Source organism: Taurulus bubalis (assembly GCF_910589615.1).
Source record: "Taurulus bubalis genome assembly, chromosome: 8".
NCBI lineage: Eukaryota > Metazoa > Chordata > Actinopteri > Perciformes > Cottidae > Taurulus > Taurulus bubalis.
Genome location: NC_136596.1, coordinates 6,708,836 through 6,853,014, shown reverse-complemented (window position 1 = coordinate 6,853,014; position 144,179 = coordinate 6,708,836). Strand labels below are relative to the sequence as shown.

Here is a 144,179-nt window from a genome sequence, read left to right as displayed (position 1 = left end):
CTATTAATCCCAGCAGCAAAAATGACAGAAATGAGACATGGGAAAAGATTAAGTGAGAGAAAACTATCAGGACGGATGATAAGGAAGAACAACGGTGTACTGAAGTGTCAAATTGGAGGTGAGGGAGATGAATCAATTAGTTTCAAAGAGCCCACATTCCCCTCCTTTCTCAAGTAGCCTGAGGCGGGAAAAGATACGTCTGTCACGGAGAAGACTTGAGGTCTTCCTCGACTTCAGGCATGGCTCTGTGAAGCACTGGTCGGCGCACAGCAAAATAAAATGAAATTCACACTTGATAGGCGGCTGATAGCGCTGGAGTTACTGAACTTACCACACATTTTCGGTAAATTCTCATCTGTGCAAAGGGGCAGGGTCACTGTGAAACAAAGACATGAAGTGCAGCCGACTCAGAGCCGAGATAAAGCGTTCGTGTCTGAATTGTTCTGTAATGGTGAGACAGAAAGATAGCACGCGTGTCGTGTCGTCCATCAATTGGGAAACGGTGACACGACAACGACGGCAGGTTTGTCACTCCACGGATCCTGCATGTGGACCTTCCCCGAGTTAACGCACCGCTCTTTATGCGTCAGCGCCGAGCGCGCCGTCAAACACCTTATGCAAGATTGATCGCACTCTAAACGCAGCCAACAGGCTGTGAAATGAGAAACGCTGAGCGGGTGGTAATGTTTCTGTGCACAAGCTGTAGCGCTATAGATAAATATTGGGCCTGTCTACCTCCCTTCCTGTGTGCTTGGATGATGCCTTTACGGTGAGTGTTGGTGCCCCACAAACAAATAGGACAGGAGGACAGACCCTGACAAGCCCGCATGGACCAGATAAATAAACCAAATTGGCCCCATCGAGTTTCGGCAGGCTCAGGGGCAAAAACACGTATCATTTCCCAGAGTGCCCGAGTGTGTGCTCATTGTATGTAGCTGCCTGCTAATCTAATTACATGTTTCAAATATGCCATAGACTGCTCCGCTCTCTCATGGATAAATATGCCGGCAGATAAGCAGTGGCTCAAAAACAATTAACAATGTTTGCACTGGCCCCATCACATCAGTGATAAGAAGACGGCTATTACCAGGTGTATTGTAACAATGCACACTGCGGTGTATGATGCAGTAAAAACTTAATTTGGGTGAAAAATGAGTACAGGGTAGAATAAGAGGAGTGATAAAAAAAAAAGCCCTTACAACAAGAACAACAACTTGGCTTCATTGTTTTAGATATGTGGTACCTGTCTTTAATGGTGCCTTAAAATCCTGAAGGGGATGCAAACTAGTGTTAAAAGCCCATCTTTTGGGGAATTGAATTGAGTGTTTTTTAATTTTAAATATGTCTGTGTGAGGAAATATAAGTATGACTCATTACTCATTGTCCAAGCCCTTTATTCCATTATCCCTCGTCCATTTTCCTTATTTGATCTCCTGCAGCTGGTTCTTGTCCCGCTCATCCTTCAGTTACTTTTCCGCTTCTCTGATAATGTTCCCCTCCTCTGATCCTGTTCAATCTAATTTCCCAGCTCTTTTTCATTTAATATCTTGTCATCCACTTCCTCTCTCCTCATCCCGTCAGCCCACACCTGTATGTGCTGAGTGTCAACTGGCTTTACTGCTGATTAATGTGATTTTGAGTCATTAAATAACTCAAGCTGAATCCTCCTGCTCCTCCATATTTGTACTCTTCCCGTGCATTAAATGCCCAACCATCGTCTTCCCTGTACCCACTCGGTCCCTTCACCTCACTCACAAACCTGTTCCCCTCATCCTCAAGGCCCAAACACACACGACCTGATGCTCCCCTGCTGGGATCTAATTGGCGATCAAGATGTGCACGGGAAGTAGACAGAGCGGCGCTTTGCCCATTTCTATTCGCTCATCGCATTCACAGGGCCACAGTCACATCTGCGTAACCATGGTGATGCTGATAAGGTGACTCATGACTATTCATCAATGGCGCTGCCTTATTGGACAGCCCTCGAGAGCCTTGCAGAACGTATTCATCAGTGCAGCCTGTGTCCCTGCTCTACCTCAATATGCCCCTCAGGATGATGAGGGAGCATCTCCACAGCTCTCAGTTTGTTTTTCACATTCACTTCTTGTCTTAACCTCTCCCCCTCTCTCTTCTCTCTAATTACCTGTCCTCTCTTGATGTCCCACCCATTCCTCTCGCAACACTTGTCGCTCCTCTCTGCCCCCTTGCCCTGCTCTCTTCACTCCGTCTTAACTGGCGAAGGCATTGATCACAGGCACATCTTAGATGAATTATAGCTCAACTCGCCAAATCTCTTACTGCAGCTCACTACCGCTTCCCACTAACTACGAAGGTACAATCAATAACAGTAAAAATAAAAAAATGTTCCTCACCACGACATTTATTTTTTTAGTAACGTGCAGTTGTGTTATTAAAAAATGCATTGCCTTTTAAATGACACAAAATGTGAATCATCAATCAGTTTTTGTTCCATTAGTAGGGATTTTATTCAATTTTAAAAGGTCATTTGTAACCGTCAATGTTGTTTTTTATTTTTTTCCTATAACCATTTACATTTATGCAGCTCTTTTTAATAATATGCCAGTGGGACTACATGCTTTTTGTTTTAATGTAATGTGTTGTGCATCAGTTTGAGCAGTCTATCTTGTAGGCAATCAGTCTTTTGTTTTTGTTTTTTGACCTCTGGCTTCAGTGTTTCCCCCACAGGAGAGACAAAGAGTTCATCGGCATCAATTTAGATTTTCTGAAAGCAGCACTGTTTAACACAACAACGATTAGTATCATAAATATCCGAGTAGTACATTAATATCCCACGGCGCTACAGCAAAATGCATCTGAAAGAGCTGATAATAATACAGTTTCTATACCGACAAAGAGCAGATGGACCATGTGGCAAACTTGCAGCAGTCTTTCAAGGGGAAATACTCCATCTGCATGTTTAATGTATTTCCTCTCTGATGTCAGCCAATTTGAAAGACTCGCACACCGGCCCTACATTTGGAGGTCGACTCAAGGTCAACAACCAAGGAGTGTGATTAGATATCTTATTCATGCACGGTGCTGCTGCTCTATCCGAGCTCCATCTCTCGTAGGAACACAGCAGCTCTGACCTCTCTAGTTGTTTGAGAGGATTTACAGGAACCCGCCTATTAAATCCAGATGGATAGTGGTGAGTGACGGACAGCTTGCACACAACTCCGACGACATCATGCAAGAGCCAAGATTCAGTCGGTAAGATGTTGCTGGTGGCTGTTGTGGGGGATGGGGGATAATGGAGATATGCAATGAGAGGAAAATAACAGTTTTTACCTTGTGTGGCAATTGTATAACATGGTGCTGTAAATACTACAGTTACAGTGTTAGATGCTAACATAAAAGAGAAAAGCATTCAAATTATTGGTTGTCATGTATGCTCGCCAAGGACGTGTGTGCATTTCTTGCTAAAAGACAAATTGATCTCACCTGAATCACTCAACGGACGGCGCCTTTTTCTTTTACTCTTTTCTCCAGCTAATGGGAACGTTTGCTACATTTAAATTCTGCTTCACAGAGGCCTCTTCGCTGAGACATGTTTATATTCTAGGTATGTACCAAACATCCTTCCTTGTACATAAAAAAGGAATTTACACTGCACATCATGAACACCACACTGTCATCACACAAGTCTTTTCACAATTTAAATTATCTCACCTTTCTGAAATCCCATTTGGGGTTTTCATCCCACATTGCCACTAATGGTCAAAACTGGTGTGTAATTTCCCAGACATTTATGAGTAGCTCTAAAACTATTACTACTTGCTACTCAAATTTAAGTATTCATGGGATCTGAATCAGGACCAGACGTATACCAAGTCCTGACATAATTAGATATAATGGAGTATGATAGAAGACGTGACTATCTTGACTGTCCCGTTGCAGAGTTATGTGAAGATGAAAGATGAAAGGATGTAAAGGGGAAAATAAAAAGACAAAGCTGGTGTTCACTTACACTGTCCCGCTGGCTGTCGTCCCCGGACCGCTCATTCTCTTGCATGGTGGGTGCCACCTCTGAAAACAGGCAGGCTTCCGTCGCACAGAGATAATCGGAGAGGGGAATCAGCAAAAGAATACAAAAGAAAAGAAAAACATTTTGTGAGGAGGCAGCCCATCTAATTTCAAGAATTGGCATGTCAACTTTAAAATAAAGTAAATCAAACATTCTGTTGGATTTGGAGAACATTTGATGTAAGTCACTTCATCTAAGTAAAGTTTTTACGAAATGATGATGAAAAAAATCTGTGAAGAATTGATATGCAGTGAATGGGTTATTTTGAAATGGTGTTGTTTATTGTTTACAAGCAAGACAGCCCTCTCTTGACAGGCTGAGGTAAGTTTATGCCACCTCCCAGGGGTTTTGTGGTTTGAGAATATGAAAGCTTTGATATCCTAGACAACCAGGCACTACAGTAGTGCGTATGTGTGTGCGTGGTGAGAAAGGAGTCATGCTGGGACTCACCGGCCTACTGTATGCATTAGGGTGTAAAAGGTAAAGGTCAGTGAGTTACACAACCCTGCTCTGTTTACATAGCCTAATAATCCTGAGCCTACACCTGCCTCTTTCTCGCTCTCTCTCTTTCTCTCTCTCTCTCTCTCTCTCTCTCTCTCTCTCTCACACACACACACGCACAAAAACAGAAAGATAATTCGTGCTGAACTGGATGTCCACAACAGTTCATAGAGTGTAAAGTATTGAGACACATGCAAAAAATCCCTTTAGAACTTCAAAGACGTAAATAATCCGATCCCGGTGTGGTTTGATTGGAGCGTTCACAGACAGTCTAGTGTTTTGTCATTCATCTCACGTCATGGTGTGTCTTTTTGTTATCAACCAGTGAAAGGTATCAAGAAAGTAAGAAGGCAATTAAGCACTCTTTTCTATCGAGTTTTGTTTGAATGCACATTTGCAAACCGTGAATAATACATCGGGACTACCTGCCTTTTACTACATACGCCTTCATTTGTGTGGTTCATGAGCTCAGAACAACACCATCCACGCGTTATCCCTGTCTCCCAGGACTCATCAGCAACACTGGATGCACTCTAAATGAGAGAAACAGCTAAACGGGTAACACATTATCCTCCACCCCGGTCTGTTAGCTTGGGCCCACCGCAACTAAATAGATACGGAGTCACAGCATGACCAGGTAATAACCCCCTATAGAAAAAACAGACAGAGCTAGACTGTGAGGAAAGGAGAGAAGAGGAGAGGAGAGGAGTTGGTCCTGACATGGTGCATGCTGTTTGTCAAAGTGGCATCCAACAGTCAAACCGTATCATGTTTACTTTGCAAGTATTACACATTTAGGTTTATTATTTTTGGGCTGGTGAGAACAGCTCCACTGAAAATGTACTTGGAGTGAAATTGAGCAACTTATTACGGCAAGACGATGTGAAAATGTAGATTTGGTCCTCTTCTACTGTGAGAGTCCTGCAGTTGGGTTTGGTCCAGTGGGAGTGTAATCTGCCCAGGGGGCTGTAATCATCAGCATGGAGCACAGACTAACCTCAGGGCAAACCGCAGCCTGGAATCATATTCAGCTATCTCTGCGAGCGTTAACTGCTATGAGCCATCATGCTGAACCACACTTACAGGCTCTGGAACCATAAACGATTTGTAGCCACCTCAACGTAGCCACCGCCATCCCTTAACATAGAGCAACAGCGATATGGACATTTTCCGTGAAACATTTCTCGGCATCTCACACTTCTTTCCATCCCTCTGCAGCCATTAAGTGTGATAATGATGTAAGCCTTTATGATTAAGCTGTCTGCAAAGCCTTGCTGGCGGTGTTGTACTTGACACATTCTACACAGCTGCACCTCCATTGTACAGTGCCTGTTAGGAAGACCCAGTCAATTATTTTGAATTTGTCGAGACTGCAGTTTTGAAATTGTAAACAGCTATTTCAGTCAATCCTGCTCTTCTCTGGTTTTGTGCTACACTCGTACAGTGAGAAAACTCTAATTAGCAGACGGAGTGATACAAACTTTCCTGAACGTGGCGGTGCAGTTGACATTTTGCAATTGGCGAGAACTCTGTGTCTGAGTGCAAACTATTGTGTCATTATCCGCCACATAAAAATTACTCCTGCTTGCTCTAATTCAACTAAAGGTCTAGCATGGCTTGAAGGAGCTGTTAAAATAACTGAAATAAACGCTCCCTCTTTCCATCTCCTACTGTCTCTGCAGGGTGAGCATATAACTGAAATATGAGGATTCTCCAAAACATTGCAACCTTTAGAGTTCAAAGCAAATATAGCAAAAACTGAATCAGCAGGAGACTTGGTGCAGATACAAAATACACAGAGGGAGAAGAAGAGGGATAAACAGCATCAGGCTCTTGATCTCGCCCCGCCATTATTATTCACCTTGTTATGCTGGATGCTCCCGAAAGCTGCACTGGAGGGGGGATGAAGTATTTTGACATGCACATTTTCAATTAAAACGGCAGCAGATGACCACCACAGCAATGTGAACTGGGCTGCAAAGATTATTAATACGTATTTTCACTCACTGTGACGCAAACATATATTTGTATGCTGAATAGCCAGTCCCATGAGACTCTTCTCTCTCAGACACGCCAACACTTCAATAGGATAATTCATTCTCTGTCAATGGAATGGGAGAGTGATTCAATCATATATCGATATACCGTGATACACAATTGTGTCGTTTTAATTGATGTTAAAAAGCATCTGAATTGATAAGAGTACCCCATTATTATGTGGTTATATCAAACTACTGTCTTAATCTTGTGTGCATGCATGTAAACAAAGTCGGTATATAGCTGGAAATATTTATAAATGTTCTTCTCTATAATTTCAATTAAAACTGTAATGTTCATTTTGCACTAAAGTTCTTAATTAAACAAGAAACTACTTTCGATTTGTCAACTGCTTGATTCACACAATAGTAAACAAACATCGGCTCTACCATGTTGTTATTTCATATATAGAATCTTCATTTATTGAACCACCAGAAAACATTACATATTGTGATATACATCATTATCGAGATATGCAATGACCTCTAACATGATAATAAAGGATTATCTTATCTTATAACGCCCAGACAGTTTAAAAGGTCTCACCTGCGCTTGCGAGACCTGCCAGTCAGCAACACCGCTGTTTCTGCACTGAAACAAACAGATCTTGTCTTTTTTCTGCATCGCGGGTAGAAAGCCCGCGATGTTTTGTGTTTTGTGTTTTGTGTTTGTGTGTTTCTAATGTACGTGTGTGTGACGAATCAGTGTGGCACGGCGTGTGCCCACAGCGCACACCACAGGGAGTTGATTTCTATCTGGGCTTAGTTACGTGAGGTGCAACTAGACCTACAGATCCCCCACCTGAGCGATATGTAAAACTGCCCTCTGCAGGTGCCATGTCTTTCCTCTGTCCTTTTGATACATTCTCTGTTGGCTTTTTCAATTAACTTCCTGCCATCTTTAGGAGAGCGATGGGAGTTTATTCTGTGTGATCACATTAGGCGAGTGAGCAAAAATTTAGCTGAGCTATGGTTTCTCCTCACCCGGCAGTGGAAGGTCACGGCTATCCAACGTGCTCTAAATTTCCGCCACTGTGTGAAATGTCTCCTTTTTCTTGTTGTGCTCCCACAGCTGCTTATTGAATAATCACTCAAAAGTATCTCAGCCTTTTATTGTAGCCATTCAATCAGCTGGGGTGTGCAGGCGCTGTGGCTTTGTTGAAATGGCCAGTCACTTTTATTCTCCATTTACCATATTAATCAAGAGCGATTTTTGGCTAATATTGTGGAGAAAAGCCACTGAAAGATTCAGTGGCTGAAAGGAAATTCTAGATGGCAAATACTAACATGAAGCAATCATTAAACAAATCAGGCAAAGCTCCATCTTAGCTTCTTCTAATTAAAATAAATTACAATCCATTATACGACACATCACAGTGTTTTCATAGTAAACATGCAGTGGCACTTGTTTGATGCTCACTAAAAGCTGCCTGCTCTCTCCATCCAATCATTTTAATTTCACAGCCATCGACTGAAGTGGATTTTTCCACCTAGCAGAGTTCCTTCACTTATCTAAAGATGGCAGCTCAAATTATTATCCTATTGATTTGGTAATTGTATTTTGGTCACTGCTTGCGGCTTTAAGATCACTGCTGAACCACTTTTGAAGTATGGCCTCTCATAGGGGGGAATAAATGAATAGGAAATAAGCCTCGGTCCTCAGTGTTGAGCGGCAGCAGGCTTCCAGCCCACACTGGCTGAGCAGTGGCTCCTCCAAGTGGTGCTGCACTCGCAAGACACAATAGTACAAATAGCAAAGACGAGCCTCAACTTTCAATAAAATTGTCTTCTATGTGGAGACAGTTACTGTCACTAACAGTCTCTGTCTTTCTTTGGCTGACCTTGTCCTGTCCTTTTCCACATAGGACTACTAATAACTGCCACCGCAATCCATCAATCCATACATCACATAAATCAGCTACAATCAAACCGCCGGAAGGCTGTCACCTCCTGTCAACACAATCGCACACAGGCACTGAAACTCAAAGGCATGCAACATACGCGCACAAACCACCTGAAACACAACCTGCAGACGATAGATGTGCGCTGTCACTTGGTGCAGGCTTTCTATTTTAGGAGGGATTACATCCTTACTCTACACTTCAAAACCATATACATTTGATCATATGCAGTGCATGTCGGGAGCTCCAATTCACTCTTAAGTGTGGATAAATCAAACGTAACTGTTGCTAAGCCATATCTGGCGAAACAGCTCAATTTCCTTTCCATTCACTCCCACAGCTCTCTGTTGACAATGACGAGCCATTTCACAGCAAGTGGACCGGGGCTGGGAATACAATAACATTAACTTAAAATGTAAATTAGCTCTCACACCTCTGGCTCCTTATATTCCACCAATTGTCTGGCAGACCCATCGTATGAGTCACATATTTTATTGTTGGCTTTTTGTGTGCTGTGAAATTGTGTTCATCAGTTGTGGGATGCAGTTTGATATTCAACTGTGCAGCGGCAATGGAATTATATTTGATTGAAATCATTTCTATTCCCAGGTTCTTCAGACAATTCATTGGATCACTCACCACCTAACAAATATACATTTGCAGTTCTTGGAGCTTCTGAGCCTCAGTTTTAGAACAACTCACATATTTTTTTTTGGGTACCAAAAATCAAAAATGATTGTTTTGATAAGGGAAGCTCGACTGCATGTGGGCTTATAGCACATTCGGTTTGGCTGAAAGCCCCTGCTGAGCACTACAGGAGATGTTGTAGAGCTGCACCTGGCAGGGTTTTATATAGAAACCCTCCTCTGGAAAGTCCCTCAACTTAATAGTTGTACAATGCAAAATTACTGGAGTATCCCTTTAAAGTAGAATATTCATGACTTCATCTTCATCTTTAACGTCAATGAATGCCACTATAAACGGCGCTGGTCTTTCAGCCCACTGCTTTACAGTCTGCAGCTTTACTGTTTGGTTAACTTTCATGACGCTCATTAACCATGCTTCCAGTCGCAAAAATAAGTCTATGAGAAAATGACCCTACTCCTCACTTGATTAACTACCTCGATAAACATTGTAAACATGAGTTCAGGGTCTCAAACGTTAGTTTCAAGTCTTCTTCGATACAGCATGATGTTTATTTGATCAATTATGGGTCCCATTAAGAGTAAAATAGACAATAAAGCAGGGGATGCTTTGGCTACCTTGCGACTGAGAGGTCACAACCACGGCGTTGTCCGATTTGGGAGTCATCCGTGTTTTTGTCTTACCACTTTAACCCTTTCACAGTGTGTTTTCAGTTCATGAAAGTTAATTGTAACCATTTTGGTTGCCTAAAAATGTCTTATCCATTGTTTGGTCGTACTTAGCTCCACCCTCTTGTATCACTTCTGGTGACTACATCTAATTATTATATACAGTCAATGTTCCAGCCACAGCAGGTTGCTGTTTTGCCTTTTAATAAGTCTTGGCCATACACTGTGGTCTATAAAGAAAGAATAAACATCTTATTTTATTGTGATGTGTTTTAAGAGCCAATATAGTGCCTATAACTGGAGGAAAGAGACTGTTGTCTGTGGCCTTTAAAACTGTATTACTTCTTTCCTCTTACTACTGGCTCATATTTAGGGAATCCTTTGTGTCAGCACCAGTTTATAGCTCACTGTGGACCAGTTAAACAAAGAAAGAGCTGTGGAAAGTCTCTAGTGAATTACGACACAGTGTTACAGTCAGCAGCAGCAACGACAATTCACACTGGTGTGTTATTAACAGCAGAATGACAAATTCATGAATAACCACATTAGAAAAAAGGAATTCATACAATATTTCAGTTAAATTCAAGTAGTTCTTCATGAAAACAGTGCGCTGCTCTGCTCTGACGTGCCAGCAGAGGTCTCCAGAGAGCTGCAGTGGCCGGTCCTTTGTCTCACACCAAGTTTTCACTCCTGATACCTTTTCTGTCCTCTAATATGTGTAATAAAAACATGCAACACAATATATATGTTGTCGTTTTTGCTTTTTAATTTATCCACAGTACCTATCTTAATGTACACTATACATTGTGTTCATAGGAGCTGCCACTATACTGTACACCCACCAGTTATAGTTCTTCTGATATAAAACATTGCAAATTTTTAAGCATTTCAGATGTGGTTCTCTATTTTTCCTGAACCAGGAGCCTCCTTTTCTATCCCTCTTAAACACACACGGCATTGTCTACGATCCCGTTTCTCTCATGCACATGGCGCACTACGGCCAAATGACATCACTGACCGAAGGCAGGAGTAGGCCCTGCAGAGCTGGGGATGACACACTCCTATCTGTACAGGCCAGCAGAAAACAGCAGGCACGCGAGTGGTGAGGCCAATCTCAGCCCGCATCTCTCTCATCAGATGCGATTCAATATGGGACACTGATGACTGACTGAGCACAGCCATGGCGCTTCATGCCAAGGTCGCCAACCCAGTCCTAGTGGGTTTCTGCCCCTCTAATGACCCGGCTAGTTAGAGAATGACTGGCAGCGCCACTAATACTGGGTGCCTCGCCAGTTATGGTCCATATGTTAACATAGACTTGGGGAAATGTACCAAACGAAAACACAGATGCAAAGACATACGCATTCATGTTGATGGCTGACATCATTAGAAACAGGGTTGACCGCCTTACATATTTCATATGCTGTGGGTCAAACTGGAAAATGTAATTGTTATACAATGGCAACAATCCAGACCAAAAGTCTGATTTACTTTTCCATGTATTGTTGCTCATCGTGAAGCTCACAGTACGCAGTCCTACTGTCAGAGGTTTGCCTCACTAACACACACGCACACACACACACACACACACACACACACACACACACACACACACACACACACACACACACAGAGCGAAAACCTGACGCTGCGTTCAAGCACATTAAAAAAATTTCACCCAAGGACAGGACACGCACACACAGTATCACAGAGCACCTAAACTAGCTCTGACCGTTAATCTGACCGTTACTAGTTAGCTCTAAACTAGCTAGCCGCCACACTATGCTAGCAGCAGTCTAAACGTGTCAATAAAGTTAAACGTTTACTGTTGTGTATTTTACCCTCTTACTTTTAGGCGTGTCATGTGCAGTGTGTAACGTTAGTCAAGCGACCTTTTTCATAACAAGTAACAGTTAGTGTAAACATATTTTCATATTCAGTGACGTTAAATACGCAACGTTGAGCGTTAATTTAGCGACTAACCCGGTAACTCCGACACTTCGTTTGTTGGGCTTGCTAGCAGACTCACCTGGAGTTTGACGAAGGATTCATACAAGTTTCCTCATCTGAGGGGAAGGGTTGGGTAGCTCGTCGTCGTGCACTGACACCTGTAGTGAGGGCAGAGGAGTATCTTACTGTATTGTAGGTGTGTTGGCAGTTTTTTTTTTCTCAGTTCGTAAGAGACACTCAAGTGATAGCGTTCTAAATTTGAGCTCCGCAAACTTCACTCCATAGACCTGTATTGTAGCGCAGGTGCACATGTGGCCGTCCTGTACGTGAGGCGCCACGATGATGGTGAATGTGTTTGCCATTGGAGGTCAGGTTGTGTGACTATTAAAGTGGGTTAATGTAAGCAAAGCAGATAAACCAATGAGCTATGGAAAGAATGGCCAAAACCTCAGCTGCTCAAAGGTGAAATGTTGTTCCTGATTTCTCGTCATGTTATGTAAAAAAGGCCCAACCTCTGAAGCTTAGTTTTGCCTCGGATTAAACGGGCAGAGCCAGAAAGCTGATTACATATCTGTAATCTTGTTTTTATAAAACATTTCCAGTGGCAGAAGCACAAGGAGGGCCGGGCTGATTTATGCAGCCCTGTGATGATCAGATGTGCCAGCTGGAAGCGGCATCAAAAACACAGAAATGCTGGCATCTTGTCTACGTAATAACAGACAATTATAAAACTAAACATTTCTCGACAGAGACGCTCAACTCGTTTGTCCAGCGAAAAACGCTTCTCGTTAATTAGGGCTAGATAGTCAGCGACCTCTTGCTGATTCAGAGTCCAAAGGGAAATGGCAACGCAGATTTATCACAAACTGTTGATTCCCCTCAGCGATATTTAAACTATAGAATGTGTGCATGTAATGTAAAGACGACCTTTACATCGCCCTAACAAGCCAATGCTGCCAGTGCATGAAACTTCACAAAAGCTCATTTCAGTAGAAACTTCACTCACCACATGACAGATGACCTTAGTATGCAGTAAAGCATGCAGGTCATACTGTATGCATTCAGTAAAAAATACTTCTACTGTATCCATCAAATTATATTCGGTACATTGTTTAAAGCCCTGCTTCCATATAACTTGATCATTTGTTTGACTGATTTATGAGACAGAGCCTAGTGTGAACACATCTCCATGCTACAGATCCATGTTATGATATTAATTTAGGTCTGCCCAAGGCTTGTGAGCCAACATCCTTAGATGGTCACATTAAATTAGACCCTGAGACTCCACCGAATACTCTTCCGCCCACTGTTGTGAGAGAAACAGTGAGTAGGAGTGAGAAAGCAAAATAGAGAGTGACGTTTTCCAACAGAATTCTTTTATCTAGTGAAACCAGGACGAGGGCAAACTCATTTCGAGGGACCATTTCATGGGCCTATGTGCAGCGGAGCCCCATCTCACATCCGTTTACAGATAAACAACAGATAAATGGGATTATCGGCGGATAAGAAAATGATGGGACATTCAGATATCTGTATGTGATGGTGAGCTATTATTGGGACTGTGTGTAACAACAAGATTATGTGCTTCCCAGTGTAAATTATAAGCCTTTTGATGGAGAGTGAAATATGCCTAATTTACACGGTACTATTTCAGTCGCATTTGTGCAATTGGTTTATTTGGTGTGTATAGACACACACACACACACACACACACACACACACACACACACACACACACACACACACACCACAGGCTGTGACCAATGTAAAAAACAAATTAGATGCAAAACCGCATACGTGTGGAGTTGGGCATCAACCACCAAGTAGACATTCCCCATTAAAGAACATCCAAACATTGCAACTGATATACTATCAGAGGAAATAAGTGAGCTTGATCTAAATCCAGAAATCCACCTCATATGCAACCTCTCGTGAAATATTATAGTATAAGATGACTATTAGTAATGACTATAAGTGTAATATAAAGCTTACATTTTGAAGAGTAGAGTGCAGCGGTAGCAGCACAAACCAAAAAGCTCGGCCAGTTCGCTGTTATGACCGTGGATAAAGCAAGCTGTCACACTACCTATCTTAGGGTACAACATTTGTCTGATGATTAGAGGAAGATGAGGCGTGTGAGGACATTGTGTGAAACAGCCATGTTTCCCCACGACACCGATATAATGGGAAATTATTATGTAAATGGTCTGGAGCCAATTTACAATATTACCTTCATTGCCGACCCCAGTTAAAATGAGTAAACAGGAAACAATATAACAGCCATGGGGGGAATATGCTCCAAACCCAAAATAATAATTCTAAGACAGCATTTATGTTTTTTTCATGTTTTTGTTCTCACTCACAAGTTATGTCAAAGACAAAGGTCTATTTTTCAACAAGGTACATGGAAACATGAGGTTGATGCCAAATTGCCACAAAGAGCCTCCTGGTGATGCGGTCAGCTGTGTGTAGCTCTGTAAACTGTTAGCCGTTAGCCAAACACACCGTCTCAAAACAATAGAAGTCAGCGGGCAGTCAATGGTAGTATGAAACAGACAATAAAAGGTGCGAGAGGTCCATGAGCATGCAGCCAAAACGTGACAATCAACATATTATGCAGTTTGCTGCAGCAGAAATGCGAGGTTAGCGGTGGACAGACACAGGGGGGCACGCTCACTCACGGATGCACGCACACACGCGAGCGATTGCATGATTCTCCTTGGCGGAGATATTAATGACATTCCATAAGTCGACACACAGTGTGAACGTGCTGTGCACCCATATTTAAACAATCTTGTCTCATTTGACGACAACAGGCTTTGCACGCCGCCTCCAAGTGCAGCAGTTTGTAACAGCTCAACTGATGTGAGCGTACACATGTTGTACAAGTTGTACGAGCCAGTTCTTTTGGAGCATACCCGACCTGAGGTCAGGAGAACCATAATTCAATACAGAAACAATGGCAAGCCCAGTGAATACACAACGTTTGCTTTATAATGTTAGCGAGCTGGCTTCACTCCATCAGTGTCCTACACAAGGTGGGGGCTCTTATCAGGACCATGACCTGATAAGTATGACCAAATGCCCTTATTTTAATATAACTCTTGCCAACTGGCAAGCCGGCTCTCTGCTGGCTGAAAAGCATGCACCTATATTGAATATCATTCTCAGGTAGCTGGAGGCTCAATGCAAAAACCAGGAGTAAGCTCAAGTGAGTCCTTTTTTGGCCCTGTTGCAAAGGGGGGAAAACATCAAATAATCCATGTGCCACCCCTTATGTTTATTCTCCCATTCCTTGCACAAACACTAGCTGTCAAAGGCACTTAACTCCGATTACTCTGCGGTGTGTGCTTACTACATGGCACTGCAATCACTTCTCGGTGGGAGACAAGTTGATACGTTACAGGCAGTGCAACACTATCCAGTTGCTTCACTCTATTGGAGACAGGTGGTGGGGCACGGACACTTGTCAGTCGTGCTGAATGCGCTCGTTTCTCGGCGCTGCTCAACTTTCAAGCACGTGAAAGTGGTGCTTGTTGTTTTTTTTCCACTATTGCATGTGATACTGTCCTGTTTCGATGGACGAACCCTCCCTGTGGGTTTAGTGTGATGGCTCTCTCTGCCCCCCCCTCCCCCCTGGTTGTCTGTCTGCATCTTGTGTTTTTAGGAGCAACATTGCTGTGACCCATTCCAAACATAGAAAATGTCAACAGTTGTTTACGGAAACTTTTACTGCAGTCCAGGAAAACAAAGCATTCTGTGTTTGGTAAACAAAGCACCAGGATGTGCCGAGTGAGAGATGACCAGAAGATGACCAGCGCATACCACCCCTCTCTCATTATCAATTACAATGCAGACGAGGGCAGATCCCAGATCATCGCTATGCGTCTGTTAAAGTACTGTTGCTCTTTAACAGACGCAATGACAGGACTTCCAGTATTACAAAGGGAACGGGAAGTACAAGGCCCTAGCTGTTTCTGTTTCTGTTTCTTCTTCTTCTTCTTCTTCTTCTTCTTCTTCTTCTTCTTCTTCTTCTTCTTCTTCTTCTTCTTCTCCTCCTCCTTCTCCTTCTCCTTCTCCTCCTCCTCCTCCTTCTTCTTCTTCTTCTCCTCGTCCTTCTTCTTCTTCTTCTTCTTCTTCTTCTTCTCCTCCTCCTCCTCCTCCTTCTTCTTCTTCTCCTCGTCCTTCTTCTTCTTCTTCTTCTTCTTCTTCTCCTCCTCCTCCTCCTTCTCCTTCTCCTTCTCCTCCTCCTCCTCCTCCTCCTCCTTCTTCTTCTTCTTCTTCTCCTCGTCCTTCTTCTTCTTCTTCTCCTTCTCCTCCTCCTCCTCCTCCTCCTCCTTCTTCTTCTTCTCCTCGTCCTTCTTCTTCTTCTTCTTCTTCTTCTTCTTCTTCTTCTTCTTCTTCTTCTTCTCCTCCTCCTCCTCCTCCTCCTTCTCCTTCTCCTTCTCCTCCTCCTCTTCCTCCTCCTCCTTCTCCTCATCCTCCAAAGTCATCACACACAGATGCTGTTGCAGAGGCAGATACCCCCGACATCTGTTTCTTCAGTCCCTGCTTATGTCAGTGTACATGACATCTATTAAAGGCTATCTGCCTCACCGCTGGCCATGACACTGTGACTTCATAGTAAGACATTGTGCTGTGGTTCCCCTGATACCATCCAGCTGTGCTGAAGGTTGTTGTTTACTGGGCCCTACTATATATAGGGAGAGGAAGACAGAGCGTAGGGAGGGTAGATCTTTTCCTCTCTGCATGTTTTGGACATGTCTCGTAAGTTGCTAAGTGTCATGGGACGGTCTCAAGGCATGCCTGTGATGCTGCCTTTTAAGGGCGCTCAGTTGGAACAGACTCCATTTAAGGTTCAAAGGTCAAACACCTTGGATTTAATATCAAATGGCACATTCGTCACGACAATATTGGCCAAACATCTGGAGGCTGGGCGAGCAACAACCCATTCTTGATTCCAAAAACCTGTTTCCTGTCACAAGTTAAAAGCAAATGTAAATGTAATTGATGAAAATGCCTTTCAAGCATCTCTTTAAAAAGGATTAGACTTTTCAGTCAACCTGCCCAGTAACTGGAGCTCGGTAGAGCAGTGAAGTCCCAGAATGGCCTCTAAAAGCCCAAAGTACACATAGACGTTCCTGCTCATTGTTATGGGAACGGAGTTTCCAATAAAAAAAGATGCTTAAATGCTTTTGGCTTTGCTCACTCATATGAGTTTGTGTGTGTATGTCTGTGTGTATGCATGCATATTGCAGTGCCTCTGCACAAGAGCTTTAGAGGACTTTTGCATACTATTCCTTGCCAGAAAAGCGGAGGAAAACAAACACTGACTTTATTACAGTATTGAATGTGGAAACAAGTGGTATAATTTTCCATTAACTCCTACTGATGAAATGCCAAGAATGGCTCAGGGAAACGTGTGACATTTGACTTTGTTGGCGCCAAACACTGCGTTCCTCCACTGCTGCCTGACCCCTCACCTCTGGAAACTCATAAAAACTACAGCGCTCACTGTATCACTCAAAGCTGCAGAGATCCTCTTTCGGAGGACTGATACTGAGGCATCGGGTCTCCTGAGCAGCGCAGGTGCTTTCTGTCCAGCCAGGCTCATTGTGTTCCCATTCACTCCCACTGGTAAGCAGCAACCTTCATTCAGAAATGAGACCTGGGGCAACATAACAACGGGGATACAAACAGAGGTTTGTAGGAATACAAATGTAATTTGGGCTCCATAATCATTTTCTCCGACGCTGTGCGACTTTGAAAGTAATTTTCGAGTGAGTGCAGCCATCCATTATTCTGCCTAGTCTGACTTGCACACAACGGGACTAGAGGTGAGGAGGAGAGTGCTGTCGCACAGCGGAGTCTCAGCGTGTGTGACGACAGCGTCTATCTCAGGTGATGCACAGGTGAAACAATGGGTTTAGTGTTGTGCTCTCATCTCGCGGACTCCAGCGCTGGCTGGCAGTCTGACAGTATATATTTGCATAGCAGAGGTTAGGTAGAACACAAGGCTCTCTGTGTTCTACACTGCAATAAAGGAGTTTGGAGAAAGGCAGGCTGACGGACAGGTAGTTATTAGAAACAGCAAGCCGAATCGCCTGCTTTGAAGCAACAAAGGGCAGGAGACAGCGGCTTGTCTTTTTAGTTTTCTATGCAAAACGTATGATCTTTAGATGTCTTCAAAGTCAAGCAAAATGAAAGAGTGAATCAAAGATATCTCACAGCAAGCTGCTTTTTTTTCTGAAACAAACTTCATGACAATGTATTTCCGTCCCCTTCTTATGAGGGGGTTGGGAGATGAAACATAAACAGGTCCCTATGTTGGTCAGCTGGGCACCTGGCTCTACATTAAACCCTCCTGGGTCTGATTTATGTGTTAGTCTGATTAATGATGCTGTATGATACAACGTGCTAAGCTCCCTCACCCCGTGTTCAGCGGGGGTACACATCACAACAAGACAAAGCTTTGCTCCTTGTATGGTCCACAACATTCGCAATGTCGTCCACCTCTTGCTATAGTAAGCCACTTGGATTAGTCATTGATAAGCGTAGCTATAGAAAAATCAAGGGAGTTGTTCTTGGGCTAAGTGGCAGAGGTGATAACCTCCTTTAAGGGAACTATGGGGAGTTGCTGAGTATTGCTCTGACACATGTGGCAGTTTAACAAGGAAAACTCTGACACATGCCAACACTTTTCACCCAAACACACACACACACACACACACACACACACACACACACACACACACACATACACACACACCGTGATGCTATCATCCTCTGTCTCCTTCTACTGTCCACTTCTGTTGAATTCAGTTTGCCTTTCTCTCACTGAGTCTATTAGGTTTTACTCTGCGTTTACGTTGGACTCAAACCTTTTTTTTTGCAGCTCCCGAAGAGGATCAAAGTGGTCTTGACTCGAATACAAACAATGAATGTGTCATTTCCTGTTTCCTCAGAATTTATATGTGACTGCAGCACAATTTGGAGCAGGCCTATTTATAGCCGACTACCGCCACCACCACCGTGCAGCCTGAAAGTCACACCGGGAGATTTGGGGAGGGGAGTCCTTGAGCTCCTCTGTCAATGCGAAGCATTGCGGTGACAACTTTGCAGACGAGGCTGATCACCGTCCCTTGCTCTAAAGCACGAGGCTACAACCCTGAGACCTAGAATGCAAGCATACACACTCTCAGTAATCCAATGCATGTACACAACATCATGCATGTGCATGCATGTCATGTTTTGTTATTTGTGATTTGTCACTTTTTCTCAAATAGTAAGCCAGTAGCAAGAAGAGCATTCGGCTTACTGTAGAGGAATGACAAGGAGGAAAATAGGGTAATATAATAACTTACTTTATATCTTTTTTGAGAAAGTTCCAGAGAGAGGTTATTTACGCACTCCTGGCTGTCGTGCGGTGTCTTCCGTTTGCTCTCCCAGAGTCCCAATCAGAGAATGCAAAACAAACAAAAGTATCCGGTGTGCATCTCTAACACAGCAAGTCCCACTCCGCTGCTCACTGATGCTCTCTGGAATAAGGAGGGAACTCTGTGCACAGCTCCCAGGCTCACAGCCAATCATGTCAGAGTGGTTCCTGCCTCTTGGCCAATCTTGTGCCCCTCGTGCTCCAGCCTCCTACCCCCCTCCTCCTCCTGAAAGTTCCCATGGTTTGGACAAACTCTAGAGGAGAAGAGAGGAGTAAGACAAGAGTGGGAAGAACTGATCTAGTATTTACAGAATGGGGGAATTATAATTGAACAGTTGTTGATGTGTGTATAAGAAACTCGGAAAATTGTTGTGCAGTTTAATCTGCCAATGGTTGCCAAGGATTTACTCAGTATGTATTCTGTTCTGAGTTTTTCTTTGCAATTATTTTTGTTTTCTTTTTGTGTGATGGGTTAAAATTGCAAAATTTTGCTTATGCACCTTTACATGAGTTGTCAGTGGTGCTGCAATGTCCAGGTTGACCATGCTTCACTACTGCCTACATCAGTAATCTTAAAGGAATAGCTCAACATGTTTTAAATGTTTATTGCCTTTCTTGCCAAAAGGGGTCAGACGATAAGACGTTTGCTAAATATGAAGCTACACCCAGGTTAGCTTAGCTTCGCATGAAGAGAGGTAATGTCTACCTTGCCTCTGTTCTTAAGGTAGAAGCTCACTAATTAATGCATTCTTGTTTGATTAAGCGATGCAAAAATATGTTTGAAAAAAAAAGTTTGAAAACAACAAATTATGGTTTTTACTTGCTCTTGGTCTTGACTGTGCTGGTAGGTAGATTTTGTTACATTTGGACGGGGCCAGGCTCGCCGTGTCCTCCTGATTCCACTCATTATGCTAAGCTAAGCAAACGATCTATTGGCTCCAATTCATACTGAGCGGTCAGACAAGAGCGTGGTATCGATCTTCTCAACTTACTCTTGCCAAGAAAGCAAAGAAGCGTACAAACTATTCCACTAACGTGGGCTCACATTACATGACAAAAGCTGGTTCCTTTTAGAGATGCCCAAAAACCAGAGATAAATGAAATGAAATCCATGTAGGACTTTTTAGGATCTTTTTCCTGAGAAAGTAATGCAGGAATAAAGACTGTGACATATTGAAAAATAAAGACTGAATATGTTTTGACATATTAAAGTAAGCACACTCACATATGCACTTGAAATTAGTCCCAGAGGTGATGTGACTCTCTTGCTTCAGCGACCACAGGGAATACAGCGTTCCCTGAGAGAGACATGAATTGCAAATGTTCTTTGTAACAACACAAGACAGATATGGCTCGTGCTTCGGAGCCAATGAGCGTCTGCCTTGTCGTGTTTATTTTGGCTCCAAAGCTATCAGTGACACACACTGACGCACACATTCACACACCTTTCTTTTTGCCCTGCAGAGATTCTCACCTCAGTCAAGAGGCAAATTTAGTCAGACAGGACTTTGAGCAGCAGCCTGGTTATCTAGAGACTATTTGGATAAGGATCTGAGATAAAAAGTGCATGTTTTGTTTGGACAGTAATGGCGATGCCATGATGATGTGTATGAGTGCAGTGTGTGCTCTCTCAAGAGAGGAGTAGCCAGAGCTCACAGATACAAAGTAACTGTGTTATATTAGTGAGCCATAGGGGTCCATGTAGGAAGATTTTATTACCGTTTGACAGAGACAGTCTAGCCGGTTCCAGTCTTTGTGTTAAAGGGACAGTTCACCCGAAAATCAAAAATACACATTGTCCCTCTTACCTGTAGTGCTATTTATCAATCTGGATTGTGTTGGTGTGAGTTGCCTAGATGTGTTGATATCGATGGTAGAGATGCCTGCCTTCTCTCTAAAAAATTTGGACAATTTTTTTAAACCATACTTCCAATATGAAAATGTTTATTTTCTTGTCACTTTGAGTACCACAATACATACTCCCATTATATTGGAGAGAATGCAGACAACTTTATGGCCAATATCTCCAAAACAAGGCAAGATTGAAAGACGTGTAGACTTTAAACAGTCACGGAGGGGCTAATGAAAAGTGCAACCATGCATTATGGGAAATGTATGATCCCGCAGTTTTGCAGCTTGACCCATGCAAGAGCTTAAAATTGGTATATAACGGCATCTGTTGCTTTCCTTTTTGATGTTTTTTTGGAGGGGGTGGAGTTAAAATGTCCCTTGCAAGTCTCTCTTTAAATTGTATAGAACTACAGGTCAAAGTCAGTTCAATTCAGTCAGGCCACATGTGGATCTACGAAGGTAATAAGGCCTTGAAGATTATTGAAGCCCTGGCCAACGAACAGCTTGAAGAGTAAGCAGCACCTATGTAGCATTATGTATGACAAACATCAGGAATAATCCCATCAAATCAAATTAAAGTGTGCACTTTACGAGAGGCCCCTCTGGACAACTGTTGCCAAATCTGCCTCCCCTCCGTTCTTACATATCTGGAACACGTTCAGCTTACGGCTCTCATCCAGACAAACACACACAGTATTTGTATCGCTGATTCATGTGGCTGCGCGTTCTCCAAAACTCTGTCCCGGGTTTAGGCTGTAACACTAAAAAATAATGGCAAACAGCAACTGCAATAACCAGGAGGAACTAAGCTCAGAGAGTCCATGAAGCCTAACAAACACACGCAGAGAGATGAGATAATTGGAAATAGCATCCAGCAAATGTGACTGTGCAGTTGTTGCTTTTGAGAATTTCTGAGAACACATTTTGAAGTAATGTTCCCTAATGCTCCCTGAGTACCTCTAGTACTGCTCCCTCTAGTCTCGCTCTTATAAATACACACTGAAGGTAATGTGCCTCTTCCCTCATCAAAATATTGACTGGGAGCAGCTGCAACGGCCAGCCATTTTTCACACAGTGGATAATGCCGATGATTATTGAATCAGACTACCTCATCCATCAAGACAGAAGAGAATTTTTTTTTTAAACATCTCACAGAAATCTTCATCTCGAAGTTGTCACAGCTTTTAATCCGTCACTCAAGGTCGAAACTAAAACAGAAACAGATCTCGATTAGAAGAGTGATGTCCCTCTCAAATTTGCCCTTTGTATATGAAACTGGAGCCAAGAAACAATGAGCGTGGCTTGGCATAAAAACTAGAGACCGGTTCAACCAGCGAGCCTGCCTCTGTTCTACTCTTTCCCGTTTTTATGCTCAGCAAATCGTCTTCAAGCTCCAGCTTCACGTTCAACAGACAGATATGGATCTCCTCATCTAACTTGATGCTAGAAAGTAAATAAGCATAGGTATAGCTCTGCCAGGAATATCTAAATTCAGTTTCATGACGGGAAGACAAACGAGCAAGAAGCAAGACGGGCAGACAGAGATACAGGCAGCAGTGTAGGCAGGCCCTCAGGGGACCGGCACGCAGCCTGGATTCACTAAAGCAAGCAAGCAGAGTGCTACAGAACGAAGCTGTGTGGCCCCCAAGCTCATCGTACTCACAGGAGTGGAAGGGTTATGCTAATGCCAAAGGGTGTACGCGTTTGTTCCTCTTTCATACTGTTGCATCAAAACATCATACACTGGCTAAGCAGCGGGAAAATGAATACACATTTACATATGTGATTTGTCAGAGCAAAGGGGAATAGTTTAATCTGTAAACCCTGAAGGATGCGAGGCTGAAAACTCCTTGGACACACGGAAAAAATCCGATCGCAGGCCCACGTGAATCGTCTTTCTTGGCCACGCGTGCCTAAACAGATATGACAGCTCGCAGCCGCAGAGGCAGCAGCTGACACACACTGCAGCCCAGACTCTGAGAACCTATCGGAAGACAAGACGCTGATCAATAAGTCGACTTGGGGACAAATGCTATACTGCAGCGCGGTAGATAAGTACCTGGAAAACATCCCACCGTCCAAACGCAGCGTATTTGTTCCACGGTGTATTTGTTCCACTGCTGTGCACCGAGAGTTACTGCAAAAGCTGTTGACAGTCACCACCACAGGCGGGGGAGGCGACTCAGTGCTCTGCACAAAGGCCCAAAGGGACAAACACAGAGTTGAAAACATGCTGTAGACGTGCAAATGTGCAGGTGCACAGGGAAGCCTGCAGAGCTGAATCAACCGTTCGTCTAGAAATGTGTTCAAGTTTGCAGAAAAATCAAAAATGAGCCTATTTAATTATTCTTTGTTGTTATCAAACAAATAATTGATGTTCACTGTCACGTTGTCCTGCCACTGAAATCTAGATCTGTTCTGCCTCGAGACCAGTCTGACATCAAAACTCCCAGATTATGCAGCACTACTACTTAAGAGAGACAACGCAACATGACAGGTGTTCCGTTTGGGCCGCATAAAAAAACTAAATAGGATTAGGTTATTATTAGGACAACCAAATACACAATTATCTATATTACCAATAATTATTCTCAGAGAGACATGTGCTCTCTGCTGACACACACACACACACACACACACACACACACACACACACACACACACACACACACACACACACACACACACACACACACACACAGTGCCCTGCTCTGCTTTGCTCTTGTTAATATGAAGGCCTCAATACATCACCTCAACGTTTCTCATATCCAGAGGTTGAGAACATTTCATCTTTTGTTCACCCTTTTCTATTTATTTATGTTCTATTCTCTCCCACATGGATGTGCTTTTCTCAAACTCATGTCATGTTAAGAAAACAAACATGCTCGAGCGATTGTGCTACCAGAATCGTCGTGATCTGGCAAATTACAGTGTCCACAAAGAAAAGCAATTGTTTTCTTCCTTACTCTCATCTGCAATCAGCTCCTCCTGTCTGCTGTGAATCTTCCATCTCTAACAGCGTCACACCTCCTCCTGACAGTCACCACGGAGGAAGACAGCACCACGTTTCATCACATGTTGACGTCACCTTTCGATTGTGGCAAAGCGTGACAACTGTGGCATCATTAAAGCACCTCTCGACATAGAGAGTCACCATTGAAGCACCTCTCGACATCATTAAAGCAGACACAATCAATTGTTTCCTATTTACAATTGACCACGTGACAACTTGTGTGAATGCTGCAAAGCTATAAAACCACAGATGATTAGAGCTTCCTCTCAGCGCTGACCGAGAGAGAGTGAATATTGGACTTTCGTATGACAGGAGGCAGGAAGTATACGTCTCCATGTGAACGATGACGTGCTCCACATCTGCTGGATGCCCCTTCAGACCAGTGGGAAAAAACTAAAACTAAAACATGACCACAGTTCCATGTTCACGTATAGCCAGAAACTGAGGCCTTTGATAACATTCAAAAATATCCTTATTTAACCAACTTCATTTTTATTGCATACTTTTGCAAATGGGTGCCCGACATGGATGAGATGCTGTAAATCAAATTAAATTTTACACCAGGGTCAATGGTCCATTTAAGTTTCAAACAGATCAGAATGCAGAAAAAAAGGTCACTGCATAGATGACATTGTTCCTCTGTCAGAACAAATTGAGACTGAAGCAGCAACATATCTATGTCATTAAGGACGCTTCGAGGTAAGGAAACTAGCCCGCAGATGGAGATGATACTGGACATGTCGGAGGTCATCTTTCTTCCAGTACTAGTCTCTAAATCATGATAAAAGGATGGCAGATGTTGCCAATTACTATGATTACCATTGCGCCACTTCTGCTGTTCTTCAGTGAGCAAATTGGAGGAAAACGTTTGGTTTTTGCAAAGCACATATGAGACGACTAATTGTGACATAAATGTTTCTAACATCAAACCCTTTTTAAATCTATAAGTCATTGCGTTTCTCGCCAGGAACAAAACCCTGCTCACTGACTCACCTCATTCGTGTTACACCTATTTGCAGTGATGAGACGTCTCACACATTCAGCCTGATAATGACCTAGTTATCCCAGCCTCTCCCACAGTAAAACACAGGGAATGACCTGCGAGGGTGGCTCGGAGACACCCGGGTTGTTGGAACTCATCATGATGAAGAGCGATCATCCAATGCCCCCCAAGGGTTGGGCCGTCCTGCTGCCTGCTCTCATCTCTCCTTTCAACCGGTTAGTTGAGTTTCAGCACTCATATACCGCTGTGTATTTTTTATGGAAAAGCACAACAGACTTTAAATGACTGTAATTTGAAGCTTTATCTGTATCTAAAGCTCTCTTATTTTCCATACTGCAGCCGAGTGTCATTCAATAAAATGCTGCGTGGCTGTTGTTTGGTGGCGGTGTCATTATGTACCACTTAAGTGCAGATGGACGTACAAATAGACATGTCAGTGTGCTCTCCTGTTTCCTGCATGAGATGTGATGGAGAGGAGGGAGTTAGACAGGAAAAGAGCTGCATGTTCTAAATAAAATAAAATGTAAATATCTGAATACACAGACATATCATTTAAAAACTGTATAGAGGATTTGCATTGACTAACATTTATTCAAACCACTTGGATATTTTCATGTTCATCTGAAAACATTAACTCAAAGTAGATTTAATGTGATTTTATTTCTTTATGAACAGAAAGTGTCAAAGTGAAAGCAGATGCAAAATGATCTAAATTAGTTTCAAGGTTTGAATTAAAAATACTTGTTTGCATAAGTATTGACCCTGTATAAAGCCAGTATTTAGTGGATGCGCCTTTGGCAGCAGTTGAGTCTGTGTGGAAAGGGCTCTAAAAGGTTTTCATATTTCATTTCTGTAACAACGGCTCAAGCTTCGTCTTGTTGCAGGGACATCGTGAGTGAATCGCCTTTTTCAAGTCACAAATCATCAATTGGACTGAGACCTGGACCCTCTGGGACATCTCCATTTGGTTCTTAAGGCATCCTTAAAGCTTTGGCTTTATGCTCGGGCTCATTATCTTGCAGGATTTTCATTCAATTAGTTTGCATGGTTTAACTTGGGATAAAAATGTAATTTACGTATATACTTGTCTCCTGGGTGAGAAAATACATTTGATGTGATGAAAGTCCGCTCAAAATTGAATATCCTACGTTTAGTAGGATGAAAATCAATTCCTCTGTTCAGAAAACACAAACGAAAAACAATTAATTATTCTGTAGATACAGTAATCCACAGATCATTTTCATGAATGCGAAATAAATTGTATCTATAGTTATGTGTGTGGTGAGCCATCTGATTAATGCACTGAAAAGGGAGCACACCAGCATAGTCTCAGTTTAACAGCAGCTCCTACTGGTGAAAATAGCTCATTACAGTCAGGCCAAAGCATCACTTCAATTAAAATATGAATTTCATAAAGCCAGTATTGACTCTAGAGTTGCACAAGTTTGAACATATTCGATGTGTAAACTTTCTGTTGGAAGTTACGAATCGGGAAAGTACTGTGGAAATGTTGACAATGTGGATTGTGTTTAAACTCCTTTAAAAGTCAAACTCCTCAATAAGCATGGCCTATCAAGCTAAATCCCACATAAGAGCTATATGACTAAAGGGGTTAAGTATTAAACCCTATGCTTTGCTTAAGGTATCTGATGTATACATCCCTTAGGGTCAGACACCGCTAGTGTCATGTTGGATGCACATGTGATGTAGAATCCACCGACTGTGCATGCAGAGGATTGTAACTGTACAACCCTAATTGATAGCACCTGAAATCTCTTAAACTGCAATATCAGCTTGTTTCACTTGTGAAATACATCAAATCGCGCAAGCTTGGCCACACGGTTCCATTTAAAATCTCGTTTCTACAATATTTTGCCGGCTAATCTTAAATTTGCAATTACTTTGCCCAAGTGAGTTGCACCAACTTTCCAAATTAAAAACACTCCCACAAGAAAAATATACATTACAAGTACATGGTCATTTATTTTCATATAAATACATATAAAATACAATATAAACATCTCACTTCACATCATTTCTTATAGTCGCCTAACAACTATTGGTATAACAAGGGATCTGACAAAAAAAAAAAATAATTCACCTCCTTGTATGCAATGCATAACTTTAAATCTTTAGTGTCAACTTGGATTTGCACCTGAATAATAAAAAACAGGTGGAACTATTTCCACATCAAGCTCAATCCTGTGCACTAGAGCCACCAAAAATAAAAAGAGCAGAGTGTTACATTCAATCAGTTGAAGGCCATCATAACTGATATAAAACTAATCCACAGACCTTAGTCCAAAGGCACTACTCGACTCCGGCCACCTGAAGACCTTGTTAGCCACAGAAGTTCAACACATTAAGCAAAATACTTTTTTTTTTTTTAAATAAAAAAAGCAGGCAAGAAAGGCTGCTCATGTTTTGTCTGGGTGGCTTAATAGTGAATCCATGCAATTGTGCATATTGCATTCCTATAATACAGTGTTATTTTGCAATAAGGACGTAGTAAAAACTAGCTCAAGCGCTGGGTCTGTCAGCCTTCCTCTGGCATCTCTGTCACATCATAGCTTCATAGGAGAATAAGTTGATTCTGCCGTTTTAAAAAGAGCCCTTTTCACCGCGTCCGTACCATCAGCAGCAGTTGTGACTCAACCATAGAGAAGTGGGCGTGCATATGTCATAGAAACTAATAAGAAATAACCACCATAAATAACTATCATGTTCTGCATGCACGTAACCGTTTGACGACGACAACCTGAACGGGAGATGTGTAGCCTGAACACCATTCACAAAAGAAAAGAAAAAAGAATCGACTGAACTGTCAATGTCATTTTTTTTTTGGCCAGGTGAAATAAACGCTTCAGTGCACAACTTTTAAAACCCTTAACTGGCTTTCCTAAAAAAGTTCATAGAAGTAAGATCAAGTCACAGAAGTTATAATGATCTCAGGATTAGAACCTTTCTTCAAGGAAGTCCAGTTTGACTGTATAGCCGCGGGTCCCACAGTCTTACCATAGGTGAAGCCCTATAGTCAGTGTGAATAGTGGAGTTGAATTTTTTGAAATATTTTAAAACCATACTGTAGTAGAAAGGAGGGATATTTGGGTACTTCCATAGCAGAACTTTGAATTCACCTTCATTGTAAACAAAATAAACAAGATAAAACCCTTCAGCTTGAGTCGATAAACCTCTTAAATATAGCTTTGGTCAAAATGCAAAGATTGTCTTTTGCAGTTGCAAGTAGAAAACCAGTCAGAAAATACAGTCCAAACTAATTGGAGTTGAATCTCAGATGCATTTTGCATGCATGAATGAATGAGGTCAACCCCTCCCGACGAGCAGAGACCTGCGTCACTCTTCTTTGTCGTGACTGGCATTTCCATTCATAAGCCCGTTGCTGTGGTGTTCCCATTTCTGATTCTGCAGTACTTTAGGCAGCCTCTTTCCCTTGGTGTAGGCGTGGTACCAGAAGTTGAGGAAGAGGAACAAGAAAATCAGGCCGTATGCTGCGATGATGTAGACAAAGATGGGAAACTGGTAGGTGCAGTCATTCAGGAAGAAATACTGGGAGATGTGGCTGGTCACAACAATGAACTGGATCTGGGGATCCACAGAGAAAGAGAGTTTGTTCTGCCATCAAGGTTCCACACATGAACACTTTGAGATCACAAAGGCATAAAAAAGTCATTCAATCAAATTTAAAAATAACATACCAGCTGAATGGTAGTCAGGTGCTTCTTCCACCAAAGGTACTTCTGATATTTGGGGCCCAAAGCAGTAAGGCCGTAGTACGTGTACATGATGACATGGACGATGCAGTTGAGCAGGGCGTGAAATGTCCCCATGCCGCCTGAAAATAGGGAGGGAATCAGGGAGAATGTCACAAAATGTCAAACGAAGTGAATGCAATTTCATAACCTATATTTTGAACATAGTTTAAAAAAAAAAAAAAAGATTCCTACCTGCAGAAAAGCGAACGCCAAACCACCAGGTGAAGGGCATGATTGAGTGATGGTAGACATGAAGAAATGTCACCTGGCTATTCCTTTTCCTCAGCACAAAGAAGATCTGAAAAGAAAAACAATTTTTTTTTACAGAACTACACACAGAGTCTTGTGAAACACAATACATGAAAAAGGAAACATATTCCATAGACTGTGCCAAATGCCAAACAGTGATTTTGTCACTTACCGTATCCAACATCTCAATGAACTTTGAGAAGTAGTAAAGCCAGCATGTTGCTGCCATCTAAAGGAGAAGATAAAGAATGTTTCAGCGCAAAACAAAAAACACCAGATCTGTTACTACATGTTCTGTGCCAAATTCTGAATCAGATGTTATATCCCAATCTGTAAAAAGGAGTGGCTTACCCTCACACCCTGTTGTGATTCATAGTCGACCGGGTCACAGCGGAAAGAGTATCCGGTTCCCCACCCTGACATCACAAACTGAAGCAAACAACAGTGTGGTTACTCACAAGTAACTGGCTATGAAAAATAAATCCCAATAACTTTACCTTAAAAACTTAGATTTTTAACTAAGTCTCAAAATCGTATAATCGCTCAAGTTACCGAGTTGATAGTATTTCACAAGAGAAAATTAATCATTCTAAAAAAAAATGAAAACAGTTTTGATACTGGAAATTCAGTACATTGATTCAAGTAGGTCTTGATAAAAGTCAAGTTGAAATTCTGCAACATGAAAACAAAATACACCTGCCGAATCTGGTTTGACCTCAAAAGTCAAGATAGAAAAATGTCCACAAACAAGAGTGTTGCACAAGACTGCTGGCATGAGACTGCTGACAGACAGACTCACGGCATGTCACATTTCTTTTCTAAACATTGAGCCCAACAACACAGGAAGTACCGACTGACTCCACTATGAGGACGTGAACCAACTGACGCTAAAGACAACGGCACTCACCTCATAGCACATGTAGAGCGAGAGAGCCACCACGCTGAAGTTGTAGACGATGAGGACTCCCTTGAGGTCGAAGGCCTTGCGGTTCTCCATGACCCGAGGCCCCAGCGATTGGACAAAGTAAATGTACGCTATGATGACGGCGGCTTGGGGGAGGGGCGACGACATCAGGAACCAGCTCGCCGTCCGTCTGTCTGCAACACAAGATCGACGACGGGTTTCGAGAGGTCAACAACGTTCAGGTGCAGAGGATTTTTAAGCTACAAAAAAAAAAAAAAAAAAAAGTACCATGAAGGCACCTTGAACGCTGAAAGGATTTACCTGCATTTAGCATGAACTCATCATAAATGAGTGCGGCTGAGGACTTTATATTATCGAATTCCATTTTCAGGCAAGACGTTTGCAATTTACCTAAAAAATGAAATAGAAAAAAAAGGAAGAAGAGCAAAGACAAATGTTAGAAAGTCAGTTTGGACCAGACTCAAGGTCACACAAATCAGGAGTCTTGTGTTCAAGATCTGCAAAAGAAGTTGTATGCGTAAATGTTTGGACACAGTCAAAAGCTGCTAAACACACAGAATGGAGAACACACTACATTCAAGTGTTTGTTTTATTTGAAAAAAGACAAAAACACTAATATTTACACTGAGGGACCATGAATGTTCACTTTCATTATTAGAACTATGAACCCAAGCAACGGTTTACAAAAGTAAAGTGGCACCGACAGCCCACAGTTTCCGCCACGCTCAACCGGTTTTTCCATTTCACAATGGAATTCTCCCATCTGAACAGTGTTCAACAACTGGCAGAAGAAAACCACCATTTGTAGTGCCGGCTGTACTCGGCCATTCTTTGCTGCCCCACTCGAGCATCTGAGGCAGACAAAGCCAAGAGTGTACGGGGAGTACAATGAGTAGCAGTCAGTGACAGTTTTCAGAGAATGAACAACAGTGTGACGAGCATTAATTCCAGAAACATGTATGCATGGATAATGTATATAGAATAGGCAGTTTAGTCCGTATAAGGACCCCTGTGTTGTCACAGAACTATGCTGCCTCGACTCCCTTCATGACGAGGACATTGTGCTTTTTCTATGGAGTGTAATTAGGCAGACATTTTGTAACTATATAATGTGACAAGAAAATGGTAAAGTTAACAAATTCAAAACTGAAGGTAAATGGGATGAAATTATCTGGGTGGTCCTGCAATCAGCGCTGAAGCCTTTACTCTGAACCCAATAGTAAGGGCTTCACGAGTTTGAGAGAGTGTGTAGATGTAAATGAAGAAACACACAGCACCCCTATGTCTGCCAACCAGTGCATAGGCCACAGCCCTACTTTACTGGTTTTCAAGGTGTGTCTACCTGAATACAACGGGAACTTGAATAGGAGTTTAAGTCAATAGATGAACGTAAAAAAAAGAAAAAAGGACACATTAATAATGCATGGCAAGCATTGACATGCCAATTAAGGTTATAGACAGAGCTGCTGACGTAAAGGCTGATACTCCCATAGCACACCCTCGTTTTGTGTATCTTCAATGTCTGTAATGTCAACTCCCATTACACAAGATAACGATCCCATTCAATAACTAAAGCAGACGCTGACGCATTCATGTAATAAAGATAGAGGATAAAAAATAAAATCATTTTCCAGCCATACCTTCAAAAAAGCAAAAACACAGACACACATTCAAGTTAATTATATTGTGAGTAGCAGCTATTAAAGTTAAGGCTCGTGCCTAAAAACCAATGTTCAGTTTGTGCCCAATTAAAGCAAACATGATTTTATATATATATTCATTCTTAGCCAGTCAGTATCGCTTTAAGTCTCAAGTGGCTTAGTTGATGAGGACCAGGTGACGTGATTATTGAAAAACGGGTCCAACAGCTTCCATGCAACCCACCATGAAAGGAAACGTTTCCGTCATCAGGGGCACGCTGTTGAATCGACGCACCTGCGTTGTCAGATTTTAATCAGGTGATTTCCAGTGGGGTCGTTTTTATCACTTCACTCGGATTCAGTTAAGAAAAATAAAGCACCAACCACAAACCTTTTAGCTGCAGCTGCCAGCTGATGGAAAAATCCTCGTCTCGTGCCAAATTGTCTCTATCCAAACTCCCGGCTTACCTGCCGCTTCCCTACAGGTGTGCCTCCTGCTCTGTTCACGCGCTGCCACCGCGCGCTCTCCTCGCTTCTTATGGGAGACAACGGAGGGCGTGGTCTGTCCTCCAGACACGGCTCCGCGTTCGCTGATTGGGCAAATTCGTGGTTCAACATTTCTAGTTCATTCTTGAGCGATGCCTCATCTACGTCTGGATTGTGCAATAGTACAGGATATTCACCTTGTACGTAATTAAGTGGTTTCAGTATACACACACACACACCCTAAGAAAAAGGAGGCTCATAGACAGAAGGTGGCATTCCCAGTGGCTTTATTACGAGACATACACACTTCAACAATACAATCAAGACACTTCAGGTAATTCGGGGGAAAAGAGAGCCTACTGGCACATTATGTGTCGACAGACAGAAACAGTATTTTTGATAGTTGTGTTTTCATATAAAAATCACAAAATCAACAACAACAAAAAAAATAAAAAAAATAAAAAAAATCACTGGACTAAGATGCAAGGAATAATGGTATATCATAAAGAGTAACAACCGATTCCTCCCACAACAAAACACAGACGTGTTTTGTTGTGGGAGGAATCGGTATTAAACCTTATTTGGGTTTAAGGTGTCCTCGTGGTTATCAAGGCATTATGTAAAACTATGAGAAGGGTGAGTCAGAGAGTACAGTATCATTATCACTTGCAGCTAGTTTCAGCAAGGAACGACAGCAGAACTTATAAACAAATGCAAATGTGGCAGGAATGACAAAAGGACAATGGTTACTCCCACATGAGGATTATTGACAGTCTCTTCTCATCAAGGACCATGTTGGCTTTCCATACAAATACATTTTATTTTTTATTAAACAATGCAATAGAAAATGTGCAAAATGCAAACATGATTCAAAGCATTGTCAATATATAAAGTCATACAATTATTTACACAATTAATTTTCATTTGAAGGCCTTCGTCTTTGTCTGCAATGATTAAACAGGAGACGTGTCCATAAACCCATAGATATCTTCACAGGGGACCGAGGACCATCATTAACTTGTCATTTCTTTTTCACAAGCTAATCGTAAAAGGAGGTGTGCTCATTTGCACGGTCAGACCACATGTCCACATATTCAAAACGCCAGCATTAATCTTCATCGCTGCTCCATGCGTCCTGAAAGGCAGGGTTCACTGAGGACTGGCCTGCAGCAGTGGCCTGGAAGGAACCAAGACATTCATCTCAATACCACGTCTGAATTAAGATACTTATCCTAAAAAAACTAAAAATATTACATATGCACAAAGATCTCATGGGTATAACACCTACTGTTTATCTGATAAGTGTACAAACTAGTAAGAACTGCTGGAAGGTGGAAGCAGCATGACAGAGCTGCGTAGTGGGGACTGGTGTCCTCAGCATGTGCAGGGAGAGCTTATCAATGATCTCATTTATGCCATGAAGACGAAACAACACTCAGATTGAGATCGTCATAAACAATACAAGGACATAAAATAGCTTCCTGTTATTGGGGCTTGTACCTGAGTTGTGCTTTTTGACTCTTCCTCCACGTCTGAGGCACGCAGGACAGGAATCCACGCCAGGATATTACAGTCTTTACCTCCAGTATACAGCTCCTACATACAGCAGAAAAAAAGGATACCTCAGGGTTTACACACTGTCACAGGAAAACAAAAGAGGAGCTGCAGGTGCAGCATAACTTCACCTTAAAAGCACTTCCAAACATTGACATCAGCCCCAGAGGACCACCAGGGTGTTGACAAGCGTGATGGGGACCAAGAGTAAAAATAATTAACAAGCTCAAAACTGTGTCCATGCGACGGAAGTGAAAACATGGGACAGCACTCTGTGAAACTCGACTGATCAGTGTTGTCATCAGACAGGACTGCTTCAATAGAAGTAAGACCTATTTTCAGGACTGGATCTCCTCTCCGGGAACTCTCCAGAGTGACAAGCTGCCGAACAGCATTCCCGTGTTACACATCGGTGGTTTAACTGAATGTTCCTAATACTTAAAATCATTACTCCCGACACTAGAGTAGAACTAGAAACTTGAAGTATTGCCATATTTGGTGAATATTTTAGGACATTGAACAAGCATGTTGATAAACTTGTAGGACAATCGTGAGTAAGAAGTATGATGACGACATCAGGGATTTACAGATGTATCGGCAGACTCCTGACTTGAGCCATCAGCTTGAATAAAAACAAATATTAGTTTTCGACGGATATTAGTGTCAATATGTGGCTGACATTGTGAAATCAGCAACGTAATAAAAAATAGTGATGTCTTTGCTAAATGTCCAAATATTGCGGTCACTGTTTTCATTGCCAACCGAGAAATTAAACCTCACAATGCCTAACCTCTTGTTGCCTGTGTGAATGTAAACGGTACATTACATTCCATACATTTATGAAATTAACTTATCACATCCCTATTCCACTGACAATCCCATCCTTCATTCCTCAAAACAACAACAGGCACAAACCGAGCTTTGTATGCACAGATGAGGGTGAAACTAAACAAACACCTGCCAGAGGAGACAGACATTCTGTCTGTGCAGTGAAACCATCACCACTTGTCTTATGAACACAACCGGGTCGACATTCAGGCTGAAAGCACGGACTGGGATCACACAAAAGGGATGGTATTTGCATTTATGGTAGCCCAGTATAGCTGAGGGAACGTTGACTTAACCATGTTATCCGTCTGGGGTAAGAGGCTCATTTGAGACTGCCATGGTGATTACACATTTCAAATTGCCCTTACTGCAGTGACAACACCGCACCAGTTGACGAGATAACATTTAAAAAAGGACGGAGGCTATAAATTATCTGTGAAGCAGACCTGCAGAACAAACAGAAACAGATACATGGAAATACAAACAAAGGCCATACGGAGGATAAAGATGGCCGCACTGGCCAGATGCAGGGGACTGTTAATGCGCCTCACCTGGTAGTCTGGGTGGAACTCGCAGCAGTCGACGTTGTTGTAGTGACCCCTGAGCATAGTGACCAGCTCTCCCGTGTGCACGGCATACACGTTTACCGAGCTCTGGCATGGCACGAACACCAACTCTGGGCTGCAGCCCCGTGACACAGTGAACTGGAGCCTTTTACGACTCCCGTTAGAGACCTTCCCGTAATTTACCTGAAGGACAAACAGTGAAGGCACACAAGGTTCAGATGTGTGTTAAATATATACTGCTTCTTACACTAAACAACGCAAGATGATTCTCTGTATGGATATTAAGCTTTTCCATTCTGAAACAGACATACTGACTCTCTATATTTAGTGCACAACACCAAAACAACTGCTTACCTCCAAATGTGTCACTGAAAAATCCAGGGTGCCTACAAATTTCCTCTTTTTAGATTTTCTTTGTGTCAACTTTTTATTGAGTTTGTCAAATAAACATTGCTGTACACAAGCTACCACAGACAGGGATTAATGCATTAAAACAATTTCCTTGCAAAGAAAAAGGGAAAGAAATATGAATAGATAATTAAATTGACAAGCAAACAAACAAAAAGATAAGGTGTAGGTTGTATTCTGTCAAAGTGCTTTTTTTTTTATGAGATAGATATGTTCACCCTAATATTGTTCCAACTGAACTGTCCCTCAAGGTCACACCAAGTTGTCGATGGTTTTATCTGAAATGACCAGGAACATAGTTTAAAATCACGTAACGGCGGACCACTACAGTGCTTTGAGCGTCTATACTGCCATCTGTAGTGGAGACACTGCAGTGGCAGAGAGAGAAACCATTGGCAGTTGTAACAAGTTCACACTTTCATGTGATAAACTAAACCGGGCCTCACTCAGAGAAACAAAAACAGCTCCGTAGCATTACTAGAGGTCAAAAACTCTGCAGGATACCTTTAATTTCCGACCAGAGGAACAGCACGGCAAGACCCCATCATTTAAGGCTCCTGAAACTGAAACCGTTCAGGGCTTTCAAAACCATTTAAGCCCCTCTATTCAGATGATAATTTAAAAGACTTCTCCAGGACTTGCAGAGCCCCTGAAATCCAGACGAAAAGGAACTAAATACTTCATCCTGATGGCGCACAATCACTTTGCTTCATTCATGCCCGTGAAACAGGTTTGAGTCGCATTCCTTTTACGCCCCATAACGTGCCACACACATGCCTCATCTGTAATCTTTGATCTTTGCTCGAAGGTCATACTCTTTAAGTTACTATAAGTCTAGTGAAACAGGCTGAATATATAAATATCTACCATGGCAATGGAAACAGCAATGGGAAGCGGCAGAGAAGAAAAGTCAAACAGGAGACTGTGAGAGGACAGACAGTAGATACATGGCTTCCTTAGCGTTAGGATGAGGTCACGTTTCTGTGGTTTGGGGTTAAATAACAACTTCTCCATTAGTTGATGTATATCCAAGACTATAAAGCAAGGTTTCTTAAACACCGGCCTCCTGTTGGCTCAGTCTGACCAAAAACCACCCATTAATGCCATGTATCCACCTCTCTCTGCTCTAGTTTCCCTGTCACCTTTTTTCTATCATCATGACCAACACCTCTGTCCTGAAGAGCCTGAAGTGCTGCGGCGCAAACAAAGCTGTCAGGTTTGGTCAACAGTGGAGGATTGTTGGTTAGCGGTTGATAACTAAACAGGAATTTCTGTTTCCCTTGTTTACATGGCAATACCACCAGAGAATATCAAAAAGTATTGCGAGTAATAATAATGTCCTGTTGCCCTTGAAAAGTGGAAAAAGGTTTCCCTCACAATTTAAAACCAAATTCAAGAATTTTTGGGGTAAAAAAAAATAATTAGCAGCTTGTTTTGCAAGAAGAAACCGTGTAATTCATGTCCATCAATCACTGGAGAGATGTGCATTAGTTTTAAAGGAGGTGGTTTCTTGTCCTGGGAAGAACTTGCGCTGCAGCATTCTGTGCATACAGACACGGCAGGCTCATCTTACATAAATCTAATGAGACAAAAAAAATAAACTGCACATATTGTGTTTGGAAGGAGCGAACGAGTGAGTCATCTGGCTTCCTTCTCATCTCTGTTGAGAGTTGCACATGCACATTGGAAAATCAAGTTTTAAAACCGGACGGGACATTTGGGGTATTTATTAAAGTCATTATTTACACTTCTTTGGAGGATCTAGATTGGCAAAGGCAAATTAAATGGGTCTGTAACTGCTGCAACTAGATAATCCAAAAGGTTAATCCAAGTAGATTGAAAGGACAAAGCACGTAATCTCTCACACAGACTTTACCAGTGTGTTTTCCCCAGTAGCACTATTCCACAGTCGCATCCGGTCATCGGTTCCCGTGGTGAGGAGGTAGAGGCCATCCGCAGTGAAGCACAGGCCATTCACTCTGCCATTATGAGCCGTGTTCACTGGTGGGACACAGGACATGCATTTGTCATCTCTTTCCTCCTCCACCGGCATCAAGACCCAGCATTTACATATTTATACCACATAATCGTCCATATTTTAATGTCATTCTTTGAGTGTAATTGTTGTTCAAATCCCTTGCCTTCCTTTACAACACAGATGAATTTAGATAACCTGAGTTCATTGCAAACTGGTTTTCTCTCAACAGTGACCTTTTGTCCTCGAACAGGGCCTCAGGCAGGGAAACAGATTCTGTAAGAATGTTGACCTCTCGGCCAGAGGGACACACTCCGTTGTGTTAAAACTGGAATAACATGAAGTTATTAGAAATCCAAGCTATAAGGGACTCAATTTTCTCCTACCACCAGCTTTTAAATGCATCATTAGAAGCATCAGTCACCAGGAAGATGCATTCTGGGACACTAGATCAATGTGTGCACCCACAGTTCTTCAGTTTGTACTTCAAGACATGTTGGGCTAGTATGCACCTCAGCTCCTATTCTATGGGCACAGTAAATCTCTGCAGCACCACGAAGAGGTATATGCCATATCTTGGGTTTGCTAAAAGGACATCTTGGACAGTGATGGTTGAGAAATGTATGGAAAAAGAGACGGGGAGAGGCAACAGTACCTGCCTCAGAGGCGGCTTTGGATTTGTCTCCGTTGTGCTGATCCAGAGTGAAGAGACACCCAGAGGCCCGGCGCACATCCCAAACTTTCACTTTGCTGTCTGCACTTAGGAGGAAAATGAGGGAATTATTTTTGTTTCACAGTCTCCTGGTTAATTAACGAAATCCAATAAACAATTCAAAAATAAGGAGAAATGTGATCATCCCACTAAATACAACACAGGGATGTAGAGGTACAATACATGCTCAAACATATGTGTCACACTAGTGTTTGTTTTTAAAAGATCGGTTTCCTGTTGGGTACATGCTGCTCCATAATAGAACATCATACACTTCTCTGTGTCGCTCGGTGGCAGTTGTTTTCAAAATCACTTACAGTCCGCGGGGAGAGCGGCACACTGATCCCAATAGGTTAATTAGCAGGTCTAATGTAGCATAAAGCAGATGGGGACTGTATCTACCATATGCTATACTGACAGGGCTACTCAAGTTCCACTGCTGCTCGCTATCTGCTAGCGATGTGGCGGCATTATACTTGACTCAGGGCTGCAATGTGGCCAGATGCGCACGCACTGAGGTGACAAGAACTGCTGGGACACAGCATGGTGGGGATTGCTCCACACCAGACAGTACTTGTTGTGCTGGCTTATGGAGGGCAAACGAGGTGAGGCTTAACCTCCGCAGAAAGACTGTCAGTCAACTGAGCTTACCTGGCAGTTGCTAAGATGTGCTCGTATCTGGGCGACCACCGCACAGACAGGACTTCGGCTCTGTGACCTGAAGGGGGAAAGTTATTGTTTATCTGTGCGAGTTCCAACAAAAAAAAAAAACTGCAGGAAAAGTAAGTGCGTGTATTTGTGGTCTGGTTCACTAACCATGAAGAACCTGAATCCGTGACCCAGACTTCAGGTCGCACAGCTGGATTTTAGGGTCTTTGGTCCCAACTGACAACACAGAGACAGTTTATGGAAGAGATTCAAATGATTTATTATGTTTTTGATTTAAACACTGAAAAAAGACATTTAAGAGGCAACCTTTAAAGTGGAAAATTCCATAAAATCCTAGTTTTAATAATCCTACTCATCAATATTGTCAAAGTGCACAGATCATGATAAATGTGTGCGTATAATCTTTTACGTGTGTGTGTATAAGGCAGAACGGTGCTTTACAAGGGTAAAACTGGGAGTTGCAGATTAACACAGACAAGGTATGGTTAAAATAAGAACCAACTGATATGAACTTCTGATAAGCTTGAGCTACCACACCCATCTACACGTGGGAAGAGGGCAAGCTAGTAGGTCAAATGTACCAGAACAAAGAAGAAGAATGGGATGTCATTCAAAACTAAATAGCCAAAACAGATACTGGTGCTTTTTTTTTTTTTTAACGAATTCCCTTTCAAATGTCTCTTAGATGAAATAGAAAAGTTCAGAGATGCCTGCAACTAGTTTAACAAGCATGTGCAACATCCCTGAGAGTGAAGGACACATTCAGCAGAAAAAAAAAAAAAAAAAATACCGTCACTGTGATTGTCTCCGGTTTCAAAACAGGTGTGTCAAAGAAACTCTGTATGTGTGCTCATTAATGAGCACATACACAGCAGGCACAAGAAACCCGCTGGTCCTGTTTGGCGACGTGGTGAGTTGGCAACTAGATTCTTAAAAATGTTCACCCCACAAATCGTTCCATAGTCAGGCAGCTCCTGACACACTTCTGTCCCCTCCGGGTACACCACACTAAATAACCTGGGGGCAAAAACTGGGATACGCTGTCGGGGCGGTGTGTGTGTGTGGTGGGGCAGCGTGCAGCACTTTGCATGGAGAGACAAACTGATGACTAGTGAGGCTGTTGGCTTGAGTACAAACAAAACCGGTACCCCATGAATTCCACGAGTTCTTTTGCTTTGAGATCAGTAAATACTGTGGCGGCTTTTGTCACACACCTGCGATGAGACTGTGCTTCCTGGCGATGGGGGACAGGTGGTGGCTGTAGACATTGCCCTCAAACTCAAAAACCTCAGCAGGCTGAAGAATGACAAAGTGAGAGAAAGAGAAGGTCAGCTTTCTGTGTGTTTAATGCTCTGTATACTGAAATAGAATCTCAATTTCATGGTAACATATACAGCCATGACCTTAAATGAAGCCCCGGTCTCAAAGTTTAACTGTAGTATAAATGCACCACGGATGGATTAGGTAAAGATAAAAGAGAGGGAGGGGCTCAGAAGGCAGCTCATCCGAGCAGCAGCGGCAGTTACAATGCAAATTCTTCTGCAAATATAAAAAGCCTCTCTGTGCCCCATTTGTCAGTGTGTGCCAGCACTGGCCAAGGAGTCACACACACACACACACACACACACACACACACACACACACACACACACACACACACACACACACACACACACACACACAGAGGAGGCACTGTTTGCATAGAAATACCATACAAACACATTGACTATGTGCACACCATTGATACGCATACACTAATGTGCAAGTACAAAACCACAATAAATAATTGAATAGGCGCATGTGTGCGTGTGTGTGTTTGTTTGTGTGGGACACAGAAATACACAGTAACACGAATGAAAGGTTGTGGTTCTTTTCTGTCCCTTCCCTGACCTTTTGAGGTAACCGTGGTGCCAGTGTAACTCTAGCACAGCTCAGGGCCTGCCATATGGGACTACGTGGCACAGAAAGGCAGAAAGCATGAAGCAGAAAATAAGAAAAGTGCAGGGTAGAGATCGTGAAAGGATAACAAACAAAAAAAGAAAGAGCAAGGTTGGTGGAGATGGAAGAAAACAAACGTCAGCTAGTTAATAAACTAATCTCAAATATGCACTAAGTTACGAGTTCATTGGGGACATCCATATACGTGTATATGTTGATTCAGCTCCATAATCAGTTTATGCAGAGAGAGTGCTTCTAATTAATGCCTTTCAAGTTTGCACACGGGGAAAGTAATTGTACAGGTGCTCCTAATTAACTGGTAACTCAGTGGATATAAACAAGTACTTAGACAGTGTTGGACATTCCTTACCTTCAGTGTCTCAGTGTCCCAGACTTTCATGGTCTTGTCAAAGGAACTGGACACAAACATGCCCGTGTCATACGGATACCACTGGACCGTCTCTACGCTGAACTTGTGGACATACCGATTCGACCTAAAAATAAAAATCATAAAATGTTACAGGATTATTACAAAACGTCACAGTGCCCGCCCCCCGCTCCTGTTGCCTTGCACAGCCATGCTTTCACGACAGATGTTTCATGGAGCAAAATAAAGAAACATTTAGATTAACACCACTTCACTTATAAGCGTGTTGATTTAAGGACGTGGCTGTGAACAAGCTCAAACAACATGGTACTGTGAGAACTCAATGCAGTGCTACCCTCCAGTGGACAGAATCAGTAATCGGCGTCACGCTCACCTGCCTACTGTGCAAACTGCCTTGCAGGTGTACTGTGGTTTCCCACTGTAGTTCTCCAGGTCGTAGACGACGATCACTCCATCTGCTCCACCAGACAACATGCTGGACAACGAGAAGGATGACTTCACAGTTGGCATTGCTTCCTCTAACTGCCACATTCCTTTCTACCAAAGTATGAGTGCCAGTAGTTCTTATGAAAACTTTCAGTATGGGGATTACCCTCTTACATCTTTCTATTCCAACTTCCCCATACTTTGTGTCGACTAAATGTCACTCACCCCCATTGCACTAGCCTCTTATCACAAACGTTCGCCCGAAGATAAACCTACAACTAGGGTTTCAAAAATGTTTCTGTTCAAAGTTCAGTTACAGTTACCCTTAAAAGATTGAGAAAGTAATTATAATATTAAACAGAATTATAAATCGGATTTAAAAAAATAGCTCGCAAGTGTAATTAATATGTTATATATAGCATGTTAGTTTACATGGAAGCAGCACTGATGTTTGTTAAATGAACTACTAAATGAAAAATAACTTCAGATGTGAGCTTTTGAAATAATGTCTTGTGAATTAACGTTATTAATTCACAAGCAGCCAGCCCACACCTGTGTGTGCCTTCAACTCTTACACACACACAGTTTATTAAATTCAGTAGATAAGTATATTGACGCTGTATGATAACCGTCAATACCGACATCGCAGTGTACCTTGATACCGGTTAACTGTTACAAACCTAATTAGGACATACTAATTAAGTGGACTTACTATCTGCCTTCTATAACTTCAATGTCTATGGTGTTGATGCCATTTCCATGGATTCTGTCCACCTCTCTGTCAGGATTCAGCGTGAGACTCAGGACCCTTTGAAGATAAAGAAAGAAGAGCTGAGCAATACTGGACAATCCATTCATTCACATCAGACATTAAAGCTAGAGTGCATTATTGATAATAATAATAGCAGAAAAAAGACAGCAAAAAGACAACACATGCTTTTCTAATAAGACAAAAATAATGAAACCATATTAGTCTAATCGTTAAGGCAAAATATAGAAAATACACTATTGATAAATTCTTCTATTAATCACAAGGGTCATTTATTGAGTGACCTTTATAAACATGAGCACGTAAAACATTCTCAAATATTGATACTTCTTTGTCTTTTGGCGGTGCAACACCTTCATATAGCCTCAAATTCAAGAGCTCCGCGAGAAGTTATGTGCATGTTATGTATGACTATGAACCCCAGACAGCAGTCTTTATTCATTGTTCTTTTTTGGCTGAGATATTGCCTTCTCTCTCTCACCTTCTCGTCGACTCTGCACGTCTCAGTCGCAGAGGGTCATCCAGACCGGCCCGCCTCGCTGTCAGAAACCCCAGCATGGCTTCACCCTAAAGGGAAGCCGATGTTGACGTCAAAGCAAGACCAGTACTCAAGCTTTGCCACCGTTCGCTAACGTTAACCCAGCTCAGAGGCGAGCATGTTAACGACTCCGAAGGAGGTTTTTAGGCCACACTAAAATATTGCGCGCCCAATAAGTCATGTTTGTACCCGAAGCTCCGTATATTAGTTACAATACGCCATTTCAATCAAATTAGGGTGCTCTGCGTTGAAAATGTACCGCTTATTTCACGTTTATTCAACTAGCTTCGCAGCAGCTCAACGCAAGGGGCCGCCATGTTGTGACGTCACAGCTGGTCTATGACGACTGCGGTGATTGGCTGCTCACGTACAGCCGTCCAATCACAACACGCGTTGTTCCTCCTCCTCCCTCCCCCGACCCCACGAAACCTCGCGTAAACAACCCGGCGAGAGGGCAGACGGCTAACAGGGGACACGAAATACACCCCGAATAACCTCTCGGGTTATCAAGTGAAGATGAGTAGGATTGCGGGAGTTCTGCGGCGCACGTTTGGAATAGTGCGCGAGCACGTCGGGACAGATACGTCGGGGAATAAATATTACAAAATCCCAGAACAGAAGACATGGACAGGTAAATTAAGCCCATTTGAGCTAACATTAGCTCAGCCGTGGATTCTTTGAGAGTTACAACATTGACCCCTGCAGAAAAATGAAGATAGCAGCGATACAACTTCATTCAGTTTTTGTCTGTCCAAGACAATGGTTGTTTTCACCATAACACACTTAGCCTATTTAACCAGTGGGTTGTATATGTTGCTACGGATACTGTTCTCTGATTATAAAATATACATTTGACAGTAATGTGTTTTGTAATTTGTATGTGCCGCCGCTCCCTTCCTAAAATGTGTTGCCGTAGGTTTGACTTTACCTTTTTGCCCTTTCACCTTTGTTGTACAACCAGCTCGCCACTAGGTGGAGCCACCGCCTCAATGAGAACGTTTCCTTTTAAAGTGTTTTAATGAGATGTTGTTAGAAGTCTCACTGCAGTTACGGTTTCACTCATGTTAGGGAGGGGTACAATGCTGGCAGCTGATGTTGTCACTGGTCCTTCAAAGAGGAAAAGAGTCCTTCCGCTGTTGCAGGGGAAATGATTACTTTGACTGTGATGAGGATTTAGAAGGAGGTCATATATCCCCAGTGAGACATGGCAGCGCTACAGAACATCGTGCTCAAGCCAAGCACTAGAACTGTGTCATCGGGCTAATCCGTGGTGGTGGTGGCATCCTTCACGCCTTCTCTGACTGAGAGAAGGCCAATGGCTCACATTTCACAGATCAAGGTGTTTACAAGAAGAAGCGATGCACTACAACGTGATGCACTAAATGCAGTTCTTCCACGTTTAACTCCTTAGCAGAATCCAGGCCAATCCCATTTCCCCCTCTGTTTACCACCATAGATTATCAGCAGGGGTCCTACCTAGACAATAGGGATCATGTCAGGGGTCATAAGAGCGCAACCTTTTTCTCGCACCAGACAAGACACTCAGTGGACCGGCCATGGTTACTCTTTGGCTGCCTAGTAACTAAGGGTTATGCTTCATGATAGTTACCACAATCGTTATGTCTGTGCAGAGCTCACTATGCCACAGTAATCTGGGAATAATTGTATCCCGCCTCCACATGCCTGTGTTTGTCTCCCTCTCTTGGTGCCACGTTATACAACTTCGATAAAGCTTTGAGGGATCGACCTCTGGCAGGTTGCAAGCCCGGTTTTTATAGAAGTTGACTTTGCGCTTTACCTTTTCTCAGCAGTTTGGCGAGGGAAACTTGCGCCCACCTCGTATTTATAATTCATTACAAGGCTGCTCCTCCACCCCTGGCTGTCAGACTATTCAAATGAGACATCACAGAAGCCCATTTTCTAGCACGCTACAGGCTACCGTATTCACCGCCCAATCACGATGACTGACACTGTGGAGAGGCTAGTTGGCCTGTAGGAGAAGAAAAAAAACCTGTTTCCAAACAAGCACACTCTTAAACGCCAGACAGGCACCAACGCATGGACACTCGCATATACATTCATAATAAACAAATAGAAATATATGGCACACACACATTGTCTTTTCTTTTTTCCCTCCTTTCCTGCCACTCACCCCGTCCAGCCTTGTGGAAATAAAGCAGATGCATTATTCAGTCCATATGTCTTGCTAAAGCGGGCTCTTTTTGATCTTAAACTGATAGGCCATGCGTGGGCTCAGGGCCTTAAGGCATGGACCGCAGGGCTTTCCACTGCAGCACATGAGTAGTGGTTGAAGTAGGTGAGGAGTCTCTCTCTCCCTCTCAGCTCTGCCTACTTCTTCCACTCATTTGTCCATCCCTAGTGTTCAGTCAATCCCTCTCCACCTTTATCCATGCCTTGCTGCTCCCATTTTCTACCTCTCTCACAGTCTGTTTACTTTAGAAAACTGGGGCGTAAGCAATTCCGTGTGTGGTGGGCTATGTATAAGAGGACATTAAGAAAAAGAAAAGCCAGCCGCAACTCGTTGCTTTCTGCGACTCCGTCCCATCTGATCTGATCTGCCCAGATTTCTCCCGAGGTTGACCTCTTTGTTTTCCCCCCAGTTAGTCCTTCCTTCCCTTGCCCCTCCCCGTCACTGCTGCCTCTTGGTTCTCTCTCTTTTTCTTTTCCTCCTTTGAAGCCAGTCCAGTGAAGATTTCTATTCACAACATTAGAATAGTTCAGCAGTGTGGAGGGCTGGGCCCAGCAGAGTGCTTTCTATCCCCCCTCGCCTCAGATGCTGCTGCACATCAAAATGAAAAGGCCCGAGTCTGAAGTACACGCCTAGAGAGGCAGAATGTCTGTCTCTGTCTTTAAGAAAAGGTCCAGCTAAAGAGGCCCACTGTGCGCTTCTGCCCCACAGAGAGAACCATGCTGTAGGCTGTGGAGCTCCAGCGATTGTTGTCTATGGCAGGGCAACAAGAGAAAGCCACTGGCAATCTGGCCACTGGTCTTTAGAAGGTCTTTTGCCTTGGTGTGTTGGCTCCATAGAGCTGAATAGAGAATCTATATTCTTCTCTCTATCTGTGCGCGTCTGTCCCCCAGGCCCGGCTCTGCCTCACGCTGCATGGGGCGCCATGTCATGCTGCCCAGATGAAAGCGGAGCATTCTGCGGATGGGCTCATTCGTCTTCAGCAGTGGGCCCGCAGCTTTGACGCCTGCCTTCCCTTCCTTTATTTAGGAAGAGAGGCGCACTGACATTATCGGCCGCTGCAGGCACATTTGAAAATAATTGCCTGTATGATTGCTATTTTTCTTACCTCTTTGAGGAGGTGAAGCCTTTGTCTTGGAATCAATGGCTGCTCAATACTGGACAGGGGAAAGGCAGTTTCCTTTCATGTGCCGGTGAAAAGGATGTATTTTTAGTGCTATTCATTTTAGCGGTGTGTGCCATGCAGTTTTAATCTATTGGTCCTCTCCTCTGTGTGGAGAATGGAAGGGATTCAGAGGTTCTTCAGAGGTGCGCCACACTGTTGCAGAGAAAAGATGCATTGACTTGTCGTCCTATCGCTATGCCTCTCTCTTTGTCTATTATTTATTTGATTCCCCAGCTCTGTTCTATGAAGTGAAAAACTGAAAAGGCCTCAGTTCTGCTATTTCAGGATGGGTGACTCTGGGGATTGAGGAAGGAGGGATGTGTGTGTGTGTTGTTGTATTAGTGTGTGCATCTGAGGTTGTGTGCATGTGCTTGTGTAACAACTACTTGGTGTGTATGTGTATCTGCTTTGTATTTTAGTTTTTTTTTAAAGGAGGGTGAAGAAAAAAATCAGCGATTGTGTGTTTCCTCTCCACTTCATGCCCAAACACACTTAACACAACAACAGATGGCTGTGTGTCATCAGAGCGTTGATTCAAGCCGCATATTTCCATGGAAAGAGTCACAGCGGAGAGAGGCGAGGGTCCAAATGGCTGTTCATCCTGCCACAAGTCATCCCCAGGGTGTGATGAAGGAAGGTCTATCCTACCGGAGGACACCCAGTCAGTGTTCGCGATGGTACGGCGATGTCCAGAGCCGCCACAGTAAATCACGTTAATTGATCAGCAGCTTTGCAATGCATGGGGTTTAAATGAAGGTTGTTTAATCATTATAAGGAAACCAAGTGGGTTTAGCTCCTCTGGCTTTATAGTGTTTGCCAAGTGTGTGTTTGTATGTGTATGTGGTGGAGCATTATGGAGTGGCTTAACTACTTCATTAAAAAGGCATTTGAAAAGATTGATGCTGAAAATGAGAAACAGGCACATTTATGTCTTATGGTAGAGGATCACAAATGGGCCCAGCTCCAATATCAGTAGTTCAAGCGTCTTGCGGGTCTATTGAAACGCTGCATATCTACAGTAGACCTCCATCTATTTGTCATCTGTCTCACTTTTATTTGAATGCGATCAATCCGATGCGGTTGATGACGCCAACAAATCAATCAGTCTCTCTCTCTCTCTCTCTCTCTCTCTCTCTCTCTCTCTCTCTCTCTCTCTCTCTCTCTCTCTCTCTCTCTCTCTCTCTCTTTCTCTCTCGTCAGATGGCCGGCGAGATGCTTTGACACCTTCGGGCTCCTTGTCCGTCAGAAACTCAGCAAGAAAGACTGACGGACAGACCGACCCAAAGCAGACATCTCCTGGAGCCTGCTGCTGCTTATTCAATTCAGAATATTTTAATAAAGCAGACAGGCAGAGAGAAATAAGTCTAGGAGTAAGGGAGGAGAGATAAGGCCGAGGGAGATTCACGGAGGGTGGGGTATAGAAATTGAGTGACAAAGAACAAGGGGGATACTGACATACGGGGTGAAATTATAGAGCGGGGGAAGAATGGAGAGAGTGAAAGTGAAAGGCGGGTTTCTGGCAGAAAGAGGGTGAAATGAGTGGGTGGTACAGGCAGACAGATAGAGGGGGAGAGAGGGAAGGTGGAGGTAGGTTAATGGAGGAAGAGTGTGGGGGGACTGAAGGTGCAATGGAAGGAAAAGCAAGGGGGTTGGATGAGAGTGATGGAGGTGAATAGAAAGGGGTGGACAGCTTGGTGTATGGACATCACACGTATGGGCCTCAGAGGAGCCAGAGATGAAGGGACACACACACACACACACAACGCTCCACAGCTTCTCAAAGGATGCTGACTTCCTGGCTCGCCATGGTCCTTTTCTATAACCCGCCGGGTTAGGGATGAGACTTCAAGAGGATGGGTGGTCTTAAGTGGAAGTGTCCCTTCCACCCTCAAGTACGCCCGCGTTTAGTTAAAAGTGACACACGGGGGAAATCAAGAGTATTCTTTTCAGCGTGTTATTGCTTTTTATATGAATTATTCTCCTCTGTTTTGCCGTGAGTCGCTCAAACCTCAGCGGGATCGACGGCAACAGGGACAAACAGAATGAGGGCTGAATAAAAAGCCGAACTGCAGCAGCAGCAGCAGCAGCAGCAGCAGCAGGCCTACTTTACGCCTTTAAGCTCCTCCTTTCACCAGAATCGATGCAAAACAACGGCGTGCCTTTTCCCTCTAAACCTCATCCCGCGTCACTAGGTTCAGGGCTAATAGGTAACCATGGTTACAGGCCTCACACATACCCTCCATTTTTTTGAGAGAGAGAATTGGTACCTGGTTGCCCTTGTATCACTGATGCTTATCGGATCACTCCATCTTCATAAAGCTGTCCATTACCATGCAGGTATTGGTCCCCCATCCCTCTCTAGCAGATCGCTCAGCTGGAGAGGAATAAACGAGGCTCCAAGCAGGCTGTCGGGCCTAAAACTCGCTGCTCGTCCACCGCACAGTCCTGAAGACTAAAGCTGCTCTATTCTCTATTGAGAGGGCGAGTCGGAGCAGCAGGAGCTTTCGTCTGCCTTGCAATCTGTTCAGAGACGAGCAAACGGGCCGTTTTTTGTTGTTGTTGCAGGATAGATGTTGGCGTTGATGGCGAGGAGCATGAGTCCAGCAGTTGGATTCGGACGCACAGCGCTCATTCGGTTTTGTTCTTGTTGATGAGTTTTTAGGGCTCTCCATACCCGGATGTTGCCAGTCGAAAGCGTGCTCCCCTGACATCTGCTTTCGTAATCAAAGGCAGGAGTGCGAGAGAGAGAGAGAGAGAGAGAGAGAGAGAGAGAGAGAGAGAGAGAGAGAGAGAGAGAGAGAGAGAGAGAGAGAGAGAGAGAGAGAGAGAGAGAGAGAGAGAGAGAGAGAGAGAGAGAGAGAGAGAGAGAGAGAGAGAGAGAGAGAGAGAAAACAAGGCGCTCCAGAATGACATTGTGGAGGTGAAAAACCTCTCAGGTCGCCCCCAGCAGCACTCACCTGGGAGCCGATGTGTGAAGTCGGGGTTTTTTGTGTGTGTGTGTGTGTTGAAGCAGGTGATGGAGTTTAGCGGGGTGTGTTCAGGGTTCAAAGAGCAACCCTCGGCGCGCATCACGTCTTATTGTAACGAACAGGAAGGATAGGTGTACCGGCTGTCTGATTGGCTCCCGACCCGGCTGCCAAGGCAACCCCTCAGCCATCCCACCTCCTCCCGTTCCCGTTCCCTCGCTCCTCCTCCCCCTGGTTCCGCAGCCGGGCTCACAGATGAGTCGCGCTCAGACAGGTGAGATGGCTCATGAATATTTATGCGGTGGGATTTTATTCCTCCTGCCGCTGGCCCCTCCCCCTCTCCAACGCAGTGCTGCGTTTGTCCTTCACGGTAAGAGGCAGCGTCCTCGCTCCCGTCCCTCAGGTTAATCTGCCTGTGTGTGTGTGTGTGTGTGTGTGTTGTGTGTTGTGTGTTGTGTGTGTGTGTGTGTGTGTGTAAGTAGGTTTCCCCTAGTGAGTGATGAGAAGGCAGACCTGTCACAAGGGGGCCCGCTGAGATCGAGAGCTCCTAACACCTTTCACATCTCTCTCTCTCTCTCTCTCTCTCTCTCTCTCTCTCTCTCTCTCTCTCTGACTCTCTCTCTCTCTCTGAGGCCTGAACTGTGAAGCAGAAAGATATCTTACACCCAATTTGCTGACTGTCTGACGGATCTGAAAGTACAGACAATATGAAGCTAACGCTAAGGATGATATAATTCAGTTACTCATACTTACTGGTTAAATATTGTTAATTATGATTTTTTGGCATTTCTAAAATGTTAGATGGACGGAAGCAAATGTTCAGGGATATAGACTTTTAAATTTAAGAAAACAAACTGATAACTTTGACATTTTGGATATTTTAATTGTAAAAATAAGGATTTTTGTGTTTTTTCCCACCATTTCCCATATATATATATATATATATATATATATATATATATATATATATATATATATATATATATATATATATTGTTGTTGATCAGACTAATTAAGTAATTTTAGAGCATACCTTTGGGCCAAGTAAAAAAGAAAGTTTAATTTGTAATGACAGTAATTGTCGCTGTTGCAGGCAGCGCCCCTGAGCTCAGAACTCACTATGCAAACAGCGTGCCAGGCCAATTCTGTTCTGCTACGTTACTTGAGGAGTAGGCTTATTCGCAGTAAGTGCATTCTCCTATAACCCCAATGTCCACAAGTGAGGTTGTTGCTTCTTATATCTTCCATCTTTCCCATTTGTTTACTAATTATTCCATCCAGCTCATGTGAGACAATGCAATTGGGAAGAAGTGGTTTGTTCCTTTTGAACTTCTGTAGTGTGTTTTGGAGAACGGTACAGTTCATAGCCTTGGCCTGTGTGTGTGTGTGTGTGAGTGTGTGTGTGTGTGTGTGTGTGTGTGTCGTCGTCACCCCCCCTCCCAATCAGACCGACAAGCCTCCTCCCAATGTGTACGTGGTGGGAGGATCAGCCGTGTTTCATGAATATATGTACATACTGTATTTGTTATTTAAATCCGAGCATAAAAGCCGTGGTGGAAGGGGTTTAGTCATGCTGCAAAAGCAACAAGACGAGAGGAGAGCCATGTTGGAGTGTGGCAGCGGTGTGGGGGGGGGTGGAGATGGAGACGGAGGAAAAAGTGTGTGCCTCTCTTTATGCTTATTAGTTAAGCATTAGCTGTAGTTAAGCACATTGCTTGTGGGGACTGTATCATAATTGTACCATTTCCGTCTGTTGCCACCCACGCCAATGCAAATACGGATAGGATTGTTTTTTTTTGTAATTAGCATACCTGTTAAATGTATTTGTGAGTATTGCCTGGAGAACGCCGCCTTTTGTTTGCTGGCAGTTATTTTTGTCCTGCTATCATGGGGTGTTTTTTCGAGGAAAACCGTTTCTCAGAAGAGCTTTTAAGGCATACATGTAAACAAATGTGTGGATCATAGGATGTGTTTTTACATGTCGCTGGGCCAGCTTTGCGAATGAGGTGAGAGGATGCAGTGTTGTTGTTTTTTTTTGACAGACCTGGATATCAGAAAAACGATAAAGCTGCAGAGCTTTGAGCCTGTGAAGCCCTATAGTGACAATCTAGTGGGAGCCAACGCAGAAACCAAAGCAATAGCCTAATTAGCTGACCTGATTACTATATAGGCTGGATAAAGTATGGAAAGGAATCGTGCTCATGCGGCGTAATTACAGCGCAGCACATGCAGGAAAAAGACTCTTTTTTTTTTGTCTTCACTGGGGAAGAAAACAGACCAACTTTTGCAAGCAAGCGCGGCCTCCCACACCCACACTTAGCCATTTGAGTGCCATCATTCATGCATCCCTGTGCCGTAGCGATCCGTTATGGCTGAAGTAAACATTAAGGCCATCAGTCTGCCGTGTGCATGGAGGTGGTTGCCTCCATTTGTCCGTGTCCAGTCAGCTGCGGAGAAACGGTGATGGAATCCTGACAGATTGTCTGTGTTTTGGAGCGTGTTGTTTTCCTTGCCCATCCATTTCTCTTCTCCCAGCCATGTTTGCCATGCATCATCACTCTCTCGCTCTCCCTCCATCCCTCCCTCTCTCCCTCCTTCTACCTCCTCCTTCCTTGCCTCATCATTTCTTAGAGGTATGGGAGCGATACACGGACATCCGGCTACCTGCAAGGAGAAACTATGGAAACACTTTTTTATAAGAGAACACTGTCTAAAGCGCCGCACAAAGACACAGCGCAACTCTTTTTAATTCTCTCGCTCCCCCCTTGTTCCGTCTTTATCTCTCTCCATTGTCCCCCCAGCTCCGTCCCATCTACCTCCGTCTCCATGTCATTGTGCGCCAGCCAAACTTGTCTAATCAGCAGATTCGACCAAAAATAATTGGCGGTGGCCTTGCTGCTAGCGAGCGTCGTGCTGTATACAGATAGGGAGAGGAGCACTTAATATTCCATGCGGCTCGTGCCTCTCCTGTTCCCTGTGATATCTGACCTCTTTTGTCTCCGGCTCGGCTTGATGTTGATTTTGGAGGGCATTGTTAGCCGGAGCGCCGCGATTGGAAGAGCCCGTGAGTGAGGGGGGCTGTGGTTGGTTGGGTTAAAGGGAGGCTGATTTGCATAAAGGCTTAGCCCAGATTTGGAGCCACTCAGCGAGATCTGAGGAGAAGGGCCCGAGGGCCGCGAGGTAATCATCCATGGCCTGTCACAGTGCTGTCATCCCTCTGTGTATTTGCGTGTCTGTGCGTCTGTCTGCATCTCGCGTGTCTGTGCGAGCAGGAGACCGAGAGCATTGTGCCCGCGCCTCTTTGTGTTTGTTTGTATCCCCTTTTGCGTTTCGTATGCATCGCTGTTGAGCATCTCTTGCTCGCTCTCGCTGTCTTTTTCTCTACTTTTTTTCAGTTTTTGTGTGCGTGTGTGTGTGTGTGGTTTTCCAGGCAGGCACGTCCGTGCCAAGCGGATGATCGAGGCAGCCAATCCTAACGAATATGAGTATATAGAGGGCAGCATACCGATGGAGTGGGACGGTAAGTCTGGACCACAGCGTCACTGTCACGTGTTTACCCATTACTAACACGGATGCATGTTAACAAGAGAGCGGCCCGGCACAAATACATGGAATAACTAATTCATGGCTGCATCTTTTGGGGCCTAGGCTAATCCATTGATTTTTTTTTTTTTTTTTTTTTTGGAGCGTTTCTTACTGCGAGATGGGGGTGGGGAAAAGCGTATTCATGAGTTTATCAAAGACGCCTTCTGCTGCTGTTATACAACCGTATCATAAAAAATAGTGTTTCAAATTTCTTACAACTGGATACAAACTGTTCCCTCTGTCTCAGACGGGCTTTATCCACCTTAAACCCCTCATCCTGCTTCGCCCCATCCCTCATGCATTTTCATCAGGATGCAAATAAGAAAGGGATAAAAGAGGGCCCAGAATCCCTGCGCTAGCTGGAGGAAGAGTTAGAAAATCTCTCTCTCTCGCTCCCTTTAACCTGCTCTGCTGTGTAGCCAGCTCAGCCAAAATAGAGCTCCTTAAAAAGGATAAAAAAAAAGAAGACAGACAGACAGACACAGTTTTACTCAGGAGGAGAAAGAAGGACAGAGCTACTGATGGAGAATGACAGAGTGTGTACTTTCAAATCCAAAGATCAGAGTCGATTCACACTGTCTCTTCTGAGACGCGGCGCTCAGTGGCCTCGCTCTGCCTCTACTAAAGCAGCACCGGCGTGTTGAGTTTACCGTGTGTATAACTGTTACCATTCTGCATGTTTCCCTGTGGTTCACTAAGTGAAATGAAACAAAAACAAAGTGAAAACCCTGGATGCATCCCCCCCAACTAGCTTGGTTTGGCACCGCGCTACTGTAGTAGTGCCCTGAAACTCCAGTGATGCTGGAGCTGCAGCCTTCAAATATGACTGCAGGTTTTGTTTGTGCAGCGTATGTTTGTGTGGGTGTTCTCACTCTTCTTTTCCTCCTCCTCCTCCTCTCCAGCTTGGATCCGAGGCAGACGGAAGGAGCCCCCCTCCGATAAGGTACGTCTCCCCTCAGCCGCCCCGCTGTGCTGATGGTTGGACTCTGGGGGGCTGGTTCCAAGGGAAGGGAAAGAAGCAAGAGAAGGCTTTGATTTGTTTTATCTTACCGTTTCGAACTGAATCCGGGAACTTTAGGGGACAGGTGTTAAAATAAACAGCAGCTGAAGTGCATTGATGGCGAGGCGGAGAGCAAAGACAGCCTCTGAACAAGGAGCTCGCTGACACCATGTCCTAGTTTACTTTCTTTTTTTGCAGCAGCAAAAAGCCTGCATCTCGGCTTTTTTTGTGTTTTATTTCTGGCAGTCTCCAAGATGGGAATGGTGAAGGAGTGCAGTTTTTTTCTCCTTCTTCTTCTCCTTGTGTACCTCTCACTGGGTTTATTGCTCTTTAAATGCGAGAATGCTGGAAATTATTTGGCCGGCGAAATGTGGGTCTATAGGAAATCCCTTGGAAGGCCAATACCCAGGCACTCCTTCTATCTGTCTGTCCTCTCTCCCTGCCAGTGGCCAATGCCATCCCCTGCCTCTATTGCCAGAACATTCTCTTCCAATTTTCTGCCTTGCGTCTGCCCAATAGCTGCCACCGACAGCTGGACAGTGTTGATGTGGCCAAGGCTTCACTCCCAGCACATTACCCTACCCCTTGTCACGCTCCCTCTCTTCCCGGTCCAAGCCGACATAAATTGATTGGATTAAATCCTGTCATTAACAGGCTGGAAAAGCAGCTCAGTATGTTTGTCTCCCTCCCCAAAGCGGGGCTTTTTGGCCACGGCTCTCCCCTCTCTTTTCCAGTCCTTCAGTTCTGCCAGAACACAACAGCATTATGCCCAGTCCTCCCTTCCTTTTTGGCTTTTCATGCTAGGGAGAGGCTCACATCACTGGACACTAGCTGTGGCTCAAGTGGGTAACTATTCCGCCGATGAACTACAGCATGTTCGGCTTCTAAATGTTTCCATGAGCTGGAATTTCTGTTTTTATTGCGAAGGCCTCCTGGCGCGTTGGTTTACCGATCCGATCCAAGCACTACATTTTCAACCAGTGTAGTTTAACCGAACACGCTGGGGCCTTTTCTGAGTAAATACCTCTTACTTGACGGACACGCATTTGTCCCTGGAAGCTGTCTCGGTGCAACTTCGTGACTCTTAGGTAGTTGATTAAGGAGGGAAAAGACAGTTTGGAGGTTCCAATAAGTGATCATGTAGTCACACTCCGGTCTCTCAAATCACAGACTACAACATGTCATATCTGACTATCTGCAAGAATTCAGATCCCTCAAAAAAAAACAAGGCTTTAGAAAGCCTTGAATTTGTTTACAGAGGTCTTGAATATCTTTTCTTGCCTGTTGTTGACAGTAACAATAGTTTAAAATGTTTTAGCATATGGTTGCGGGCTGTTGGGAGGCTGTATATGTGTATGAACTACAGGTGGGTTAGTTGTGACAGTGGATCGCATGAGCAGGGAGAGGAGTTTCAGTCACTGGCATCAAATCTGGAGCAAACACAGCAGTGGGTGGAACGCTCATCGATTTTCATAATGCACAAGTGTTGATTTCAGCAAAAACTTAAATCAATGCATTTTAATCGGTTAATCAATCCTCTGCCGCTTATCTGGGTCCAGGTCATGTAAACTGATTCTATCACGAGGAATTATTGTTAAATAACTGGGAAGTGCCGACAGAAAATATGCCATGAATGTCAATAACTTCACATACTTAATAAATAATTCTAGGCCACACCATCCCTACTGGTTTTCCATCATTCTTTGACAGGTGTGGCCATGAAAAGAATTATTAAATGGCATTCTGTGATAGATTAAATTTAATTTGTTTACCGCTGCAGAAGCCTTGAATATGCATGTACAGTATGTCCACCTGTGTGTTTTTTTTTTTATAGGAGCTGCTGAACAACGAGTCTTACAGGCAGAACATCAAACTGAAGGTCAAGGAGGTGGAGGAGAAGGATCTGGCCCTACAAGCTAAGGAGTATGAGGACGGTCTGGTGGCGACTCTTCCAAATACCGCGGCAAAGGGCCACGCATCCACCGCCAGCTTCGGCAAGCAGGAGATCAGCGAAGACCCCACCAGCACTGCAAACACGTTCCAGCCCGGCTCCTGGATACCCAAGAAATAGACTGAGACCTCCACGTACACCGCTGTGATATTTTATACAATTCAATAGAAAAACCCTGCAATAAATACTTCCCATGTGAAACTGAAATTCACTTTTGGTTGAGAAACTATAACTTCTGAAATGACCAGTTTTATCAACTCCTCTTTGTTTCACAAGGGAGGAAGTATTTATTTCAAGGCTGTTTTATTGGCCTGTACTACATAAAACGCGTTTCCATTTTTCTAGTCCCGCTTTGTATATTGTATATACACAAGACATGAAGCATCGCTCATCTTGAAGCTGACTGCAAGTGACCACAACTGAAATGGTCGTACTTCCCTTAGTCATGGAGTTCACCAACTGCTGTATCATGTTTAAGGGATATCGTCAATTTTCCAATAAATTGTGACTATTCTAATTCAATGGCTATTTACTCCTTACCAGTAAACTTAAAGTGGAAGAGATCCCACATATTCAGCTATGACCAGACAAATTGTGCAGTTGCCTTAAATATCCCTGTGAGCAACATTTGACATTATAGGGATGAAAAGCATTACTTGTTGAGGGAGCACGTGGAAAAGCACATGTTTAATCCTGTGGGAACAACATTGATAAGATCACTGTTAACTCTAAAATCAGCTGAGGCCATGAAACCGTGCTTGCATTAAATACTGTGTTAATGTTTCCGTTTGTCATGGAGGTGGCGGCGTTGCAGCATATTGATCCCCGGTAAGAAGTCCTTTCACTTGCGATCAGAGCGCATGTTTGCCAGAGTTGCTGAAGAAAGTTCAGCAGGGCTAAAGAAAATAAATAAAAGCAGCATAAACTAGGATCCTGGAGATGAAAACAATGGTCTCCCAACTCAATATGATTGTTTAAATCCTCTGACTGAACCCAGGGAGAAATATGAAGAAATGTGTGCAGGTCCATCTGTCTGCGTAACACTGCTTCTTCGCAATCACAGTACCTATAAAAGCATCCATCTCACTGGACTTCTTCATGTTTTAATTTAAATTGAGTCACAGTGAATGTGATTTGTTTTTAATAAAACAATAATAAATATCACCAAATTGAACACATATTTGGAAATACATCTAAAATTGACAGTATATAAAAATAATATACAAACTAATTGTCTGAATTACAAAATACAATCCTAGTTCTCTCCTTTCAAGTCTATATTTACTAAAAGGCCCATTTGGAAGCAAGTTGGGTCTTTTACAGCTGTTACATAAATGAATAACCAGAAGTGAGTATTTAACCTAAATTCACTTCTCACTGGAAAGTTCTTGTAACTTATGCTGCTTCTAAAGACAACTGGCTCTAAATTGATAATTTGATAGCCGTCTTTTCTGACCACCAGTCGATAAAAGGCCATTTAAATGCACTCTGTTCAATATAAATAAACATGGGGGGGGTGAATACTTTTAATTCCACGGAGTTCAAAGCACTTGAGATATATTTTTTCTCCCCTAGTCCAATATTAAATCCACAAAGAGGAAATTCGATTTTCTTATCAACCATGAAAACTTTATTGATTAAAAAGTTGTATTTGGGATATTTTTGGGAAAGATTCCAGTATGCTCTTAATATCGTTAATTCAACAGAACATGGACGCTAAAAATGGAATGCAAGGTGTTGCAACAGCTACACAATATCAGTGGATTTCTGTACAACAACATCATACAGATGACCACTGTGCTCTTGCTGACCAAAGTCCCAATGAAACGAGCCTCCTTCGGGCAGTACTGTCCGTCTCAGCACTGTTAGGCCTGCGGGGCCAGACTCCTACCCTGGATATGAGGCGTAGTGGCCCAGTGCTGACAGCAGTGCTGGGACAACGAAGGGCACTGTGTCATTATTGGAATAAGGAGGACTGTGAGCGTGGTGGTTGCTCCTCCTTTTTTTGTATGCCCTCATTCTACCCACAGGCTTAGTCTTTCTTGGTCCTCTTGGCCTTGGCTATGTTTTCTTGACGTTTCTGCTTTTTCTTCTGCTCCTTGTCACGTGCCTCAATCATCTTGGCCAGTTTCCAGGACAGCAGTGCACTGGCAATGAAGAGAGGCGTGAGAGCCAGTATGACAGTGGTGAGGAAACCGTAGGGGTCTTTGGCAGCCCATTCCACCACATACTCCGCCCATGCCCGAACGTCAATCATCCTGGTCAGCAACAACGAGGCTTAACCAAACCTGAGAAAGGGCACCAGTGGAGAAAGCGGTGAATAATCACAGCAGAATGATAAAACAACATATTTATAACAATAACAAAAAGGTTATTGGTTTTTGATTGTTGGTTGCACACAAAAAGAAAAAGCTCCACTGGGTTCTCTACAACTGTGGTAAGTCCTAGCCTTAAACTAAATATACAACCTGCCTGGTTAATCAGCAAATTAAATACTTCTCAAATTGATGCAAGAAGGGAAAAAAAAGTGGCTAATAGTTCAGGCACATACCACATGACCACAATATTTCATAGCCCTCTCACCACATATTTCTTGTCCAACTCTTTATTGTCTTTTAAAATACACCCAGAGATAGTAATGAAATATCACCAATACCTATTGGTTCAATAATCATGTATGGTATTCTACTACATTTCCTGTTTTGAGTCAAACTATTTGGTAAAACAACTTAGGTGATGCTCATCAAAGTGGGCTGCATGGCCATTGGGAGTTTAACATAAGTATTAAAATAGTGTATATTTACTAGTAATTCAGGTCATAAAATATCCAGTACTGGCAATTGGACTCAACGTAATCACAGAGTATTTTTAAAATGTTTTTCGTTCATGAAACATAATGGAAATTTAAAACGTAAAAAAAAAGCATGTTCACGGTACATGTTGGTAACGTTCAGGTTACTGCATACGAAACTGACAAACACACACCTGACTTAGTCACTTTACAATACTGACCACATTGAAATTATGGATATTGAATAAATGTCCAGCGCTGTATAGTCACAAAGAAATAGCAGCTGGCCCTAAGTGGTAAACAACGTTAGCTAGCTAGCTAGCTAGCTAGCTATACCGTTAGCTAATTCCCAATTAACTCACTGAGCTCAACACAGGAAGCTCACGTTACATTTAGCGACATGTTTTCTCGCCATGGGACACCTTCACCACAATCTTACCGACTGGCATCCCTGTTGTGACGAGTCAAATCCTCGCGATGGTCGTGTAAAGCGATGTATCGTGGGTCATTGCTACTTGTTGAGCGCTCCGACTTAACGCTAACAGTCCCTCGTAAATCGATAATGACCGACCGGCTAACGAGCGTCAGCCCGAGTTTAAGCTAGCGTCAGTTAGCTTCGTTCTGATAACCGTAACTAACTATTTACTTATACAAACAGGATGATATGACAAATCCACAACGTTCTACCACTAGGGAACATATACATATATGAGCTGAAGATGATATAACGGTAGTTGCATGTGTACTAACGTTAGCCCAGCTAGCTAACCCCCACCAATCCCTAACGGCCTAACTTTAGGGGCGAGAGCACTGACGTCCGGCTAAAGGCGGAACAAAAACGACGAGACAAGGACTCTATACATTTCACATTCAAGTGATGATGAAAACGAACAAAAAATGTTTTTTTTATACTTACCAATGTGCAGAGATGCTGTTTATATCCACGATAATAAGTACCAGCCTCCTCCCTGTTCCGGGAAGCGTAACGTTGGCTGACGTAGTACCGCGTGTGATTGGATATGACGTATTTCTGGGGGATGATGGGACTTGGAGTCCTTTAGGCTTAGAAAATGGATTTATTGATTATCAAAATTATATACAAATGTATACAATACATACAAATTAAGCAGTAGTTATTGTGCTATTACTGACGCACACCTATTCCATACAAAGTAGGTCCCTGTACAGTGTTATAGAAGAATGAATGGAAGCAGCAGGATGGTCATAACACATTTATATTGTTGTGGTTGTTCTTTCATTCTTAAACCATTTTAGGATCATGAATAGGTGGCACGATGTGAATAACTGTAAATAACTTTGCAAGGTTGAGCCTTACTCTGAATTACTGTGAAATCAAAGCATGTGCGATTGTTTTATTTATCTAAGGTGCAGAATGTAATATGTGAACGTGAAAAGAAGTAAAATGTTGTGTTTTTGTGAGGAATGAACATGTTGGATATTTGAAAGTTTTGAAAGCAGACTTCAGAGGGTTGCTGATTCTCTGTAAAAGTGTGGATCGCTCTCTTGTCTGCCAGTGTTCCCTACAGAAAGAATGTGAATGTGTGTGTGTGTGTGTGTGTGTGTGTGTGTATGTGTGTGTGTGTGTGTGTGTGTGTGTGTGTGTGTGTGTTTCCCATCATGAACATCCTGCCAAACAACGTCTGCTGGACAGGGATTATTGTAAAATATTGGATATAGATTAACAATACAAAACAAAATGTGGTTGACTCTGATACTAGACATAGAATCAGATCAACTAGCTGTTGAAACTTTTGGTAATGTGTGGAACTGCTCTGTCTGAAGAATAAAGCAAATGAAAAAGCAATAGATGTGTCAACAAAAAAAATGAAAGGCAAAAGGCTCCATTGGCCCTCTGGGAAAGATGGCTAACATAACAAAAACGGACCTGCTGGCTTTGTGAACTTCCTGTGGGGAAGTATTGAAACCAAATCAGGTTAGGCCACATCTGCTCTGTCCATACAGCATGGATCACTTTCAGAACAGTTCAAAGGCCAGCCTTTTAGACCTACTCACAGTGGAAGGAGAGGGGCAGCTGCGAACACATGCAGAGGACAAACACATTGCGAACACACTTTCTGGTTTGCCAGCATAGTTTTGGTCACGTTTTTATAGACAATCTAAAAACACATCTCCGATCTGGTGGTTTTCTGTTATATGCTTATAATCATTAGCTTCTGTTACATGTCTCACGAGGCAGGGAGAGCCCAGGGGGTGGGCAATGCAGCCGCACCCTAAACCCAATGACTATTTTTCTCCGCAGAAGTGGGCCCCCTTTTCATGACGCAGCTATTCAACTAGCATTAACAACAGACAGGAAGTAGGACCATAAAATGACTGCACCACAATAGTAAACCAGCTCCTAGTGGTGTGTGTCATAATGATTACAAGAAAATCCACAAGTCTGGCCAGACATTGTGGAATTTCCAACATCCTTTGAATCTTTTTTTCTTCTTTTTTTCTACTGATAGACTCAACTACTGGAGTAAGTGTAGAGCAGAAGGCATGCCTTTTCAGTTTAAAATGATATTGTGCTGATCCCAAGATAATCCATGACGACATCACCAGGATTCTTTGCATTTATATAAATCTCCATGTGTACAGATCAGTGGAGTGCTCCTTTAAAGTTAGGATGATCAGTATGTGTGTGTGTGTGTGTGTGTGTGTGTGTGTGTGTGTGTGTGTGAGAGAGAGTGTGTGTTTGTAAAAGAGAGAGAGAGAGAGCTTGTTTTTCAGATGGTGCTAGTGAGTGATTGTCCACAGGCTGCAGCATATAGTAAACTGACCAAAATGACTGATTAGTGGCTCCAGAGGACAAGCATGTCCAGCTCCATATCTGTATGTTCCTCCTCCCACGCCCTCTCTGTCTCTGACAGCTGAGAGTCCTTTGGACTTAAGCCTTAAAAACAACCATCACGTTGTTTTTGAAGAAGCTAGAGCCCGGGGTGGTAGCACAGGCTCCAAAGGAAAAAAAAGTCAGTTTTCTTGCCCCCTTTTACCCCTGTGGGAAACTGCTAGACCGCCCCTGGATTAAGTCCCCGCCTTTAAACTCAAATAAGAAGGAAACTTCAAACGCCGTCGGCCGCCGGGGCTCCGCCCTCGCGCTCCCGAACGGCTTCACAAAGGATTTGCCGACGTTCGGGAATTCCGCCTCCAGTTCCTTTTATAGCGCCACTCGTGCGCTGGCAGCGCTCCAGGATCCCGCCCATCCCGGTTACTTTGACAACACAAAGGACTTCACGGAACTCGCAAGCACCGCCCCCCTTTCCAAATAAGGGCAGCCTCTCCATGTACGGCAAACAATCGGTGCGAGATTGCCCTTTTCTCTTCCTTATCCCGTTTATATGATCGGAGAGGAACTGCGCTTCAGGTTGGAAGCGGTGCGATCATGGCCGAGCGAGTCCAGCAGCCCCCAGCCAAGCGGCTCTGCTGCAGGCCCGGCTACAACCCGGCGTGCAGGCAGGGGCAGCGGGCTGGAGGAGTCCTGTGTGGCGGCGCAGGGTCCGCTCCGGGAGGGTCGGGGAACGGAAAAACGCACAACCCAGAGTCGTTGCTCGACATCGCGGCGCGCAGAGTCGCGGAGAAGTGGCCGTTCCAGAGGGTGGAGGAGCGGTTCGAGAGGATCCCGGAACCCGTCCAGCGGAGGATCGTATACTGGTCATTCCCGAGAAGCGAAAAGGAGATCTGTATGTACTCTTCTTTCAACGCCGGAGGAGAAGAAAGTGGAACTAGCGGGGACAATAATGACGAGACCCAGCTGCCTTTCCTACGGGGTGTCACTCTGCTGGAGGGTGGCTGGGTGGACAACGTATTGCAAGTCGGTGAGTGGACATTACCGTTACAGAAATGCAGGAAAACAGCCGACAATAAACAAAACATCTAACTCGCGCTGTTTGCCCTTTTTCCACGGAGCCATGCCATACTTTTAAAGGGCTTGTGGTGGCCTCATAGCCCGGTGTATTATAAACAATGCAGGGTATTTCCACGCCAGTCTATGGCTGTGTGAGAATAGCCTATTTTCAGATAAGCCCGTAATAGTAGCCCACTTCTCCCTGTTTTCGCCTACTGAGCTGCGCGCATTGAATTGCCCAGAGCCATCCCAATTGGAAGCTTAGCACTTTGTTCCTATTTTTATGTCTTTCCAGCTCTCCATGCCCCCACCAATGGGTACGCAGACAAAAGCCCCCTATATCTTTTCACCGCTGGCTAAATAGACGATATTTAGAAAGGGTGGGAGGGGACGGTGATTTAAAGCCACAGTGCTTCTATTTTGTTTGCCAAACACCTTTTGTGAGACCGACTGGAGCTTCTCTTGTTTTCCTCCAAATATTCAGTCCAAGCCCAGGCTACATGCAGCTGGTAAAGGCGAAGATACATTTTTCTTCTTCTTCTTCTTTCTGTCTGCTGCATTATTTCTTTGGTAAAGCTCGGAGTAAACAGAGAGTGCTGGAGGCTCAGCAACCCCCCTGCCTCCCTGCCTGCCTGCCTGCCTGCCTTCCTCCCTGCCTGGCTGGCTGCCTTTGCCAGAGCCACAATATTCCACTGCAATCGTCAGTGCAATAGACTCAGCTGTCAATCCGTCTCCCCACCCTTGGAAACGGTTCAGGATTCTAATCCCATTACCCTCCCCAGTTCATCTGAATCTTAATGCATTCTGCAAACAAGATTTTATGCATGATCTTCTTCCTCCCTCCCTCCCTTCCCCTATCTATCTCTCCCTTGCTCCCTCTCGCTCTCTTTCTCTCTCCCTCTCTCTCACTTCTTGGCTTACTATCCCTCCAAAGAATCCGTGTGGAGATGGCTTCAGCTCTTGTGGGCTCAGAGAATGTGCAGTGCACAATAGTAGCCATGGAGCAGGCAGACAGGCAGGCAGCTCTCCCTCCCTCTCTGGCCTGTTTACCAGATTCCCCAGCATTAGACTCATTTATGTGCTCACTCTCTTTTTGGGGGGCTTCGGGGGAAGCTGAACACTCAGCACAGGGTGATATAGTGTATGGTGGAGTTTCGTGTAAGTGTGTGTGTGTGTGCGTGTGATTTGAAGAATAGTCCGGAATGGTGACAAAGAGGGGAATGGGGTCATTTTCTTTGGCCATGCGTTTGTTTTTGTGTGTGTGAGAGAGAGAGAGAGAGAGAGAGGGAGAGGGGGGAAAGATTATGCGTGGGGGTTTGATAAACACAGAGGGGGGATTGTGCATGCATCTGTGTGTGCATGTGTGTGTCTTCGCCTGCACGGGCTGTCAGTCTCATCCTGCATGCTCACAGAGAGAGAGGGAGGATGACAGGCAAGTACACAGCAGGAGGAGGGCATGTTGTGCTGATTGCAATTTTTGGCCCAGAATTTTTTTTTCTTCTTCTTTTTCTTTTCGGGGCTGGGGAAAAATAAAGCCAAGGAAGAAGAAAATGATAAATAAAAGATGTAATCTACTCCAGGGGACAGGCAGCCACTGGAGGATGAGGGCTTAAAAGCAGGGCAGCATGGGAGGGGGGCTGTCAGCCACATCACACACCACATGTATTGGCCCATCAAACACATACAGTGGGTCTGGCCTGGGAAAAAAAAATAAAAGTGCAGGGTGGTTGTGAGGGGGTGTTTGTGTGTGCACACAAGCGTGCATTGGCTTTGTGTGGCTTCTAGTGTGTGTGTGTGTGTGTGTATGTGTGTGTGCATGCTGTCAGTGGGATGGGATTCAGTGTTGATGATGAAAGACAGTAGAGCAATAGAATAGATGCAGAGGTTATTGTGTATGGGGGGGGGGAGCTAATATACTTGAATGGATCTGCTGTCACTGTATTCCTTTCCTCCCCCTCTCAGCTTCTCCACCTCCCTCTCTCCCAAGTGAGCATCTATAAAACTCTCCATATTTACTCCCCTAAGGCCAACTACCAGCCCCCAGTCTCCTGTGATTATTTATCTTTTTCTCAAAGACATTAATCACACGCTTTTTCCTTTTTTCACTCGATCTCTTCCCATATATCAGTGCTGCAAAGGGAACGGATGGAGGGGTGCTAGTGGTGGTGGCGTTTAAGGGGAAGAGCAATAGATTGGGTGATATCAAGAAAAAAAGGGGAAGCCTGGAGGGAAAAAGTGGGTGGAAAATGCAAAAGAGGAGAGAGGCATTGAAATGGTGATTGCAAGAGAAGGGGATGTCTGAAAGTAAAGAATGAAGCGCAGAGAATGGGAGAGAGTGAGATGGATGGGTTGTTCGTTCTCCCATGCGAGCTCATCTGTTCCGATGCAAGCCTTTGAGATAAATATTCATATATGAATGCAAGTGTTATCTAGCAGTCCGCTGCTCCTCCTGTTACAGCAGTGTTATAACAAACCCCAGCTCCGGCCCTCTTGCACTCCTTTGCTGTCGAATCAGTGATGAATTTGTCAGCTCCTGAGCAGATAGCAGAACACATACCTCACCTCAACCTGTGTGAAAAGGCCCTGTGTGTGTGTGCGTGTGATAACACATGTAAGAACTGCAGATGAACGTAATGAAACATGTATATAGGCCCGTCTGTCTTGAAAATGACACTGTCATCAGCAGATCACGGGAATATCAATAAATCTCACCAGTGGGTGGGCCAACTTTTCTTCGGCGCGTCCAGTCGGGCTTTGACTAGAAAACTTCCAGAGCTCGCCTGCTCTGATCACAGCATCTGTTCTCCGGCCCCCTTGTGTAATTTCGACTCGGCAGCTCATCACGCTGAAAGGAAGGCTAGTATTATGGTGCCCCGTCCTCTAATTATAGAATCCTAATCCTATGGCTCTAACATGGCATGACAAAGCATGTTTGCACTTCATTACCCTCCTTCCTGTTTTAGTCCTCCAGTCTGGGTCAAGTTCATCCCCCCTCTTCTCATTCATGGACGACATGTCCTGCTCCCCCCCCTTTTGGCCTCTTGTCCCCCATGTTTCTTACTCCCACTCTCTCTATCTGCCTTCAGGGCTTTGTGCCAGGAGGTAAATAAACCATAACCCCCCCACCACCACCACACACACACACACACAACCTCACTCTCACTATCCTCTTACCGTAAGCCCTGTGTCCCTATGGAGTGACTTACTGATGCCTGGCATATGTCGCTCTCTTCAATGTCATTAACGTGAGCTACATGCTACAGCCTATTTATCCAGCTCCCCTTGTTAGGCTAATTATTCACATGAAGCTACATGTCATTTTATCATGATGCTGCCCCAAATCTGAGGGACGATGTTGTTGAAGGCTGTTTTTTAAATCTGACCAGAATGAAAGCAGATATGCACATATCCTCGCCTATTTTGGTGGATTTTCCATGGCGGAGTTGTTGGACTGGATGGCCGACATTATTTTGTCGTTCCACTGCTTAAAATACCACTGAATGTCCATAGCAGTCGTGCCCGTTTGAGTGTGAATGTCATCCTCCTCTGCTCCACCTATTTCGGAGACCACTCTGTGTGTGTTGGTGCTGGACTCCCGCACGCTCATAACTCAGGTTAATTTGTTCACGCTCGGGAGAATCTTAATTGGGTTTCTGCGTCATCTACTCTCAATCTCACCCTCTTTTTTTTCTCATGATATCAATGAAACTTTGAAATAACAACCAGGGCTGGTGGTTCCCTGCTTTTTAGCCTGTTCCTTTTTTTTCTTCTTCTCTTTAATAACACAGATTTTGAATACCCTAACACAGTAAAAAGCCTGCTTGAGGAGCCATATGTCATTTCCTGTTGACTTAAATACATGTGTGCTTAGCATTCAGGCGGAACCGTGGCAATATCAGACATAATTCACAACAATACAACACACCGGCTCAGACAACACCCTCAAAACCAAAAGGGCTGATAAAACAACAAAGAATATTTGCACACACTCGTAGGTTATTGTTTGTGTGACAAAAGCGCTGAGCCAAATGCCGAGGAGAAATCTTCACCACTTACAAAGGTGCTGTGGCATCAAGCATGTTTGTGCAAGAGCACTCTCATGCACAAACGCACACACACATTTTTGCACTTCTTTTTCATAAGGTTTTTCAAAGGGCTTCTTGAGGACCAACCTCAACATTTCAAGCATTTCGTCTGCGAGAGGTGCAGAATTTAAGATGCCGAACGTAAATCTTGCACGAGCACGTCGTCTGTGAGGCGCTATCAGGCTTTGGGTTTTCTTTGGGTGGGTGAGGGCTCATAGTTTTTGTTTGTGTGTGTGGGCTGTTTCTTTTCATGTGGTCGGAACTGGTTTTATTTTCCTGTTTTTTCGGGAAAATCCTTTATCTTTTTACAATGCCAGTCGAGATTGAGCCCACTTGCCTTCCACCAGAGACGGGGGAGAGACAGAACACATGTGCTGTTTAACTGTGTGAAACCAATACGTTGTAAAGAGGCAGGACTGAGACGCTGACACAGTATGTGAGATTTGAGATTTTTGATAGTCATTCCCGCGAAAAAAACACAAAACCTGTTTGATGTTATTTCAAAATGATAAGCTGCAGGAGCAGTTCTTTTTCTAGGAATCAGGCGAGGGGAAACCTTGAAGTCGGCTAATCAGGTGCCGTTTGTGGACCAAGCTTTTAGGTGAGAGCGTTGAAGGAGCAGTGATCCTGGATCCGGTGCCTCAGGTCTACCCCCAGCCATGTGACTATCCCTGGGCTTGTATCGTCATGGAAACATGGCTGAGCCTAGAGCTAGTGTAAACAAATGGCCGTCCAAGAGGGAGGAGAGAGAGGGAGAGGGGCAGCAACCGCATCCATGTGTAGAGACATTGAGTCTTTGGGGAAAGTGCTCTCTCTCTGAATGACTGTGGGCATCTGAGAGCAGCAGATTCTAGGCCTTTGTCCCATTACGCCGGCTGAATGGAGAAAAAGATGGGCTACATTTCATCTGCCGCTTCATCGAAATAAGCTAGCTTAGCTTCGGGTTTCTTGGTGCACATGATGTTGTGCATTGTAATAATTGTGCATTATTTGTCAGTTCACTATCACTAGAGTTTGCTGTGTGGCATTGCTTGGTGTTGGATAATAATAGGTAAGGAGTTATTGGTTTCTTTTTACTTCTAGCTGCACAGAATATCTTCCTTGTAAACTGAAGTGAGAATAAGCATCACTATAAATCTGAACTGTGTTAATATGATAATTACTATCATCCTACTCCTAAGGAGTTTCAGCGGCGACTCAAGTTTCCGTCTTCGATTACTTGCAGACAGCCAGTTTTCTGTCTGGGTGGCCCCCTCAAAGATCCAGCCCATAAAGCAAACCCTGGCGTTGTGGTGCTGCTCCCATTAAGTGGGAGATGACCAGTGGTTCTTCGGCTTGCTCTGTCATGTTCCCACCGCGCCAGAAGTTTCCAGAAGGTCCCTAACCTTGACGCGGCCCCAAATCCAAACTCCAAACCAACCCCAGGCCCAGATGTGCCTCTAGATAGATTATTCCCACCACAGACCATAACTTCCTCGAGCCAGCCGCGTTCCATCTCCTACACCCAGTCATAACGGTCTCCTGCGCTTCACATTTCCAAGACTGTACCCAAGATGTACCCATTAGACGGGCCCTGCTGCCATCTCGAGCGAGCTCGGTCCGCCTTATTTCCAGTCCTTCCACCTGACTGGAGCCAGCCTCCCTCCCAGTCCCATTCCTGGTCCCAGACGTAGCCGCCTCCTCCCCTTCCCTCCCCTCTTAAATCACCATTCCCGGTTCCAGCTCTAGCCACCTTGCGTCTGCCACGCTCCCTGGGCCTATTACCATGCTGCCCAAAATTACCCTGCACGCTAATACTGGCTCACTTTCAGAGACGCTCGATGTACAAGATCGGCGCATCGCCCTCTGTTAAAATAAACCAGCTAAAGTAATAAAGTTCCAGCGTGAGCTCTCTAACGTCTGCCCCAGTCCCCGTTCCAGCCTGACTTGTCTCCGGTCCCAGACTGTGGCTGCTGGGTGTGCGTCAGCACGGCCTCTCGGCTGGCTGACTCTGTCTAGGAATCCAGTGCTCCTTCCACAGAGCTCCTGCCCCTCTCTTCACTCCGAGCACGGGGACCGGAGGAGAGGGAACACGCAATAGATAGAAAGGCTACTAAATCCACAATGACAAGGCCCTATTAAAAGCAGTTTTTTTTCTATTTCATTTAATGACTTTTATCACCAGCCGCCCTTCTCCCTTCGATTTGGCAATAATAACAACAGGGGAATGCAGCACTCAGCGTTCTCCTATCTGATGCTCCCTTTCACTTTTTTTTTCTTTTTAATGAATTCCTCTTTGCACCAATGGGCTGCTGAAATAAGCACAAAGCAGGCCAAGACTCTGCTTACTGCAGTGGCGGGTTCAATGTATGTATCGTGTGTGTGTGTGTGCGTGCATTTTCTACTATGAGTATGAGAATAAAGGCTACACATGCTGCCACACAACAGAGCCTCTCTGTTCAGCAGTTTGGTCAACAGCTGTTTCTCTACAGAAGCCAAACAGCTCTGGATCAGACTAAAAGCTACAGAAGATATTTCTGTGTGTGTTTGTCTGTGCGTGAACACAATCAGGAATTCTTTGCTGGGAGAATAGAAAGTTAGTACCTGCTGTTGTCCCAGATTAAGGGCATTCTCTGTGATCCATCTCCCATTCTCTGCGCTTCATTCTTTTTTATTTCAGACATTCCCCTTCTCTTGCAATCATCATTTCAAAGCCTCTCTCCTCTTTTGCATTTTCCACCCACTTTTTCCACCTAGGCGTCACCTCTTTTTCTTGATATCACCCAATCTATTGCTTTTCCCCTTAACGAAGCGGTATAGCAAAGAACATCTGACCCTTGGCTCGTAGTGCTTTATCTATAGTACATTGTACCCAAATTGCACGTGGAAACTGCATATGCTCCACCAGATACCTACACAGGGCTTTCAGTAGTGGGGGGGATTCATTTTTTTTTATCTGTGAGTGAAGACAGGCATGTGCTTGTATGACTTAACACCGCGTGTTAATGGCTCAGCAAGCGCATTTATGGCTGTGTGTCAGGCTGAATAAAGGTGAGGCATGTTAATGATAAGAGGGTGGATGACATTCCTGTCCATCATCATCCCCACACTATTCCATTTCCACTGTTGCGCACACACACACACACACACACACACACACACACACACACACACACACACACACACACACACACACACACACACACACACACACTCTCTCTCTTGCCTGAACGTGTGCTTTAAGACAGACGCTTGCCTAATGGTACCGGTAACTGGGCGCCTCAGAGTACACAACAGCAGAGGACGAGGGTTTACCTGCCGCTGACCCCCATCGCGCACTCGCACATGTAGGCAGAGGTGTTCTCTCATCGACTGGTCCCTCCCCCAGCATTGAGCTGGCCCAATGCTGACCTCTTCACTTGACCCGCCCATGGATTTACTAAAGCCAAAGGTCAATCTGGTCAGACTGTCCCTCCGGTGGCCGTTTGCTCTGCCTGACAGACGGGCCCATGCTCACGTTATTGTTTTCCAATAAACATCCCCTATAACCAAAAGGAAAAGACTGCTTGGCTGATTGAATGTGCGGCCGTCTTTTGCATGTTCCAATAAGCCATTTTTCTCACCAGAGAGATCAGTCAGAGAGGGGACAGGGCACATGCCCGGTTTTGTTTATGTCCTTTTGTGGAACAATCGGGAACCCGAGCCAGATTCTAGAGGGGGAGGTTACCCGGTTCTCTCTTCTTCTTGCCCCGCAGGCTCGAGTGCTGTGTGAGCTATGCGGAGGAGGAGGAAGAGGAGGAGGGTGAGGTGACTGTGGCTGCGCCTGGTCCAACGATGTCGTGGTTGTGTGGCATGTGAGACATGCATTCAGCGCTGTGGAAGAGCAGGGACTGAATAGAGCTAGAAAGGCTCTCCAGGCATGAGAGACAGACAAAGAAAGAGAGCGAGAGAGATTCAAAGGGAAGGCGAGGACGCCTTTCAACCGAATGGAATCTGGTTTCGCCCTCTAAAGAGTTTTTGTCTTGAAGAAGTTATTTCCTTTTCTTTCTTGCTCTTTTCCTTGCTAGCTTGTTGTTTTCTTCTTCTTCTTCTTCTTCTTCTTCTTCTTCTTCTTCTTCTTCTTCTTCTTCTTCTTCTTCCCTCATTCCTGCCCTTCATCGTCCTGTCATCTTATTTTCTTGCTCTTCTCCTCCTAATCACTCCATACCTGTGCCCATCCTCCTTCTTTTTCATGCATTCCTCCCTTGTGTTCATAAGCCCTCATGATCTCCTTTTTTTCCTCCCCTTCTCAATTTTCCAGCTTCATTTCCCAAGCCAGGCAATAGAAACTCATATCTTATTTACACTGCCCCTATCTAGATACAGCATGTTTCCATAGTGTTTCCTGTGTCTAAACTCCCAAAGGAAGGCTAGCCGGCTAGCTAGCTCCTGCTCTCTCTCTCTGCTGTGCTCAGTGCTAGCAGTCTGCAGCCAGACTTCAGGGGTTTATCACTGTTTCTACATTTAGAAACTCTCTGTTTACCTCGGGCTGGGATTATTAGAGAAACAAGAGTTGGCCTATTTGCTGTCGTGTCTTTCTCTTAAGTTTCCAAGTGATCCCTCCCACCCTGCTGTTTCCCAGGTTATTGAGGACTATCATGGAACCGTTTCAGGGTTCGTCCTGCTCTGCCCTTCAGGAATAAATCTGCTAGAATTTAGTTTTACGTTACTCCCCCTACTCCAAATCTCATATCAGCACTTTTTGCGGAAGCAAAGTGTTATGTTAGTTCAGCTAAACTGATGCACTGAATGAGCAGTTCAGTGTCTTGCTCAATGACAAGTTGCTTATTGCACAGGTCAAGTCACAGGATCTGGTTTTACTCAGGCTGGGTATTGATCCTCAATATTGTTTTGTATCGCAAGCTAGCATCGGATGTCTGGTCCAAATCACAATCTTCTGTTTCATATAGACAGTGGCCTTGAACAGCTGCTTGTTATACAACATTTAACATCATATAACTTCTTTTGTTAAAAGCTTTTATTTCTCAAAGTAAGTTATGGGGCAACATGCTCTGCTCACACAGACTTGAATGTTGGTGAAGTGCTGATCTTCCACTGTTGTTCCTGGGCATTGTTGAGGATGTCACCGCCTGTTAATGCCACGCCGTCCGTCTGCATTCTCGCCCAGTATCCCACTATCTGGCTGCCCAGGGAGACGTGGGTAATGGTCTTCTCTGATGTACAGCCTGACTCAATTGGACTAGATGGCAGACACACGCCTAAAATAACAAAAGGAGGGGAGAGAAAGGGAGGCTGGAGAGGGAGGAGGAGGGAGGGAGGGAAGGAGTGAAGCGATCGATAAAGCAGGGACACATCGCCTAATAAAGATTTATTCCTTTTTTTTCCCCCTCGCCATCCGCCTTGGCAGGGCATAGGGTGGGAGGGGGAGGAGGAGAGAATGTGATTAGTGGACTTCTTCTCCCAGGGTGCCTCTGATAGCATGTGCGTACGCGTGCACGGCAGTATGTATACCCCGATGCGTGTATTTTTGCATCTCCTGTGTGCTTGTCGCACGCGTCTCTCCCTCTCTCCCGAGAGCAAACGGGGTTAAAAACAGTCTCTGTCGTTTGTTCTGCCGGCAGTGGCACTAGCAGCTGCAGCTGTGTGTCTCTCTCTCTCTCTCTCTCTCTCTCTCTCTCTCTCTCTCTCTCTCTCTCTCTCTCTCTCTCTCTCTCTCTCTCTCTCTCCCTGTCAGCTAATATTTAGTTAATCTTTGGTCTGGGACCTACGGGACTGGTCGGAGCTCCTGGTGCCCCATCCATCTCACACTGATCTATATTCCACGCTGGATCCCTGTGCCATTAACCACCACACCAAGGGGAGGAGTGGAGGGGGCTAGAGAGGCGCAGAGGTAGGACGAAGAGGAAAGGGCAGATGGGTGGAGGGAGAGCTGTAGAGAGACAAGAGAGTGATGGAGAGGAGGCAATGGAGCGGGGGGGTCTGTCTGTCTACCGTCTCAACACTAAATGAGAGGGAAAGGGAGTAGAAGAGGTGGGCCAGCTATTCGAGCCAAGCACATAAATATCTCCCTCTAATTTTGAGGTAAAGAAAAAGGCCAGGCTTTTTGTTTATTTTTGGAGCACACCCCTCCAATCCATCCTCTCCTTTTTCGCCTCCTATTTCCTTTTCCTTATTGGATACTAAGCCATCAAATCTTTTCCATCGGAGAGCAGGAGGACCTATACTGAAGCTGAAAACAGTGTGTCCACAAGGAGGTGTGGAAGGTTGACGAGGTAAAAGGTGGTGTAGGTGGAGAGAAAAAACGAGGCAGAGGCTGTGGGAGTGAGCGATCCCTATGCATAGAGCAGGCCACTTCATTTATATGCATTGTGTAGTTATGAAGGGGTCCACCTGTGAAGGCTCCAAGTGCTGAGTCACTCACTAACGCGCAGACCAAATGCTTTTATCTCAGACGCCTGGTCCATCTGAATGGAATATAATAGGCCATAAAGTGCTTTGCTAGCAGCGGCTGCTTGCCCCGTGGCAAACCCTCACTCCCCTACTCCAAATCTCATTTCACCACTTTTGTGGAAACAAAGCATGGACGCACTCTTCTTTAATCACCTTCTTCTTCTTCTTCTCAGTGTTTTTCTCTTCTTTCCATCCCTCTCTCCTCGTCGCTTCTCGGGCAGCCACAGAGAGCTCCCTCTGTGTACACTTCCTTCGCGCCTCCTCCCCCTTCCAGTCATGTGTGATCCCTTTGCTGCTGTGTGTGTGTGTGTGTGTGTGTGTGTGTGTGTGTGTGTGTGTGTGTGTTGGGCACCTGTTTGGGATCTCGGTGTGTGTGTGTGTGTGTGTGTGTGTGTGTGTGTGTGTGTGTGTGTAGGGTCCTGCATGCAGGTCGTGCGTAATGAATAGATGGGCTGTCGCTGAAGCACAACTGGCCGAGAAGGAGGTAGCCAGAGAATAGCGCACCAGTGACGGAAGGAGAGGAGGAGGAGGAGGAGGAGGAGGAGGATGGAGGGATAGATGGCTGGTGGGAGGGAGAAAGGGAAGAGAGGAATGAGGGAGCAGGAGGACCAGTGAGGGAGGAAGGGAAGAGTGGTTTGCAAAGCCAGTGAGCCTTAACCACCTTCTGTCATTCTGTCTGCTCTCAGCGCTGTTTTCTCTCTCATAGGAATCTAATGGCTTTTCCACTGTCCTCTTTCCAAACCTCCACCACCACCTACTATCCCGTCTCCCTTCTTTCTCTCCCTCTCTATTGCTGTGCTATTTCTCCCCCCCCCTCCCTCCCCATTACTTACTCGTCTTCTCCTCTCACTTTCCGTTTCTCGGTTAAAATTCCGACCCGAAGACTCCGAAACTGTCCTCCCCTGCTACCTCCCCTCCCTTCCTCTCCTCACGTCCTTCCAGCTGCTGGCCAGGGGAACAGCTGACTAAATCTAAAGCTCGGGCCCCTGGCTCTGGCCCCGGCTCTGCCACAGCCTCCTCCTATTCTCAGCCCCCCCCCCCTCCCTCAATCCCTTCCTCCCTCCTCTGGCCTCTAGCTCTGGCTCCTCTCTCAGCAGCCCCAGCTCAGCTCTGGCCGTGCCTCTGAGCCTCGGCTCCAGCTCTGCCTGACTCTCAGCAGTTCCCTCCAACCATCCCACTTCGGAGCTGAAAAGCCTCAAACCCCCTCTCTTTCACCCTTTTTCTGTGTTTTTTTTGCCTTTGTACTTTCTTGCTAATTCACTTGCCCTCCCTCCTCCCTGCTCTGACGGGCTGTAGCCGGGCCCCTGGTACTGTCCCAACGTATCTGGACTGAGGCCTCAGGTTGGCCGCAGTTCTGTTCTCTGGCTCCCATACCCAGCCTCTCTAGCCAGACATCTTTCTCTCTCTGGCAAGTAACGCTAGTCACTGTAACTCATTGTGGCTCGCTTTACTCCGAGCCACATTCTGCTTGTACATTTGGTCGTTTCTGGCTCCACACTTCCTGCGAAGAGCTCTTTGTGTCCCCGTGTGTCTCTTTGTCTCCTCTCTTGCGTACGTCTCTTTAACTTGTGTCGACAGGCTCAGCCCCGGCACAAACACATCCGCTCGCCGCTCAAGACGCGTGCGGCGTGCGAGAGCGCGAAGCATATGACACATGATTGGCAGCGGGTGGAGGGGGTGGTGGTGGTGGTGGTGGTGGTGGTGGGAGGATGGATGGGGGAAAAGCAGGCAATGGGGAAGTGGGGCCTTGTCGCATCTCCAGGCAAGCCGGGGGCTCGAGTTTGATCGCTGCCCAGGGAAGGGAGCCTTTGCATCCCGCCCCTCCCACCACCAGCACCACCAGCAGCACAACCTCTGTGGCTGTCAGAGCAAGGCTGTAGGCTCGTGTGATTAGGTGCAGGCCCAGGGTTCCACCATCACTCTTCTGAACAGACGTTGCCCACAGAATACACCTGTCAATGCTCTTCTTCCTCGCTGACACCCAACTGCTCTGAGATGAGCGACACAGGGCTGACAGAACAAAGTTCAGAGAGCACACACACACACACACACACACACACACACACACACACACACACACACACACACACACACACACACACACACACACACATAGTCACCTTTGTGTGGGAGCGGGCCAAGGAAGCTCAGGCAGGCAGAAGCAGAGTTGGTCTGCGCCGGTAGAGGCAACATCAGAATCTTCTGGTAACACCTCGCACCTCATCGCAGATTATTATTCAGCCCACTCCCTGTCTGTCTAATGCCCAATACAGCCTTCGACGTTCCTGCTGCCTTTGTTGTGATTTTTGTGTTTTATTTTGTGTGGATGTGTGCAGAGGAATGGGGAGAAACGTCACGTTTTCTCTTGTTGACTGACAGATGCGGGCCGATGAAAGCAAAATCGCAACGTGCCGCAGACTTCAAAGGTCCCTGTGTTCCTCCGTTTATTGGCAACAACGCACAACAACCCCTCTCCCCGATGTGGATTCTTCAAAATAGGGAGGGCAAGAAGCTAGTCGAAACAGAGGCAGATGACAAAGAAGCTACCATCCAAACAGCTAGAGGGGGAAGAGGGAGGAGGGAGGAGGGAGGAGGAGGGAGGAGGAGGAGGGAGGAGGAGGGGTGCTAAATAATCAGACCTAAGCAATGTAACCGAATCGGACTGCTTTTCAGAAGCATTTTCAATCAAAATGGGCTTTTGATGCGCACTGATTCTGATACTGGGGATGTTTGAGTAGAGAAAAAGTGACTGCTTGAAGTTGTAAAGAGCTCCCTCTGCTTTGGGAGGGGGGCTTTGGTAGCGCACTGAGTCTTCTTTAGCTGTGTGTGTTTTGTATGGACCAGCGCAACAGTAATTAACTAAGTGTAAAAGCTAAGAAGAAGTAAGCCGCTTGGTTCTGCTCTTCTAACCTGATAGACTCTCTCGCCCCCCCTTTATTATTCCTCTTGCCCAGGATGGCACCCATTGACTGCCACTGACCTAATTTGGGCAAATTTCACTGACCTACTTCATGGGTGAATGCTGACTTGCCCACGGGAGGGGATTCTCTCTCACACGCACACACATGTACAAATGCACACATATTCTTTTCTATCCTTAAGATTAATATGCAGACCCTCAACCTCCTTTACCGTTGCTATGGCGCCAGGCATGTGCCCCCCTCAGTTGTGCCCCCTCCATTAAACCCCCCTCGTCATATAGCCTCCTTTGGCACTCAAATGAAGGTAATGAGGATCTCAGAGTGCAGACACGTGGTGAAATATAAACAAAGCATTTGGCCTTTGTTTCGTTTTGGTCTCAAAGGTGACATAGTCCTTCACTTCACAAGTCTCTGAAGAGACATAATCGGCGTAATTGCAGACGGATATGATTATTCTTTTGTCGTCTATGAAAGTGGTAACTTGAGCAAATTTGATTAAACAAAGTGGGGATGCTTTGCGTACAAGTACAGACAATCAAGGTAATTCTCCTGCAAAGTTAGATGGGGAGAGAGAGAGAGAGAGAGAGAGAGACTCCTGTTTGTGGAGCAGTGGTGATCCCATAGGAGGATTGGCATCTTTAACCTACTTGTATTAAAATGAATTCATGCATCATTGTGTTCCTCTCGCAGATTAATTCCCAGTTGACCGGGCACATACGGTCCTCTGGAGGTTTTTGCAAAAGGCTTTGTCATAGTTGGATTAGTTTAGCTTTTTTTGGGGGCAGGTGGGGGGGGGGGGGGGTTAACGTGGAGATGATTAGTAATAAACTTCTCTGCCTGCAGCCTCCCACGAGGACATGGTACTTGGAAGCAAGTCTAACCTGATTCAGTGTATTTGGTCACGCTCATGTGTTAATCTTTGCAAGTGTTTGTGCAGTCATGCCTGTGTGCACGTGTGTCTGAGAAAGAATAAGTGGTATTTGTTTCTATGTGTGCGGACCTGCCCCGGCTTGTGTTTGCCCACATGCGTGCACGGTGCATGCCCCTTCAAATGCGGCCCGTGAATGTAAACGCAGGCACGCACCAGACACGTGTTGTCACGGCAACACATACAGATGTCACCAAAGGAGGCTCCAGGGTGAACGTTGTCTATCCTCTTGTCCAGCAGGGTGCAATTTATCTCAATGCAGCCAAGAAAAGGCAGCTATTTACATGAAACAAGAGCCGTTTCTGGGAAATAGGGGTCTCTCTGAAGGTTTTGATGTCGGCTGTCTGCTTTTAGCCCTGAGAGTGGAAACCTAAACCATCTAGAGAGAGAGAGCGAGAGGGAGAGGAGCGATCTGTGAACCTACTGAGAGCTCAGTTCCCCCATGTGGTTGCAGCTCTTCACCCTGAAAGTCCCTCCCTGTTTCCCCTCAACACGCTTGGAGAAGGCCAAGCGTAGCGTGTGATTTCAGATGCTTACAGTTTGAACAGAGTAAATCTAACCCCCTTGCTTTATAGCTTATCCTTAAGAGAGTGGTCCTAACATCAACGTCAATATTTACAGGAATAGCCTGCAGGCAAGATAATCGACCTCAGTGATTCAGCAGAGACGTATGCAACCTTTCCCTTGCTCCCCCTCCACCTCCTCCTCTAACTTGTCTTCATCCTGGTAATTCTCGTTCTCTGCCGCAGCTCGTCGATCACGGCGCCAGGGGGCTGAGATATTTGTATTTGGGTTGCATTTGTTTGTGTGTGTCTGTGTGTCTGGTGTGTGTGTGTGTGTGTGTGTGTGTGTGTGTGTACACACGCCGCAGCTTTGACACAGGCTCAGCGGCTGGTTGAGAGATGCTGGATGACGCGTGTCAAGTGATATTAAATGTGAGAGAACCTACCCTCCTCCCTCGTTCACTCCTCCCTCCGCTCTGCCCATCCCTCCGCCGTGGACGGTGTCTTCTGCGGTTAGTGTGAGCTATGACACTTTTCAGCAGGGTTTTTTTTGGGGGGGGCGGGGACCACCACCACCTCCACCACGTTTGATGTACGAGGCCTCACATCTCTGTGGGTTAGGGTGGACACTTTGGCCTACATAAGCGCTGGGAAGGTCAATAGATATACAGAACTGAACAGATACGGTGCACATGCCAGGCCGCGCGTGCGTGTTCTTTGTTGTTTCATTGACCAAAAAGATCTGTGTTAAGGTGGTTAGTGTGTGACCTACATATGTGTCTATGACAACTGATAATTGAGCGACATATTTGTCTGTGGCTGTGCTAATTGCTTGGTAATTTCTCATAAATGGGCGAGTATTTTAGTGGTTGCAGTTCTTTTGTGTTGACTTCAAAGAATGATTTAAATCCGGTTTCCTCTCGGGCAGCCTCCCTACATATTTAAGTTGTTTCACACGCCCGTGTTCACTGTATTCAAGAACAAAGACGTACGTATATTTACAATGAAGAAGGAAAGTGGCACGTAAAAGGTTAACCTATTTCCTGGCGAGGGTATCATTTCTGTGCATGTTGTGCGTCTGCTTCCCTGTGTGTCAGGTAATAATGAGGAAGTATGAGTAGTGGGCCTGTGTGCCCAATGTTATAATGTGACAGCCTGAGCAGGGGGATGCTGGGCAAAGGGGGTGGGGTTTACGCCAGGATGTGCCATGCGTCGCCGAGCAGAGAACAGCGGGTGTGACCTCAGTGACTTCCAGGAAGGAAGGGGTTAAGCGCGAGCCGGCAGGGCTGCATGGGCTGCGTTACGCAAACTGGCGGCTGGCTGGAGCTGAAAGGGGAAGTGCTGAGCTCAGAGGAACACTGGCTCACAGCCATCGCTCCCCTCCTCCCTCCACTGAAACTCCCCCACACCCCCTCCCTTCGCCTCCCCTGGCCCGCTTCCCCACCTCCCCGCTACAGCTGAGCGCTCCCCATGCTTCCCACCGCCAGGCGTGGTGATGTGTGTTTGTGTGTCTGTGTGCCTGTGCTGGAATGCAGCTTCCCCCTCGGCTGGGGCCTGTATGTGTGTGTGTGTGTGGGTGTGCACGTGTTCGTGTATGTGTGTCTGTCTGGAATGATGCCTCCCCTTGTCTAGTGTGTGACGTCAGTACACACAACGGGTCAGCTTAGGGCTAGGCAACGTTGTGTGTGTGTGTGTGCGCGTGCGCGTGTGTCGTGGGAGGGGGGGGGGGGGGGGGGGGGGGGGGCAAGGGAGGAGTCAGTTATTGGAGAGAGAAAAAGGAAAGAGGAGGGGCTGTTTGTGAGCAGAAGGAGGTTGACTGCAGGGAGTCACTGAAGCCAGTATGCGTGCATGCATGAAGGCATCATGAGTGTGTGTCAAAGGGTGGGGTGGTGTGTGTGTGTGTGTGTGTGTGTGTGTGTGTGTGTGTGTGTGTGTGTGTGTGTGTGCGGGGGCGTGTCGTGGTGGTGGAGTGTGTCGAGTGACTTTCCAAATGAAATGGGAAGGGTAAAGAGTGTAAGGTTGTTTCCTGGCGTGGATAAGTGAACCTAAAAACACACACACACATACAAGCACACACACATGTGTGCACACAGTCATGCGGTAGTGTTTCAGTCCAGTGCTGTTAGTGCCCAGCTATTTTCATAAGCAAATGATTTCTGTTCCCGTTCAGCCATGTTGGCTTCCACAGTCGGGCCTTTCTGCCTGTGCGCTGCACTCACTAGCTTCACTGAATCTTTTTTTGCATACTGTTTTTGTTTGTTTTTTGAACCGTTTTTTGAACTTTGAGGTCAAGACGCATTTTGGAAAGTTGTTTTTTCATCAAAAAGATTCATCTCAAAAGGATTTGAAGGGCAGAGTTCAAATGTAAGCAAGAGAAACACATTTGTAATCAATTCCGACAGGCGCAGCAAATGTCATTTTGGCACTCTTTCTGCGTGCAAATGATGCACGAGATCCGACAAAACACAGCTCCTGCCTCACAAACACACACAAAAAAAACATTCCGAATCATACATCGCCATGTTCTTTGTTATTGCCGTTTTACAATATGTGCAGTCTTCTCAACCGACAAATACTGGCTAATCTCAACCCAGACTCCCCCCCTCCTTTACAAGGAAGCTAGAGCTATAATGTCTCGGCTGCATAGGTTTGTCATTAGAAAGATACTGAAGCCATGAAGCAGTAGACAATGGCTTTTCAATGGATCCCATTACCTTCGTCTATAGCTTGCGTGGCTCTACTGGGACAGACCTTTGCTAATTATACACATTCATTTGCAGCCAGCTGTAATTTCATTCACACTAATGAACCTTGCACACGGATTGGGATAATGTATAGTTAATGTACAGCCAGGAGACGGAATTAGCCGGCTACTGGCTCCTCCAGTGACAGAGATTTGTTGAATAGCACAGTTCACCCAATACCACACGGCTGCCACTCTGAAATTACACCCAATAGTAATTTTAGACCAATGCGGAAGGGTATGATGTGCCTAAGTCAACTATTACTGCCTTGTTAGATACATCATTTGATAAAAAACAAAAACATATAAAACAATTTGTGTTTTTGCGTGAAATAGCTGCATTGGACATTGCTGTTATCTTCTTATCAATAGCTGTGGCATTGTGGTGAGTAGCTATTTGAATACATATCGCTATCTGCACTTCAAAGAGTAGTTGGCATTTAGGAAGATACGCATATTTGATTTCTGTCCAGTGAGTGAGATGAGAAGATTGATACCACTTTTATCTGTAGAGTTAATATGCAGCTACTGCCAGCAGTTACGCTAGATTAGCTTAGCATTAGTACTGTAAACAGGGGGAAATGGATGAAATGTAACCACAGCTACCCGTTTCTGTGCAAGACATGGTCTGGTACATAATCCCCCCTTTAGAGCCACATCTTCTCGTCTCTGTGCTTTGGTTTGTGTGCGGGTTAAGCAAAAGAGACGTGACGCATTCGAGGTGCTAGTGGGGGGATTTTTCGTACCTTTTGGATGGAGACATGCTAACAGTTATCCCCCTGTTCCCAGTGTTTGTGCTAAGCTAAGCTAACCAGTTGCAGGTTCCAGCTTTACATTTTCCTTGACATGACTGGACTATCGATCTTCTTCTCATCTAACTCTTGGCAACAATGCGCACTTCCCAAAATGTCAAACTACTCCTTTGAGAGAATCGCACCCCAGCTAATTCTCCCCAAAAAAAACAGGTTTCTTGCAAGCGTGTCTTTCATCTCGCACTAACAGAACTCATTTTCTCATCACTTTATCCTTTTTGTCTTGCGTCTCTCACTTCCCTGAACTGAGGCTTCACTGTCTCTCCGCACTGGTCAGCCTTCTGAACGCCAACCTCAGCAGAGCGGCAACACCAGCGCTGCTTGACAGGCCCAATCCAGCAAAATTAGAATCCATTTTGAAAGTGATAGTTAGAAAATTGCAAGTCATTCCTGATGCACCGCATGACAACTAAGTGGCAGCAGCCCAGTAGTCGACTGTCATTTCAACTGCCAGCTGATGACAACTCCAATCACCCACACAGCCGTCAATGCACACACACACACACACACACACACACGCACACACACACAGGCACACAGATATTCTCTTCCTCCCATCCCTGTGATTAGCATGCATATATTGCTGTCAGAATCTGAAGCGGAAGTAAAAGCATTGAAATTCATATTCATAGAATATCTCAAAACATTAATTCCTGCCCGTTTGTGTCTGTCGGGATAAGCATTCAGACCGTGAAAAAGTATGTTTGTTTTTTTCCGGTTTGTGCACGTGTGTAGGGAAAAAGAGGCTTTCTGGTCTACCATAAGGTTTCAGGCATAAATATGGCCGCCCCTGGAGCTCAGCTGTGTTATTCCAGCCCGCCCCACACCTAGGACACACACACACACACACACACACACACACGCACACGCACACGCACACGCACGCCCGGAGCAAGGTCTCCTGCAGGATAGCATTGATCTCTGTTTATAGTCTCTGTATGGGTGCTTCCTTATATGACCACACACGCATGTGTTCATTGTTGCTCACACAGACCTACCCTGTAAGATAATTGTTTTTATAAGCGTATTAATTGGGCCAGTTGAAAGAGCCGGGTTGAAGGGAGGGGGGGATGAAGCTGGTGTCGAAGGTGGGGTCGCCCAGCAGTTCCCGACCTGTCCTCAACCTTCCGGGGAGCCTTTGCTCGTCTTCAGTAGTGGATCAGATCTCCTTTCAGTGGGGCCTCTCGGTTCGGTCTGGCCAAACAGATTGGATTCCAGTCAGGCGGCTTTTTCTCAGTTGAGGTTTTAGCTATCTGTGGTCGACGCGGAGGAGGATCCCACGTTAAAGCGCCAGCTACTGCAGGTGGTCCCCCTGTGGATCGGAAAAGCTCCAGCAGCGCCCGAGTCAGATTAAGGTGTTGCTTTCTGTCTGTCTGCAGCTCTTGAGGTAATTTGATTAATGTGCGAGGCTTAAGTGAATCGGCGCAGGCAGAAAAGTGCCTTAAATATCTATTTGCTACGATTGTTCCTTCGCTTTTGTTGACTCGCTTTTCACACCAGCCCATTTGTTTCAGCTTACTTCTCACACTGAAATCAATCATGTATTCAGAATCTTTCTATCACACGCACACACACACACACACACACACACACACACACACACACACACACACACACACACACACACAAATACAGACGAGGGCTGCCTGAACCACATGGTGCCATATTAGATTTAGGTGACAGTCACTCATGAACCAATTCAGCCAATAAACTTAATGACCTCCCCACTGCTGGGCCTGAATTTTTCTCCTTTGACTTGGAATCTTAATTTGATTGTGGAAATATATGTACGTTGCTCAATCTAATTTACCCCAATGATTTTGGAACACTGAGCACTTTTGTGCGTAGGCAAGCAGACCTTTCAGGCCCAGCCCTGATACCCGCCGTCTGCCTTCATGTGGGAAGCTAAATCCTGTTTTATAGGGAGTGTATAAAGGCGGCATTCTTCCGTCACGGCAGATGTATGTTGAAGGAGTTGCAGGGCCTTTCCTCCCTGAAATGGGAGCAGGAGTCCGGTATTTCTGGGGCCCCTCGTTGAATAGACAAGTGGGCCTAGCTGGTCAAGAGAGCGCATGCTGGCTTATCGGCACTTATACAAGTTCAAAACCAGACAGAAAGATAGAGCGAATTGCTATTTGGGGGAATGCTTTGATGTGGGTCCCCCGAAAAGTGTGGGTGGTCTGCAGGCCTTTGTGGGTTTTGAACATATATATACATACGCTAATTCTCGCCCACTCTTTCACACACTGTTCTTGCTGCCTTTACACAGTTCCTCGGGCCAAGTGTGATTTCATTGGGGCGGTCACAAGGGGTTTCTAGGGCAACCTCACAGAGGCCTTGTTCTAAAAATGGCCGCCATGGTTACTTTGAAAGCCAACCCTGGCCTCTTGAACATGCACAGAAAAGAGCCCTGAGCACCACTCGGGGAGGGGAGCTGGGTGGACTGGGTGAGGGGGGAACCAGGCTCTTTAATAGCTAGCACATGAGACATTGGAGGTTTCATACCCACCCAACCAGGAGTCATGGGAGGTGTGTGTGTGTGTGTGTGTGTGTCTGTGCGCGTGCATGTGAGTGAGTGAGTGTGTGTGCACCTAAACAGTAATAGCCCTGTACTCAGTGCTTGGCTAAATTAAAAGGGCATTTTTTGGCGTGGGGGGCCAGTTTTTGGTGCCCAGACGATTGGACGGGGAAAGGCGAAACTCATTACCTACCCATCTGTCAGAGAGCGAGAGAGAAAGAGCTGTGGGAATGCGGATGGAGGGAAGGAGGGACGCATGAAAAGGCCTTGGAAGTGGAGAGAGTGAGAGTGTCCATTAAAGCGAAGGGGAACACAGCCGAGTTTCCCAACAAGAATACGTCTTTTATCACTGTGTAGTTTTTTAGAATTTTTTTGTATCGCTGTTAATTTTCCCTCTGGGAAAAAGAAAGAAAAACATTTGCAAAAGAAACTGCTGCTGCTTTTATGACAGTCTGATATGCATGTTTGTGTGTGTGTGTTTGTGCGTGTTCGTATCAGAGGTTGATTTTACTCAGCCCCACATGTTTCTGATGTTCTCTTTTTCTCTCCCCTCTCTGGACCAGAGGCCACTCTTGAAACATAAGCTTGTGACACACACACACACACACACACACACACACACACACACACACACACACACACACACACACACACACACACACACACTTAATGTGTTGGCAAATATTACAAGCCATTGCTCATTTGTAAGTTGCTATCCAGCTTAATAGGTTAGCCCTCCATTCCACAAGCAGCTGCACCATGTAAACCTTTTTGTCTCAGTTAAGAGTGAGTCTGTCTGTCTGTCTGTCTGTCTGTCTGTCTGTCTGTCTGTCTGTCTGTCTCTCACAGCTGTAGTCATATAGGCTTTGATCACTGCAGATGTAAGTGGCTGCCATATTGGATCCACACCCCTCTTCTGTGTACATTGTTAACGAACATGTACTTCCTCTGCCAGCTGGCTCTCAAAATGGAAAAGGCGTATCTCCATGGCGATGTTCTGTACCGTTGGATATTTGCAGCCAACACGTCTTAGTTCTGCAATACAATAACAAAACATTGCTATTTCTGCTGTGACGCTCTTTGCAAATGTTGCTGGATTACAGCATCCGAGCTAATGGAGCTTTTTCAGATCGCTAAACATGTTCGAGGCATCAGTCGAACTGATTCAGATGCTGTTTAAAAGGCTTTCCTGTCTTTTTATTTACAAAACTACTTCTGGGACACTGCAGAGGATAAATACGAGGCCCCTATCACCGGCTTGTTTTATTTTTATATCCATATTATAGGGTTGTGACCCTGTTTGCTTCCTTCTCTCTTTTATCTTCCAATTCGCCTGCTTTCTTCGTGCACCCCATAACCTTACCTCTGTTCATCTCGCTTGTGTACCCCTCACCCCATCTCCATCTCCGTCCTATGAAATATTCAACTCCTGCCCCTCCCCTTCTTACCTAATTCAGAGGCCCAGAAGACGCTTTGATATATGCGTTAATACGCGCTTGATACCGCAGCGATGCGTGCGCTCAGCCCTTTGATAAACGTATTTAAGAGATGTATGTCTTTGCCTGGTGCGCATGCATTCCAGTGATCTCTCCTGCTCACATTAATGCATTCATAAGCTGCTCTCTGTCTCTCCTAACCACTCCCATTATTAATAAATGCATGATCTCACGCAGCGGCTCAGTGTGTGCGTACATGTGAGCCTCTTTCATATGCTCACGTGGGTGTGTGTGTGTGTGTGTGTGTGTGTGTGTGTGTGTGTGTGTGTGTGTGTGTGTGTGTGTTTTAGGCTACTGCCGGGGACCCCGCCCTGCTCATTCATATTCATCCTCGCATAATGACTAGCCGCGCCTCCGGATAGCGCAGTCAGGATAAGATTCAACATTATATTCAAACAAGAGGCTGTATAATTCATACTGTAACAGACGCGTTCACTGCTCACAGCTCACGGCTCACGGCTCACTTCCTCGCCTCTTTCTCGGTTCCTGCATCTCGATATCAGTCCGGCTCACTGACTCTCTGTCAGGGTCGTAACAGCGGTCTGCAGCTGGTCCCGATCATGCTCTCATGATCAGAGAACATGAGGCCTTTTTGGCAGGTGACTGCTGATTCTGATTCGTCCTAATGTGCATTCATTCCTAAAGAGATTCATTTACTAATGTTGTTTACTAAAGGTCACATTCAATGAGTTGATCAAGTTCCAATTCCTCTTTTGGAGACGATGGATGCCTGATCTTGTCTCTGCCTTACTTAATGATGATTGGTTGAACCTCTGATCTTGTAGTAGCAGTCGAAGTTGCTTGAAACGTAATGGCTAAAGTTTCAAGCAAATTTTTTCATTGCTAAATTAGTCAAAAATAATTAAGTGATTATTGATTATGATTATTTTCATTATGGATTGATCTGAGGATTATTTTCTCTTCAAATTCACAGCGCCCAGATGTTCAATTAACAATCATGTTAGTTAAAGAACACTTGAGAGAATGGAACCGGTGAAATTGTGTCATTTCTGTCATCAAAACTTTCCTTAATTAAGGTTTAATCTTTAGTTGACTGCCTTTAAAGACTGAAGGAGGAGAGGAGGGAAGGGGGGGATACCTCGACATAGATTTCTTCAAAAAGATCTTTCTAGAAAAATAACTCTCCCTCTCACCTTTTTCAGGTTTCCATCTCAGCGGCACAGTAACGGACCCCGCCACACCCTCGACCCCGGAGCTCGTCTGCAGCGTCAGCGTCAGCTTCGACCGCTGCAAGATCACGGCGGTAACGTGCACCTGCGGCAACAAAGACATCTTCTACTGCGCCCATGTAGTGGCGCTGTCGCTTTACAGAGTACGGAAGCCCGAACAGGTCAAATTGCACCTGCCCATCTCGGAAACCCTGTTCCAGATGAGCAGAGACCAGCTGCAAAAGTTCGTCCAGTATCTGATTTCAGTCCACCACACCGAAGTGTTGCCTACCGCGCAGAAACTGGCCGACGAGATCCTGTCGCAGAACTCCGAGATCAACCAGGTTCACGGTGAGAGAACGTGTGTGTGTTGTGTGTGTGTGTGCGTGTGCGTGTGAAGCTGCGGAGATGTTCATGATCATGCAGGTGTGTGTGTTTTCCTGCCTCCTAGATGCAGGTGTGTATTGACTGCCCGATGAAGGTAAAGTGTGGCAGGATCAATGTTACTCATTAGTGAGATCCAGACAGTAAAGGAGAGACTGCGTGCTGCTAATCAACACTATAGACCTGTTATTTACCTCTGAGAGTGGGAGAACGATACAGAAACAGAGACGAAGAGGTTAGCAGAGAGACAAAGAAAGGTGCATATCTCTTGTTATCGATACTGTACTTGCCGCTTATCTTAATAAAAGAGGGAGAAGACTGAAGGGCAAACAACACAGGCAGACAAAAGAGAGGAAAAGCATGAAAAGGTGTGTTTTAATGACAAACTGGTTCGTATCTCTGAAGTAAAGAAGAAGGAAAAGAGGGAAGGAAATTCTGGGAGACCTTTTTTCCAGGCATGCTGGGAAAAGGTTCGGGAGAAGTAGTTTGAAGAGAATGAGAAGAAGAGAGGTGGAAAGAATGTAGAGATGGAAACCTTTTGGGAATGGTTGACAGAAATAAATGAGTGACCCTGAGAATGAGAGAGATCTTCATCACAAAAGGGCTGTGACAAAGTTTTTTTTTTTTAAGTTGACAGCCTATTGATTCGTTGCCCTCACGTCAATAATCCTGTAAAACTAAAACGAGTCATTTGGATGAAAGTATCTGAAAGAATTACTTCTATTCCATCGTCTTCAGGTGCATGCGCGTATTCATTTACTTTTACGCTTTTTTCAGAATTGCGGTCTTTTACTTCATTGTTGTTTACTTTTTCATTTTAGGAAACAACATAACAGCAGTTTTGAGGTATTACAGTAAGAAACAGGCACACTATACCGTCTTCCTAATGTGGTATGAAAAAATAAATGTTGCTGAAAACGGCAGCACAAAGTGTCCGTGTTTCGCTTTAAAACGTTTAAAGGGACATCACGATATTACTTTCTATGACGAGTAAAGGATAATTTGTTTAGTTTCGCTCTCGGCTGCTTTCATAAAACAACGTCTTGGATAATATTGGAGGAAAGTATTAATGGAGGATGGCAGACCACACAAGAGTGTGCCGCATTAATGATATTGATGTTAAATTACAATTGCAACCCATTTGGCTTTGAGAGTGGTGACAAATTGACTTAGAGGCTTTGCTGTTTTGTTTTCTAAAATTGGTCCCACCTGCATTGCCATAGTGTAGAATTGTGTACTAAAGGCTGAAAAACACGAATATGATTTGTGAACCAGGTGTGTTATTGCATGGTATTGCACATAGTGGCCGTTAGATTACTATGTTTTCCGCAGCAACTGCAGCTAATGATTATTTTTATTTTTTGATTAAACTGACCATTATTTTCTCAAATCAGAATATTGAATTCACAATTTCCTGTTTTCATGCCGCTTGCTTTGTCTGACTAGCACTCAGAAACCAAAAGCTATTCAGTGTACCACCATGTACGAAGACAATCATCAAATCCTCACTTTTAAGGAGCTGGAAATCAGAGGATGTTATATCCAATAATCAATTAATTGTTTGAGTTGCCAGTTCAATTTCTGTTGATTGACTAATGGATTAGTTGTTAGGGTCCTACTTTGTCCATCTCTTTGTCCTCAACAGTGGCAGGGTATTTGCACATGTTCTTATATTGAGTGGCTGAGGGAACAATTAGAAATTCCCACGGGTGGAGAAAAAGGAATTAAATGCTCTGAAGTTAGAATAACTGTTGGTCTTTTTGTTCAGAGTTGGTCTTTTTGTTCAGGTAAGAATGAGCTTTAATTGTACAAGGGTGAAGCTGTGACTTTTAACATGCGTTTTGCATCTGTATAATATAGCAATGCATAGTGCATTTTATACATATTTCTGTGCAATACTGTCACTATATTTTGTGCCTTATTTTTCTTTATAGTGTTTTGCCGTAAGTTTATTTAATTTTTTTCCCTTGAAAGTTTATTGTAATTCTGTGTTAGAAGGACCCAGCAAAATAAGCTTTTCATTGTACAGAATAACTGCCTGTTATCTGTGCACATGACAATAAAAATATCTTGAATCTATACTGCACATGAGCCTATAATATTGATACATCATTCTGTACCAGGAATACAGTGGTGTAATAGACGTATAACACATCTGTATGTTTCCGTGTGTGTGTAGGGGCCCCGGACCCCACAGCAGGAGCCAGCGTGGACGATGAGAACTGTTGGCATCTGGATGAGGAGCAGGTCCAGGAGCAGGTCAAGCTCTTCCTGTCGCAGGGAGGGTACCACGGCTCGGGCAAGCAACTCAACCTACTCTTCAGCAAGGTCAGCATCCATTCACCCGCATCCAGAACACACACAGGCATCACACACCAGCCGCAGGGCACGCCGCTCATCTCCCTCCCTTTTAGGTGCTGCCGTCTCCCCTCTGCATCCTGCTGATAAATAAGTTGTCCGTCTCTTTAGTGCACTTCTCCTCTATTCCCTCGTGAAAAGAGGCCTTCTCGGTTCAAAGTAATCCCAGACAAAACAACTTGCATATATTGGCACATACATTAAAAGGCCGGCTGCCTCTTAGCCAGAGCTAATTGCAGAAAGGGAGTGTAACATAAAGAGAGCGAAAGAAGAAAAGCTAGCTCTTTGTACTACTCTGTAGCCGCGATTAAACGATTACATGAGAGATGTGTGTGTATTACAGTGGCAGAGTGAGGCCGGCATTAATGTTCTGCGCTCGCTATGTAAAGACTGCGAGCCAAGGCCATTATCGTCCAACCTGGCCGGCTTTTAGGATGTCTCTCGGCTTCGTGCTCGCTGATGACCTTACCAGCTCACACGCCCACCGACAGACACATCTGCGCTTGTCCACTCGCACAACCCACGTCGAGAGTCACGCACACATCGGAACGTACCGTGTGCAAAAAGCACACCTACGGCATATGTGCTCCCGTGTTTTTTCCCTGCTAAATGAAATGCTGCGACTCCTCCTACCGCAGAGACTCAAAACTTGTATAACTTCTACCAGGAAGTGAAGTTAAAAATGGCTGTTTTTTGTTTTGTTTTTTTATTCCTTTAAAAAAAAGAAGAAGTGACCTAAAAGCACCCTGAACTCAAAAGAGTGGCAGAGCAGTTTAAGCATTGTTTTCCTGGATTTTATATCCCCAACGCAACCAAAGGGTGGCTGTTTTTCCTGCTGCTGGAAGATGCTGACCACCAAAGTTTACAACAAACTAGTCCCTGTTGCGATTAGGACAGCTCTGAAAATCTCCCAGTTCGAGAACGTGAAGAGAAAACTAAGATGCTGGTCATGCACCCGAGAAGAAGAAAGCTGTCTTTTTAGAGCCGTCTTTTTCCACACGGATGGTTGTGTTCCATGTCTTTTATTGGATAAAAAAAAAAAAAAGGATATCAACAATAAACGCCAAATTATTTTTGGAATTCTGAAAACTGAAAATATTGAGCCAAAAAGTACAATGTAGCTTGATTCGACAATGGAAGTTAAACGTCAGACACCTCTCTCTAAGTAACAACAGACTACTTCCCAGTCTGGAGCACTGGCTCTGTGGCTAGACAGTACATTAGCAAGTGGATACGGGTCCTTTTTTAAAGCATGTCCGTCAAAAATGTTGTTTTCTGAGTTGTGTCTGGAAGCGTGTCTGCATACAGTATCGACTTCATTCATCCCTATAAAGACAATTGTTTGCACTAGCTCACCACCCAGGTCAGCAGATGACACACAAGATACATCAGACACTATATACAGATATTTACAAACAAAAATAATGTGGAATTGTTCACAAAATATACACATGTTAATGAGGGCGTACAAAAACTTAAAAGCACTGCATCAATTTGTTTGGCGCCCCTTCATTTTGTCTTCCACATGGGCTTTTTGTGTCTCTCATTTATTTAGTGTGTCGTCCGACGTAGTCCTGTATTTCAATCAGGAGAGACAGTGAGTGATTTGTAGTTAATGATGTGTTCATGGGTTACACACAATTTATTTGGCGCTTGAACTCCACGAGGAGATTTGAGATTGTGTTTGCCCTGAGCGGCAGCAATCTGTAGATCCTCCCCCGAGGAGTCCAGACACTGATGGTGGTGGCTGGAGATGCTGGAGATGCAGACGGGGTGCTGAATCTGAGAAGGCGGATGGTGCTGAGGAGGCGGCGGGTCGCATGAGACCGCAGCAGGACACTAGAGGCGGGGATACAGTACATTTAAAGGGAGACGGCAACAAGCTAATAGGCTAGCGAAGAGGGCGTGACTCTGCGCTATTGGCTGGGCGCGCCCTGCTGCTGAACAGCTGAAAGTCTGACACTTCTGACACGTCATGACAGGGACATCCAGTATGGAATGTGTGCTGCTGGTGACGGACACTATGAGTGGGAGGCCTACGGGCCTGGAGTGAGGGGATAGTCTTCCTGTCTAAACTTACGCTAGAGCTTCATGTCCCTGAAGTTGTGTGAGCTTTGTGTTTGTGTCATAGCTCTTTGCTTGTGCAAACTGTGTGTGTGTGTGTGTGTGTGTTCGTGTATGTGTTCCTAACTGTCCTTCCTGTCTCCTCCTCCTCGCCTCCTGCAGGTGAGGGAGATGCTGAAGATGCGTGACTCCAACGGAGCGAGGATGTTAGCACTGATCACAGAACAGTTCATGGCCGACCCTCGGCTGGCGCTGTGGAGACAGCAGGGCACCACCATGACCGACAAGTACAGACAGCTCTGGGACGAGCTAGGTGAGGGGGGAAAACACACACACACACACACACACACACACACACACACACACACACACACACACACTAGCTGTCCTACAGTATGCACAGGCACGGACAGATTTAGCAAGGTGGGCGATCGAACCCAGACAGAGAGACAAAGGCAGGCACACACACACACACACACACACACACACACACACACACACACACACACACACACACACAACCACAACCACAACCACACACAACCACACACACACACACGCGCTCATATTTTTGTTTGTTTATTTGTCCTTTGTGTCCAAGACAGCCCATGAAGACACACACACACACACACACACACACACACACACACACACACACACACACACAGCCCAGTCTCTCCCTCTCACTGCGAATGCAGCTTTGGCAGCTCGGCAAGAGTGTCTTTGTGAATTACAAGCCGTTTATTGCAGCACATCGCGCCTCATCAAAACCCAGAATATTATGACCTCCGTAATGTTTTGAAACACTTCACATTACACATTTAGTTGATGTGACAGAGCACCGCTCGCCACGCCGTCGCTTGGCTTGATATAGAGTGGAGTCCTTCTGACAGATGTGCTGCACCTACAGCAAAACACTTCCTCGTGAAAAAAAAAAACAAGCCCGTCACCGGCACGGCAGTTGTGTTTGTCTCCCGTCTTTGTTGTTTCCCTTTAATGTCTTGGTTGATGTTGCTGCTTCTGCTATAGCTGCTACTGCTGTTGATGATGATGTTCCTTTTCCTCCCTTTGGTCTTGTTCTGCACTTTGTGAGGACAGCGCAGTGATCTCATCTGTTTCAATCCCACGTATTTTTGGAAGTGTGTGTGTGTGTGTGTGTGTGTGTGTGTGTGTGTACAGTCTCTTTGAAGTCCACACTTCAAACCCTTCTTCCCAAGTCCTTATCACTCCCCCTGATGTGTGGTGAATGCTGCCTCTCGGCGCCGCTCTCCCTCTCCCTCTCCCCCTCTTTTGTCTTTCTCCTCTTTGAGCAGCAGCTACTGCTCTCCACCAGACACAAAGCCAGGCCTCATTCACTTGTCCTCACCCATGTCTCCTCGTCCAAATCATCTCCGCTCCCATTTCATTTTCAACTTCCCTTTTATTTTCTACTCTCCCTCTGTTCTTTTGTATTCTTTTTCTCCCTTCGTGTTCTGTCTCTGTCCTTGTCTTCGTCCTTCCCCCCCCCCAAACTCTCTCCGCCTCTGAACACTTGCATACGCCCAACACACACACACACACACACACACACACACACACACACCTCTAGCAGTCTTGAGAGTAAAATCCCTGAATGTGCTTGCATCCCCAGAGACTTAGCCACTTTTCATATTCTGTTTGTTCCAATTTACTCCAAAATGATGTGTGTGCAGTCGGCGCTGCCTCGGGACTAGTTAAGTTCTCTGTTTTCACAGACTTTTGTATTCTAGTGCAAGATGGCGGCGCCGTACAAAATGTGCACCGAAAGAACAAGAAAGAATGTTATGAATGCTGCACATCTTTGAAAAACTGCCTCCAGCGTTCTGCTGCATGATGACTGTATTTAGGATTTTAATTTTTCTCAAAAAACACACCTGCCTGCATTGCATGACTTATTGCTGACGTCACTGTCACACACTGGGAAGTAGGGCAGCTGACTAAAGTGTGTGTGTGCGTGTGCTTATGTTTGTGTGGGTGTCCAGGTGCCTTGTGGATGTGCATCGTACTGAACCCCCACTGCAAAGCGGAGCAGAAGTCCTCGTGGCTGCGCCAGCTGCGCAGATGGAACAGCGTGGACGTCTGCCCCTGGGAGGACGGTAACCACGGCAACGAGCTGCCCAACCTCACCCACTCACTGCCTCAGGGTGCCCACGGCAACCAAGGTCAGAGATTGACATGTTTTTGTATGTCTGTCAACAACACATGTACTTTGTAACGTATCTCAGGGGGAGAGGCGCGTAAACATCAGAGGCGGAACATCGGCGTTCATCCCAAACATCACGCTTGGGATGAACGTATTGGTTTTTCTTTTGCTTCACTAAACCCGATCAACCTGTTGGAGGGGATCTTCCCCAAGCCGCCCGTTCACTGTCGAAGCTTTCGGGCAGTTGAGCAGAAAACAGCCTCTCTCAATGTTTGTAACGCCCCAGCAGATCAACTGCAGTGTAAAAGCCGGTGCCAATCTTGTCATTGATGGAAATGTTTGTTTATAGTAATTATACGTAACTGAACAAAAAAAAACTTGACGTATTATTAATAGATGTTAAAATGCTTGGGCATTCACGAATAAAAAGCAAACCAAACAACCATGCTTGTGAGCCATCTTCTCACACTTCTTCCCCTCCTCCTCCTGCAGAGATGCGCCCCCACAGGACTGTGTTCACACGGGCCATCGAGGCCTGTGACCTGCACTGGCAGGACCGACACCTCCAGCACATTATCGCCAGTGACCTCTATGCCAACTACTGTTACCATGACAACCAGGAGGGCTCCCTCTTTGACACGCGCGGCTGGCCGTTGTGGCACGGTGAGTCGGCGTGCGCAGTAAGTTGCACCGAGCGCGTGCACAGGAGAGGAGAGGCGGCGGAGAATAGTGTGAGTTAAACTCTGTCTCCCTCTCAGAACACGTCCCAACGTCCTGCGCCAGGGTGGACGCCCTGCGCTCGCACGGCTACCCGAGGGAAGCCCTCCGACTGGCCATCGCCGTAGTGAACACGTTACGGCGGCAACAGCAGAGGCAAATGGAGCACTTCCGTCGACACAAGAAAGGTGAAGCTAGTTTTTATTTATTTATCATCTAGCAGACCATTCTCACTTTTTTTTTTTTTTTTTTAAACATATAAACACCACCATCCTTTATCCGTCCCATACATAAATACCCTATAATGCAAAAAGGGGAATATAAAAGTGTGGGAAAAAATGGTGTCACCTCTTTCCGTTCCATTTTGTATTCACTGTCCTATTCATTTAATTTGATATAGGTCTGATTATTTTATAGCGTTTCTTACAATTGTTCTTTTTCGTAAAGGATCTTGATAAATGTATGTGTTTTAAAAGTACATGGCTTTGTCTTTTGTTAACTGTGTCTTTATCTGCTCCGTCTTGTCTCAGAGTTGCTCCATAAAGGCCATACCTCCATCACCAACATGGAGGGCTGGGTGGGACACCCCCTGGATCCCATCGGTACCCTGTTCAGCACCCTGACAGAGTCGGGACGAGGGGGAGACGAGGGCTCCAACACTTGCTTAGACCTCTCAGGTGCTGATGGCTTCCAGTACCTGGCAGACTGAATGCAACACATTTACACATGTGCAACTTGAATATGGCCTTTGTTTTATGGCAGCACAAGAAACGATACGTTCTGAGCCAGCACAAAGCCGTCTGCGCTTCCTTATTACCACATTGTACTGTATGATTTGTATATGATTTATATGACTTGTGCTGTGTAATAACACACTGTACACAAGGGCATCCTAACCAACACACAGAAAGCAATACTTAAAGTATCGCGTTATACCAAATGAGCAAGGCTATCATCACGGAAGAAAAAGTACATGGACATTTGTATATTTACACACAGATGTTTATACAATATAAATTGTTCAACATGCTGTATATTATTCAAAGTGATTTATTTTTAATATACAAGAGTCAGTTTTAGTCTATGTTGCTGCATTATAAGACGTATTTTGTCTTTCATATTTCTCTACTCTAGCATAGTTTAAGTGCACATTCACCTTTAGTCTCTTTGTCTTCTCTTAACATGCCTCTCAGTCCTCACATGTATTTTTTCAGAAATAGCCCTCTCCTCTGAGGAAGACAATTGAACAGAGGAATGCCCTTGAGGCGTTGGTCTTTTATTTTGGATGGTCGCTGCGTTCAAACCTCTGCTATGTGACTGACACAGTGGTTTACCATATGGGACAAAACTCATCTAGTGTCCGAAACCTCAGAGAATAACACAGACATTTACGGGCACTTTATGCCGACCCTGTTTCAGCTATCTAACTTTCCTCTCTCTTCTCCGCAGACTGCTCCAGTGTCGTAAGCCGAGCGGAGCTCCAGCGAATGCCCGTGCAGCGATTGTTGGGGGACGGCGAATCGTACGTGGCGCTGGCGGTGGAGACGGCTCTGATTGGCTTGGGCCAGCAGCGGGTGATGCCTGACGGGCTGTATGCTCAAGAGAAGGTGTGTCGCAACGAAGAGCAGCTATTGGCCAAGCTGCAGGAAGTGGAGCTGGACGACTCGCTGGTCAAAATCTTCCGTAAACAGGCCGTCTTTCTGCTCGAGGGTGAGGGAGCTAACAGATAATATTCCACCCTTACTGTCCCTTTTATTTCATTCACATCTCCCAGCAGTCTCGGCACATACAGACACACGTAGACACCCCTCCTCTGTCTTTCCTTTCTCTCCCTCCCACGCACTGGGGCCGACACATTCTTGCTAAAACAGGAAAAAACACATTGGGCTCTGTCTCACTATTTATTATCCTTTCATTTTGTGGTGCAAATAGAGGCTGAGCTGCCCTGGGCCAGACCAAAATGAGCTCTTTACACAGTAACACCAGGGGTATTGTGTCAGCACACACATGCGTGCACACACAGCAGTGTGTACATTTACAGGACTGGGGCTGGAGCAGAGTGAGGTTTGGTTATGGGAGGAGGAGGAGAAGGGGGAGGGGGGGAGGAGGCGGCTTGGTTATCGGAGGAGGAGGAGTTCCTCGGCCTCCAGTCAAACCCCACTCAGTCCCCACGCAAACCCCAGCCCTGCCCCGGCGCGACCACCCACCTCTGGCTCCGTCGCAAATAGAGCACCAGGCTCTGAGGCCTCTGCGGGCCCCTGGAGGCTGCAGCCGCGCCACTGTGTGATGTGGTCTGTGGCTTAGGAGCCTGTTGGGGTTTAAAATAACCCACCAGAGACTAGGGGAAGTGCAGGAAGAGATGGGGGGAGTGGGGGGGGTGGGGGGGGATGGGAGGGAGTGCGACACGCAGTCTGCACACACAGGACCATATGGTTTTTTCACATCACAGTTTGTCTTAATGCCGCGTGGCTTTGCCGCTTCCTGGCTACGAGGGATAAGTGACTCCTTGGTGTGCGATGGAAAAAAAAAACACAACTTGATACACAACAAAGTAAATATACACTTGTCCTTTGTCTGCTATACATACCTTAAACCTTAATACTATACCACAACATGAATTGACCTGAGGATTCTGTATTGAATTTCTTCCACCTCTTTTGTTCCATTATTAAAAACAACCCCCCAATCCCCCGTCTTCTCTTTCTTTTTGGAGCAGCTGGTCCGTACTCTGGCCTTGGAGAGATCGTCCACAGAGAGAGTGTTCCCATGCACACCTTTGCCCGCTATCTCTTCACCTCTCTCCTACCTCACGACGCTGAACTGGCGTACAAAATTGCACTGAGAGCCATGCGGTAGGTCCTAAGTGTGTATGTGTGTGTGTGTGTGTGTGTGTGTGTGTGTGTGTGTGTGTGTGTGTGGGTGGATGTCATCCTGTCAAAACCTTTTGAATCACATTTAATTGATTTTTATGTAAAGATTTAAATGCTGGTCTTCGGATTAAATACATTCTCCCAAGTTTGGGCTAATGGAGCCTTTTAAAAAAAATTACTACGGAAAACTCTTAAACATGTAGGCGGGTTGCATTGTAAAGCAAAGACTAAAACCTCAAATTTAATGTGATCATCTGACTTTTAACCACCTGAAACTGGAGAATCACATTCAGATGTGTCCAGATTTCAACTCTGAAACGTATTATTATATTTATTATATATTGTGACTAAAGTAACTTGCTTCAAAGTAACATTTTGTGATCTCTCCTGTTCCTGTGCAGACCTCTGCATGCTCGTCCCGAACTTTAGAGTCAGTCATCGTGGCTGAATCGTGGTTATTTTCGGAAAAGACAGAGCGTTTTGTCTGTGTGTTTACGTGTGTCTAGTTGTGAATCTGCCCCGTTTGTGGGTCTGACTGTGCATTTTTTCCATGTGATCTCTCTATATTAAGCTCATGTTTGTATTCATCTCTGGACAATGTGTACATGTGTATGCGTGTTAATCAGTCTGCGCTGCTGTGTTTTGATGTTGTGACTAGTGGGAGCTGGATCAGTGAATATTAATTACATTAATGAGAGTGTAATTAGTGTGGCTGTAATGAGAAAGAAACAAACACACACACACACACACACACACACACACACACACACACACACACACACACACACACACACACACACACACACAGGGCCAACAGGGAGAGGGCAGTGTGGGAAGGATGTTTGTTGTGTTTCTACAAAGCTTCTCAGAGTCCAACGCTGAGAAACTGGCAAATGATTAGTGAATGAATGATAAGTGCTGGCTCGTACCATCGCGTGTCACAGTCGGGCGAATGTGGAACAAAGGCACAACAAACGCATCATTCACACTTTCTGCCACTTAACCAGTTAGGAGGAGTCAGGAGTTGAAAACAACACGATTGGCTTTCCCATGGAAGGGGCTGTGTGGTTTCAAGGTTGCATGTCCAACCGCTCGGTGTCTCCCCCCCCCCTTGCTTCCAAACCCGAGTCCCAGACCATTTTCCCTGAGTCAGCCGCTCCCCTCCCTGCCTCGCTACCTCCCTTCACCTTCCCCGTTTCCTCTCCTCGCCTCCTCCATCCTCACTCCTGTGGTGTGAAACCGGCGATTTAGAATAATATGGCCACTTATGGGTGCTCCTGGGAGCCAGGGGTGTCTACTCAGCACATAATGAATGTGTGTAATGTAGCGTAGTGTAATATGATAGCATATACCTCCCCGCTCCCACGGGACGGCGGACAGTTAAATATAGAGGAGGAGGTAAAAGAACCAGGGCTATTTTAATGGACCCATTATAACACTATCATTGATACAAGGAGAGAGGGAGAAAGTCTCCCTCTCTCATTTACACACTCTCTCACACACACACACTTACTTTTCAACTCGCTTTCTCTATTTGTCTTCTCCTTCGCCGTTGCTCTCAACCCAGCTTTTCTTTTTTTTCTTCTTCTTTTTTTAATGCGAGAAAGTCTGACGGCCTCTATACACAAATGCATATCCAGTATTTTGAAGTGTGTGCATGTGTGTGTTTGTGCATATAGTTAATTAAAGTGTGTGAGAGCAGCATATGCTGTGCAATGGCTTGGTGTGAGCGGCCAACACAAAAACAGAGGAGCTGCCTACTGGTTCACGCACTGCCCAGAATTTGACTGCAGCCACAGAAGAAGAAGAAGAAGAAGAAGAAGAAACTCGCTGCCTCGCCAGAGACTGTCCTTATTGCAACACTTTGGAAGCCAAAAGGGACAAATCCCAGCCGCCTGTTTGCATATGAGATTTCCATCTGAGATACGAGTCTTCCAATGCTAATGAATCTAGATCCTCGCTGTATTCCACAACCTTTGATCCGCTGCTTAATCCATAATCTTCGAATCTATAAAGCGCTGTATATTGTAACTGTATTTTGCGGATAAACTAATACAATGAAAAAGTGGAGGCAATATTTTAACTATTTCCCAAAGTTAAAGTAGCCACACCACCCTAAAAACAAGACTACATTTCAAATAAGAGTCCCGCATTTGAAATGTTCAATTAATAACGTATCTTTACTGATGCTTAACATGTAAGCAGCATTTCAGCAGCATCTGGTTGAGGTGAAGCTAAATGCAACACATAATTTTAGTGTCGCATCTTATTTTATAAACCAACTATATGCTCATATATAGAACCCTTATCTGAAAAGTAAATAGATGAAATGGTTAAAAGAAAGCTACTAAAGTTTCCCTCTGAAATGTTGTGGAGTTTTATATAATGCAGTTGTAGCAACAAGTAGAAATACTCGAGCATCTCAAGTGCAAGTACCTCAAATGCGTCCATAAGTACTGAACTTCAATGTACTCAGGGACACACTGTAACACAAACACACACAGATCATTTGAATGAATAATTTGAATGATGATGATAATGCTACTACTACTACTACTACTAATAATAATAATAACTTAAATTGGAGCAATATCATTAGAATCTGTATTTCTTAAGAAGAAAATAAATATATATGTATATATAGTTGAAATCCTACAACCCCTCGGTGCTCATAAAATGTGTTTGACGCCTCGGAAAAAAACTAAAAAAAGGCTATTTCCCTAGATTAGAAGAAAGAAAAGAAGAAGAAAGTATCCTTTATTGATCCCCTTGGGGAAATTCTTCTCTGCATTTAACCCATCCTTAATGAAGGAGCAGTGTGCTGCCCTGTGAGGCGCCCGGGGAGCTCTTGCTCACACTTCGAAATGCAAACTATGGGGAGACCAGGGATCGAACCGGCGACCTTGCGGTTACCATGAGCTACAGCCGCCCCAAAATGACAGAGAAGCACTTCACCCGAAGCAGACGTCATCTCAAGCGTCCACGGCACTTGAGAGGGGTGAACTAAAATGAGGGGCTAGGTTTTGGGGTCATGCGGGACTTGATCCCCGCTGTCAGGCGTTATGAAGGGTTTTTTAACTTTGGGTTTGTGTAAAGAGTTGGACGTCTGCCAGGGGATGTGACACTTCGCTGATAGATGTGGGCTTGATGGATTATAAAAGTGAAGCGTGTTTACAGTCAGAGGGGGAAAGGAGCGTGCGGTAGAGAGGTCAGTCGTCGTGGTGACGCTGACCAGAGCTCCCCGAGGGCCTCTGGATTTAGGTTCAAATCTGTCTCGGCTGCTTTTTATCAACGTCTCGTTTTTTCTTCTTCGCTTTCCCTTCCATGGTCCCCTTCAGAACCCCTTCAGGTCGTCACCTTTCGAATATTGGTACGACGAGTACTGCCATGCTGCTTTTCAGACAGGACAGGGTGCTACAGGGTGCTTACAGTGCCCCCCATCCACCTCCCTTACTGCCTTGCAAAAGGATCGATTGCCTCTTCCAGCCGACTGTTAGTGTTTTGTATAGCCTTGATAATATCCAGACATGGATGCTGTGAAGACATACAAGTTCAATTTGATGTTTTAAGCACACTTGTCATTGAGTTGAGTGTTTGTGTCGTGTTATTGCGACACATTATTGCGTTGATCATTTTTATAACCAGCATTCACCATTTTGCAGTAGTTTACACGCTTCCTCAATGGGAATGCACAATGCACTGTACTTGTGCTCAGATTGAATGCTTCAGAGCGGTCCATTAGGATTTTTTCATGGTTTATATAAATATATGTTTTGCTTGTTTCTCATGGAACAATAGCCCACTATGGATTTTCCTCCTCAACATTTAGAGGAGGTTATTTTTCAGCAACCCAGGCCTCTCAAGCTCCGATCCAATGGAGGCCTCCGGCTCTCTGGTGAAAACCAAACAAAGACAGGAATGTTGATGAGGCCTCCATCTTTACCCAGGGAACCTTTTCTTTTTTAGCTTTGCTACACACCAGGAATCTTCCAGAAGGCCCCAGTGTGGTGGAGGCTTTTAGCAGCTCTTTAGCTGTGAGTGTGGAATGAACCTGGCTGTTTCCACGGCTTCTTAAAACCTCCGTTTCACACCAAGTGTCAGTGTTCACACTCGCACGCATCTCAACTGGGTTTTTCTTACCTTCTCTCTTTTTTTTTTCTGAGCATCGAGCCCCGCATGTGCCCTCTTGGGCAACAAGCGAGTGAAGAAGAGGATGTTTTCGCGCATGCCTTCACTCGGGTGGCAACAATATCACATGCACTTTGCTCTGAAATTGAAACTGGCATTTAGCATCACATTGCGTTTACCGGGCTGCTTTGATGTGTTTTCAAAAAGGGCAGGTATGTGTGTGTGTGTGTGTGTGTGTGTGTGTGTCTGTGTGTGTGCCTATCTGAGCATGTGTGTGTCTGTGTGTCTGTGTGCTGGCACTCTTCATTCATGTGTGTCGGTATTTGTTTGATGTGTGTCCAGCCTTACGGGGCTGGAAGGTGAATTCCTTAATTTCCCCATGGACTCAATTAGCTTTGTGATTGGCTGAGAGAAGGCCAGGTTGGTGCTGTCTTCTGAAGGAAAGGAGACCTTTGAAACTGAGGTGGGAGCGGAGGGAAGTGAAGTGAAGTGAAGTGAAGCAGAATAGGAGATGAGCCGGCCACAGTGGTAATGGTGGTGGTGCTGGTGAAGACTCGGCCCAGTCAGTATTATTATAATGAGAGACGGAGAGAGAGACTAGTGGAGCCCCTTCATCCACTAGCAGGTGTTGCACGGCTCTGACTTCATTATGACCAATTAGAGTGAAGAAAATACTAATTATACCTTGGTTTCTAGGTGATTAGATAGTAGGCTTTGGAGTAAATTGCAGGAATAGGTGAAGTGTAATCCCCCTGTGATCACTAAAGCCATTTTCATTTTGAAGTCACTTTGAGACCATCATAATGAAGACTTTCTCCGTCTGTACAGTATTTCTGTCCGTCTGATTTCACAGGGATTCTGATGATTCGTGGACCTTTGGTGTCTCTTTGATTATCATTCACTCTATTTCTCTGCCACTCTGTCTTTCTTATGCTAGCGCTATGCTTTTTCATGCTCTGTTGAATGCTCATTTAAGAATGAGCATTCACGTGGATCTAATTTTCTGTCTCTCTCTCTTTCTCTCCCTCAGGTTGCCGGTGTTGGAGTCGACGGCCTCGTCCGGTGACCTGTCACGACCCCACCACATCGTGTCAGTGGTGCCCAACCGCTACCCGCGCTGGTTCACCCTGAGCCACATAGAGTCTCAGCAGTGTGAGCTGGCCTCCACCATGCTCACTGCTGCCAAAGGTGCGGAGATATTCGCAAACACACACACAGGAAAAAACGAATATTGCACACAGAAAGAAAGAAAGAAAAAAAGGGCCATGCTGCTAACTCACTCGATGTTAGGGAAGGCTATTAGCATTAGCAACCGTCTGAAGCGCTCCTTCTGTTCGAATCCCTTCTAGGTGACAGTCGCAGGCTGGAGACAGTCCTGGAGTCCATCCAGAAAAACATTCACTCCTCGTCTCACATCTTCAAACTGGCACAAGATGCGTTCAAGATCGCCACTCTGATGGACAGCCTGCCTGACATCACGCTTCTCAAAGTCTCTCTGGAGCTGGGACTGCAGGTACGGGAACACGCCCACACTGTTTGTCAAACCGGGTGTAGCTGTATATTCATTGGCACCTTTTTTAGGAAGCTGTCAGGTTGTATGAAATTGTATGCATGTGTTACAGCAGGCCGTGCTAATTTTAAGGTTGAGCAGAATGACCATTTGAGTCTAGAGACAAAAGATAACCAAAACCAAACAGACTTACATGGCATGATATTTTACTCAAACCATGTCCCTGTGAGGTTACTGTCATTCTTAGAAACAGCTATGAAGCTCCTGAAATTATAGATATTTAATATTTTTTTATACATGGAAAGTTTACATCACGTGTTGCCATAATGATTCGCTTATGTTGAGATCTGTTGGGTCCATGGGAGGACTTTAATCTGGTGTTCATGAATTTTAAAAGGTTGTGGGTTGGCGTTACTGTCTTGGAATAACATCAAAAGCACTTATTGCTTTTGTATAAAGTTAATCAATTGCTGGTCTTTACCATACATAATTAAAGTTAAGGTAACTTAAAGGTATCTTAAAATGTAATTGAATTTTTTTTTTTATATTTTCATAGCTTTATTGTAACATGTATTCTTACCAGTAGCGGCTCAAAGGGTTTTTTTTTAGAAAGTAATAACATTAATATTGAGTTAATTGAATTGAATTAAGCCTATTGGTTCAGCCCTCCACAACGGTCCCAATATCTCATGTCCCTTGGGAAAATGAATTGCCCGCCCCTCATTTAAGGGAACAGTATCTGCACCACAGGGTGCAGTTGTTCCTTAAACGTTAAACGGCTCTATACTCCATGCTATGCTTCCTTATTCGAACATGCGGCGCGATCACCAGGCCTCCAGACTCCCATGAGATGTCCACCGCCATTACAGATACAGCTCTATGTATCCCTTAGCGTTCTGAAAATGCACGAGTGTTGGAAAAAGGGCGTCATTTTAATTGCAGTCATTCTTTATTTTGATTTCGCACTTTGTAAAGGGTGGTTTTTATTTAATTTGGATTTTTACGCAGAAATTCCTTGACGTCTGTCAAGCAAGCCTGTAGTGCTGTATGAAGCCAAGCTGCTCTTGGACTACATTCCCTCTAACGTCCCCATACGTATAATATATGTATTTACTTCGATGGTTTTCTTGAGTGTTTGTCATCCTCAAAGCAGCTGTGTCCCTCAGCCAGTTACGAGATACACATGGGAAGTGAAACAGAAAGAAAGTTTGAGTCCCTGTTTCATAGCTGTTGAAAATATAACACAATCTGTTTCCCTTTACAGTCATTCAGCCTTACTGTAGATGTTCCAAGTTTAAAGTATTTCCTCTCCAGCTCACCTGTCAGTCCTCCTTTCTTTTCCATCTTCCTCAGGTGATGAGAATAACCCTGTCCACGTTAAACTGGAGGAGGAGAGAGATGGTGCGCTGGTTAGTCACATGTGCCACTGAAGTGGGTAAGTGTGCCTGGCTACGTGAACGCTTCTGTTTTCATTCTTTCAAGACGCGCTCGATCTAATCCCTCCGTCTCCCAATCTTCTCCTCACTCTGTCCCGTTTGTCTCTGCCAGGTGTGTACGCACTGGACAGCATCATGCAGAGCTGGTTCACCCTCTTCACCCCCACAGAAGCCACCAGTATCGTGGCCACCACTGTCATGTCCAACAGCACCATCGTCCGCCTCCACCTGGACTGCCACCAGCAGGAGAACCTGGCTTCGTCCGCCCGCACCCTCGCCCTGCAATGTGCCATGAAGGACCCCCAGAACTGCGCCCTCTCTGCTCTTACACTCTGTGAAAAGGACCACATTGCCTTCGAGACAGCCTACCAGATTGTACTGGACGCGGCGGCGACGGGGATGAGCTACACGCAGCTGTTCACTATCGCGCGCTACATGGAGCACCGTGGTTACCCGATGCGGGCGTACAAGCTGGCGACGCTAGCCATGGCTCACCTGAACCTCAGTTACAACCAGGACACGCACCCGGCCATCAACGACGTGCTCTGGGCCTGCGCGCTCAGCCACTCGCTGGGGAAGAACGAGCTAGCCGCCGTCATCCCCCTGGTGGTCAAGAGCGTGAAGTGCGCCACCGTGCTCTCGGACATTTTGCGGCGGTGCACGCTGACCACGCCGGGCTTGGTGTCGGCGCTGCACAGCCGCAGGAACTCTGGGAAGCTGATGTCCCTGGACAAGGCGCCGCTCAGGCAGCTGCTGGACGCAACCATCGGGGCATACATCAACACCACACACTCGCGGCTCACACACATCAGCCCGCGCCACTACAGCGAGTTCATAGAGTTCCTGGGCAAGGCCCGGGAGACATTCATGATGGCGCACGACGGACACATTCAGTTCACCCAGTTCATAGACAACCTGAAACAGATCTACAAGGGCAAAAAGAAACTAATGATGCTGGTGAGGGAGCGGTTCGGCTGAGGGTGAGGCTGGGGGGTCGCCGAAAGCTCCCCTCTCCACTCTAGTACTTTTCTATTAACTTGAGTCTGCCTTTTGAACTTCTTTTGGACATATACAATAGACAAGTAAAACGAGGGATGTGACTTGTAGAATGAAGCAAAATGAGAAAGGAAAAGATGACAAAAAAATCAACAGAGCCACAAGCGGTATTATTGTTCTTGCTGTTGTTATTGTTATAAACATTATTACTATTATTATTATTAATAATATTATTACTACTATGTGTACAGAAGTGTGTTTTTATTTTTCAGAAGAGAGGAAATTTGTCACGTTGTGAATGTTGTGTGTATTTCTCTACATGTGTGCGAGAGGAAAATGAAAAGTGAAATGGCTTTTTTATTATTATTTTTGGTTATTTTTATGATTTTAAAGCATCCTTTTTTTTCTCCCTTTTCCAGTGTATATTGAGTTATATGTCGTCATGTGGCTGAAGCCCTTTTACAATAGCGCTCATGAAAAAACATACAGGAGAAGAAGAAGAAGAAGAAGAAGTAGAAAAAGAAGAAGAAACAAAAAAAACTACGTCTCGGCATCCTCAAAGAGAAACTAAGGCTTTAAACCACACAGAGCACCTCCCTCTGCCCAGGCCCTCACCGGTGGGCGCTGGGCAGCACTGCACAGCTTAGCTCGGCTCGGCTCGGCTCGGCACAGCTTGGGTTAGCACTGACAGAAAGCCGCCATCAGCATTTCTTTAGACACAGCAGTAGCAGCAGCAGCAGCAGCAGCACTTGAGCAGCCATTAGTTCTCTCTGGGTCCCAGGCACTAGCTTCAGTACACACAACAATGCTCTTAGCAAACTCGTGTTGTTGTTGTTATTGTTGTAATCCTCCCCACCTTCATAGTCCGTTTTAGACAGAGGGCAGTACGCAAGCGCGACAGCGATGGCACATTACACAAAGATAATGAGTAGTATTGTTCCATTCATGAAACGTAGTACAGCTGTGATTCTTAACTAAATAACCGCCATAGTTGAGGGAGACGACTACCTCATGATACGGTATTGAACCTGCTCCCTTTTTTGTTTTTTTCTCTCCTTTTCTTGCTATCATGATATGTACCATCTACTGTATGATAGCTGACCGTTTTATTAAAACAGAAGAGTCACTAGTGAGACCAAGGTTACGAGGAGACGTGGACTCAGATTCCCGCCAAGTGTTTGTGAGCTTGGCACTGCTGTACGTCGCGGCCCCGGCATCGGTACTTACGCCCCCACTCCCCCAAAAAAAATTGGCTCTAACAGACCTTGAAAAAAAAGTGTGGTCAGTCCCCTATCATCTCCAACAGCCACCATTGTACGGTATTTTTCAGACCAGGCCAGTGTCATTTCCCTCTGTGCATGTGAATCATAGAAATTAGACTCTCTACTGTTAAAGTTCATTGTGTGGAACCTTCAGTAATTGTCAACCAGAACGTTCTCAGGGATTTCTCTACACAGGAAAAAGGCGGAACAAATGATCGACTGACTACAGGAAAAAAGACAAAAACGTGACACAACATGAGCGAGCATTTATTGTACTCTGTATATATGCCATAGTATATGTCTGAATATGGAGGATCTGAAAGTATATGTTAACTAATTTATACAGAGTATTCTATGTAATGTGAAATACTTGAAGCCGCTGTAGTTTGCGCTCTCTCTCTCTCTCTGGCTCTCCTTCTCTCTTTTGTCTTCTCTTTTTTTTTTTTTTGGTCTTTCATTGAAAACAGAACATATCAGAAGGACTAGACTGACCTTGCTTTTTGGACTCACAAGGCCTCACGTGTTCCTACTTGAGACGCTGGATCCCGTCATGAAATGCAGGTTGGGTCAGATTGGTGACGGCGGAGAAAGACATTGTTGTTCATTCCTGCTGACTAAAGCATAGAAAGGGGGTGGAGACTACTTCAAGCCGTTGGTCGATACATGTATGAAAACACAATACAGGACTTGATTATGCATGTAAGCAGTTGCACTAGCCTAGTTTTCCATAGGATCCTATGGGGAAAAACTGTAATGTGCTTTATACAGGACCTAATTGGAGATGAATCTGGTTAAAAATCATGTATCATGTGTCCAGCCTTACATGCATTTAAGGCCATCTCTTGGCTGACGTCTGTCTCATGTTGCTTTACTATAACCCTTGAACCCTTGTCAGAGTAACTTGTGTAACTCAACAAGACTCATATTGATAATTATGCACAGGTTCTATCTAGCTAAGATTAAAGAAACAAGTCTCCTCAGATCTCCCTTTCATTCACCGCAGCATTTCCAGTGTCTCCTCTGCAATGTTCAGCTGTCCTATCATTACTTGCCTTTTTTTTATATGTCTGATTTCTTTTTCTTCTGTGCATCTCTTTTTCTATCTTGTGTTCATTAAAGATAAAAGCAGCCTTTTCTCTTGCCTTGTCTTAACGCTTTAAAGTAACCAAACAGGAGATCTATCTAACAACCAAACGCGTTCTAAGAGGTGAGAGACGACCCACCTTGGTCCCAGCTTTAGTGTCCTTAATTAGTAAGTGAATGGCTGTGTAACTCATGCTTTAACAAAGCAATTCCTCACGTGTGTTTGGTGAAAAAATACGTTGTCCAGTGTCTCTTGTTCTCTTCAGAAACAATTTCCTCTGAGTCTTTCTAGCTGTTTTTTTTTTTTCTTCTTCTTTTTTGTTTGTTTGTTTGTTTGTGTAGGAATCTTTTGCTCTCCCATTTTATTTATTACAATGACCCATGTATACATGCTTATGAAATTAAGATTTGATACACCGATATCAATTTATTTATGTAACTAAATCACTGTTTTATAATCTTGTTAATGAGTCAATAATTGATTTTTTTTTTTTTGATTTTTTTTGTTTTTTGTTTTAATAAAAGTTAGTTTTTTGAAATGTATATTTACTTCCCGCTGCTTTTTGTTTTGCATCCTGAACCAGGATTTTTTTGATTTTTGTGTGTGTGTGTGTGTGTGTGTGTGTGTGTGTGTGTGTGTGTGTGTGTGTGTGTGTGTGTGTGTGTGTGTGTGTGTGTGTGTGCAGCTGCACTTTTGTCTCAGAAAATGTGTCGTGCATTGTTACGGGAAGCGGCCTGCGAGCTTGAAGGCGAGAGAGTTGGTCGGCGTATCGGCGCCAGGGCCGTTCAGATCTCCATCAAACAGCGGTGTCAGAAAAAAGCCAGAGCGGGATCACTCTCACTGGCAGCAGCTTTCATGCTGTCATCTCGGGCGAGTTGACGAGGAATATGAAATGAATCAATTGATATTCCCATGGTCTTTGTAGCTTCTGTCAGGCAGCCAGGCTCAGCCAACCACAATAACCTGTTTACATGCATCGAACACTGACAGTGGTGCACCAGGATGACTAAATCACTGTATGTAGTTTGTCAGGTGTGTGTGTGTTTGTACAGACATGCTTTTGCACGTGATCCTGCTTGTTTGCATGCCTGTGTGTGCCTGTCTTCTTGTGAGTGTGAGTGTGTGTGTGTGTGTGAGTGTGTGTTAAGGCCTTAAGGGAATGAATGGGAACAGGTGGTAGCTCCAGACTACAGGAGCTCCTGACAGCAGTAAGGTCCCCAGACTCCCAGCCCCTCATTAAACATTGACACAAAAACACTGCAACTGTCTGTGTGTGAACAGTAATGAAGCGCAGACGGCTACACCGGTATACACACTGCAACTTCGCACAGCACGAGCTCTCGGTCCGCGCGCTGTGTGTGTGTGTGTGCGCTTTGTCCATCTGTGTGCGCTCCTTAATGAGGCACATTTGTCCAAAGAGGTGTCCGCTTAGATATTGAGGAATTCGTCAGGTTTAGCAACAAAAGCACCCGTCTGCTGTCAGAGGACAGACCGAACTGTCCATTTGTTATGTGATGGGTGTGTGTATGTGTGTGTGTGTCAGAGCATAAACGCACACATGTATGTGTACATCCATGCAGGTAAGCGTACACTTGTTTGTGTGCGCGAGACCACTTCCTGTGTGTCTGCCCTGTGCTCGGGTCCCTGCTCAGTTCCAGTTGGTAATGACGTCCCTTGGGTATAGCGCGGTGCAGCAGCCTCCTCCGGTCTGTCTCACTGTATACTCCTAATGACATTATGATCACACACCGGCCCCGATCATGCCAAAAGCCCTCTTCCTCACCGTCACGATCAAAACTCCCATCCAGAGCGTTCGCTCCCTCTCTTACTCCATCTCTTTCACACACAACATCAAGGCCTTGACGTTTTCCTGTCGAACTGTTGTACAGTTTCACCTATACAAGACATAGCTTATAAAGGCAGGACAAGGCTGCAAAGCAATATGCTGTGGTACCTTTCATTTTATCTTGACTTTAAAAGTCCTAATCTGCAGACCCCGGCTAGATTGACTGACAACAGCAATGAGTCTGACACAGTCGGATCTACATAGCACTGGTTCTGCAAGTATTGCATTTATTCTGTTTTGTCGTTTGCTCATCCTTGTGCTAACTGTGTTGTCGTTTCAGACCCGGCCAGTCTTCTGCCAATTGAATCCCCTCACCTGCGCTACCCCACGCACCTGGTTGTCATTCCCTCATTAGCTCCCTGGGGCATATATACCAGTTCTTCCTTTGTTCTCTGCCAGATTGTATTTGTTCCCTAGCGGTCTAGCACACCGATTAGCTTGAATAGCGCTGTGTTATGGCCCTCAGAAATTACATGAGAAATTGTTCAGCCCCATTGTTACCTCAGCAGTCTATCCACGATTTGTTCACACAGTGCTCCCCGTGCAAAATTGTTGATAAAATGAAAACATTTTTTCTTCACCTGTTATCCAGCAGCAGGTTGCATCTTCAAAGGCAGTTTATAATCTAATCAACTCACAAATGTCTTTCACTTTTTATCTCGGAATTTACACAGAATGTGTTTCTTTGTTCTCTTCTTCTTCTTCTTCTTCGCTGGAACGCATTAAGTCCGCTGCGCAGGCTGCAGCTGTGGCTAGCGGTTTGTGGAAATATAGGAGTTCCCAAAATCATTACACTTTTGTCCATCTGTGGGTCACGAAAAGTCCTGTGAGTGTTGTAGATGGCTCTAAATCCTACAATACCCATGGTCCTTTGCTGCAGTAACTTCAAAATACTGCTAGCTGCTATATGTATCCAAAATGTAGCTTTCCACTCTCCGTTTTCTCCCTGTTTGTAGCACATCGCATGCAACACAACTTTATAGTGTTTGGAAATACTCTTTGAGAGCTACTTCAACAATTTAAAGGTTTCTCACTTTGAATTTTGATTTATATTGCCATCATTTGTGACTTAACGGAGTTTAAGCAGTAATAAACAATGTTTATACAGAAAACTACCAACATTTTCAGGACCGTTGATCCTCAAAGCAACTCCGCCCATGCACGTAACAACTCTATAATTTGGTGCTATATGGTGAGTCCACAAATATGCTTTGGACCCCAGAATGTATCTCCATTCCCTACTAACCCCGTTTCTGAAAACAATCTTTTCAGTATTTGTGGAGTCGAACTATCGAGGAAAAGCCCACAGTCTGAACGTTTACGGCATCTGAGAGTGCAGTCAACGTTCTTCTAACTGAGGGCCTTTGTGGCACATCCAGCTTGCTATCATTACAGTACAAAAAAAGGATCATAGGCATGTGTTCTTCAACACAGCCTGCAGCATCAGCCCGGCTTCTACCACAGGGACGGTCTTCCTTTCCTCCTCTTCTTACAGAGGGCCGCTGGAGTTTGATCTCCTCTCTCCCCCTCCATCGGCCCTGAGGCGTCTGATTAAATGCTAATTAAAGCCGTTAGCGCTGCTATCACCGCTGCTAACTCCTCTCTCTCTGTCACAGAGATTAATGCTCCTCGTTCATCATGCCACCTCGCCCGGCCCGAGTACCTGCCCGGCTCGCGAAACCTGATCAAGTCATCAGCCCCAAAACCCCTCTGCTCCGCTCCCTCCCAGCGCATGAAGATGGACGAGGGGTTTAAATTTTAATTTGAAAATTGCCCTCAATTATTTCTGCGGCGACCACTTGCCGGAGCTTCTCATGTGGTTGAGTGGAAAAGGGTTACAGCAGCAGGTCAGTGGCTGTGATGAGCGATAAGGGGACATTAATAAGAAAGGCAGAGGTTCATTTAAAAGCAGAAAGGACAGTGGGAGCAGCTTTCTCATTATTTAACTCCCCCAGCTTTATTTAAAGGACTTTATTTAAGGATACCAAGTTAATGTGTCCTCCAGGACAGACGGTTAAAGCGCCTGACAGAGTGAGAAAGTTACGGCCATAACTTACACCCTGAGCACACACTGTGGTGCCATCTTTTTTACCTCTTTTGACATTCTCGCAGTTTTCAGGCAGAGCGGAACGAGCCGTGGAGGGACATAAAGCGTTGGAACAAAGTTACACACATCGTTTAATTTTATTCTTTCACAATTTCTGGCTCACAAATGTTTTATTGGTTCCAGTATTGGTAATCATTATAAGCTATTGAAAGATATTGAGCTATGTGTAACAAGTCAGCCAAATGTCATTTGAACTACCACCAGCTACTCTGCAGGGCCTCATCTGGTGTTTGTTTTATGCATATCGTTTTTACCGAATTGCCCTCATGACTCTTTCACAACTAAGTTTGTCCTCTTTTTTTTCAAATGCGCGCTTGTTGTCGGTGCAGTGTGAGTAGCGAGTTCATTTTGATAGGTGAGGTAGAACCAAATAACTTGCTCGATGTTTATCCCCACACCTTGCCTACTTCCCAGCCTGATCCGCCAACCTGAGCCAACAGTGCTGCCGTCCAACGATTCCCAAGGACAATTAACAAATACGCGGTGATTTATGCACCTGTGACCCGTGTGCTCCCACCCAAAAATACTTTCACTTCATCTCTCACTGTTATTGCCAACACTCTGCCGGATGCCTGTCCAAATGCTCTAAATCTGTCTGCCGGTGTTTATAATGTCACAATGGATGCTGAGAAATGGAGGAAAAATCTACTTGACTCCTCTTTTCCACGCCTTATATGTTTCATAGACAGAAAGCACACATGTGATAGGACGTCGCCCCGACATTGCATTTTAATTTTCTACGGCATGGCAAAGGCAGACGTTGATAAGGAAAGGATAGAGACGGGTTTTGAGCTGAAAATGTGACGTTTAATAGTGAGTGCAGCACGGGCTGAGGTTCTGGGGCAGCACTGCAGGAGTAAACAACACCATAGTCAAGGTTAGCCGGCTTTACAGGTGGAGAGACGGCCTTAACATTCCATTGCTGGTTGATTAAAAGCCTAAATGAGTAACAGCGTGGTGTCCCACACTCACTCCATCATCCAGTGGGCTTTTTTTCCCTTCCTCTTCTTCTTTCCGGCAGCAGCAGGCAGCAGCAGGCAGCGAGCGTCCGGCGAACGGGGAACAAAGAAGAGGGAAGAGAGACAGAGAGAAAGAGGGATGGAGCGACAGGAAGAGGAGAGAATGAGAGCATATATCAAGGCCGCTTTCAGTGACATTTGTGCTCTCGGTGTGGAGAGCCACTATGAATATCAATATGAACCCATGGAGAGGAAACATAGTCTTTTTTTTCTTCTTTTTCTTCTCACTGGGCTATTCATGCACACAAGAAATCTATTCAAGTCAATGTAATGGCCAATCTCGGAGCCTGTGCATGGCTGTGTGAACAGTGCAGCCTCGGCTCTAGATCTTCTCTCTCGCTCTCGTGAGTGTGGCTGGGCTTGTATTAGTGAAAAACACTTTACGTCAAGTGCAACTGTGGCGGACACTACAATATGTAAATCAGAGTGGATTAAACTCCTGCATGAGTAGAGCTCGACGGCACCAATCAGCAACAGCTACCAGCCAACAGTTTCCCCAGTATCATTTTTGGTGTTTTCACACAGCCTCTCCTTTCCTCTCCTCCTCCTCCCTCCTCTCCTCCTTCCTCTCCCTCTTCCTCTGGTGCTTGGAGATACAGAGTCAAAGGGATGCAAATCTACCCACTTCCTTCCTCCCCTCCCCCATCTGCAAACACAGATAGCCCCGGGCCAGTCCCAGGCCTTTCTATATGCAGAACCAGTGACAGGAGTTACACACCATACTCCTGTAACAAACTGTTCCCTCCCTAACAAGCTGCGAGCCTCGCTCTCTCACTGGGCTGCATGTGTGAAGCTGTGTGATTGGTTTGCCACGGCCATAACAATACGGGAACGGCATGCTGGCTGCCTCCTCCCTTTTTACATGTGGATCTTTAACGCCTCCTCTCTCCCTCCCTTCCCTTCCCCGCTCACCTTTGTGTGTGTGTGTGTGTGTGTACTCTCTATCTGCGTATGTGTAATTGTGGACTGTTGGCTCCAGGCTTATTACTTTAAGTTGTCTCCAGCCCCAGCGCTAATCCCTGTCTTCTTCTGGGAGGGATAACAATAATACAACAAGATCCAGAGGTACTAATGAAATCCTATCAGGTTTCTGAGTCTGAATGTCAGAGAGAGAGGAGACGGAGGGAGTGTATGAGGTATTGATTGAGTGGAGACCAAAGCGCACAAGAGAGATAGAGAGAGGGGGGGGTGGAGGAGCGAGGAGGAAGAAAGAGAGGCAAGGAAGAGGAGTCGTGGAAAGAGAAAGATAGAAGTGAATAAAAGTGAGAGCGGGGTTTGAGGAGGAATGCGGTGAAAATAATCAGAGAGAGAATGAAAGGAGGAAGAGAGCGAAGAGGATTTATGCCAAAAGAAGAGATTAAGAGTGAATGCAAAAGTTGGGTGTGAGTGGAGACAGAATGTTTTCTCTTCGGTGACTGAGCATGCGGCAGCTAAAACACATCAGCTCTGACTTGAATGGGTTTCAGATCCAGACCAATTCTCCCTCTGCGTCTCCGCCAGACCCACCATTCGCCCCTGGGATTGAATTAGGCCTGCCCCATTATACAGTTGCCATGGGGACACTGACACCTCCACTGACGAAGTGAGAGCCACGCAAGGATGAGTTGCTGATCAGTGTGTGTGTGTGTGTGTGTGTGTGTGTGTGTGTGTGTGTGTGTGTGTGGCGGTATCAATTTATGCGCATGTTGAAATAATTGGGTGCCTTTTGCTAATCTTTGGCTCATATAAATTCTTGATTTTTATTCATTAGTCCTTTCTTTTTTTATATTAATTTCTTTTTTTTTTAATTTTTATGGTCAAATCAACAAACATTTTGTCTCCAAAACGTCAACTTTTCATGAGAACAAAAACGCTCAGTTTTCAGCTTTGTGATAATACATTTTTCCACTAATTAATTTTTTTAATTGCTTATTTAGCCTTAAAATTCTGATAATTTCCTAAGCCAATAAAGAACATTAGTCCTTTGGTGTATCTAAAACATACAACATCACACAATTTGGAGATAGATGGCTTTCAGTGGCAGAAAAATACTCAAAACCTGAGCTAAATCAACAAACAAATATCCAAATAATCACAAAAAAAGAAAAACAGCTGGATTTACAAATACCCTGGCTAACAAATAATAATAATAATAATAATAATAATAATAATTCTAAAGAAAACCAAGTCATCTTTATGACACTATTGTGGTTCCTTTAACATCAAGCACCATGGAGACATAAGTGAAACCACAAAGTCAGTTACAACATATAAAAACGAGATTTTTTCCCTCTGGGAACTTTTCCCAAGTGTATAACAGCTGCCAATTTTCATATTTGGAAACAAGATGGCTATGTTTTTTTCCCAGCCCCCAGAGCTGCATTATTAGTTAGTGTTTTGCCCCATGGGGGCAGATCTCCCAAACAAGCTGAACATCTAGACATAGAGTTTCTAACACGCTGGCAAGCAGCCTGTTGATACTGTACATCGACCAGACATCAATAGCATTCAGCTGGAGTCAAGGTTTGGGCCGTATGACTGTAATATTCACTCCTATCTTTTAGCTCTGATCTGGTCTCCACCCTTTAGCTGCTAAATGTTGCATTGTGCTCAGCAGCGAGATGCTAGCTGTGTCTGTCTGCTGTTTGGTGCCAGGCAGGTAGCGTTCAATACTTATAAGAGCATGTTTGCAGAAAGTAAGTAATTGCCAGCTGCTGGGAGTTGGGTGATAATTATCTGTGGGTGGGTTCATCACTACAAACAACCCTTTCACATTAAAGGTACTCGTTTGTCTCATTGTTTTTAGGAAAATGTTATATTTTGTAGCTTTAAGAATCTGATTTCTGGCTAATACCATCATTAATGTTGTTTTTAATAAGGGTTAAAGTATCCCCCCATCTAAATGTGTTAATTGGTTGATTTGTTTCACAACTTTTACTTGCTTCCCCTGAGAAAACAGTATTTTTTTACAAGTTAAGTTACCTACTTAAAACATCCTCACTGCGCACACACACACACACACACACACACACACACACACACACACACACACACACACACACACACACACACACACACACACACACACACACACACACACACACACACACACACACTCATACACATAAACAATTGGATGGGTGCTGAAATCGGATTCCTTGTCCGTCTTCTCACATTGGAATTTTGTCACCAACACAGTTCTAATGGATGGCCAGAGAAAGGATGCAACCCACAGCACCATCTGGCTAATGCTCCGTCCTCTGCTTATGAATTACGCTAAATTGTGCCCAAGAGAGAGAAGCCACATGTTCATTATGAAAGCTGCAGGGGTATTAGAGATCCCCTGAGTCGCACCAAACGAGCTGCATGTCACAGGACGGCATGACACACAACACGGTGCCATGAAGGGGGGGAAAAGATACAACCTTCTCCGGATTTAATAGGATGTATTCATCAGGCAGCCTGGTCTGAGCTCTGACAGGGTTGGTTTTCTATTGTTTAAACTATGATCAGCTGCTCTGTCAGAGAAAATGTTTGGTAAGTCATGCAGTTTTGTAGGTTGGGCGACATCAAGAGAAACTGCACTGATGGATGTCACCCCCGCCACCAAGTGACACCTGGACCTGAATTGAAACACGGTAGCCATTTTGCTGCAAAATGCTTACAACTGCATCCAGTGTGCGTGAACCACCATTAGGTATCTTTATCTGTGTCTAGGCCATCATGAGACCAGCCTAACAGCATCTGTCAGTCCCTGCAAAAACCCCTACGGTATCATAAAAGGACGGGCCCCCTCAGTAAAGGAACCGAGGCTGGAGAACCCAGTGGGGACTCATTGGAAGGTATGGAGAGAAATAAAAATGCTTTGCTGTTTTCTTCTTCTTCGCCTTCTTTTCTTTTTCCATTCCACCACGGTGTGTGCCATGCATCGCCATGCAGGCAGATGGGGGAGGTGGAGGTGGGAATAAAACATGCATGAGTCGCCTGCAGCCCAGGAAAATAATTACTGTCATTTAGCAGACATGTAAAGGAGAGCAGCGCAGCCCAGTCTGCCCACAGTACAGCGCCACACCGCCTGCATACCGATGAACTGGAGGGTAAAAACTCGAGAGATGGGGACGAGAGTTGTGTGAGAGATGGCACAACGTTTCCTTTTGATTTTTTTTGATGGTAATAGATGCCGCAGTTTATTTTGGGGATGTTTTCATCTGTCAATCACAGCTGACAGAATCCTTAAGCTGCTGCAATCAAAAGAAATTAAACAAAGAAGGCTCTTGCTTTCATCCGTCTCTCCTCTCAGAGAAGTTTCGACACTGCTTGATACATTATGCAGTGCTTCTCTGGGACCATTAGTCTCAAAGGACACAGGAAGTACAGTATATTTCTCCGAATATCAGAGAACAAGATCTGACCTGTGTCTTGGCGGAGGCTAAATCATGCGCACCTTCTCTCTCTTTTGCTCTGTCACTCATCTTCCTCTCTCCCTCCTCCTCCTCCTGCTCCCCATCTTCCTCTACATCTGTCCATCTCCTTCCTTTCGTCTCCCGCCTCTCCTTTACCCGGAGTCAGACCGCAGAGCAAATTTATAGAAAGTGGAGGGATGCCAGTGGAGGTCAAACGCGCGAGCGCCTCCCCGCCTGCCTCCCCTATCATTCTTTATGGCTGATCTAGTGGCGGAGCCTTCATTACCCTGAATTATACGCTGCGATTATTACCTCTCCCCCCGGCCCATGCATGCAGGTCGGCCCTGGCCTTATCATCTGATCATCTTACCCAGGAGGAACGTAACGCAGGAATTCTTGATATACAGCGCAACATCTGCCTTCAACATGACTCCGCTGCGGATCTTTGAACTTTACATCCAGAGTATGTGATGTATGTGACTGGGATCACAGGCTTATTTGTGGGAAGCTATAGTGGGATACACTAACATAGCTGTATCTATACATTTAATTAGAGTCACTGATCCCTACATGATGGGAAATTCTGAATTTATTCTCTGGCGCTAAAGCACAAACCCACCAAGGTTTATTTTTTATTTCCAAGCCCTGTAACTTAGTCCGTCTGCGCTCCTAAAGTTCCACCGCACCTCACATTTAAAAGTGTCTCCAATGTGTGTAAAGTGCAAAGCCCACATTCTGTTGGCCCCTCAGATGCTGCTGCTTCGACGTGCTTATTAGTTGTAGTCTTTCTTTCTTCCCATCTGTTTCTGATGTTTGGGGGAAACCCAGCGTTGACCCAACTACAAAGAAATCTGGTTCCAAAGCCAAATTCTCAAAACTCATAGTTCTTGATTTCTTTGATCTAATCGGCACAAATTATATCCTGAAATTCAGACTGTAAAAGTCCCTGACATTAGACTCACCTTGTTGTTGATCCTTTTCTCATGTTGTTACCACTGAGGTGCCGGTGTGAAGCCTGATGATCTGGGAAATCAGCGTGGAGTTTATATAGCAGCGAGCGTTGGCTGTCGTAATATATTGTACTTTTTCCACAACTAATTTTCGAGTGGGGTACACTGAGAGAACCTGTAAATGTCAATGCAGGCATGGGGGAGGGGAGCAAGAACTGGATGACACATGCAATGCAGCAGGCTTCATCATCTAAGCTACAAGTCAGACATTTCTCTGGGGAGTTTGTAAAGTTTTCCCTTACAGATTCCTTCCTGTAATATCTGGCACACAGCATCACATGTCTTTGTAGACCTGAGTAGAACCAAATGCACACCAGGTGGAGCTGATGGTGCCGTTATATTGCTTTTTCCATCTGAAAATGTGTCATCAGCCAGTGGTGTAAGTATGTGAAGCCTTTTATCTGAGTAAAGAAAGCGGCTTACAGACATACTCCATTACAAGTCAAAGTATTCGTCATGTTTCAGTCATGTGTTTCTCATATTTTGTCCAACACATTGATATCAATGACAAAATAATATGAAACACCCTCTCAATAAAATCCAAAGCAATTCAACAACAGAGTGTATCAATTATTGGATTATTATTTCTCATGCATTGCCATTTAAGCAGCATGTGTGTGTTGTAGCTGGTCATGGATAACGTTTATACTGCTGGATAGTTTATCAATAACAATGCATTTCCTTTTATAAGATGATTTCATGGTTTAGATGAAGTGTAGTGTAACAAGTAAAATAGTGTTATCAACTACATTTAGTGAAGTAAGACTAGCAATATTTCCCCCTGAAATGATGAGCATATAAAGGAGCATAACAGTGAAATACTTAAAGGTGTTCTCCGGTGATTTGGGCATGGCAAGACAATTTTATTGACATTTCATTACAAGAAAGCTCAATGTGCTTCACATTAACTTGCAGCAACCACTAACATGTAACAAAATAATTTAATAGATAGATACAACTACGTTGTACGACCCTCCACAAACTTTGGATCCGAGACAACCCACAATGCAACTGTACATGTCTTTCATTAGACCCTGTTAAACACCCATGTCTTTCCGACTCCACGCCTCCAGTTTGTAGAGCGGCCGTCATCGGGAGGCTTCCTCTCCGGCTTCAGACACTGAGGCCCCTCCAGAGCCACAGAACTGACATTAAAGTGACAACATGTTTTACATCCAACACCAAAGTGTTTTTATATTGCATGTATCCTGTGTCTGTGTCACGTGGGTTTCACCACTGCCCCTTATTCACTCCAATGGGAGAAATAGACTTGAACACAGATTATGAGCAATGCTATCGCCCAATAAAATGGCCTTTTTCAGAAAGAAAGAAAGCGGTTAGATCCTCTGTTTCAGCAACTCTCTCAAGTCTATACCATGTCATACCATTGGTGCATCCTGTAATGCTGAAACGCCCAATGTGAACTAACTTCCCAAGACAATGGATTTGTAAAATTGGTGCAGTGCCCCTTAAAGTAAAGTAGAGGTAGCTCAACATTTTGTATTAAAGTGCACTACATGTTGCATCATTAGTGTGTCATGTCCACTCTTCTCTTCGTTCAGGGAACAAGACTGCAGACTGAAAGTGAACACAGCAGAAGGCCACGCGGCACATACAGATCATTCGCAGCCATCAGCTCCATCAATGGGCACAATTAGAGAACTTGTTGTGCTGTATCATGACCTAAGTGTAAGTACAGACTCAGCGGGGGGGTTGTAGACAGGGATTTGGAAGACACACACATACATATATACAGACTCCCCCCTCCCAGTGCGCCGCTATATCAAGCAGCCAGGCAGGGAGTCAGGGAGCCGTAACAGGGCTATTAGGACTCCCAGGGACCCTATCGATCTCCTCATTGATCCCCTCCTGCTAGGCTAGTCCAGACAACTGTGAGGGGTTTATATAGCTACTACAGGGATAAGCAGTGAAACCCTACAGCCAGGAGCACATGAAACACCAGAGGATGGACACGGAACGAGAGGTGAGAGCCACTTAGAAGAAGAGACACAGAGACTCTGAGTGGGAGTGAAAGTTTGAAAAGTTTAAAAACCTTCCTTCCTTTCCTACCTACCTCATTCTTCTCGACTTACAGTCACAACCCCATCACCCCCGCCCTTCTTTCTTTTCTTTTTGAAGTTTTAAGACCTTTTTTTCTTTCAACATACACAAGGTCTCACATTTGAGGTATCCTTTTTATCTTTAATAGCATCTCCAAAATGATAAATTGACACCATGGCTTGTGTGTAAGATAATGTTTTTTACAATATGAAGATGTTATCCAAAATTGAGGAGATTTATAATCTGTGACAAAATGAGGAAAAAAATCTGGTGAGCATCATAGTTGTCGAAACCAGGCAGGCGGGACCCTTCACACTTTCACATAAGGATCACATGTGGGACTGAAGGATCGAGAGATAACTTTACTCCACAGCATCCACCCGGTGGACCTGCTGTGCTCGAAGAAAGGGAGAGCTTTAGTGAAATATCTTAATTACTCCCTAATTAAATCGTTTTTACCAAGCAGTGCTGCAGGGCTTTTGCTCACTCGCCACTGGCATTGGTGAAAGAAAATAATGCAACGTCGCCCCCACTGGACCTTTTGTGGTACTACTACTTTAAATGCATAAACTGACCATGTGTTTATTACAGATCCTCCAAACAATCCAATAATTCATATCCACCTTCTCTGTGTGTGTCTTCTATCCAGATTTAGTGACCGTATAATGAGTGAACTTGTGTACTGCTGAGTGTGCAGTCTGACCGTGATGTGTATTAATGACAGAGGGTATGGCAGGTCCTCATCAGAGTGCAGCTGATTAATAACTGGCCCTTCACTCCTTCCCTCACAACTAATGGCTCTCTGTCTCACCCTGTCTATAATTATCACCTAATAATGAGGTCTAAAAGAGGGTGTGTGTGTGTGTGTGTGTGTGTGTGTGTGTGTGTGTGTGTGTGTGTGTGTGTGTGTGTGTATGTGTGTGTGTGTGTAAGCAGGCAGGAGAAGCCTAATTTGGATGTTCATAGACTGTACATGTATTATACATATTATTAATTGTTTACATGTGCAAGAAGGTCATTCATATTCATGTTGTGCTATTAACAGATACAAAACAAAGAGATAATTGTAGTTTTCCCTGCAAGTTTTTACAAAATGTATTTGACAGCTATGTCCTGTCATAGAAACAGACCTGTCATAGAAAACATGACTTTATAAAAATCACTGTTATAGATTGTTTTATTCTATATAACGCAATCTATTCATTGTTTGATTAATCTACTCTCAAAAATGTATCAAAAAGTAAAAATGTGCTCCATGTTGACCAACTACAACAGCAGAAAGCCACTTACATATCACTGCATCAGCAATAATTATCCAATAACAATAGAACAGGTTTCTTTACTCCCTTCTTACAAGGTTCTGTTCCCCAACATTAACAGTAGTTTTGTGTCGGCTTCATTATCAATTTCAGTCAAATCTTTCTGTGTATTTGAGACATTATCCATTAAGCAGTACAAATGACACAAACCTGTTCAGTTTGTCTGTTTTGTGGGTTCATGGGATCCTTTGTTGTAAGCCTGGGTAGTTCGGTAGTGTGTTTGACTGTGTGCCTCTGTTTTTGTCTACGGCTTATCTCACTTTTATTGTTTTTTTTTGTTGGTGTGCTAGCCGCTAACAGCTAACGGAAATACCAATACACACACATTGCTGTACATCGCCACCACTTAGCTGCTGCATATGTTTTTGGCACGATATATTGAGTGTTTTTGAGTTTGAACAAAGTCTGTATGACGACACTTTACAGCACTAGATATAATAATTCAATCACACAAAACAGCGGTGGTTGATCTGCGGTGGAGATCTGCACTCGACTGAGTGCACCTTTCTAGGGCACATGGGTGTGTTCAGCCTGGCATAATCAATGTACACAAACATTAACATGAAGGATTTAAGATGGTACCCAAGACCACATTCATCAAGCATTTTAAAAAATAAATAAGATAAGAGCCCACAATTGTACATCCAATGTTATTGTGCCATCAAACGTGATGTGTCGCATTGTAGCGCGCCGCTGTCCCATTCATATGTATACCATTCCAAGCCCTTGTAGCCTTTCACGTTCAACCATCCCCCAGGTGACTACTCTTTAGTCCCTGAGGGTTCAGGATTTAAGGGTTTAAGGCTTTAGGGGGTACATTGGGATTGTGCCTAGTTCTGCCTGGGATGTTGTAATCGATCAGCTGCTCAATCAAGGAAAGTGTTAACAGGTTTGCTTAATCATGTCCTCTTAGGGAGGGAGGGACTCTGTTACGATTTTTTATTAGTTTTTATTTGGTGTGCTCATCGGTATATGTAATGAGTGCCCATAGATGAACTGTGACATTAGCAGTAACTGAGAAATCTTGTATTGTATGGTATGTTCATAATTCTGTCGGAATGTGGATGCTTGTTTTAGTTTAGCTCACCCTTACGTATCTGGGCAAGTGGTAGGTTCCAATTAGGTGTGGCTGAATAGATAAAAGCCCAATCACTGGGGAGAGGAGGAGGAGGATGAGGAGGAATTGCCAGCTTGCTATGAGGCTACAGTGGTTGTTTGTTTGATGTTCACTTTCTTTGGTTTTTCTAGTGCAGTGTACAGTCTGCAGAGTGCTTTTAGATTTGCAGCTTGTAGATTTATTGACAAGTGCTCATAAAAACACCTTATCTCTCAGCACGGTGTTTCCTTGGGTCCTCAGCAATACACTTGCCATGACATAGTTGCATCACACACCCAAGTTGTGGCTTTTCACGGTCAGAAACACCAGAGAAATAGACTCTGGATTAGGAAGACCCAACTTTACAGTTAGGCTCCATTCTAAAAGGGCCCCAAACAGTTGTAGATGAATAATGATGTTAAGATATGATTTCCCTTTTTGCACCCTTAAAGAACTTTAAGGCCCCAAAAGAATACGCAACTTGACTATGTACTTATACGTTAGATCAGAACTTTATAGTACTACATCAACCTGATTTACATTCAGATTTTACTCGCAAAATATATAATTAAAATGTGATGTGTTATTATTCATTGAACTATCCAGCTTTATAAATTGAAAGATCCCCCTTGAACAGGCGTAAGTAAATGTGAGCACATTGTGCTGATGATGCCTCTACTTGAAGTAAACAGGACTTTTACTGTGTGGTATTAATAGTTTTACAAATAATGTTACTTTAGGAAGAAAGAAAAAAAGGCCTGTTTGGAAATTTCTGATCGTTTTTGGAGATGTGAGAGCTGCGGCATATTGCAGTGAACCCACGGTGTCAATCATACATTTTACAGGCAGTATGCAGTACATACTGATTTGAGTATGTAGTATACAGTAGGACTACGTTAGTATACAACTTAAAAACACAGCTGAGGGTTTTAGGCACAGCAGAGGTGGCCACGAGGGAGATGTTTTGCCAGCGGCAATGTTATTTTAGTTATACATTAGTATGGCAAAAATGTGCACAATTGGAGATGTGCCAGTGTGGCGCTGTTCCTGCAGTCTATCCTCGTTGTCACCAGGGAAATTAAGAATTTTTTTTTTTTAATATCCAGCATTGATGTAGCGTTAGCAGGCTAAATCCAGCAGCAAAAGTGAAGTGCAGTCAATGAGCGTAGCAGCTTTACAGCTCTAACGTCAGCTAATCTGTTCATGATAGAGACACTCATAATGAGGCTGTATTTTTTTCGCCAAACAGCTGCATATCAGACCACCAACAGCTCCCTCCGATGTGGCCACGAAGGCCCCGCAACACACATGCATTCAGTCATTCTACACAAATAAAACCGGCCTCCAGAGGAATGCAGAGAAACACTTTGAAAAATAACTTCTCACCTACAGTGGATCTGTTATAATGACACAGACACTGAAATCCCCGTGAGCAATAAAGCATTCCCAGGTGAAAATTACACCACGGCACAGATGAACACTTGATTATTCGCTGACTATCGTCTATGTACTGCACGTGCATTGCATTGCAGTGTCATGCTCCTGTTGTATCTGCTCTTACAGGTCAGCTCATGTTGTGCTATCAGACCAGGTGTCTGCACTGTTGAAAGTATCACAATGTTGCCCTCTCACAGGGCACTACAATTACATCAGACCGCTGAATGTGAAGCCACAAAGATTTATAATCTACTTAACAATTATAAGTGCCACTATTAACCCTCATTACTGGGTCATTCCTGTCAATTAAGAAGCCAATACTCTATCTCACCTGGGCATCAGACACAGGGGTGTGTTAACCTGTCGAAAAACCTCGCTGTGGTGCAATATCTAGATTCTACCAGAGCCAAGCTCGGAGGATTAACTCCACGCTGATAAGAGCGATAAGGTTCATAAAACCATTAAACTCTCAGAGTGCCAATAAGAGCTCTGATGACTATGCTGCATTCACAACAAGCGTTGAGTGGCAGTGAATAGATATTCATTCATAATACCATCCAAGAATAGCTTACTCATAACAAAGTCTCATCAAATGAAGAGTTATGACCTATATACAAAGAGGAAAGCGCAAAGTAGAGGCTGTAGGTCAATGGCAAACAGAAAGAGGGAGTAAACTCACACGTGCCACATAGCTCATTCACTGAAAAGAAGTTTGAACATTACAACTTTATAAGTTATAGGTATCGAGGCCAAAGTACATTCAGAGCATTTTGACAGGTTTTCATCCATTGGAGCAATTACATAATGTCTGAGAAGAAAGATAAGGGGAAAAGAAAAAGTTCAAATGAAAAATCCTGTATAGAATTACAGTTACGCCCCGTGGTGGCTCGGAGTGGGACGCAACATAAAAACAACAGATTAGGACAAGAGCGGGTACAGTCACACATTTATTTACAAAAAAACGCAACACAGGGAACAACAACGACTGTCAGTGGCACCAAAGAAAAGCACCAAAGTGTAAATCCATCTTCCAAAGTAAAAGGTATAAATAAATATAACTCCATGAATGATAATTTTTAAGCCGATAAAATATGTTTTTAATTTTAAATCATCATGCTGCACACATGAGAATCACTTTGCAGATTCAGGAAAACAAGTTTATGGGAAAATGACCTTATGACTTTTCCACTACGCGTCAGAGATCAATGTTGTGCAATACATTTTATCAGCACAAACTGTCTCAAGCTGCAGGCTTACTGCCAGCTGCTGGTTGAAAGTGATGACTTGGTCAATTTTAACATGAATTTCCTTACATGACTTGGACACCATTTGCTTAAAATCTATTGAAATAGTATTTTTTCTTTTCTTTAAAAAAATAAGTCTACTGTGTTCATTGGATTAATAATCAATAAAACAATCTGAGATGACTCGAAAAGAAAGTTCTGAAGAGGTTTTGGTCTGTTTGTAATATTGCATGTTTTAGAGCACTATTTGGTATTGAAGTTGATCTGAATGATGATGGGGAAGATTTTAAATCTATCAACATAATCTAACGACTTCAAAGTATAAATATATTTCCTTGATCAGCTTTGCATGATATTTACATACATTTCAACTGTCATGACACAGATGAAAGGAAATTTGACCGAAGGATCTACTCATCATTATCACACTAAAGAACACATATCACATATTTCAAACATGTCAAATGAATTCCCAAATCTTGTTAGAAAACCGAGGAGGCAGGAACATCCCAGCCGCCTCCCCCAATGTCTGAAGACTAGCACACACCTTCAACTGCAGCCACTCTTGTTGGTACTTAAACCTGGTTGAAGGATTTATTTATGTTCAGGCAGGTCTACAATGCTACATCAACAGGTGTTACAGAGACCAACCTATAAAAACACTTGAGTACCTCCTGCCGGATACCAGTGTCTCTCTCTCTATCAGTGTTCTGGAAGAAGAGGGACAGGGCAACTGGAAACTCCAATAAAGAAACAACAAGTGAGTTAAATGATCATGAATGTGAGGAAGCAGCTGTGGTCCCTGGCCCGCATGGTGTTGCCCGGTGCAGGATTTGCGTTGACCTGCATCGGGGCCTACCTTGTGTCCCAGCAGACAGAGCAGTACCACTGCACTCTGACGTTCATCTCTGCCTACGTCATGGTTGTGTTTGGCATCCTGGTTGTGCTCATCGGAGTCTTCTGGACCATCTGCCACAGCATGAAGAGCAAGATGTACCAGAGACGACGACATGAACGCCACCTCCGGGTCTACACTATTGACAGGTAACACCGCCTGGGCCACTTTAAAAAGAGGGAATCAGAATAATAGTGGGAAAAAAATAATGAAGAATAATAGAAAAAGAATTTAAAGAGAATTATTAAAAAAAGAATCAGAGCACAAACATAAACAATGTTAAGGTAATTACTTCATTTAAACAAAACAATGTTTTCCCCTTCTATTTAATTGAATTACTGTTGCAAAAATAATAACTATCGCAAGTGAAACAAATATCAAAGTAATCAAGTAACTCTCTCCAGAAAACTTTGTGCACCACAGGAAAATGTTTTGGAATCAAAAGTCAATACAAATATAATTTCTCTTAGGTATCCCAAATGTCTTTTCAACTACTATTCTAGGGTGTGTTTCTGACATCTGGCCAGGGATGAGTGCTAGGTTGATCAATAGACGTTGTCCCAGTAAAATAAAACTATTAAACTATTGTATTGTATCTATTTTCCTCTGCAGACCGTGCTCCTTCCCTCCATCGTACGAGGAGTCCCAGGGCAGCCAGCAGAGTCCTGCTCCAGACCGTGAGCTTGAGGTCGTGGTTGAGGGGGTGGATGTGGCGATGGGCCTCGCTCCTCCTCTGTACAGCCGGGGCAGCTCGGACGCACCGGACTGCACATGGAGCTGGGAGCAGCCTCCTCCATACAGTCAGGTGGAGCGCATTCAGCAGGGAGAGGTGGATGCAGAGGAGCGGAGGGGGCCCTTGCCGGGACACTGAAGGAAGGACAAGTTTTTGCCGAAATGACTGAGGGACAAGCAGGAATGGATAAGACAGAGAGTTCCAGAAGAATGGGATATGCCTTTTTTTAAATATGATTGTACTGCTTGGCTACTCAATGAAGGACCACAGAGACATGCTGGCACCAGTCTTCACCCCGACCTCTCAGTGCTGACCCCAGCTCAGGGGTCTGAAAAGAGGTCAAACTGTGGTTTGGTGTTGTTTGTTGCTCAAATAGAGTAAGGATGAGCTTCACGTTTGAGTTGCTGCTTAGACAGTAGTAATCCAGCTGGATCCACAAAGGTCTGAATGCAGCGATTACTTTTAGCCGCACTGTATCTCCAATTTGTACACTATTAAATTATTGAAAGTATAATACTGCTATTTGTATTTGAGTTAATGTGGCTAACCCTGTTTTAGGGTTATTTGTATTATGGAAATATAAATATGAAGTCGCTTAGCTTGTGTTCAATATATTTATTTTCCAATATAAAGCCAACCATTGTGAGACTTTATTCTGCATTATAAATTCAAACTTTAAAATAATAATGTTTCATAAATTACTTTTTAAAAGTAAAAAAAAACAGGCAGCTTTATCTAATTTAAAAGTAGGTCAAACCAACACTTCATTTATTTGAAGCATATTCAGAATTTAACCAGGGTTATTAGGATTGCATGGACAACATCTGAGAAACATATCGGCCAACACAATGTCCTATAAGTTACATTATTTTATTTATGTGTTGTTATACAGCATTTTATTTACTAGGAAAGTCCCCGGACAAAAATAATATTAAAACAAAAAATTATACTTAAATAGACTCATCAATTTAAATTCCATGTGCAGACTATTCTTAGTAGCTGGAGCAGAAACATGACAGCTTTCTGTCAAATCTGTCTCCACATGGAGGACAGACAACAGATATATGTCTAATGATTGCATATACGGACGTCGACCCAGAGACTTGTAAGGCAAACGAGTCTTCTCAGTCCGTGGTGAATTTGTACACGATTACTGTGTTTGACACCTGTATACACAAAGACACCATGATGTCCTAACATAACTTTTTATACATTATGGGTTTTCTCTCAAGCACACCTCACAGCGCAGTTGAAAAGTTCACCACAATAAAGATAACGATGGAGCAACAATTCAACTGTGTCGTTCATGTTCATGCACATTAGAAATAAAAGAAGGGGTGGTTGTTGGCACCGTTTTAATTACCGAGTACTTCAAAAGATTAATTAGTATACCTATTAGACACTTGTCTCTGACACATGAACAATTTCAGGCAAAGCGTGAACCGCCTTCTTAGCGACACATTGATAAACTGGCATTGATCCTCGTCCAACCTCAGAAACAACCCCTGACATAATAGAACAGTTGGATGGGGCAATAACCTGTAATGGCTGACAGGTCATGTCTGGCTGGCTGAGTGAAGACATCCTTGAGGATATCCACTGGCATATCCTCAACTCATAATGACAGCAATCAGTGTGTTTATGAGTTCCTGCTCTCTACGTCTTATAAGCCGTATAAAGATCAGCAGTCTTCATTTCTTATCTTAACACAGCTTCTACATATCTTACAGTCGTCTCAAAAGCCGATGCTGTGCTCGATAAACAAAAGCCTTTTCCATAAGGATGTTTAATCGCCACATGATATATAGTGTCAGCACAACATGGTGCTCCTAATTATGAAGAATATGTTTAATTAAAATCCCGGAATGCCTAAGGGCAACATATCTCACACTGATGTATTTGTATTTGTCCCCATCAGACCTGTCTGTTTCAATTAAAAAAAGCAAATACCACACACAAAAAAAGTTTATTTGGATAAAAAAAAAAGCATAATAATAGTATATTCAAATATAGTTATATGTCATTCCCAAAGGCCTGAACTGACAAATTAAAGCGAAAGCCAGATCAGCAAACAAATCTAAAATATGTTTATTTTTAATTACCTTTGGCCTCATTTGCTATTTCGTTATTTTACATTTTTGAAAAACCTCTCCCTAGGTAGTAAACACAAGTCTGATAAATTCCCACTATTCAAAGCGAGATATGCATTAATTCATATCAAACATAAACTAACTGTAAGTCAATTCGCTGATATATTAGTTGTGATGCAATGCCTATTTTATTTTACACATGGACAAAAGTTTGATTAACCCTGCATTACATGGTTGAAACAAATGACATATATGAGAGGACAGGTACAAGCAATATGACAAGCAAACACTGCACTGTTATACAAGAACAGCACGGTGAATACAAAAAATATCTCAGGCTCCCTTACTCAATAAGTCTTTATAACGGCAAGCCACAAACATTAACAGTCAGTCTGCACATTCATAATAGGTTTGCTGTCTTTTGCATTATTTATTCATGGAAATAATTAAATAGCCTGCATGGTTTGGAAACTAAATATTCTACGTTATCGATTATTCAAACACTGCGCTTTCTTTTTGAGAGATAAGCACCCTCAGTTTAGTCACCATTTGAAGAAAAAAGTAGAATAAATGACCATGAAGCTACAGAGAAGGGATTTTTTTTAAATGACAAAGAAGTACGGGAAAAGTTATTTTATTTGTCTGTGTGAGCGGGTAGATGCATGTATGTATGTGCGTGTGCGTGTGTGTGTGTGTATGTGCATGTGACTGTGTGTTGCTCTGGTGGCTCATGTGATGATGTTAGGGCCACGGCGCCCTGTCCTCTCATGGACGTTGGAGATCTTCAGGGCGATGGCGATGAGAGGACCCAGCACCACCTGCAGTGAAGAACACATCACAACATGTTTTCAGCAAAGATAAAGATGCCAATGTATAACTTTTTTTGGGGGAGTCTTTTAATGAATTGTCTCTCTGTATTTTTGTACTACATTGATTGTATTATGTTGCACCTTTGCACAACTTTCTTTTGGATAATTTGGTTACATAATTAGTTTTTTTACAGAAGATATCCATCCATTGTGTATCAAATCAAAAACTATATATATATATATATATATCGAGGCTCTCACACTAAGTTCCAGTGGTTAATGAGTACATCTTTGAGCAGACCTTGTCTCCGTTTTGTCGTGCATCACAGCACACACACGGTAGACGTCATGTGAGTTTGGGGCCTAAAAACACGGTGCAGATAAACCCATAGACAGATTTCCCTGTGAAAACTGTTTCGACTAGGATGTCAAGAGCCATTGGATTTGTTTGTCAGCCAGTTCTTGTTACTTGCTCGAGATGATTCATTCAAACATTTTTGTTTTTAACCCTTCATCGCACAGGGTTGTGTGATGGAATACATCACACACACCATATATATATATTGGTATACCATATAGTATACCGTCGTATAGTATAGTATACAAACTGTGAGGAGTTGCTGTGTCTTGTGGGTCGAATACAAACACACACAAGCCGTATATAAAAGTATTTGGAGCGCTTTCAACCTCGCGGGCATGTTGTCTAATCATGTACGTCGTGTCTGATGATTTATGTGCGTCGGATAAGGGGCAGAATGATTACGAATTACATTTATGATCTAACATTAATTAATGATAGATTGCCCAAGGGTTACGTGTAAGTCACATAACGCGGACGAGGGGAATGTAATGACGGGCTGAAACAATACGTTTTACTGACTAAAATGTGGCAACTAAAACCGTTCAGCTGTGTTTAAGTGTAACTCATCGATAGGTGATTAATACTTGATGAATGGATCCACTTTTCCTGAAATTAGAAGTGGGGGATCTACAATTTGACTTTGTGGTATCACTTTGAAGTTTAATCAGTTAATAGAGGAAGAGTTTAATAATGTGTGCTCTCCCATATGTTTTACATTCTTACACCCTGAGTTAATTTGGAATTATGGTAATGCTCAAATGCAAACTTTGATGCTCAAGTTAGCAAGCTGAGGACATCCTTGGCTGTCTTTTGACTTGTAGAAAGAAGGGCACAAAGGGTCATTAACCTCAGTAAGCACGCATGTTTGATGACGCTGGCCGGTTCGGTGGCCAAACCTAAATGAGGCTGTCGCGCCATCATGACTGCATCTTTACAACCCCTGGGTATGGTTAAAGTACACTACCTATCCCAACATCCATAACCACACAATAAGCTAGTGTTGCTAATCACTCCAAAGCCTATAGGTCAATTAGATGGCATTTCACAGCTTAGGCCGTATTACCGCCGCAGTATCTGCACAAATCTGTGGAATTTATTCTTGTTGTTCAATTCAATGCGAACCACTGATCAAAATTACACGTCAACTCAAATGGCTTCTGGGGGGGTTAATACCAGAGAAATGATTATGGGAATTAATAGTGTGGAGGAGAAAAAAAGGCTATTTAATGCAAAAATGATGCCAGCTGAACAAAAGCAGGCGAAATGATTGGTTGTGTGTGGCAGTTTTCATTCATGTAGTTTTAAATATTTAGCAATAGGAATCTGAAATGTATCCCATCACTCAAAGAATGGTGTGCCAGATGTGAATCTATTATGTATCTTATATCCGGTCTCTATAGTCTACAGAATATAATATATACAGACAAGAGCACTGTCATCATAATACATTACTTCTGCTACTGTCTCATGTCATTCAATAAAGATTTTATACTATCTTTTTTTATGGGGACTAGAGTGGCAGAATACTGCATAACAAAAGAATCATTTTGGATGAGGGATTTTAGGTCATGCCATTGTCAGGTGACAACGCCTTTATGTGCACAAACATTCAGAATCTCTGTCTCAGAGTCTCACTCACACACCGACACAGATCAGACACACAACCCCACTGTTTCTGTACCTGTGTCTCTCTGTTGTGTCTCTCGGGGTCTCTCTCGAAGCTCTCTGCGTAAATGCGGATGGTGGCACCTGTCCCTCCACCGCTCCCGCTCATCCGAAACACTAGGCGGGACGCATCGGTGAAGACGATCCTTAAACCCTAGAAATATACAGAACAATGTTCACATTATCAATTGTGTTGTTTGTTTTTGAATGGACATTGTCTAACATAATCCTATAAGCACTGCTTACTAAATTATATGTAGAACCTAATTCTACATATTACTTGATAAAAAACCATGAGCTTCATCCCACTATACAAATGTTTTAGTATCCGATGTATTGAAAGTGTATACGCTCCTATAATTCAAATATGATCATAAATCATTGTTCAATAATGCAAATTGGCAATACTGTTAATATGATAATAATTATTTTATGTGCAGTAACTACAAACATCCACTAGATGTCATGATGTGATTTGTTGGGACCGTAGGAATCCTTGTTCCCCCCCACAGTAATGTCTTTAAAGTTATGGAAGGTCATAACTACTGCTAGTGTTCAGTGGAATTCCAAGAAACTTTATAAACTACAGCCCCACATTGATTTGGTTTGGGAGCTCAGAGGATGTTTTTACACAGTTTCCTTCAAATTCTGACACCGGAGAACAATTTCACAGTTGAGGTTAAGTTCAGAGAGTTAACAGTAGAATCTACTGAACTCTTCTGAACTCAACATCTCTGTTTTCAAGAGAAACAGGATAGTGTTGCATTGGGGTAACCAACCACAACTCTTGCTAGCTGACGTAAGCAAGATAAGACTCTTTGACTAATGGATGTGTGATGACTTTTATCTGTCCTAAATTCCACCGTGCCGCTTCCCTTATTCCATTGGAGCTCGGGGAAAAGACAGCAATGTGTTTTGAGACAAAGCAAGGAGCATAAATAAGTAAAATATCCCAAGTGCTTTAATAAAACACACTTTATAGACACTTTTTACTCAACTTGGCTGACAGTAATTGTCCAAAGAAGTGTTGTCAAAACATTCATACCATCATAAAGTTAAAGAAATGTAGGCTGCTATGCATCTTGATATTCACACATGATGTGTTGTTTATTCTTAGTATAGTACAGAAGAATTTAACAAACTATTATAGGATTAGAAAGTCAAGTGGGTGTACTGCCCCAGTATGACAGTGACCCCATGACAGACTAGTACTCCTCTTCAAACTGGGACTCAGCTTCATAGTTTATAGACTTATAGTCTTAATAAAAGTCAAGTAAACCCGTCCTCATAATGAGTTTAGCTCAGGAGTGTACCATGTCAGAGTCCAGGTGAGGAGAGACGGTGATAATGAAAGATGTCCGTCCGCCTGCCTGTCTGTCTTTCTATTTGTGAGTGTGTCAGCTCATTTCTAACAATAGAGGAGCAGTTATCAGGAGGCTGACTAATGCCTGTTAAAAACCATGTCCGCTGTAAAGTTCAGAGTTCCTTGAGTGGAGTGCATACCAGCCACAGTGTGTGTATGTCTGTCTCTTTCCATTTATTTAGTCATACAAAGGCAAAATGCAGTACATTTGACCTGAATTTGATCTGTTTTAATACATAACAAGGGTGAGAAAGCCACGGCTAGCCTTAGCTAACCCTAAAACTACATTTACTTGTCCATTTTCCTTGGCTGTTTCCTGTATATGGAAAATATATATTTTATAAACTTAAATCTTTTTCAGTTTGTTAGTGCAGTTATTAACTAATGAAGCCATAGTCTTTAAAAAACACACACACACAGCTAAACTCTTGCTAAGTGTAGCTAGCTTAATTAGCAAATCGCAGTAATATCAGCCTCTGACTCGAGTGTAACTTATGTTATTTTGTCTTTTTATTCACATATAAATGTTTGTTTTGGAATGATTTCAATATAAATATAAATAGTATACAGACAGACACCTAACAGATACGTTTAACTTCCATAACCGCAAATGAGCTAAACTAAATATTTCTAACTTAAAAAAAATAAAAATTGTTGGTACACAGGCCTACTGCATTTTCCAAAAGTGCAGTGTCTGCATTTAGGTATTATATAGGTTTTATGGCAATGATTTATATTCATCCACTATCTGTCTGATATGCAGACAATGCAGAATTAGTTCAGCAGTCAACTACAAAAGGCTGCCATGCCACTGCTGTGCAAATCCCCCATGCTTTGTGTGTGTGTGTGTGTGTGTGTGTGTGTGTGTGTGTGTGTGTGTGTGTGTGTGTGTGTGTGCGTTTATGTGCCAACTTGCCCCCCCTTTAAACACACTTGCAGTGGAGAGACTGCAAGTGAGACGACAGCTGATATAATTCTGTCCTAGCAGGAATGTGTGCTGTACTGTAATAATACACACTGGGGCGACTGGGATGCTGAGGATTTGCCTCTGAGGTTAAATCACATTTTGGGGTGACTGACTAACTAGCTGTGGAGCTGCTGTAACCATGGCAACACAGAGAAGTATTCACATTGGGACAGTGAAACCTCTATTGCTGTTAAGGTACATAAGGGGAAGTGGACGGACGGATTGTAGGCACCACTTTTCCGACAAACACAAGTGTGAACATGTGAAGGCCATGCAGGTGTATGCATGTGTTCACACTTGTGCACAGGGACAACTGACGGACAGCGCTTACACCAAAGTGCACCGTATATGTGTGTATGTGGTATTAGGCGGAGCAGAGGCTAAGAAGTGTCGACGCCAGGAATGAGTTTCCACACATTTCTGGGCAGAACCGAGAGGGTCAGCTGGGTAAACCTCACAGACTGTGAGGGGGAGGGAGAGAGGAGGTTATATGGCTGGGGGACTTATCAGTGTGTGTGGATATGTGCTGTATGTTATGTGTTTATGCATATGTTTATGGTTTTAAATTAATGATATACTCTCATGTCCAAACATGGAACCTCTCTAATGAGACAACATTGAAGCTTAGTGGGTGGTCTAGCTCACAAGAGGATGACGAGTGAGTACGTGTGTTTGAAAGGGAGCACAGAGATGGTGTGTGTGTGTGTGTGTGTGTGTGTGTGTGTGTGTGTGTGTGTGTGTGTGTGTGTGTGTGTGTGTTTAAGATGCTTTCGGGTAGACCTGACAACCGAATGACCGTTTTTTTTTACTTTTCTACACAAAGAAAATAAGACATAAGTACATCTAGATTTGAGTTCTAGAAATATATCTCAATTCTAGCGGCTAAAATATCACTGTTAAGTCTATCTGTACTGTATGTATTATGAAAATACTCCTTTTCCACTTCTCTAATTTGACTTTTAACTTTAATTTTCCATGTTCTACCTTCCCACTCTCATCCCAGACTGACCTGGTTTCGAGCCACTGTTCCATCCACAGGGTCGATGTACTCGAAGTTGTCGGCCCTCTCCACGCTGTATACGTGGTCTCCCACGGCAAACTTCTGGCTGGTGAATGCTTTGTCTGAGATGACTGATTCCAGATCCCTCATCAGGTAAAAGGCTGAGCGCGGTTCCAGGGCTTCGTAATCAAACCTGACAAGAACCAACAACACAAACACATAGATGCTTAGTAGGTCACTCACACTCCCACCATACACAGAAAAGGGAACGTTTTCAGGAAAATGATTTGTCTTAGATAAACATACATTTTTACAGCCTTGCTTTTACTTAAAATGGCCCTAAACTGCACGAGACAAGGGTTATCAGAGTGATTTGTTGATTTTCCTTCAAATGATGACAGCTGTTTGTGTTTTGTGGACTTTTTGGGGATCTGGTCCTTGGCCTGTCCTGTATGGGCTCTCCATCTTCCTGTTGTGGGAAATCTACATCAAATTGAAAACGCTCTCTGTGGGAACATGAAAAGCTGCAGCAACTGTCAGTGGGAACATTGACTGCAGGAACCATCTTTGCCTGTCACAGGGGAGAGGTTAAAATAAGAACAACTGACTGGAAGAGGAAGAGGACTGGAAGAGAAATGGACGAAGGTGAAGGCCTTGGAGACATATTTGGCGTTGCTCGGGATACAAAGGATTGAGACTTTTGGGAAAAGCTAAGTCAATCTCAGGGCTTGTTGATTGAGATCAATTCAATAATGATTCAAACAAAGAAAGTAACAATGTAGGTAGACCAATAAAGAGACGAATGATAGGGGAAAAAATAAATCCCTCACCGAATGCATTAAGAAAGCACAGCTCCATATTCAAAGAACTTATTCAGCTGATTACCTGCAGAAGTAGTTACGTCCAAACTTGGCCCAGTGTTCTCTGATGATCTGCTCCACACCCTGTTTCCTGGCGGCTAGGATGGACAACCACACCAACACCGACCACAGACCATCTTTCTCACGAATGTGGTCTGAACCTGGAGGAGAAAGAAAACAATACAATACGACAACTCTTAATAGACTTCTCACGCCTTGTGGAAATTAATTCAGGACTCAAAAACACTTCTGACTCTGGTGTAATTTATGTTTTTTGGTTTAGCTAAGCTATCTTTTTTTTCTCACATATTTACGTTTGATTTCTTTATGTGTATTAATAGTATACAGACTTCCAGAACAGATTATGTGCCAGAAATTATGAGAACATCGTAGGCCGCCCCTTATTTTAGCCGAGCACGAATATGCATTACAGTACTTAGTGAGATTTAGAGGCTGGTAGGCTACTATTTATTTTTCTCCTTTGTACAGAGCCAAGCTAGCTGCTTTCACCCTGTTTCTCATCTTTATGCTAAACTAAGCTAAGCTAAGCCAAATGTAAAACGGTAGTCGGATTTAGCTTAGTATTCAACTCCACCATATGTAACAAAAGGTCAGGGAGAGTGCTTGTGCTTGGAGATGAACCAAACATCCCCACACAAAAAAATGTCTCCTGCTGCCCACCCTAAAACACACACACACACACACACACACACACACACACACACACACACACACACACACACACACACACACACACACACACACCGACAGAGGAGTTTTCACACCCTTGATCAGCCTCCTTCACTGGGGAGCTATCACTCTGTTCTTGAAAACAGCTGCACAGTAAAGGTATCTGTTAAGGGGGCACTTTGACATTTTAATAAGATGGAATATGTTGGTAATGTTTCCGCGGCAGAGCTTGGAGCAGAACACAAACTCAACGGTTGGGTGTCATTTTAAGCTACATGCACATTTATTTCATGAGAAGGACATGAAGGTATCATTATGTCTGTTTTATAGCAGAAACAATTCTTCGCTTTGGTTTTCTCCACCAAACACTGACAACAAGAAGTGTACTTTCTTCCTCTAGCAGTATACAGCTGTTAGGAAACTGACAGTTGTCATTATTTAATCCCTGTCTCACTGCCTGTCTACTTTTATCTCACTCTCTGACACAGAGCGAGATTTTCATACCATCAAAGAACAAATAGAACGTTTCCTACGGCACCGTTAAATGTTTCTCTGTACTGTTAATCTTGTTCAAATAAAGTTACAATGACGCTTATTAAACAGTGTAATGCTGCAACAAGGAAGTTCTAAAGTCAGAGCTATCGATATCCCAATGTTTTTGGGGAGACTGATTTGAGTGTTTTTTCAGATTTTAGTGTTTTAAAGAAATAATATACACAAAACATTTTGTATGTTGCTATTGTTTTTTCCAAAGACATAAAACCGTAATTGTCTGGCAACTATCACAAAACCTCCCAAACACAGCAAACGTACACAGTAAAGAACAGGAGTGGTGTACAGCTCTGATGATTTACTACGCAGGACTCTGGCTGAGCTTTTGGCCTTACATGGGTAGACAACGAGTAAGCTCCCATAGTCCTCCGTGCTCTCTGCTCCTTCCATTTATTTTCTTCCTCGTCAATACTTCTCATATTTGGACTCTCCCAACTCGTCCCCCCCCCCCTCCCTTGTTCCAGCTTTTCTTCAATCTTGTTCATACCTACTAAAATTTGACTTCTCCCTTGTTCCCTCGGTTTTTAAGAGTGAGACATGATCTCCGATTAAAAGGATGAATGAAGAATGAATGTCAGAGAGAAGAGGAAAACTCGAGAAAATGTAAAAAAGCGGAAGATAAAAGTGAAATTAAAACAGCTGTAGATAATGTGTATTATGTGTGCGTGCACATTGTTTATATTTTCTGAAGGTGTATGTGTGCGTCTACATTCACAGAAATTGCCACTGGAGGCCTGTCCTCATGTTGCAGTCATTCAGGGAGGCCCGTCTCCTTTTATAGCAGAAGAATGGGGATTATTTACACATGCAGTCAGGGTCACAGCCCTCACATCTATTACATGGCTCTGACTGGAGCTACAGGCAGTCAGGATGCATTGCTTACAACCCGAGCCCTGGGACAGGCTGCTGAGTGTGTGGAAAAAAGATGATGCAGGTTTTAAACAAACTTATTTTTGAGGATAAAACAAAAGCAAACGGTAAAAGTATTGAAATTATAACACAAATAGTTATTTGTCAACATCGTGGTTTACAGCACCACTTCCTGGTTCAACTTTGACCAGAGGGTAGAAGGTGTCATATACTGTACAATTTGTGATTTGAGGATATATAAATAAACTGGACTGGACTGTTTTTTGCTGTACAATAAGGGGTTATTACATTTCATCTGTTTTCACTTTCAGTTTGATCCCAAAACAAAGTGGTTTAGAAAATCTGTCTCATATTCATTTCATTGAGACCACGTTGCCGCTGCAGGTGTGCTGTGACAAAAGTGCCACCGCGAAAAAGTTGAACCTGGCTCAACTTTTCCAGCAACGCAATGCAACATCATTAGGCAATGAGCCGTGTTGGGCCCATTCCTGAAGGATCAAATGATTTCCACCTTTGTAACTTTCCAGAGTTGTAAAATCCTGTCTCTATTCAAACCGCTGTGCAGTATTATGTAATCTGATAAACTTTTAAACCCATGGCTCCACTTCAAACCTTTCTGGTCCCACAGCATCTTAAACATAACTAACGCCGGCATCTAAACATCCAGTAACACACTGTCCGGTCCTCCGACCGCTTGTATCTTGTTGGCCCATTGGACTTCATTATAGTGGTGTCACTGATATTCCCAAATTCCCTGAAATAACTGATTAAAGTGTTCTCATAACCAATATGAAAAATGGCTAAAACTACAACAATAAGATCCAATGTATCATAAACTTTCCCTTTAATTTGGAGAGACGGTTGTCAGCTCACACTTGTGTTTCAGCGAGCCCCTCACAGTTAGTGCAGTCTTCTAGCGACTGCCTTGTTTGCAGGAACCTCAGCAACAGTTGCTGCTGAGGGGAGGGGATTTCTCAGTCGCACACCCACTCACATTTTCCAAACAGGTCCGGGGATTTGAATCAGTGACCTTCTCCACACGAGCTAAAAGGCTACTCCTGCTTTGTATCTGTATTCATTGGCTTTCTGTTCCGATGTCACGGAGCATTGTCTGTATGTGTTGTTTGGATTGTGAGTGTGAGGAGCAGAAGAGATCATACCTGTCCCAAAACTCTCCTCCCCGCAGAGGGAACAACGCCCAGAATCCATCAGGTTCCCGAAGTACCTCCAGCCCGTGGGAGTCTCATACAGCGCCAGTTTCATGGCCTTGGCAACCCTACGAACATACAGAGGGAAACAAAGCTAGTATGCACACACACAATGTATTTATCTCTAATATCTAACGCCAGCCTTTCTCAGTTCTGATACAGAGATATAAACAATCCTCTGACCTTTAGAAATAAACCAAACCAAATGTTGTATGACAAGTGTAATCTTCCAGCAGCTCATCCAATAACTTAATAAGGCAAAGGCAGCAAGAACAAAGTGAGTTAACCTTTTAGCCAATGTTTGCTTTGAACCTGAGCCATGGACTCGCATTGGGGAGAGAAGCAGAGCGAGTGTGTGTGTGTGTGTGTGTGTGTGTGTGTGTGTGTGTGTGTGTGTGTGTGTGTGTGTGTGTGTGGGGGTCCCAGGGAGGGATAAAGGTGAAGACAGTGCAATGTGTGAGAGGAGAGGCATCGCAAAGAATCAGACGAGGGGAAAAGGGCAAAGGGAAAGTCTAATAAAACTTGTCAGAGAAAATGTAGAAAAGTATCTGGCTGAATACAACGGAGTTACAGTAATATTATTACAATACAAACCAGTACATTTTGAGAAAGAGAGCTGACACATTTGGATAAAATGGAAATAAAATAACGTAATATCGAATAATAAACAAAATCAGCAGCGATTAAAATAATTAGATCCTGGCACTTCGACATGGAGCCAGAGTCCCGCCTCCTCTTCTAGCTGGCCTCGGTTCCACTTGCATCAACTAAAAAGCTTTTCATTTGTTTATTGGTCCATATTCTAAACTAAACTCATTATAATCACAACAACCATGACAATTGACATTCAGTAATAACATGTGAGTCAGCCACTGGCACAGAGTCAAAGCAGGGCAAGGTCGTAGCGACAGTTAAGGACACCAAGGTCATGTCCTAATGGCTGTTTCTGGAATCCGAAGGTTTCACTGACCTTTGGTAGAATTCACATTCTACAGCTACATGCGCAAAGTATACACGGTGTATTTACTAAAACTGACAAGCTTTTTAATAACCCATATCTGTAAGGGTTCAAATAACCTTTTGGATGTGAAAGGAGTTTCACTGAGAGTTATGCATATAGGGCCCTGCAGTCTCCCTCAGCTCTACGAAGCATTTCAGCAACTTCCATCTCATTGTTTTCAGTTGACGACTCGCAACTGTTTTGGTTCACTCGTAACGTGGTAATAGTGTCCAGCAGCAGCATGCAGCTGTTTTCAGCAACAACAAAAAAGCTCAGATAAACCTAGTGGACGCTATCTACTCAGCACCAAACGTCCTGGAAGACAACGTTAGCGACTAGCTGCTGAACATAGCGGAGCATTGAACAGGATACTTTCCTCAGGAGCTAAAAAAGAAGTGAGCATGTATCATCATAGCTAACAAAGTGGTCATGTCAACTGGATAAAGGTGATGTGTTTGTGTTGTCTTTGTGTTACTTATTTTTGCCGCCCAGCATTGGCCCAACAATCTCTTCATGCAAGTTTAAATGGCACTGCTTTTAGGCGTAATAAGAATACAAGTCAGTTTGGGGGAAAAAAAACGTTGAAACCTTATTTTGACTGTTGTGTATTGCAATTTATTTGGTGGTAAGTCAGAAAATGGGGGTGAGGTTTCACCGGAAGAATTTCCCCTCAGTATTTCTGAATCCTGACTACATGGGAGCTGTAGTTGTTGAATGTGAGCAGAATAATCATTGCTTTGTCATTATTAAAATGAGGCTCTCGTATTGTTACTGTTCAGTGTAGTAATATATTCCCATGTATCTTAGATTATGAACAGAGAACCAAACTAAAATGTTTCATCTTTTCAGAAAAAGTGACAAAACCCACTCTGCATGAGAATATCTATTGTGTCTTTGTGAAAGGCAATCTGTATAATATTGTATTATGAAAGTTAAGTTGCTTGCAGAGATATTTAGTGTGCAACAAAGAAGACCCAGTGCTCTGCCCAATCCCCAAGCATCACTCCTCGACCACATCACCCACACCTACTCAGTAACTGCTGAGAAATGTAAACACAATTCCCAGGACTCAGCTAAGAATGGCTAGGATAAATATTCAATGCAAAAAAGTTGTTGTTGCTCACTAAGAAATAAACATGTAGATCTGTCGATCTCAAAATACTTAACTGTGGTATGCTGTTGGAATTCACAGTGCAATATATGCAGATGCGGGTGGGTTTCAATGTTTTTAAGTGGTCTTACATGTGCACACAACCATCATGCGCATAAATAAACTCATCAGTGCCCAGCACAGTTGTTTACATGAGAATGGGATGGAATACCAAATAAGAGTAACCAACTTCATTCCCCTCTGGGGGAAGCGAGAGCTGGAACGGAAAACCTGGCATTCCTAAAAGAAAACAGAAACTCTGGCCTGTGACGTTTTAGATGGCACGTACACGGCCAACATAAGCACTGAAACTGACCCCAGCAGCTCCATTTGTGTTGCAAGAGTGTCGGGGCAAAACAACGTGAGAAATTTGCACCAGTTGAGTTTTAACCGAAAAACAGCGTTAAGCCACTAAAACACAAACTCAGGGGAAACAAGCACAATCAACGATCACGGCATTTGTCAAACAGAATCCCAGTCTGGTTTCAGATCCACTAGAATAAGCTTCCTTTTGAACTCAAGAAATGGAGGCAAATCCATACAATCATACTCAAACACAAGCATATGTATTGAGATACAGTACACTGTTTCAGGCCGACCAGGATCAGAGGGTTCTGCCTCTCTCTTCACAGGCTTTGCCAAAACAGAAAAATGCTGGCAGCCTCGGGGAATAATCTTGGAAGATTTCTATTTATGGCTGTAATCCCCCCGTGTGTAGGTGTGACCTCTCAACTGGAAGGCTTTAAGGTCTGTTGATGTCCAATTTTTCACACTGGTAGAACGACAATACCATTGTCAACAAATGTGCCAAATCAAAATGAATTTAACAAAGTTTTGAAAATTAATGTATCTCTTCCGGTGGTGTACATCAGTTACCGTGCAGTAAATCTCATGTTGAGCGAAGATCATGACTTTTGTGACTCTAAATCTATCTTGCAAGATGCCTGGTGCATTTCTCTCTATGATTCAAGAACACTTTTAAAGAGCGCCTTACACCTTAAACTTAAGTTTCTGTATTGCAAAACAAGACAGTTTGATATAGCAATAAAAAGCACACTAAATAACAAGATGCAGGATGTGCAAGATAAAATGGATTATCTTCTATCTAGATAACAGAATGCATGTAACAAATACAAGAAGGAGGGCCCGTTTGTGAATGATTTTCGGGCATATAGATTGTGAAGAAAAGGAAAATACTAGGATAAAGTTGACAATCTAATTTCTGTTGGTCGTTGGTTTTGTTGCTTATCGTTTTACAGATTCTGTGCATGTTATGTTTTGTTGAATCGGGGACCACGTTGGAAAGAAGGGTTCTTTACATGTTATCCCATGGCTTGTTCTGTCTTCTTTATCCATAAATCAAATCAAAATCACTGCAGCGAGAGATGAGGCTACTAGGACCACAAAAAATGACTTTCTGCAAGACCTCTCCTGTCTGTCTGATGAAATGAAATTGATCAGAGATGGAAAAGGTCTTCATGAGAATGGGGTGAAGGAGATTTCATGAACAGCTATGACCACCTTCCATCATCCTAACACTCTGGGCTCACAGCTCAGGGTTACAAACTTACACCAGACTGACACACACACACACACCTACAGTATGACTTCACAGACAGTAAATACACTCATGTATACACGTATCAACCAATATCTCTTTAGTTTTCTCTCCGGCTCTATCTTGTATTTATCAGGATATAGAAAGGAGTAAAGTTTCAGAGCACGTACACGGCCAACATAACATGGTGTATGAAGAATCTGGCGAGTGAAATATTGCCAGCTTTTGGCCTTGGCTTGATATTTTACCAAACATAGCATCCAGTGCCCTCTCTCCTCACCTCCCCCACTGAAGAGAGCTCAGCCTGAACTTAAAAGCTTTAGGCTGGCATACAGACAAAAAGTGCAGCACGCTGGAGCTTTACTTGGGCTTGAAATATTCTTCTTGACCTGAACCAGGAACCTTCACTGGACTTCACCAAAACACTGAAATGAATACCCTGCAGATGTTGCCATGGTGGCCAAAACTGAAAATCCTAAAAAGTGAAGAACTTTAATCAAAGTTGAGAGGATTTCTGTAAATGGTCATAGCTGCTACCTATATTATTTTGTGTGATCAGTATCAAAATATCTTTCTGACATTCTTTTAAAACTATTTTATGGGCTTTTCCAAAACTGTGTCAAAAATACATCTTCATCTAATAATATTATATCAGAGGGGAGAAATGTGCTTGATGGGTCAATATTTTATTTGGCTACATTCGGCACCCTGCTTCCTATCAAAATATTGGTGTATAATAATACAAAATGTGAACCAGATGACAGCATTTCTAATTCTTTCTTGGTAGTTTTCTTTTTTTTATAGTGCTCAGCTTTTCAGCTCTACAAATGAACTAAACCGCAGCAACGGGGACACAAGTCCAGGCCTACCAAAACTGGTCTGGTCAATCTATTGAGTTTATCATTCCTTGGTTTCTTTTCCTTGGAGTCATCCTGTTCCTCTCAAGATTGGATGAGAGCTCTTGGTTGCCCACGGTGGTGCTGGAGCAGAGCCTCTTCACTTTAAAGTCCCACACAGGAGTGCTAGTCCTTCTGCTACTGTCACAAGTTTAGGGGATGGCCGGCCTTTCAAATGGGCTTTTTGCACCTCTACAGCCCTCATCTTGTCCTCATCTTGTCCTTTTGAAGCAGCTGCTGTTCTTCAAAGCTGACCTCTTTGGATTTCTTCCTTTTACAGGGGCTTCCCAAGTATTGGTGTCAATGTCGGTGGCTTTCAGGTGACATTCACATACGTCTTTGTTGCGTAGCTGTAGCCGTCCTGGTACCATCCGTGACCATCTCTGCTCGAGGAATGTGGACATGTATGGGATCTTTCCTCGGGACAGTACATGACAAACACTATACAAAAACCACAATACTAAATGGTCCCGTAGGATGAACATGGATCCATAAAAAGCCCACCCTGTAGTTGTAGCACATCCATGTCTTACAAGGGCCTAAGCATTGGCAGATGTGCAAAACAATACAGTCTTTTGATTTGATCTTGGTCATAGTAACCAGCACAACAGAAATATCAAACAATAAAAAAACAGCTCAGCTACACTACAGCGTTTAACATTTGACCCCTCTACTCCACCGTGCTAATCAACGATTCAGAACAAGAGGCTCACCAGTCGCTCAGCCCTCTCTTCTCCCTACGTCCTCCCATCCCTGGGATGGTTCATGGAGAGGCAGATGTTTCCTTTACCGAAGTTTCCCCTCCCCGCCTTCTCTTCCTCCGACCCCTTCCTCCCTCCCTCCCTCTCTGTATCAGCCTTGACTTATTGTATTTGCACAGAGAGACACAACGCACTCAGACAGCCTCAGCTTAACCAAGATGATACACCTGTACCTGTTACCATCTGAATCCGAATGCACCCTCCTTGTCTCTGTCGTTTTACCGTATTC

At 44.1% G+C, this 144,179-nt stretch overlaps 7 protein-coding genes across 7 annotated transcripts in view; 3 read left to right on the top strand and 4 right to left on the bottom strand.

Moving 5' to 3' along the window:
- Window positions 1-27,007: 27,007 nt before the first annotated feature.
- elovl7a (ELOVL fatty acid elongase 7a) lies at window positions 27,008-32,137 on the bottom strand. Its single transcript, XM_079222177.1, has 8 exons — window positions 32,027-32,137; window positions 30,296-30,385; window positions 29,978-30,168; window positions 29,422-29,499; window positions 29,243-29,299; window positions 29,014-29,119; window positions 28,765-28,901; window positions 27,008-28,651 (listed from the first exon to the last, which is right to left on the bottom strand). The coding sequence occupies exons 2-8, from the start codon at window positions 30,357-30,359 to the stop codon at window positions 28,403-28,405; spliced, it is 882 nt and encodes a 293-aa protein (XP_079078303.1). The 5' UTR covers window positions 30,360-30,385; window positions 32,027-32,137; the 3' UTR covers window positions 27,008-28,402.
- Window positions 32,138-32,469: 332 nt separating this feature from the next.
- On the bottom strand, window positions 32,470-42,912 carry ercc8 (excision repair cross-complementation group 8; the record flags this gene model as incomplete). Its single annotated transcript, XM_079221985.1, has 12 exons — window positions 32,470-33,298; window positions 33,622-33,717; window positions 35,055-35,252; window positions 37,354-37,478; window positions 38,108-38,211; window positions 38,816-38,882; window positions 38,981-39,049; window positions 40,048-40,129; window positions 41,142-41,265; window positions 41,533-41,634; window positions 42,298-42,393; window positions 42,836-42,912. 12 exons carry the CDS (start codon window positions 42,910-42,912, stop codon window positions 33,230-33,232), a joined length of 1,209 nt encoding a protein of 402 aa, XP_079078111.1. The 3' UTR covers window positions 32,470-33,229.
- Window positions 42,913-43,371: 459 nt separating this feature from the next.
- Window positions 43,372-56,269, top strand: ndufaf2 (NADH:ubiquinone oxidoreductase complex assembly factor 2). Its single transcript, XM_079222678.1, has 4 exons — window positions 43,372-43,523; window positions 52,663-52,752; window positions 53,720-53,760; window positions 55,652-56,269. The coding sequence occupies exons 1-4, from the start codon at window positions 43,409-43,411 to the stop codon at window positions 55,886-55,888; spliced, it is 483 nt and encodes a 160-aa protein (XP_079078804.1). The 5' UTR covers window positions 43,372-43,408; the 3' UTR covers window positions 55,889-56,269.
- A 938-nt stretch (window positions 56,270-57,207) lies between these two features.
- Window positions 57,208-59,561, bottom strand: smim15 (small integral membrane protein 15). The gene is made up of 2 exons (XM_079221666.1): window positions 59,476-59,561; window positions 57,208-58,056 (listed from the first exon to the last, which is right to left on the bottom strand). The coding sequence occupies exon 2, from the start codon at window positions 58,023-58,025 to the stop codon at window positions 57,801-57,803; it is 225 nt and encodes a 74-aa protein (XP_079077792.1). The 5' UTR covers window positions 58,026-58,056; window positions 59,476-59,561; the 3' UTR covers window positions 57,208-57,800.
- Window positions 59,562-61,965: 2,404 nt separating this feature from the next.
- LOC306739913 (zinc finger SWIM domain-containing protein 6-like) lies at window positions 61,966-104,637 on the top strand (the record flags this gene model as incomplete). The annotated part of the gene is given in 14 exon segments (XM_079222000.1): window positions 61,966-62,398; window positions 86,026-86,382; window positions 88,595-88,743; window positions 91,000-91,150; window positions 92,838-93,037; window positions 93,493-93,661; window positions 93,757-93,903; window positions 94,246-94,392; window positions 95,165-95,425; window positions 96,432-96,567; window positions 101,744-101,901; window positions 102,063-102,226; window positions 103,577-103,658; window positions 103,772-104,637. Coding segments are annotated over 14 exon segments (3,420 nt in total).
- Window positions 104,638-125,297: 20,660 nt separating this feature from the next.
- On the top strand, window positions 125,298-126,288 carry LOC306739687 (transmembrane protein 252-like; the record flags this gene model as incomplete). The annotated part of the gene is made up of 2 exons (XM_079221729.1): window positions 125,298-125,566; window positions 126,030-126,288. The coding sequence occupies 2 exons, from the start codon at window positions 125,298-125,300 to the stop codon at window positions 126,286-126,288; spliced, it is 528 nt and encodes a 175-aa protein (XP_079077855.1).
- A 1,880-nt stretch (window positions 126,289-128,168) lies between these two features.
- The window catches only part of pgm5 (phosphoglucomutase 5), a gene marked incomplete at its 5' end in the record, with an annotated part of 22,203 nt that continues 6,192 nt past the window's right edge, over window positions 128,169-144,179 (bottom strand). Inside the window, 5 exons of the mRNA XM_079222719.1 lie at window positions 128,169-129,058; window positions 131,092-131,229; window positions 134,415-134,598; window positions 135,291-135,426; window positions 138,538-138,653. Coding sequence (XP_079078845.1) covers window positions 128,969-129,058; window positions 131,092-131,229; window positions 134,415-134,598; window positions 135,291-135,426; window positions 138,538-138,653 — 664 coding nt within the window. The 3' untranslated portion in view covers window positions 128,169-128,968. The remainder of the gene's footprint in view (window positions 129,059-131,091; window positions 131,230-134,414; window positions 134,599-135,290; window positions 135,427-138,537; window positions 138,654-144,179) is intronic.

Coding starts and splice junctions, on each gene's coding strand:
- elovl7a (XM_079222177.1), bottom strand. CDS start 30,359: ATGGAATTCGATAATATAAAGTCCTCAGCCGCACTCATTTATGATGAG. Junction 30,169..30,295: donor TGAGTTCATGCTAAATGCAG/GTAAATCCTTTC, acceptor CTTGTGTTGCAG/ACAGACGGACGGCGAGCTGG. Junction 28,902..29,013: donor TGGCGTTCGCTTTTCTGCAG/GTAGGAATCTTT, acceptor CCCTATTTTCAG/GCGGCATGGGGACATTTCAC.
- smim15 (XM_079221666.1), bottom strand. CDS start 58,025: ATGATTGACGTTCGGGCATGGGCGGAGTATGTGGTGGAATGGGCTGCC.
- ndufaf2 (XM_079222678.1), top strand. CDS start 43,409: ATGAGTAGGATTGCGGGAGTTCTGCGGCGCACGTTTGGAATAGTGCGC. Junction 43,524..52,662: donor AGAACAGAAGACATGGACAG/GTAAATTAAGCC, acceptor GTGGTTTTCCAG/GCAGGCACGTCCGTGCCAAG. Junction 53,761..55,651: donor AGGAGCCCCCCTCCGATAAG/GTACGTCTCCCC, acceptor TTTTTTTTATAG/GAGCTGCTGAACAACGAGTC.